General features: G+C 43.1%; 3 protein-coding genes and 1 pseudogene across 8 annotated transcripts; 3 read left to right on the plus strand and 1 right to left on the minus strand.

The window, feature by feature from the left end:
- Nucleotides 1-8,902: 8,902 nt before the first annotated feature.
- Nucleotides 8,903-74,462, plus strand: PPP2R5A (protein phosphatase 2 regulatory subunit B'alpha). Of its 2 annotated transcripts, XM_057725749.1 has the most exons (14): nt 9,698-9,835; nt 34,160-34,294; nt 38,504-38,700; nt 41,635-41,736; nt 56,758-56,850; nt 61,052-61,182; nt 62,316-62,375; nt 63,309-63,417; nt 64,215-64,268; nt 69,219-69,269; nt 69,529-69,648; nt 69,735-69,862; nt 71,111-71,212; nt 73,259-74,462. In XM_057725749.1, the coding sequence occupies exons 3-14, from the start codon at nt 38,575-38,577 to the stop codon at nt 73,389-73,391; spliced, it is 1,209 nt and encodes a 402-aa protein (XP_057581732.1). In that variant the 5' UTR covers nt 9,698-9,835; nt 34,160-34,294; nt 38,504-38,574; the 3' UTR covers nt 73,392-74,462. The 2 variants fall into 2 exon arrangements, with proteins under 2 accessions (XP_057581730.1, XP_057581732.1); XM_057725747.1 differs by lacking the exon at nt 34,160-34,294 and having other exon boundaries at nt 8,903-9,835.
- LOC130850575 (U6 spliceosomal RNA) lies at nt 15,493-15,591 on the plus strand (annotated as a pseudogene).
- A 2,135-nt stretch (nt 74,463-76,597) lies between the features above and the next one.
- On the minus strand, nt 76,598-107,372 carry PACC1 (proton activated chloride channel 1). Of its 5 annotated transcripts, none has more exons than XM_057725752.1 (9): nt 107,216-107,342; nt 105,547-105,782; nt 103,452-103,548; nt 89,274-89,483; nt 87,696-87,847; nt 82,978-83,120; nt 81,613-81,757; nt 79,353-79,460; nt 76,598-77,344 (listed from the first exon to the last, which is right to left on the minus strand). In XM_057725752.1, exons 2-9 carry the CDS (start codon nt 105,550-105,552, stop codon nt 77,183-77,185), a joined length of 1,023 nt encoding a protein of 340 aa, XP_057581735.1. In that variant the 5' UTR covers nt 105,553-105,782; nt 107,216-107,342; the 3' UTR covers nt 76,598-77,182. The 5 variants fall into 5 exon arrangements, with proteins under 5 accessions (XP_057581735.1, XP_057581736.1, XP_057581734.1 ...); XM_057725753.1 differs by having other exon boundaries at nt 105,547-105,699; nt 107,216-107,297; XM_057725751.1 differs by lacking the exon at nt 107,216-107,342 and adding an exon at nt 106,967-106,979.
- A 7,410-nt stretch (nt 107,373-114,782) lies between these two features.
- On the plus strand, nt 114,783-125,241 carry NENF (neudesin neurotrophic factor). The gene is made up of 4 exons (XM_057728911.1): nt 114,783-115,001; nt 122,687-122,747; nt 123,615-123,718; nt 124,677-125,241. The coding sequence occupies exons 1-4, from the start codon at nt 114,825-114,827 to the stop codon at nt 124,851-124,853; spliced, it is 519 nt and encodes a 172-aa protein (XP_057584894.1). The 5' UTR covers nt 114,783-114,824; the 3' UTR covers nt 124,854-125,241.
- The last annotated feature ends 18,493 nt before the right edge of the window (nt 125,242-143,734 follow it).

The raw sequence follows: 143,734 nt of genomic DNA on the forward strand, positions 1-143,734 counted from the left end.
GGGTGTCCGGAGCCGAGGTGAGAGGAAGGGAGGGTTGGGCAGGGAGAGGAAAGGCAGTGTCAGTGCAGCTGGTGGGCAGAACCCAAATCCTGCAGGCCTGGGACAGTGGGCTCCCCCTTCCATAGTTGAATTTTAATTGATGTGAGCTTTCCCCGTTGATGGTGAGCTCCATGCAGGCAGCCTTGTGTCACTCATGGCAATTCTCCAAGCACCTGGAATGAATCAGGCACATTACAAGAGATTAACGAGTATTTTTTGAGTGAATGAATAGGAAACATTGAGTGTCATTATATCTCTTGATAATCTCATTTTCCTTCTAGGTAACAGGATTTCAGAGCTCCATATATACAAAAATTTTAAAGTACTAGACATCTTATGGCACTGACAGTCCAATCCATTCAGTTTCACTTTTTTGTGAATGTCTTTGTACTGAGTGAATAAAGAGAGCTTGAATTTCCACTGATTTTTATAAGAGAAGAATAGAGGACCCCAGAGATGTAGAATAAAAAGAATTTGCTCCTGGACATGATAAAAGTCACTAGAACCAAACTCCCAGGGAAATAGAGAAGAGTGTCACACAGATGAGACAGACTTTAATAGAGAATCTTATTTGATCTCTTTCTGCCAGATTCTTTGTGTGAATAATGCCTAGTACACAGTAGGTATTAAATTTATGGTGGTGATTATACACACACACTCAGAGATGCACACAGATTTAAAAAAACAAAACAAAACAAAACTGTATTCTTTGGTTTAGAAGTCAAAGCTTATGATCTGAAAACATTGGAGAATTTCCAGTTCAATAATTCCTGAAAATCCCATAGTACTACTAGCACTGCTTCTTCAAAGCATAGACACCACTTGATATTGAAGATATAAGATCAATTTCTTAGATTTTCATATTGATTATTCTCTGCAAGTTTGAGCCAAAATAGCTAGCCAATAAGAGAGAATGCATTGCTGGCATGCAGCTGCTAGGTATTTTAGGACAGAGACTGCTTCAAAACTTACTATATGCTTCCCCCAGGCAGATGAAAGAAGAAGGCGACTTATAGGTTTATATAAAATCTGCATACGAGTGGAAGATTAAGGAGCCATATAGTATTTTTGTAATCACTTCTCCTCAAAGTATACCCAGAGAGCAGTCCTGTGTTTAATTTAATCTTTGCTTTTTCTTTGCCCATTCACCTCCAGGTCAAATTCTGACACAGGTGTGGCATAATATATTCCTCTTTTGCAATGGAAAGTTTGGGGGGGCGGGTAACGTATTGTGTGAAATAAGTGAATTCATTGACTGAGATATGGAAATCTTTTCTTTTTTTTTTTTTTTTTTGGCCATATGGCTTGCGGGATCTCAGTTCCCCAACCAGGGATTGAACCCGGGCCACAGCAGTGAAAGTCGACAACCATAACCTCTAGGCCACCAGGGAACTCCCTGAAAATCTTTTTAGTGATGAAGACATGTGGGAAATTAGTCTCTTGAATGGCAAGTACTCTTTTCTGTTGTTGCTGTTTTTATCCATATGAAAACTTTAGTTTGTTTCAAGACACTTCAAGTATTACTTTTTTTGTTAAATTTTCTCTGACTCTCTCTTCGCAAACCAAATTTGCTCTTCTTTCCATTGCGTTTACACAACACCATAAGGAATACTTAGGATGTAGTCTTTGATCATTTGTTCATGCCGTCCTTCCTCATAGACGGCACTTGAAAAATACTTGCAGGGTTGAATTAGAGTGGAGAGTTTGCCAATATTAGTCTTTTTTTTTTTAAATAAATTTATTTATTTATTTTATTGGCTGTGTTGGGTCTTTTCTGCTGTGTGCGGGCTTTCTTTTTAGTTGCAGTGAGTGGGGGCTACTCATTGTGGTGCGGGGGCTCCTCATTGCCATGGCTTCTCTTGTTATGGAGCACAGGCTTTAGGCGCATGGGCTTCAGTAGTTGCAGCACATGGGCTCAATAGTTGTGGCTCACGGGCTCTAAAGCACAGGCTCAGTAGTTGTGGCGCACGGGCTTAGTTGCTCTGCGGCATGTGGGATCTTCCTGGAGCAGAGATAGAACCTGTGTCCCCTGCATTGGCAGGCGGATTTTCAACCACTGCGCCACCTAGGAAACCCACCAATATTAGTCTTTTAAATCCCACTCTGCAAGGACAAGAGGATATGGCATGAGCTGAGCCCCTTCAAACTATATCCTGGTTCCTTATCTAGTATACAGGTAGGATTGGGCACACCAGGGCTTATTGGACATTTATGATTGCAGCCCACTTAAATGGGGCAAAAGACCTCACAACTATGGAAAAAGGATTCAGAGATAATCATAAAGTATAAGTGTACCAGCATGTTTTGAGGGAATTAATAATACCTGTTATGCCAACAGCTCACACTCAATCCTTCTGTAAGTCCAACGTAATCCTCTTCTAAAATAAATCTCCAATCTAACCATCTCTACTGCCACTGATCTAGTCTAAGGTCTTGGTTGACCTGTACAATAGCCCACAACAAGCTGATTTAATAATGACAAGCTTAACTGAAAGTAATTTATAATTGAAAGCAAAAATGGCAGCAATTGAAAACCATGACTACTGATCTTGCTCTGTTAACAAAGGACCCTTCCTGAAAATTGCAGGAATTCCAATCATTTCAGTGTGACCTTGTGCTTGAACAGTGGCCAGAAAGACAACACAGAATTAGAGTCCTTGAAAAAACATCTAGAAAAGTGCTGAGTTTGGTTTATGAAAACCTGATGTCAATAAGCTTTGACAACTTGCATAGTAAGTTATTAGTTAGATCTCTTTGTACATAAACAAAAGTCTCCTGTAAGATAAAAAAAAAAGAGAAAAAAAAGGACTTTCAAATTTGGATCAGTTTGAGGTCTGTAAGGAGGACCTTCTTGGTCTACCTGGACTCAGATACCAACTTGACCTGATTAGCCTTTAAGGTCCCTTCAACTTTCATATTTTGTTGATGCGTAACTTGCATATATAAATATCTGTTACATGAGTGAATTAACACATAAAATGATGAGTGAATGAATAGATATGAATAAACCTGTAAGAACTCTGGAAGGTTCATTGACATATAGAGCAGTGGTTTTCAAACTTCTTCAGGTGACGAAATAGCTATAAATCACATCATGTAGCTTTTGGTGGGGCATCTAAAAATGTGAATTTATTAAATCTTAAGGGGGACTTCCCTGGTGGTCCAGTGGTTAAGAATCTGCCTTCCAATGGAGGGGACGTGGGTTCGATCCCTGGTCAGGGAACTAAGATCCCACATGCAGCGAAGCAACTAAGCCCACACGCTCTAGAGCCTGCCCCCGTGCCACAACAAGAGATCCTGCGTGCTGCAACTAAGACCCAACACAGCCAAATAAATACATAAATAATAAAAAAATAAATAAAACAAAAACTTAAGGGAGTAAACCTATTCTATCTCTGGAAGCACATATAAGAATCTGAAAGCACTGATTCCCTCCCAGGAAGGGACCTGGATCTTGGGAGACAGATATGGGAGACTTTTCCTGTTACCCTTTCATTCTTTTTGACTTTTACATAATTTGAATGTATTCAAATCAGATACAATCTTGATTTAGATTCCAGTATAGTAAAGCAATAGTAAGAATCAAATTTTCAAGAAAGATATAAGGGAGAAATTTTATTTTATTTTCGTAAATTTGGAAAAGACCACTACTATTTGATTATGCAGATAAAGCTTATTTGTTTGTTATTCTATTGGATCACAGTTTGGGTATCATGGTTTTTAAGGAAAGAGAATGTTGACAGCCAAAACTTTGCTTGGACATGCTTTAGAGAATTTCACAGTGATCTGAAAAGAATACTCTCTCTGATGCACTCTTTTAAAAAATATTTCTTCTATTATTCTTTTTTTTCCTTTAAGAACTTTTGTTGAGATACAATTGACATACAATAAACTGCATATATTTAAAGTGTACAATTTGGTACTTTTTTCCTTATTAGTAATGTATATATGGCAATCCCAATCTCCCAATTCACCCCCCGCCCCACTTTCCCCATTTGGTGTCCATATGTTTGTTCTCTACATCTGTGTCTCTGTTTCTGCCTTGCAAACCATTTGATTTGTACCATTTTTCTATATTCCACATATATGTGTTAACACACGATATTCATTTTTCTCTTTCTGACTCACTTCACTCTGTATAATAGTCTCTAGGTCCATTCATGTTTCTACCAATGCCCCAATTTCTTTCCTTTTTATGTCTGAGTAATATTCCATTGTATATATGTACCACATCTTCTTTATCCATTCATCTGTTGATGGACACTTAGGTTGCTTCCATGTGCTGGTATTGTAAATAGTGCTGCAATGAACATGGGAGTGCATGTGTCTTTTTGAATTATGGTGTCCTCTGGGTATATGCCCAGTAGTGGGATTGCTGGGTCATATGGTAACTCTATTTTTAGTTTTTCAAGGAACATCCATACTCTTCTCCATAGTGGCTGTATCAATTTACATTCCCACCAACAGTGCAAGAGGGTTCCCTTTTCTCCACACCCTCTCCAGCACTTACTGTTTGCAGATTTTCTGATGATGCCCATTCTAACCAGTGTGAGATGATACCTCACTGTAGTTTTGATTTGCATTTCTCTAATAATTAGTGACATTGAATAGCTTTTCACATGCCTCTTGGCCATCCGTATGTCTTCTTTGGAGAAATGCCTCTTTAGGTCTTCTGCCCATTTTTTTATTGGGTTGTTTGTTTTTTTGACATTGAGCTGCATGAACTTTATATATTTTGGAGATTAATCCTTTGTCTATTGATGCATTTACAAATTAAAAATATTTCTTCTATTATTCTTGAAATTTAAAGCAGAAATAATATGCTCAGCCATCAGAGGCGCTGGAATTTTTTTTTTCCCTCTGATGCACTCTTTAAACCATTAAAATACTGTAATTTTGCTGTCATGGATATTGTTGTCTCACGAATTACTTGTTTTCCCCAACCAGCTAGGTATTGTGACTAAAAGAATGAGATCACTAAGCATACTTATGTTTATGGACTAAGAAATTCAAGTTATGTGAGGATAAAGTAAACCAAAGAATTTGCAGTGATGAAGACCTGACCTCCGAATCACATATGGGTCTTCACATATGGGAAAAGGCAGGAGTTCTACAGCATGGAATCATCCTCGATACTCTTCCTGTGTCAGAGGTACATACAGATCAGCACTGAGATTGCAGTTTTCTGTTAGATGAGTATTAGTGACCAAATCTCTGCTTAGGACCCAGATACCTTATTTACTTAAGACTGTACATGGAAAATAAATGTTTGATGAATACATATGTCTATAAAATTATCATGTGCATAATATTCACTTTCCCAAGTGTTTTGTTTTATGTATCACACTTAAAACTCATGCCAACATTGTAAAGAAGGCTTTTTTTTTTTATGATACGCAGAAAAACCTAAAGCTCTATGAGTGTGAGTGACTTGATAGGACCATACCAGTAATAATTAATAAAGTCAGGCCTTTTGCTTCTTTGGCCATTGTACTTTCTATCTCCCTCAAAATGTTTGCTGACTTGAATCTAGAATACCATCCTTCTCTCTTCTTAGGTTTTGACTCACTCTTTTAAAAAAAATGTTCTCAAAATTCTTCTCCAAGAGGCTGTTTCAGAAAGCCAGGACAGTTTTACTGGTTTCAAGCCTCCCAACAATTTGTTTCCAGTATGTATTTTCTATCTATTCTATTCAGTGTCTATTTTCCATTATTTATTAACTATCATATTCCAGTATCAATTTTAGCTTTATTGGTGTGCTTTCTGCTATTTATTTCCCCTTCTTATCCTATGTAAATTCTCTTTATTATAAATAGTAGTATCCTTGACTTCTAGACATTTATAATCTATTCTAAATAATATCCAGGTGACTAGATAATAGTAGTTTCAAACTTCTGTGTGCATAAGAATGACCTAGGGAGCTTGTTAAAAACAGATTTCTCAGTGTTTTTCCCATAGGTTCTGATTCTATGTGTCTGGGGTCAGGTCCAGGAATCTGCACTTTATTATTATTTTTAAAATTTATTTATTTATTTATTTAGGCTTTGTCGGGTCTTAGTTACAGCACATGGGCTCTTCATTGAGGCACATGGGCTTCTCTCTGGTTATGCTGTGTGGGTTTTCTCTTCTCTAGTTGTGGCGCACGGGTTCCAGAGCACGTGCACTCTGTTGTTTGTGGCACACAGGCTCTCTAGTTGAGGAGTGCGAACTCAGTAGTTGTGGCACACGGGCTTAGTTGCACCTTGGCATGTGGGATCTTAGTTCCCCAATCACAGATCGAACCCATGTCCCCTGCATTGGGGGGATGGATGCTTTACTTCTGGACCACCAGGGAAGTCCCCAGGAATCTGCATTTTAAATAAGCACCTCAGAGCATTTTGATGTAGGCGATCCAATGATTACACTTTCAGAAAGCTTGTTCTTGAGAACTAAAAATTAGACTGTGACATACTGCATATCTATCCTTTGTTCAACAAGAGATATAGAGGTATAAAATAACTAAGTTCCTGCTCTCTTGGTGTTTACAAACTTCCAGGGGAGAAAGAGCATAGCGCCTGCCATCTCTGACATTATATGATGACAGACCTTGTGAGTGTTGTAGACAATAAATGTTGTAGGAATGTAAAGAAGGAAGGCATCACTTTTGGCCAGATTATCATTAACGGTTTCATAAAAGATAGGGGTTGAGCTAGGGTTTGAAGAAAAGACAGGCTGCAACAAGATAGGGGAAAAAGTGGATTATTTCAAGATGGAGCTGACGGTCAAGGAAGCACTATAACTTTAGGGTATCAGTATGTGGAATGATGTGTCTAAATTGAAGAAAGAGTTTGTGTAGGGACAGGGCACGATTTATGCCTGGAAAGACGGCCACGTGTTAGATTGAGGAGAGCCTGGAATTGGGACTTTCTTCTGTAGGTACTGGATGGTTCTTCACATGTACCAATAAGATACTTGTGGCATTAAAAAAAGATTGATCTGGCAGTGAGTTTGGAAGCCCTGAACTATATTTGGTGGTCGGTTGTGCAAATTGTAAGCAAGGCTTGGTTTGAACGTTTGTGAAGGTAGATTCAACACGATCTGGAACTTCACTGAGTGAGAAAAGAGAAAGGTGTCAAAGATGCTGCTGAGGTTTGAATCTCTTTAACTAGGAGGCTTGTGTACAATTTCACCACTCAGTGAATCTAAGGAAGGAAATATTTTAAGGTAGTGTTTTGTTTTAGATCTAGATCCAACTTCCTACCCAAAGCTGGAATCTTCTGTACATATGTATCAGGTAGCTTTGCTTAAATATATGGCAACTATTTTAATTATGTCGAAGGGAAAAGGCCTGGGGCTCGTGGGAGAGAAATGGAGTTTGGGGTCCACCACACCAAAGTGAAGACACACTGTTCAGCTCATTTATTTTTTTTTCCTAAGATTTTTTAAAAGTTCTTTATTTTTTATTTATTGGCTGCATTGGGTCTTCCCTGTGGTGCACAGGCTTCTCACTGTGGTGGCTTCTCTTGTTGGGGAACATGGGCTCTAGATGCCCAGGCTTCAGCAGTTGCAGCACTTGGGCTCAGTAGCTGTTGCTTGCGGGCTCTAGAGCACAGGCTCAGTAGCTGTGGCACAAGGGCTTAGCTGCTCCGAAGCATGTGGGATCTTCCTGGACCAGGGATCGACCAGTGTTCCCTACATTGGCAGGCGGATTCTTAACCACTGTGCTACCAGGGAAACCCAGCTCACTTTTTTTTCAATAAGCATCATTATACAGAAAGCACCGCAAAAAAAAAAAAAAAAAAAAAAATCTAAGATGACCTCCAGTCCCTGTCCTTAAGAAGTTTAAATTCTGGATGGAAACTACAAGAGATCCCAGCAAGAGTAAATGCCAAGCCCTCCAATTCACAAACCACAAGTCAGCGACTTTGTACTCATCCTGTTGCAGCAGCTGAAGGCCTCCGGCTGAAGAAGACTGAAATTTAGTATGATACTAAACTAGCAATGACAAATCTCTTCTTGGGGGGGGGTTGGATTTGGGAAACTCTTTGAAGTAGTAGACGCTAGACTGCCCAAACTCGCACTAGCACAGCTACCAGGAACGGCTGTGCCAGAACCATCAGAGAGCTATAAATTTAACCGGTAACTTGCAAGTGCGCGGCTTACGGCAGCGGAGGCTCCAAGGTCCGCCCATGAGACCAACACCCCGCTCTCATTGGACGAGCTCATTTCCTTGCCTTCCTCCGCAGGGTTATTTCAGCCATCAATCACACAGCTTGTTCCCCTACCAGGCGTTTGCTCCACCCCTTTTCAGTGACGTAACACCTGGCGCTCTTCGGCGCCGCAGCCCTCAAGCTCTCCACCAGTCGCTTCAGTTCCTCATTGGCCAGTAGAAAGGGAAGAGAAGGATGGGGCATTCTATTTTGCTCTCTAAACTCCCTCCTCTAGTTTTCCTGTCTTCTCATAGGCTGTCAAGAGCGCAGTTAGAGCCCGGAGCTGTCGCGCAGGCGTGCAAAGGTGCTCGCTGGTGGAGGGGCACATCCCTTCAATCCTTAGAGTTAGTTACACTGTTGTGACGTAAGAGGGGCACTCCGGTCGCCAGCTTCACTTACGATTGGCTGTGGCCGAGGTCCGTCATACAACCACGCCCCAGTCCTCTGCCTAACCTCCCCGTTTGATCGCTCTTGCGGGAGGCCACGCCTCAGCCCGTTGCTGCCGCTTAGCCCTGCGATTGGCTGAGGGAGCTGGCAGGCTTTCCCACCCCCTTACTCCTTCCCGAGCCTCCGAGAGGCTGGCGGGACCCTGCGGAAGTTGTCAGTCAACCTCCTCCCTCCCTATCCCCCGCGAGGTCCCTCCCCCGGGCCGCGCGCCCTAGCGCGAGCGCGCACACGCACTCACACTCCCCCCTTGCCTCTACCCAGCACCTTCTCAAGTTGTAGCGGTCGCTCGCCAGGGGTTCTCTGTGGGCGGCGGAAGGGCGCGTGGGGGAGGGGGTTCTGACCGCTTGGCGCTTCGAGGAGCGAGTGTGTGTTCGCGCCCAGGGCCGGGGCGGCGGGTTACCGCCCCGGGAGATGAGGGGTCGGCGCTGACAGGGAAGAGCGGACACCGCGGCGTGGCGACAGCGGCTCGGAGGGGACCCGCGATGGCAGCGCCTCGGGAAGAGGCTCCAGGCAGGGCGGGCTGCGCTGGCTGCGGCCACTGAGGTGCTGGCGCGCCGGCCGGCTGGCGACCCGGGCTGCACCGACGAGAGGCGCGTTCGACGTCCGCACCCCCGCGCCCTCGCCTCAGTTGTCTAAACTTCGGGTTCCCGTCCACCCGCCCCGCGAACTCGGAGTCAACAACTTCTTCACCCCGCTCCGCCCCCGCCCTCGCCTCCGTCAGCCCCGGGAGCTCGCCGCGCGGCGGGGACCAGGAACCTCCGGCGCTGAGATGTGGCCGTGAGGCGTCGGCGGGCGGCGAGGAGAAGCTCGGCGGCGCCCGGGAGCGGGAGGGCGGTGCGGCCGGGGGAACGGGGCGGAGGGGCGCGAGCCCTCGGCGCCTCTCCCCCGCCTCCTCCTCCTCCTCCTCCTGCCGCTGCCCGTTCCGTGCAAGCAGCAGCCGGAGCTGCCAGGCGCCAGGGCCGCGGCGATGTCGTCGTCGTCGTCGTCGTCGCCGCCGGCGGCGGGGGCTGCCAGCGCCGCCATCTCGGCCTCGGAGAAAGTGGACGGCTTCACCCGGAAATCGGTGCGCAAGGCGCAGAGGCAGAAGCGCTCGCAGGGCTCGTCGCAGTTCCGCAGCCAGGGCAGCCAGCCGGAGCTGCACCCCTTGCCCCAGCTCAAAGGTAACCCCGGGGAGGAGCGCGGGGGCTCGCTTCCGCGCCGCCAGAGCCGTTTCTTTCTGGGGTTCCTTCTGCCCAGCTGGGGCACGGGGTGTGTGAGTCGAGTTCCCCGTGCTGCCTTGGCGTCCTTCCTTCCACCCGCTCTGATTCAGACAGCTTTGCCGTTGAGAGTCTTGGTGCTCTTCTCACTTCTCCTGGGTTCACCTTAACTCTTCCCGGTTTGGAGGAGCTCAGCACCCCTCCCCACCTGCGCGCTCGCTTACCTGCCCTGGCGATTGGAACTCTCCTCTTGCGTCCCGAGGGGTACAGTTCTTCACTCTTCTTCCCTGAGTCTTGCCCTTCCCCATCTTGCTTTAACAACCTGTCTTACGTTCCGATATTCACTTTTCTGAGACCTTCCTCCTCTTTTCGGCCACTGTTACTTTTCCAATTACGAAGTTCCTGTACGCACTCTCCCTAACTTTCCATTCGCATTGACCGTTCCTAAGAGTCTTACAGACCAGGAATGCTAATGCAAACACCAGTTAGGAGTTACCTGGCCTTTAGACTTACTGATAAAGAAAAAGCCTAAAAATTTGACCAGTGTAGTGTCTTAATTACTGGGTCATTGGATTTAAATGTTACCCTTTAGCCCAAAGAATAGAAAGACTTGAAATACTTTATTGTCCGAGAAGATACACACGGTAAACTGGGAGAAGTGTTAAGGAGTAGACAGTGTGGCTTTGCAATAGAATGGGAAGTTAGTTTGCCAAAGCAGTGATTCCAGAGACTTTGTAGGTTTGTACAGTAATTCCAATTGGTATCCGTGCCTAATGCCTTGCAGGAGAACTTGGCACTCCTTTTGGCTCACTTACTTTTCCCACTAGGTTTAGAGGATTAAAAAAAAAAAGAAATAGGTTCCTGGTGTTCTAGTTTATTCTTTCTGGATTACTACCTTTTGGTTTTATAATTTCAATGTCTTTACTTTTTATGAGATAGGCATCATCATGGAACAAGATGATAATGGTCCTAAACATTTGAATTTTTTTTTCGGCAGAAGAAACCTGATAGAAGTCTAGACGATCGGTTTTGCAAGGCCAGGAAATGCAAGGTTCATACTGAAACAGATAAATATTCAGCAGGTTTTTTGATCAATTTGAAAAAGCTCCAGCATCCCCTTCAAGGCCAATCTGGTTCTGATTTGTCTTTGGGCCTGTGAATCCAGCCTGAGTTTGGCTAGGAGTCTAAAGGAAACCCCAGATCAAATCACAGTTGACCTGCAATAGCTCTGGAACCCCATTAAGATCCTACACTGCCTGCCCTCTTGGGGTGCTTCTAAATTAAGGACATCCCACAGCCAGAATCAAACTGGCTTTTGAAAGAGGGTCTTATTTAGGATGTGTAGCCTGTGGTATTGCATTTATCATTTGCTCTTTAGCATACAAAAATTGTTAAACTTTACATGTCATAGTCAACGGTAGACCGCAGTGGTAGGCATTGCCAAGACTTTCATTCTTGAGTGTTGTCATAGCTATAAAAGAGTATCTTCTTACCTATTAAGACACTGAGCTGCAATTCATGAATTTTAAATTTTGAACTTAACTAAAACATCATAGTTATTTTTACATTGTTGTTGTTTGTTTTTCATTAAATTGGCAAATTATTTTTGCAGTTTGAAGGTTTGGTGCCAGTGTTTCTCTTTCAGGTTTCTTTAATTTGCTTTTTTTAGTAAGGTATTGTGGTTCCTTATATTGTCCTTTTTAATATATTTACTTATATTTAATAAAAATAGTTGAATATTAAACATATGGTTGCTTTAAGCCAGGGAAGGCCACTTTAATATATTTTGTTTTTAAAAGTCTAGCAAAAATATGCAGTCAGTAACCATCTACGTTATATGGTATATAGTTCAACAAGTTGAAGGTGCCTTTGACTTTTATAGTATTTTGCTCACTAGTAGAGAAAAAAATAAAATTGGAACTTTAGATTTATTCTGTATGTTTTACATGAAAATATAGTGTTCTTTATAAGGAAAGTTACATATTCAGGATAAATTTATGTAAACTTAATTGAGGAATAAGATTCTTACTTAGATTTCCCACTAATAGGAAAAACTACTTTTACTCCAGATGCCAGAATGCTTGAAAAGTGGTTTTTTAAAATTCAGTTGCTTCACTTGGTACTTTGGCAGTCCTTGCTGCCACAGCGTTGTGTGCTTTTTCTGTCAGTAGTAGTTTTTTCCATTTGTGGCCTTGACAAAAACCAGTGGAAAGCCCTGCAGTATGTGTATGAAAGAGAATTTTTCTTCCTGCTCTGAAATATAATCTTACTGTGGAGTGATTCAGATATCTGTGGGCATCCAAAATCTTTTAAGTGTTTACACCAACCTGCTTATGTTACACTTTGTCCACATGGATCTAAACTGGAGAGTTGCCAGCTATTTTCCGCAAAACATAGTATGGGTAAAGATTAACAAAGTAATCCCACTTTTTCATCTATAAGAAGTTTATTCATGCAAAATAATTTAGTAAGTGGGTTGAAGGATTTTAATGGTGAAAACATTCAGAGAAAATTCTGTTTTATTATAGAATGTGTTTAAAAAACAAGCCTTGTTAAAAGAACTTTTTAAAAATGAGAAACTTATGTGGGTCTTTAAACTGCCTTCTATTTTATAGCTTAAAAAAATTTCTTTTTCCAAAATACTTGAAATTTCTTATGTTAATTCTGTAAGTTCCTCTGAGAACTAGGTAATTAGAAAATAAAGGTAGGAACATTCTATCAATCTTTTTTTTTCTGTATTTAAATTTACATTAGTATAGTAAGTACTTAATTTTTCTACCTTAAGCCTTTCCTCTGGTAACCAACAGTTAGGAAACTTTTAACTTTAAGAAAAAAATCTGTTAAGTGGAAGTTTTTCAGTCCGTTTAAGAGTCTCTGGAAGGATTGGCTTGGTAAAATAGTAGGTGCCATACAGTTGTATAGCATTTAGCATTTACAAATTATTTTACACTTTGCTTTATATTTTTAAATTATAAAAACAGTATTGCTCATAAGTGAAACAGTCCAAAGTTGTGCAACACCTAATCCCTGATATCCCTTGCTTTTTCACACCTACTAAGGTAATAGTGTGTGACAATCCACAGTTTAGAGTATTTTTACAAAAATTATATTTCATTGTGTCATCCCAGCAACTTGGTGCAAGTCCAGTAGTATTGACAGATGAGAAAGTTGAGGCTTGAACAGCCTAGTTTCAGGCCTGTGATTACTTATCTGGGTGGTGTTACAACTGACACTGGTACCCAGATTAAATGATTTCAGTATTTTTGCTATTAACCTGCTTTATGAACATTTGAGCAGTATGATAGAGTTGTGTCATTGGGGTCAGCCCTGGGTCAAAAGTAAAATTTTAATCTTTCTGAGTTGCTTTCCTTATCTGTAAAATGGGGATAATACCTTCTATCTCCCTAGGATTGTGAGGATTAAGTGAAATAATGTAATTAGTGCCTAAAAATAAGCAAAGAATGTTAGTTCTCATTCTCTTTGATATTCGAAAATCCAGATTAAAAGTATTTTTTAAATGAAGTCACATAAATAGTAAACTTTGCTAGTGTGCTTAAAGTATAATTTGTTTATAATCAGTTTTCAGCTATGATTTATATGAAGTGAGGTGAAGCTGTAACATCAACATGAGTGGACATGGAAATAGGATAGAGTGACTATTTAAAATATTGAAAGCTGCAGTTAGAAGTTTTTTATCAAGCAAAGAAATTGAATTAACCAGTAGAGTTGTATAGATGTGGATTTCTCATAGGAGACAGCAAAGAACAGAATGAAACTGGCTTAGCGATTGAAGTCCCCTTCAGGTGAAGTAAAGAACTTCCCAAGTTTCCTCAGTTTCTTGGTTGGTATATTCTTAGATTCTGGGTTCCACTGGAGATGTTGAGGCCAGTAACAGTGGTGCTCATTTGAAGTGCTTTGCTTACCTTTAGAGAAAAATGTTTTTTCTGTTTTTCTTGATATATGTGGTCTTTTAGGTTATCTGGAACAAGAACACTGACATGATTTGAAATTTCATAACTAACCTTTTTTGTGCTGGTGAGGGATACTACTCACTCAACTTTTAAGGTTTATAGATTTTTTTCAAAGTTAATTTCATTCCATCTAAACCCCAAACCCATTTTAGTAATTGGGATGGCATTAAAGAAGAGTTGAAATTCATCTGAATATGTTAAAAATGTTTGTTTACAAAGGGATATAACATTTTAATCATTTTAGGACTATCTTCTGAAAGTAATATCCTATTTCTTCTGATAGACTTATTTTTAAATTTTTAAAAACTTTTTTAGGATATACTTCTAGAGAAATTAATATAGTGACCATTGCTGGTCTTCACATGAAGGAAAAACTTTTCCATTTAAGTCAAATCTAACATCTTCAGAATTCCTGTTTAGGATCAGATTTCTTTTTCCCCCAATTTTATTACCTCCTCTGATTCTTAATTGAATTTTGGATCCTTTTATGAAGTGCCTGTAAAGTGAGAATCCAGTAAAATGTATTTAAGTAAAATAGTGTGATCACTGGGATAAAGTACCCCGTCCTCTAAATAGTGGACTTAAATTGCCTTTATCATTGATGAGTTACAGTTGCCTTGGGTTAGTTGTTTAACCCCTTTGAATGTCAGTTTAATCATTTTTACTTGCAAGAATAATATTTTCCCTTGATAAAATCACAAAAAACGAATTAGTCTTTAATGAGTTATTGTCTCTCTTTGGATGACAAAAACAGATTTATCAACAAAAATAATACATTTGGGAAATAATAGGTTTCTGTGTATTTTTTAAAGTTTAACTTATTAAATTTGTAAAAAGCCAGGGATAGAGACTAGCTTATTTTTATTTTTATGTGTTTAGCAGGGTTCTCAACCCTGGACATGCACTTAGAGATTTTTTAAGAACGTCAGTGCCTGCGTCCTACCCTCAAGTGATTCTAAATAAATTGGTCTAAGATAGGATGAAGGTATTTGTATTTTTGAAAGCTCCCAGGATGATTCTGATGGGCAGCCAGGGTTGAGAATCACTGGTTTGGCATTATCTGTCTATTGATTTAATTCATTAATTGAGACTTTGTTCTTTTCTCTAGATACTCATGGCTCATTACCCAGCCTGTTAGTTTCGTGCCCTCACTTCACCTCTTCTATTTACTTTTCACTCTCTTAACTTTGCTGCCCCCTATGGCTAATCATTAGCTGCTTTCCTAAAGGGGGATAGTGCTGTTGGATTCTGGAGTTTTAGGTGTGATGAGTTGATTCTGTTGGATTTTGCGGTAGTTATCATAATTAAAACTCGACTATTATGTTTTGATTCAAGGTGGTCAGGTTTTTTTTTTTTTCTCTGTGATTTTTGGAGCTGTGGCTGAGCTGTCAAGTAAAAGTGAAAACATATGATAGTAGTTTGCCTAGTTTTAATCCCATCATTCAGGGTAACATAATCCCAACCAATTTGGAATGTAAAACTGATATTTGCTATATGTTCGCAGCATTGTTCTGCCTCTTGATTTAGAACTGATATTACTACTATATATGTTGACTATTAGGTGTTGAACTAATGAGATATTGTTGATCATAACTGTGTTTTTGGTCATGCCTTGTATTTATTTAGCATCAAGTAATGTTTTTCTTGTGGTTGCTTTGGCAGCACGTAAACTAAAACTGAAACTATAGAAAATTAGCATGGCTCCTGTACAAGGATGACACACAGAGTTGTGAAGCATTCCAGATTTTTGCAGGATAAACAGGGCATTTTAGGGAGAAAAAAAAAAAGAAAGAAATGTTTTTCTTCAGAGGGTTTCCACATCTGTCACCTTAATCTTGACCACAGTTTTTTTTACTGAAGGTAGGGCAGCAAGGACCTGGGGCCACTTAAATTCCATAACCCTCTTTTGTCTTTGGCCTTTCTGCTAACCAGGTGTTGATTTGTTGTTTTGAGTCAGTGTCAGTTGTTATGTAGTAATGTTCTCCCTCCAGAACGATAGTAAAATTTTTTTGAAAGCAGAAGTCATCTGTTTTCATATCCTATTATAGTACCAGATATAGTGTTCTGTACATAACAAGTGTGGTCATGTAGACAGAGTCACTGTTTTGATTTAGAAATTACCTGTTGACCCTCCCTTTACACACATCCCCTGTTATTGATGGTGTCCTTCAGTGGTGTTCTATGCTGTCTGCCAGCAGATTGGTTCTCTTCTGTTTTGTTTTTTGTTTTAATATATTTGTGCCTAAATCTAATTCAAAGTTATTTAAAATAAATTAATTTTGGGTTTTTAATACCAATTTAATAAATAGTGAATGTAGGTTTGAAATAAAGGATTGTTTGCTCCTATATTTTGTGCTTTTCCAGTGACTGGTTTAAGTGACACATAACATTATGATAGATTTGTTGCTAGGAAAGGTGTTGTGTAAGGTCTGTGTGGAAAAGTAATACTGAGTTGACTTCCAGATGTGGGCAGCTGTATATGAATATCTGGTAAACTGACATAACTAGTTTCCAGTAATTTCTAAATTTGAAGTTCAGTCTTTATTTATAAGCATGTCCTTGAAGGAGATGAAAGGAACAGATTTCAAATATATAATTACTTTTAGTGCATTATTATGTAACAAGGAACCTAAATGCTTTCCTGAGTTTTACATGACAGGCTAGGTTTATGTGAAATAAGGTCTACTTGTCTGAGCAGGATATTCACTAATAAGCAGTTTCAAACCACTTTTTATGTATATCTTTTTGAACTCTTCCTTGAAGGAATTTGTTTATGTGGGGTTTTTTTTTGTGTGAGTAATGGTGAATTTTAGAAATCTTGCAATTTTGATCAGATTTCCTAAAGAAACCTATTAGGATTTTTTTGGTAGTTTGCAGAATATGATAGGTTCACATTAAAATTCAGAGACCCTATTTCTGACTTGGATACTGAAGACAAGGGATTTCTTGGGAACTCACTCCTCCTACTGGAATGGTGATGCTAATGGCATTTACTGTAACCTAACTGTGGTGTTATATGTAGTTGAGCCTTCCAGTGCTGAATGGGACCTCAGGTCATTCTGGTTTAGCTTTCATTGGGAATGAGTTTCACTCTTGTTCTAAATAAATATCTTGTCATTTCATCAGAAAAGCTTTCTTTAAGGTAGGGAGAAAAAGTAAGGGTTTTGAAGCTCTTAGATACTCTGTCAGATTTTGCTTAGTAGACTGCATAGACAATAGCTAAAAAGATGTTAACTGTATGAAACTAGAATTTTTTAGTGACTAGGCTTGACTTGTAGTACAGGAGTATAAAATATTAAATATAGCTTCAAAAATGATATATTTTCTGTTTAATTGGTTTTACCTTTGATTCACATTCATTGATAAAGAATATTCTAGAATTATAGCTGTTATCAGATGATTATTTGAATTTATGGTTAATCATATGCCTCTAAATTGATAAAGTAAAAATGATGAGACAGTTCTTGTCGTAAGCTCTGAATTTTGATTTAGCAAAACTGGGTGTTTCTTTGAAACGTAATTTTCCAACCAGACTTTTCTAAAGATAAACATCTGTTGAAGTTACAAGTAAAATAAAATGTAACCTCTATAAGAATATATATTTGCCGTTTTTTTTTAACTTGCACTACCATTCTTCCTTTAATTAGCCAGAGGACAAAGATTTTGTTTGCCTACTGTGAAACTAGATATATACTTTGCTTTCAAAATCTAGTACAGAAATTTTTTCCTACTCGATGTTCGTAGTGCTTAAATTTTAGGTGAGCCATTGTAGAAATTAACTTTATTCAGTAAAATGAATAACATGATGAATGCTTTTTCTTTTGAAATTAAGTGTCTTTGGAGCTTATAGTCTGGTGGGGTAAATATAGACATGTGAGCCGGTGGTTTCAATTAGTGACAAGTGTTGTGAGAAGAGTAAGCAGTAAAAGCCTAGGGGAGTGTATGAGGGACCCAACTCAGTTTTGGTATGCCAGGAGAGATATCAGGGAAAGCTTCCTGGAGAAGGTGACAGGTAAGCTGAGACCTGAAAGACCAGAGGTGTTAGACCAAGACAGATGGGTTCTAAGAGGCCCACCTAAAGGACAGTGTGGGCAACCCCAGAGGTAAGTGAGCATAGCATATGTTGGGAACTGCCACCAGTATATGTGGCTGTGAGAAGAATATTATAATAGGGAACTGACTGGAGAAGAGACTGGAGCAACAGTTAGGGTCTCAGTAACAGCCTTGATGCCACGTCCTGCATTTATTCCTGACAGTCATGTGAAGAGTATATTGGGAGTTGAGAGTGAAGAATACTGGTTAATGCTGGCACAGTAATCCAGACGAGACATGATGGTGGCCTTACCTAAGTGGGGATGGGTGGTATCACAGGGGGGATTTGGTGAGAGGGAAAAATCAATGATAATACATTTCTCCCTTGGGCAACTAGGTGTGTGGTAGCAATTTACTGAAAGGGAAAAAGAGTGGAAGATCAGATGTGGGAGAAGATAATGGCTCTACATGTGGGACAAGTTGAAGTGCCTGTGTAAATAGAAGTGAAAGAGTCTAGTAGGAAATTAGATATTTGGATCTGGAGCTAAGTTAGAAAGATCTGTGCTAGAAATAAGAGCTTTAGATTTAAGGTGGCATTTGAAGAGATGCAACTCCCCACTGAAAATGTAGTATGAGAAGAGGGCAGGGAATACCATCATTTAGATGATGATCAAAGGAAAAGGAGCAACAGCTTGAGTGGAAGACCGAGAGAGTAGAGACAAGGCAGTCAAGGGAAGAAATTATGTTTTTAAATGGGAGTGAGGTGGGGCTAGTAACAGTGAGAAGAGCTGCTGACAAGTCAAATAAATAAGATTTGAAAAGTTTCCATGGGTTTGGTAGTCTTCAGGCAACATGGTGACTCGAGAGGCATTTCAGAGGATTGACAGACTTGAAACCAGGCATCTCTAAGGCGAGGAGTGAATGGAAATTGGGAAAGCCAAGTCAGTAAGTATGGACATCTCTTTCAGGAAGCTTGACAATTAAAAAAAGAAGTATCACTAGCTGCTGGGTGGGGAATGGATTGTAGCAGAACAAGATTTTTAGAAGGAGGGCCAGTTAAGAGGTTGTTTTAAAAGGCTATATGAGGCATGCTATGGCTGGGCCTAGGGTGGTAGCAGTAAGGATGGAGAGAAAGAGATGTATTCAAGATATAGCAAAGCTAGGACTTGTTAATGAATTGTTTGGGGGAGATTGACAGGCAAAAGTGGAAGTCAGAGAGGTTTCCCAGGTGTTTTAGCTTGGACAGCTGAGTGGATAGGTCTGCCACCACTGAGAAGGAATACATTAGAAGGAGAGTCAGATAAAGAGGGAAAATCCAGAGTTATATTTTAGAGATTTTAAGTTTGAGATGTCTTTTGGAAACCAAGGTGTAACTATCAAATAGACTTTTCTTTTTTTTTTTTTTCTTTTTTTGGATGTGTGAATCACAGAGTGCCCATTAGTAATTTCTATGACTTCTCAATATTTATTAGAAGATTTTCAAGGTTGTTTATTAGAAAATGTTCATAGTTTGGGATGCTGGCCACTTGGTCTTTTGGCCAAAATGCGATTATCTATTTCGATTATCTATTTCAATTATCTATTCAATGGAAATGTCTGTGTACAAGACATTGTACAATGGCAAGATGTCCTTGGTATATGTGTGAGGTAGATCACAAAATGTGTTGGGACAGGTGCATGAGTAGGGTTAGTTACTTAACTGGCTGTTTTCTGCCTTTAGATCATAATAAGTTAAGTGCTCCAGGACCTGAAATCCATTATCTTCCTTCCCAGTGTTTAAGCAGTCAGTGCTGGGTTTTAATATTTATTGAATGAAATAATGAAGCAAATGCTACTAAATTGATTTAAAGAACAATACCATTTTGTGTCATGCAATAATTCACAATTTTATAATGATTTATAATTGAGTAATAGTTTACTTACATACAGCCCCAAATTTAGCATTTTGTTGATGAAGAAACAAGAACAGGTAGGATATATTCTTGTGCAAGTCATTTATAGCTTCATCTTCTGAATTAATTCTTCCTCTGTGGTATAAAACTGAAGATATGTATTGTCTGCACTAAAGCAGAATTAGAACTTTATTTTCTAACAGTGAAAAGGAGAAATATTTGTAGTTGAGAGCCTTACAAGAGAGATACTGATTTCTTTTAGGTCCTGGGCGGGTAGGCCAGTACTGAACATAGGTTTTTCTAAGACCCTTTAAAGCAGAGGATCTTTATTTCTTAAATTCTTCTGGTATAAAAATGCTTCCTTGATCTTTGCCGGTTTCCCTTTTAGCACAGTTCTTCCCTTTTTTAAGTAATGTAAATTTTTCTGAAGAAGAAATTGGAGAATATTTGTTTTATGAATGAGTACTGAGAAATAAGATGAAGTGAACTTTTAATCACTTAGCACATTTGTGTCAGAGCTAGATTTATAATTTGGAGTCTCTACTCAGTTAAAGTTATAATGATCTGTAATTAGCAGCTTTGACGAATTACAGAATTATTATAGAATATCAAGAACTGATTAGATTCTGTCTACTTATTTTTGCCTCTCTATTCCCCTCTACACAAGCTATATACGCAGAGTTTTTGAAAAAAAATTTTTTTTAACTGTGATCACATTAACATAGCACTGTCTTTTTGATCATAAATCAAGGGAGGAAAATAAATTGGGACAAGATGACTGAGACTTGGATATAAAAGTCAGTTGGGCCATTTAATCTATCACTTTACTGATTTTATTCTCCTGCTAAAACCCCAGAAAAACTGAAATTAGACAATATGTCATCTCTTAAATAGTTTCCTACATACATTTTGCTTCCAGACTAAATTTGAATCCAAAGTAGGAATAAAGTAGCAAATGTAACAATGAATTGTTTTTAAGGTGCATTTAATTTTCACATTTGTGTTCACTTTATAGGAAATTTCTGTCATTCATGTAGGAGAGGTAAAAATAACCCAGCTTTTACCTAGATGCCCAGGCACTTATTTTGGTATTTCATATATTTTGGTAATTCTGTTTTTTATTTGGACCACCTGGATAAGCTTACATATAACATATTTTGATATTTTGAGAACTTTTTCTTTTCTTTTCTTTTTCCCAAGATCTAGAAAAGTAGTTTCTCCTGTGGAATAGGAATGACTATTTTAGGATACAGTACTTGCTGTGAGTCATGAGTGATTCTCAGTTTTCATGGTTTTCTAAAATAAACTCATTTAAAGACTTTGCAGTGAGAAATGTCATATTCTTACTCTATTTCTTTATTGCTTTATTATTTTTGTAAAAATTTGTAGGCTCACTGTTAAAAACAAGTCAATAGAAAGTAAAAATCCCCAGCCAGAGGAAACTTCTAAAATTTCGAACATCTTCCTATATTTTCCCATGAGTGAGAGCATATATTGTATGCTGTTCTATAACCTATTACTTTTACTTTAGTAGAATATTATAAATAGCATATTTCTGAAAGAAACAAATTAAAATCGATTTAAAATTGTTTCTAAATCAACTTTTTATTTTTGGACATACTGAATCAAATCATTTTAAACCTTGATTATGAAAATTCCTTATGTTAAAAGGAGAGGAAATAATTTCTGAGAGTACTGGTATTTAATTTTAGGGCGATTATACATGCATCTCTTAGAAAACCTGATTAAAGGAATCTGTTGTCTTCTCAGAAAATATCATATACAACATTTTGTATATAATTTCAGGGTCCTTAGATTTGCAACACCACCACCACCCTGAAGCCAATCTCTGGTCAGATAGAGGAGGGAAGTGGGTAGGGTGTTTTATGGACCTTAGGCCCTGCTCTAGAGACTTGAACAACCTTGTTAAAGTAGGTAATCCTTTTCCTTAACACAGTAGCAGGTGTTTCTTAGGAGGTGCAGGTAGAGTTAGCTGCAAGATGGAACCTCATCACAGCAATGGAAACCATCTATAAAGATCGGTTTAATACTTCGTGTTCCCCAAAGGCCCCAGATGAAACAAAGGTGCTTCTAAAAACCTTTATTTAATGAATAGTAGGTTTTATATTCAAATTGAATTAAGCAGATGACACAAATATTCCATTTATTCTCCTAGGAGACTGTTTTTCAGTATTCTGCTTCTCAAGGTTCTACATTCCAAGAAATCCATATAACATGCCCCACTAGTTCTTCATTTCTTGTTCTTTTCTGCTTTAAAGTGGTTTTTGATTATAAAAGATAATGTAGTTAATTTTTTTGAATAAAAATTGAACAGTTTAACCCTTTTGTCGTGTAGTAGTTGTGGATATATTTACATTTGAATGGTAATTGAGTAGAGCATATAAATTTTATGCTCTTTAAAGTTTTAGATAGTATTCTAGGGGTTTTCTTAAAATGGTATACATTAGTATATTAGAATGCATTATCAAACTGGTGAGGCGCATGTATTCAAATTCCTAAAATGTGATATCTACAGTTTTTCCCACCATTTTCAATTATAATGAAATCATAGGCCCTTAACTAACTCATATTTAGTTACAATGCTGTGAATCATTTGTTAATAAATGTTTCCATTGTTAACTTTATAATAATTTGATCCTCTAAAGTTTCAAATAAAAGCTGATTTTAGACTCTTAGTTATTAATGTTCTAGGGGTATTGCCAAAAAAAGCTACATGTCCTATATTCTGTGCCAGTTTCTTAAATTAGAATCTTGGATTGCATCCTCAGCGTGTCACTGTAGTGGTATTGCTGGGTTGCTATGATACAGTGCTTGTTCTATAATTTGTAGTGTGAATCTTATATGAGAGCCTACTTTAGATTTCAAATATGTGAGCAACAGTAACTGGGAATATGTTACCTTTTTTCTTTAAGGAAAATTATACCTACAAAACTGTTATTTCTGTTACAAATTATGATACCTAGTATTTCAAACTATTCTTAGATGTAAAATAGAGAATTAACAATGAACAATTTGAAATAATTTGGTTATCCCTAAGAAGTTTAGTTTATCACAATGACTTTTATGAAAATGGACAAGAAACGGAAGGCTTTATGATAATGAATATTTTAAAATTTTAGTGTTCTTGGTATTTGAGGTCTTGAGAGAAACAAATATAGACTAGATTTTCTGGTAAGATTCATTTGAGACAGTACGAGTAAAACTACATTATGAGGGAAAACTCCAAATTATCTTACTGAACTGAATTTAATATTTTTTTATTCAGTGAACTGTGCTTAAAACCAACCCTACATAGCCATGTTAATAAACTATTATTATCTTTGTAAAAAAAATTTATTGAAGTATAGTTGATTTACACTGTGTTAATTTCTGCTGTACAGCAAAGTGATTTATTTACACGTATGTATATTCTTTCTCATATTCTTTTCCATTACAGTTTGTCATAGGGTATTGAATATGGTTCCCTATGCTATACAATGGGGCCTTGTTGTTTATCCATCGTATTCATAAGTTTGCACCTGCTAACTGCAAACTCCCAATCCTTCCCTCCCCCACTCCCCCTGCCCCTTGGCAACTACAAGTCTGTTCGGTATGTCTGTGGATCTGTTTCTGTTTTGTAGATATGTGGTTCATTTGTGTCGTATTTTAGATTCCATCATATAAGTGATATAGGGTATTTGTCTTTCTCTTTCTGCTGTACTTCACTTAGTATGATCATCTCTAAGTCTGTCCATGTTGCTGCAAATGGCAGTATTTCATTCTTTTTTTCCTTTTTTTCTTTCTTTCTTTTTTTTTTTTTTTGCCTGCGTTGGGTCTTTGCTGCTGTGCGTGGATTTTCTCTAGTTGTGGTGAGTGGGGTGTGGGGCTACTCTTCATTGCAGTACACGAGCTTCTCAGTGTGGTGGCTTCTCTTGTGGAGCACAAGCTCTAGCTGTGCAGGCTTCAGTAGTTATGGCACATTGACTTAGTTGCCCCGCAGTATGTGGGATCTTCCCCGACCAGGGATCGAACCCGTGTCCCCTGCATTGGCAGGGAGGTCCCTATTTTGTTCTGTTTTATGGCTGAGTAATATTCCTCTGTGTGTGTGTGTGTGTGTGTGTGTGTGTGTGTGTGTGTATAGCACATCTTTATCCATTCATTTGTTGATGGAGATTTAGGTTGTTTCCATGTCTTAGCTATTGTAAATAGTGCTGCTGTGAACAAAGGGGTGCATGTATCTTTTTGAATTATAGTTTTGTCTGGGTATATGCCCAGGAGTGGGATTGCTGGATCATATGGCAACTCTAGTTTTTTGAGGAACCTCCAAACTGTTTCCCATACTGGCTGCACCAATTGACTTTCTCACCAGTAGTGTAAGAGGGTCCCCTTTTCTCCACACCTTCTCCAACACATTATTATTATTATTATTATTATTATTATTATTATTATTATTAAAAATATTTATTTCTTTAATTTTTGGCTGCATTGGGTCTTTGTTGCTGTGTGCCGGCTTTCTCTAGTTGCAGCGAGTGGGGGCTCCTTTTCATTGTGGTGCACAGGCCTCTCATTGCAGTGGCTTCTTTTGTTGCGGAGCACAGGCTCTAGGTGCGGGGGCTTCAGTAGTTGTGGTGCGCAGGCTTAGTTGCTCCATGGCATATGGGATCTTCCTGGACCAGGACTCAAACCCGTGTCCCCTGCATTGGCAGGCGGATTCTCAACCACTGCGCCAAGAGGGAAGCCCTGCCATACTCTTTTAACTATTACCCCTGCTGTCTTTTCATCCCTCCCACCACCGCCCTAAGCAATCACTAATCTACGTTCTGTTTCTATAGATTTCCGTATTCTAGACATTTTACATTAATGGAAGCATATAATATGTGGTCTTTTGTGACTGGCCTCTTCCACTTAGCATAATGTTTTCAGTTTGTCCATGTTGTAGCACATATCATTACTGCATTCCTTTTATGACCAATTAATACTACATAGAATGGCTTTACCCCACATTTTATTTGTCCATTCATCAGTGGATGAACATTTGTGGTTTTTCCTCCTTTTGGTTATTATGAATAATACTGTTGTAAACATTGGTGTACAAGTTTTTGGGTAGACATGTTTTCATTTCTCTAGGGTATACCTACACCTAGGAGTGGAATTGATGATATGGTATAATTCTGTGTTTAATCACTTCATAAATTGCCACACTGTTTTCTGCTGTGGCCCCACCATTTTACATTCCCACCGGCAGTGTATGAGGGTTCCTATCTTTCACATCATTACCAGCACTGTTATTCTGACTTTTCAATTATAATCATCCTATTAGATATGAAGTGATATCTCTGTGGTTATGATTTGCATTTCTCTCATGATTATTGATGTCAGGCATCTTTTAATGTGCTTATTGGCCATTTGGTATATCTTCCTTGGAAAAATGGCTCTTCAGATCCTTTGCCCAATTTTTAATTGAGTTGTATGTCTTTTTAATCATTGAGTTGTAAGAATTCTTTATATATTCCTGATATAAGTCCCATTGTCTTTTCACTTTCTTGCTGGTGTCTTTAGAAGCACAAATGTTTTTAATTTTGATTAAAAGTCCAAGTTATCTTTTTTTTTCTTACTGCTCATGCTTTTGGTATCATATCTAAGAATCCTTTCTAAATCCAAAGTTATGAAGATTTATCCTATGTTTTCTTTTAAGAATTTAGTGGTTATAGTTTTTCTCACATTTAGGTCTTTGACCCATTTTGAGTTAATTTGTATATGGAATGTGATGTAAAGATTCAAATTCACTCTTTTGTGTGTGTCCTAGCACTAGTTGTTGAAAAGACTATGCTTTTCCCATTGAATGGTCTTGGTTCCTTTGTTTAAAATCAGTTGGCATATGATTTTATTTCTCAACTCTTAATTCTGTTTCCTTTATCTATCTGTCTGTCTATCTATCTATCTATCTATCTATCTATCTGTCTATCTTAATCAGTACCACACTGTATTGATTACTGTTGCTTTGTAGTGTGTTTTGAAATTGGGACATGAGCCTTTCTACTTTATTCTTTTTGTGTTTTGTATCTTGCCTTCCCAACCTGCCTCTAATCTCTTGAAGGCAGGAAATCATCTCTAACTTTAAGAATTAACCTCAAAGGATTGGTTTTCAAGATTGTTTTGGATATTCTTGTTCAGTTGCAATTGCAAGGGTTAGGTTATTGATTTGAGTTCTTTATTCTTTCTTATATAGGCATTTTCAGCCATAATTGTCCCTCTAAATATTGCCTAAGCTACATCCCATATGTTTTGTGTCTTCATTTTCACTTGTCTCAAAGTATTTTATGATTTCCTTTTGATTTCTTCTTTGATCCACTAGTTATTTAGTAGCATGTTGTTTAATTTCCTCTTATTTGTGAATTTCCCAAATGTTTTCTGTTTTATTGAGTTATAATTTTATTCCATTGTGGCCAGAGAACATACTTTATATTATTTCTATGTTTCTAGATGTTTTGAGGTTTGTTTTATGACCTAGCATATGGTTGGTCCTGGAGAATGTTTCATGTGCATTTGAGAATATATATTCTGTTATTGGTTGCAGTGCGTTTGTGGTGCACAGGCTTCTCTAGTTGTGGCATGTGGGCTAGAGTGCTCAGTAGTTGCAGTGTGCAGGCTCTCTAGTTGTGGCTTGCAGGCTTAGTTGCCCTGTTGCATGTGTGATCTTAGTTCTCAGGCCAGGAATCAAACCCGCATCCCCTGCATTGGAAGGTGGATTCTTAACCACTGGACCACAGGGAAGTCCCTCCATTTTGTTGTTATACTTTTCAATACAGAATTTCCATTTGTTTCTCTTTCTCTCTCTGTAAATTCTGTGTCTTAATTGGTATCCTCTATTTGTTTTGACATTGTCACATCTTCTCTACTTCTACTTCTTTAATCATGGTTTTCTTTATTCCTTTGAACATATTTATAATAACTGCTTTGAAGTCATTTTCTGTTAAATCCAACATCTAGTTGCTCTCACAGGCAGTTTCTGTTGCCTCCTTTGTGTTTGTGTGTGTGTGATACTTTCCTGTTTCTTTGCATATCTTGTAATTTTTTTGTTGTAAATTGGACATTTTAGACAGTATAGCCTAGCAACCCAGGGTACTGGTCCCACCCCTTGGGGCTTGTTATTATTTGTTTATTTGTTTAGTGACTGGGTGAAGTTTTCCTCCACCACAGTGTAAGCCTCTGATGTTCCGCAGTGAGGCAGCTTTGGATATGCCCATAGTCACCCTGAGATGACAGTATAGTTGTGACAGGGCTCTCTTTGTCTTTTCCTGACCACAGTCCCAACTTTAAATTCCACTGACTTTCAGCTAATTGCTTACTTGTTTTCAACAATGCCCATGGTTGTTCTACAGAGCAATCCAATCAAATTCAGGCTTCTTTAAAGGAATAGTTTGATATCTGAGGGGCTCCTCCAAGCTGTTCCTTTCCCTGGTGTTGTCCTGCAAACTAGCCAGTCTAGAGTTTAGTCTTATATCCTCATTGCTCATTGAATCGACAAATCTCTCCATTACCTTTTACCACGACCTCCACTGTTTTGAGGGGTTAAGCTTGAATTTAAGCTTGAACTTTTCCATGTTCTGTTGAAAATGAAGTCAGTTACTTTGGGAAGAGACATGGCTTCCCCGCCCCTGGCCCCTGCACTCCCCCTCCCCTAGGCAAAATCTCTGAGCCAGGGCTCTGGAGCTGAGGGTGGGGAAAATGGCATGCTTCTCTATGAGGAACAACCCACTTTAGGAGCTGGACGTGAGGTACAGAGGGGGCAGTAGCCTGAGATCTTCTTGGCTTTCCTCTTTTAGGTATGGAACCACAGCATTGCAGGCCAGGACTAAGGTAATCGGGGCTCCAGTATTCTCAGTGGTTCTGTATCAAAAATAGAGTCTCTGTCCCACAAATAGAGGTTAGGCAGAAGAAGGGAGCCCTGGGCTTCCTAGGTGGCGCAGTGGTTAAGAATCCACTTGCCAATGCAGGGGACACCGGTTTGATCCCTGCTCCAGGAAGATCCCACATGCCTCGGAGCAACTAAGCCCATGAGCCACAACTATTGAGCCTGTGCTTTAGAGCCCGTGAGCTGCAACTATTGAGCCCATGTGCTGCAACTACTGAAGTCCACTCGCTGAGAGCCCGTGCTCTGCAACAAGAGAAGCCACGGCAATGAGGAGCCCTTGCACCACAGTGAAGAAGAGCCCTCTCTCACCGCAACTAAAGAAAGCCCACGCACAGCAAAAAAGACCCAACACAGCCAAAAGTAAATAAATAAATAAATTTATTAAAAAAAAAAAAGAAGGGAGCCCCTCTTCTCAACTACACTGGCCTGGAAATTGACCTCAGCAACAGGTAGCTGTGGGCGGAATGAGAAATACCAGCCTTCTGCTCCACATCTGAAGAAAGCTGTCTGACTGGGAGCTGGAGGTAGAGGGATCTTTCTCTTCTTGGCTGCACCTCTCTGGAGAGGAGTTTCTGCCTACGGAGCTGAGAAGAGGGAGGGCAGAGGCTATCTTGGTTCATATACCAACACTGGCTTTCTTACCAAAGTTTCATAGATATTCTTGGATAGATGTTTCTTCATTTACTTTTTGCCTTAGGACCATTTCCAGAGGCTTTTAAAAGGTTGTTTTAAGAATAATTTTCATCAGCTTCAGTGGAGAGCAGGTCTGTGGAGGTCTTAACTTTGTCTTGTTAAAAATTCATCTTGCTGTGGACTAAAATTTTAGCTTCTTTTATAGTGATAATCAGTACCTTACTATTATCTAGGAATTCTTAGTTTGCAGGTATATAATAATGCCAATAAATTTGAAAACTTACAGGAATTGGGAAAATCTCTTAACAGTTTTTTCAAACTGACATAAGAAGAAACAAAAGTCTGAATAAGTCTTATATCTCTTTAAGTGAAACCTAATAAAAACCCTGTCAAGGACATTATAAGGAAAGATAATTACAGGCCAATATCCCTTATGAACATAGATGGAGAAATCTTATACAGAAGTATAGCAAATTGAATTTAGCAACATATAAATAGGATGATACATCATGATCATGTGGGATTTATGCCAGGAATCCAAGGCTGGTTTACATTCAAAAATGATTTGCTGAATAAATAGAATAAAAGAGAATAGTCATATCATTACTATAGTACAAACAGAAAAGTTGAAAATTCCTTTTCTGTATAGTTACCTTCTCTCTAGTCCTTTTCCATGCAAATTCTAGCCACCTCAGTAGCCCTGATCTACAGTATCTGTCTACGTAGCTCAGTGAGGCTGCTGGCTGTTTTGAAGCTATATTGCTTCTCCCTATGCTGCCATCTGGAAAGTGTTAACAGAGCTGGTGACATTATGGGACTCACTCTGTTTTCCTTCTCTCAGGGATCAAAGTCCCATACTGCCTGTTTTCCAACATCTGAAAACAATTATTTCATATATATTGTCCTGTTTTTAGTAGTTTACTATAGGAAGATTAGTCTGCCAGAAGCAGAAGTCTTACCCACACTTTTTGTCACCCTTACGCAATGAGTATGAAGTGATGTATGGCATGTCATACATAAATTCATATATATAGTTTATATAATACATATTTACATTTTTCTCCTTACCAGTGTGGTTAAGGGTCTTTTCGTATGTTTATTGGTCATTTGTGTTTCATGTGTCCTTCTATAGATTTATTTGCCTTTTTCTTACTGATTGATAGCTATTTTTTGTGCATTCTGGATACCATCCTGAGTGGGTTATAAAACTCTAAATGTTTTATAATTTTCCTATTCACATTTAGTTTTTTAGCTCTCTTGGAATTAATTTTTATAAATGATGTGAAGGAGGGAATCTAATTTTTTTTATGAATAACCAGTGGTCCTAGCATAATTTGTTTTAAAAGTCCCTACTGACTTTTTTATTTTTATTTATTTATTTATTTTTGATATAAATTTATTTATTTATTGGCTGCATTGGATCTTCATTGCTGTGTGTGGGCTTTCTTTAGTTGTGGTGAGCAGGGGCTACTCTTTGTTGTGGTGTGCGGGCTTCTTATTGTGGTGGCTTCTCTTGTTGTGGAGCACAGGCTCTAGCTGCGTGGGCTTCACTAGTTGTGGCACATTGACTTAGTTGCCCCGCAGTATGTGGGATCTTCCCAGACCAGGGCTCACATGCTTCAGAGCAGGCAGATTCTTAACCACTGTGCCACCAGGGAAGCCCCCGATTTACTTTTTTTAAAAAATAATTTTATGTATTTAAATTTTTTTTATTTACTGGCTGCATTGGGTCTTTGCTGCTGTGCACAGGCCCTCTCTAGCTGCGGCCAGCGAGAGCTACTCCTCGTTGCAGTGTGAGGGCTTCTCAGTGTGGTGGTTTCTTTTGTTGCAGAGCATGGGCTCCAGGCTCTCAGGCTTCATTAGTTGTGGCACGTGGATTCAGTAGTTGTGGCTCATGGGCTTTAGAGCGCAGGCTCAGTAGTTGCAGCGCACAAGCTTAGTTGCTCCACAGCATGTGGGATCTTCCTGGACCAGGGCTTGAACCTATGTCCCCCACACTGGCAGGTGGACTCTCAACCACTGTGCCATCAGGAAAGCCTGACTTTTAATTACTATATGTGGTAAGGTGACCATTCCCTTTTTCATCTTAAAAATCACCTTGGCTATTATTTGCTCTTTATTTTTCCAGATGAATTTTAAGAACAACTCTTCAAGTTCCAACAAAGCACGCTGTTGAAATCCAAACTGTATTCCCTGTATGGAATCATTGGGGAAGATATTGAATCTTCTCATCTGTGAATACAATGCATATCTGTTATTTATGTCTTTGATATATTTCTTAAAAGTTTTATAATTTTCTTCATAAATGTCATGTTTCTCCTTTGTTAGACCTCTTAAATTACTTAGCCTGGAACCCAGTCACCATATTATGAGGAAGCTCAGGCCACATGGAGAGGTCACATGTGGGGGTTCTGGCAGTAGCCTCAACTAGTCCTTCAGCCAAAGGCCAGAATCAACTGCAAGACCCATGTGTGATTGAGCCTTTACATGATTCCAGTCCCCAGCTTTCTGTTGGGGGCTGGGTTGGCGAAAAAGTTCCTTCAGTTTTTTAAGTAAAAATAAAAGAGACATTTTTCATTTTCACCAAGAACTTTATTGAACAATGTATTCACTGTTTTGTCCCACTACATTCTGCCATTTTTCAGGCAACTTCATAATTCCATTTTCCCAAAACTTTTTATCTTTTTGAGCAAAGGACTGTTCCAGGTGCCTTTTATAGTCTTCCAGGGGATTGAAATTTTTTCCATTAAGAGAATTTTGTAAAGATTGAAATAAATGAAAATCCAAAGGTGCTATGTCTGATGAATACAGTGCATAAATCAGAACGTCACAGCCAAGCTGTAATAGTTTTTGCCTGGTCATCAAAGAAACATGCTGTCTTGCATGTTTCTTTGGAAGATTATGTGTTTTCTGTTAACTAATTCTGAGTGCTCTTCATCGGGTGCTACTTCAGTTGGTCTAATTGGGAGCGCTGCTTGTTGGAATTAATTATTTCATTTTCCAGAAGGAGCTCATAATAGAGGACTCCCTTCCAATCCCACCATATACACAACATCACCTTCTTTGGATGAAGACCAGCCTTTGGTGTGGTTCGTGGTGGTTCATTTTGCTTGTCCCACAGTCTCTTTTGTTCCACATTATTGTATAGTATCCACTTTTCATCATTTGTCAAAATTTGTTTTAAAAACAAAACATTTTCATTATTTTTCAGTAGAGAATCGCAGGCAGAAATATGGTCAAGAAGGTTTTTTTTTTTTTTGCTTAGCTTATGTGGAACCCAAACATCAAAGCAATTAGCATAACCAAGCTGGTGCAACTGATTTTCAGCACTTGAATTGGACATTTTGAGTATGTCAGCTATCTCCCACATGCTATAATGTCTTATTTGCTCTGTGGCACGTGGGATCTTCCCGGCCGGCCCAGGGATTGAACCCATGTCCCCTGCATTGGCAGGTGGATTCTTAACCACTGCGCCACCAGAGCAGTTCTTACCTGGCTTTTTAAATCTAAAGTTCTGTAGGAACCTCATCTGTAATCCCTTTTCAGTTTATTCTAGGATTTGACTTCCTCTCTTCTGGTTTTGTCACTTACCATTTCATGTACTTTGAATTTTCTATAAATTTGATTGTCTCTTGCCTAAGGGACCATTCTTCTATTCTCTTTGACATTGTGGATTTCTCTCTCTCTCTCCCTCTCTCTTTTTCTTTCCTGTTCTACTCTTTTAGAATAAAGGGAAGGAGATAAATAAATCTGCCATTTTTAAGTAGTATGCATTGTGATGTCTAAGTGGGTAAAGATTTATGATAGCTATTAAAGGAACAGTTGATATTTCAAAGACAGTAATCTTATACTTGTTCTCCTTGCATTCTAGGTGATTTGAATCCCAGGTTCATTACAGGTATTCTTTGTGATCTTGGGCATGCTATGTAGTGTAGGATTTTATAGTACTTTACATACTGTAGACAGTAGATTTCAATTTTTTCTTGGCTGAAAACTATAATAAGAAACATTTGACTTTACAACTTGGTTTTCATATAAAGTTTCATAAAATAATACATGCAATATGCTGATTTTTATATTTATTTTTAAATTCTGGTTGTGACCCACTAAAATTATCTTATTCTACCCACTAATCGGTTGCAACCCACATTTTGAAAAGCAGTTCTCTAGAGCAGTATTTTTTGAAGTGTGAGCCAGATACATCTTCAAATTGGGTATTGAAAAAACTTAAGAATTTAGAGATAAGTAGGAAAAATCTAGTAGGGGTTTTGTGAGTTTTAGCAGTTGTGTTGATCAAAGATGAAATGCCTCACTTGCCTAAAATTACCTTATTCTCTCTCTACATAAGGCCATGCAGGGATCTCAACAGTGGTATGAATTTTTTAGTGGGATCAAATTTCAGTCATAATAATAAAAGAGAAGACCGTTAAGATGAATTTTTAAAACATTCATCTTCCAGTCAAATTTAAACTAATTATATGTTTTGCAGGACATATCTGTTTTTTAGATAATTCCTTGATTGTGTAGCTTTTCTTATATCTTTAATAATCTACATGAAGAGCTTTTTATATTGGGAATAGAATAATATTTTCCAGAAGAGCACTTTTAGTAAATCATTAGCTCTGATATTATTTTTGAAGAGATGAATATAAATATGAATATAAATACAAATATATTAGTAATTCAGGTCTATTACATTATGTTCTTAAGTTGTGATTAAGTTTCTTTGAAGCAAAATAAAGACTTAAGACATTTAAGATTGTGGAATATGCTATACTATGATCATAAATAGTGGTCTGAATTGCTCCCAGATCAGTACTTAGGGAGGTCAAGATATACTAATAGTAATAGAAATAGAAATAATTTGCTTTATTTATTTAAATGGCAGGCACTAGGATCTTAAATACTGATCCCTTATTTGCTCATGGTTCATATACACATTTTGAAAGAAATTAATATTTGTTTGAAATTGGTACAATGTCATCTTTCCAAGAAGACCTGGTTTAAATTGCTCTAACAAAAATTTGGGGTCTCTTGTAATTAATTTCAAATTGACTGAGCAAATGGCTATGTTGTACTTGTGGCACGTTGCAAAACAATTACATTGTCAGCATTTACCATTCCAGTTGCTATATGATGTAGTACTATAGGGTTTTAGTATGTTTGTGAATTAGTGTGTTTCCAGAGGAATTTTTATTTTTGAACCTCTAAGTGGAATTCTGATGGATAACATAAGTGAATATTGCTCGGAGAATCACAGGAATGGAAGTGATCACTATAGGTATTAGAATGGACATTATTATCCACATTGAGAATAGCAAATGGATAATCAACATTAGCCTAGTAAAAATAGCCAAGTAAAAACAATATATGACCTTACCGCCTAAAAGTAAGGCATTGCCATACTAAAACACCAGTGAGTATGACAGACTTCATTTGCAAGCATGCTTGTAATGGGGAAGCTGAAGTATAAAGTGGTCAGTGTAGATACTGTCGGTGCTTTCTACATTTAGTGAACAGAATTGTTATACATTCTTTTCCTCACAAATTATTTGTTATTCATATTTATGAGATATAGCCAGAGTATACTCTGATCTTTTTTCAACTTATTGAAATATATTTTTTGCTTTTTATCTCTTTTTCTTATGAGAAAATCCTGAAAATTTACATTTCACAAAGTTGCCTAAGAGTTGGGATATATTAAACATCTACAAGTGCAAGATATTTTATAATTTTGTGAATGATGAAAACGATCTCATCTTTTCTTACTAGGATAACCATTATAAAAATGTTTTGGGGACTTCCCTGGTGGTTCAGTTGTTAAGACTTTATGCTCCCAATGCAGGGGCCCCAGGTTGGACTCCTGGTCAGGGAACTAGATCCTGCATGCTGCAACTAAAAGATTCTGCATGACGCAACGAAGATCCCACACACGGCGGTGAAGATCCTGTGTGCCACAACTAAAACCCGACACAGCCAAGTAAATAAATAAATATTAAAAAAAATTTTTTTCACCTGTATAAAAAGGTTGCATGTCTTGAACCTAGACGTAAGCCAACTAACGGTAGATGACAGGAGCAACCTATCTTCTCTCACTTAACCTTTTACAATCTGATCAACTTCCACCACTGTTTTAATTTAGCTGCCAAGAAACTCAACACAAAGTGCTTAAATATAGCAGTCAAATACCTTGTAATATATATAGCTTTCCTGCTTTTAATTAATCTTTATTTTATTTTATTTATTTATTTGCTGTGTTGGGTCTTTGTTGCTACACACGGGCTTTCTCTAGTTGTGGCGAGCGGGGGCTACTCTTCGTTGTGGCAGGCAGGCTCCTTGTTGCCGTGGCTTCTCTTGTTGCAGAGCATGGGCTCTAGGCACATGTGCTTCAGTAGTTGTGGCACATGGGCTCAATAGTTGTGGCTTACGGGCTCTAAAGTGCAGGCTCAATAGTTGTGACGCACGGGCTTAGTTGCTCTGTGGCATGTAGGATCTTCCTGGAGCAGGGATCGAACCCATGTTCCCTGCATTGGCAGGCGGATTCTCAACCACTGCACTACCTAGGAAGCCCTTGATTTTATTTCTAATTGTTTATATTTAATCTTGTAAGTGCTCCCAAATTCTTTTTGACCCCAAGTTATATAGAAAATAGATTGTGTATATATGTATGGTAAACAGCAATACCCTTTACATTTGTTTGTTGCCTGATAGCATTAATTTTTTTTCGATTTTTATTGGAGTATAATAGGTTTACACTTTGTGCCAGTTTCCCCTGTACAACAAAGCATATCAGCTGTATTTATACATATATCCCCATGTCCCCTCCCTCTTGAGCCTCCCTCTCACCTCCCTGTCCCAGCCCTCTAGGTCATCAGCAGTCATGGAGTTGATCTCCCTGTGTTAGGCAGTTGCTTCCCACTAGCTATATGTTTTACATTTGGTAGTATATAAATGTCAATACTACTCTTTCACTCTGTTCCAGCTTCTCCTTCCCCACCTCCCCATGTCCTCAAGACTGTTCTCTACCTCTGTGTCTTTATTCTTCCTCTACCACTGAGTTCATCAATACCATTTTTTTAGATTCCATATGTATGTGTTAGCATACAGTATTTGTTTGTCTCTTTCTGACTTATTTCACTCTGTATGACAGACTCTAGGTCCATCCACCTCACTACAGATAACTCAATTTCATTCCTTTTTATTGCTGAGTAATATTCCATTGTATATATGTGCCGCATCTTCTTTATCCATTCATCTGTCAGTGGACATTTAGGTTGCTTCCATATCCTGGCTATTGTAAATAATAGCATTATTTTTTAATGTATTGTGTCTTGCCTTCCCAACCTGCTTCTAAGCTCTTGAAGACAGGAAATCATCTCTAACTTTCAAAACTAACCTCAAAGGACTGTTTTGAAAGTTAAATAAATAGACATAGGAAACACTTAGAATTGCATTTGGCATGAAGGAAGCACGAATGTTAGCAGCATTATGTTTTATTATGTAGCACAGCAGACTGCTCAATAGAACATGTACTTACAGGAGGGGTTAGGTAGGGAAAGATTTTTCTGTTACTTAATACCTAAAAATAATGGAGGATTGGATGTTTCTATTTTAACTCAGAGCCAAAGGAGTTGAAATGTTAACTGCTTTCTAAATATTTCTAATGTTGGGAAAATCCAGATGTGACCTGTCCCGTCCAGATATTAGGTAATGCAGTACAATTCTGGAGGAGAAAGAAACTTCAAAGATATCTTTAAGCTAAGTAGCAGATTACTCAGTGGAGAAGCTATGAAAAACATTAATTTCTTCCCAGAGGAGACTTAAGAGTTAGGTGCCCAGAAAAAGAAACTTTCTTTTTGTATGTAACATGTTCCTGAATCTATTACTTGCCAGTCTTGAAAATCATTCTGTGTCTTCTAACATGTTAGCTATAGGCTACTAGCCTGTGGTGTAAGAGAAAAATGCCTTCCATTTGTATTCTGCTTTAAAATAAATGCACTCACCTTCATGATCATTATCTCATTTAATCCGTTTAAATCTACCATCAAGGTGGGGTATTGATAAAAATGGTCATTGTTATAAATTCTTAAGCATAGACATGATGTAATAATCCAGTATTTATGCCACTTTTGATATCCAGCACCTTTTCCTTATTCTATATCCTATTTTAATTCAGTGCTTAGTCTTTATTCTTCAAATTTAGAGATTTTTCAAGCATCAAATACACATTTTTGTTGGCTCCTTGTATACCCTATGCTAGAAGTAAAAGAGATAAAAGGAAAGCCTGCCCAGTGAGTGATCCTTGCCCTTGAGGAACCTAAACTCTTTTAATGAGTGCTAAAAGAAATATTCATTAAATACAGGCCCAAAGTTAATGCATACTCAAGTGATTGAGATTGTGATTGTTATAGGTGTCCAGAGAAGGGAGGGATCACTGTATCTTAATCTACCTAAGGGAAATTTGGTGGAGAATGTGAGATTTAAGTTTATTCTTAAAGGGTGAGTAGGATTTGGAAACAAAGGGGAGGAATCTGGTAAGGTGTTTCAGGTAGGGAAGAGTCTGAATAAAGACATGGCCTTCGGAGAACAGAGAGAGGAGTGATTTCACATCGAGAAGGTGGTTTAGAGGAGGAAGGAGGTGGAGGCTGTATAAGGTGATCACTAATTGAACTGGGATATTGTATGAGTTTGTATTTTTTTAGCATAGGAAAAAAAGCTTGAAAGTGTTTTAAAACTGTCCTAAATTGAGTTACCTTCTAAAGGTATGGCACTTATTTCCCCAAACGGTCATTATAATGGAATTTAACTTATATAAAGATATGTATTATATTAAAGATATAGTATAAAGCTGTATAATAAGGATATAGATACATTTTTATATAAAGATATTACTGAGTAATGGAGAGAACTATGGGGATTTCTCGTACAGTGTGGGTTGAGAAGGAGGGGTTCTTACAGCTCAAATTCTCATCCCCTTCTCTAATGTATAGTACATATCCAGTCTAATAAGATTAGCCTGATTAAGAAGCTTACAAAAAGGAGAGCTGTCCATCTTCTAGTTTTTCAAGCCAACTATTTGTATTAAGCAGACATCTATTTAGTAACTGAAATAAACTAAATACCAGGCTTAAGTAGATACTTTTTTAACTTTATGGGAGAAAACCCCAAGAGAATTTAAGAAAAAAGGCCATTTCAGATACAGCTAACTTCTCAGGACTTCCCTGTCCGTCCAGTGATTAAGACTGCGCTCCCAGTGCAGGGGGCACAGGTTCAGTCCCTGGTTGGAGAACTAAGTATGCCCCCCCCTGCAAAAAAAATAATAATAAAATAAAAATTTTTTAAAAGATACAACTAACTTCTCAGGGAAGGAGCAGCTTCTACTTAGAATGACTGATGGTCGCTGTGGGATGAACAGGGATAGTGAATGTATGACTGGTAAGATTATATGCAGTGTGTGCGCCTGTGGCTTAACCAACCAATTTAGCTTCAGTGACATAGAGAAAGCTTTTGAGAGTGGAATAGCTTGTGCTGAAACTCAATAAATGGGGAGAGTTCCCAAGGTGGAAATGTGGGAAAAGGGCATTCCAGGCAGAGGAAACTGTTAAATCTTCAGGAAATTGCAGGGAGTATGGTTTAACCAAAGTGAAGGTGCATGCTAGATAGTGTTGAGAGATGACTCTTGGCAGTAGGCAGCTGCATTTTGTACAATACTAAGGAGTTTGAATTTCATTCTGTAATTTTTGGAGGATCATTGGAAAGTATTGAGTATGTTCAGAATGATTCTCATTTTAGCAAAATTTTTAACTTTTGAAGTAGTTCAGAGGATAAATCAGGAATCCTCCTCAGGCAGGAGGAGCGGTTAGGATGTCATTGCTGTAGTCTAAATGATGAATGTGAGGGTCGTTAAAGTGGCGGAGGGAATGACAAGAAAAGGATAGATTCCAGATAAAGTTAAAGAAACAGAATCAGTAACATTTAATGACTGATTATGGGTAGTGAGAGAGGAGGGAGGTAGAAATTCATTTCTGGGGTAAATAATGGAATAATGGAATTAGATGGGTAAATTTCTCACTAGATTTTTGAGAGAAATTTACTTTATGTATGTGAATAGCTTCTACAAAATTACTAAACGTATGAAGGTAACTTCTGGGTAGATCATTTCTAAGTGTCTTTTTATTTTTATTCATAGATGCCACATCAAATGAACAACAAGAGCTTTTCTGTCAGAAGTTGCAGCAGTGTTGCATACTGTTTGATTTCATGGACTCTGTTTCAGACTTGAAGAGCAAAGAAATTAAAAGAGCAACATTGAATGAACTGGTTGAGTATGTTTCAACTAATCGTGGTGTAATTGTTGAATCAGCGTATTCTGATATAGTAAAAATGGTAAGCCTCTAGACTTAAGTTCCTCAGATTTATATAAATTGAAGTAAGATCTGAGGTGTAATTATGATTTAATGATTTTTAATAAATGTACAATAATTAATGTACTCAAAAGAATGTTTTTAAAATAGTCCATTTGAAAGATTACCCATCCATTCCAGTGATGCTGTCATTGCTTTATAATAGTTTGGGAATTCAATAGCCACAATGACTGGTAGCCACTACATTGAATAGTGCAGATCTGGAGCTTAGGAGAAAGATGAAAGCTCAAAATTATATAGATTGATAGATAATTAATATCATGTGGCTGAATAGTTACAGAGAAAGAACATCTAAAGGGGGAAGAAAAGACCAATGATGAAAAACTATGGGGCTCTCCACATCTCAGCAGTGAATAAGAGAGTGAAGTCTAAAACAAATTCTTGTTTAGGACATTTTTCTGTCATATATGTGCATTCTATAACACTGCATTTTAATCAGAACTCAGGAGCTTTAAGAAGTTAAATGATATAAAACAAACGTTTGAAATACCTGATGTGAAAAAAAAGCATAGAAGTAAGGTAGTTTAGGATACTGTTTATTAATTACTTAACCATATTCTCCATCAAACTGTAGAAATTTGTTTAGGACTTGTGATTTTTGTATTTTGATGCATAACAAAATACAAAAAATTAATTTGAAATAGAGTCACTGAGTACATAATTTAAGCTTAAATGTTGGTTTTAGAAGATTTTAGCAAGTATAATCTAAACTATAAACTGTACAAGTTAGTTGCCTTAATTTTCTTCCCCTTGCCTAATATATGTTCTGGGGGAAGAGCGAGATGTATAGGAAAGTTCAATTTGACCCTGATATACCAGTTGAGTTTTCTTTCATCACACATTGTACTAGAAGATCGGTTTAAAGGACTTAGGACACTTTGGTTGTTTTTTGTTTTTTTTTTTTTCTTTTTAAAAAGGAAAATAAAAGCCTTAAATTTTTTTAAAAAAGTAGCTGCAGAGAGAACATTAATCAAAATCAAATTAGCTTCCTCAATTCCACGGATAATTAAAAGTGACAGTTTGAGAATTTAAATATACAGTATTGATAGATTTTGTATTTAGTTCTTTGTTTTGTATTTATCATTAAAAACTGTTCAGTGGGGAAATGTAATATTTCTACTTTACTGATTTCAAATGGTTTGTATTCAGGAATTTTGGAAATCCTAGGGAAGATATTTTTATCTCTATAAAGTTGTTGCTTCAGATATTGAAAGTACTCAAATGTTTGAGTCAAATTATTCTGTAATTTGCTATATACTCATAAATTCTGGGATTTAATTTCTTTTCCCAAGTAAAAAGGTATATGTGTTCTGTCTTTTTTTTTTTTTTCTAACTTCTGGGTACTTAATTTAATTTCTAGATAAGAAGCCAACTTACCCACTTAATTCTTTAAACCTCTTCTGTGTATTTGCTATATACAGTTAATTTTATTGGTGGCTACCAGGTGAACTTTTTCTTTTACTACCAACAATAAGTATGATTTCAAAAGGCAAATTAAGCCCTCCTATGGGATATATTTCCTTTTCAAGTTCTATGACTTTCTACCACTCTTTATGAAATTGATATCTATCAAACTGTTTATTTGGCTTTGCTCTCATATACTGGCTATGAGTTCTAGCAAATCAAATTCTAGATTATTACTTTCTAAGTCTTATGGTTATAGTAATTTACTGTTAGCAGTTATTTGGCATACCATAGATGCCACTTCATAAGAATGGTTGGAAATTTGCTTGTACCACCAAACAACACTTGTCTCATCCTCTATTCCCCAAATAATTTATCTTAAATGACCAACCCCTCAGTATTAGGGCCTTACATGTTTACTAAACCATTTAGTCTGTCATTCTGTTCATCTTTCTTCAAAGAATTTTGAGTTGGACTCACAGTCTATCCTTTGCTAGAGAGAAAGGATATGTAGTTGACAGACAATGTGAAAGATGAAATTATAATCTAAAATGAAGACACTAAATTGAAGTCTCAAAGCATATCCTTATTTCAGAGAGATTAATATTTTTTTTAAAGGAGGCTCAGAGTAAATGAAATACAGTAAATTAAATAATCATGGGGTATTATAAACTATGTCTGTAATGGCAGTGAAAGTATTCTACCCCCATCCGCCTCTTCTTTAATGTGATGTGTATCTATAAGAATAGAGATATTTTACCAAACTCTTTTGGGTTAATAAGGTAAGAGAATGGCTGAGTTAGAATATGGGGGGAGTTGTGGAAAGATTAAGAGAATCAAGTTAGGGATAGGGAGAGTTAGTATCCTCCCTCCCCTCATTTTTTTTTTTTTTCTTTAGCAAAACTTGGAAAGAGGGCTTCCTAGGTGGTGCAGTGGTTGAGAATTCGCCTGCCAATGCAGGAAACACGGGTTCGATCCCTGCTCCAGGAAGATCCCACATGCCGCGGAGCAACTAAGCCCGTGCGCCACAACAATTGAGCCTGCACTTTAGAGCCTGTGAGCCACAACTATTGAGCCCACGTGCTGCAACTACTGAAGCCCATATGCCTAGAGCCCGTGCTCCGCAACAAGAGAAGCCACGGCAATGAGGAGCCCGCGCACCGCAACGAAGAGTAGCCCCCACTCACCGCAACTAAAAGGAAAGCCTGCTCACAGCAAAAAAAGACCCAACACAGCCAATAAAATAATAAATTAATTAATTAATTTATTAAAAAAAACTTGGAAAGAAAAACTGTAAAAGTCAGAGTTATGGAATAGAGGAAAGAGAAGCAAATGGCTGCCTTCATATCTTGAAGAGGTTTATAGGTTTTGAACTAAGCTTATAGCCACAACTTAACTTTTTTATTAAATAAAGTTATCTTAAAAATACTTCATTTTGCATTTTAAAATTCAATTAAACAGTAAAGAACATTAAATTTATTTTTCTTTACAGATCAGTGCTAACATCTTCCGAACTCTTCCTCCAAGTGATAATCCAGATTTTGATCCAGAGGAGGACGAACCCACACTTGAGGCCTCTTGGCCTCACATACAAGTATGGAACATAACTTAGTATTGACAGTTGTTACATTTATGATATTCTGCTGAAATCATGGAACTCTGTTTTAGGTCTGAGTGTCTATTTAAAGTACTTGACTTTTTATATATTTTCTTAACATTTTCTTTTCCCAAAATATTGCTTTTCACTTTTTTTTATTGTGATAAAATACACTTAACATTTACCATTTAACTCTTTTAAAGTGTATTCCGTAGCATTAAGTACATTCATAATGCTATGCAACCATCACTACTATCTAGTTCCACAACCTTTTCATCACCCCAAATGGAAACCCCCTTGTCCTTAACAGTCATTTTCCATTTTCCCACCCCCATAGCTGATGGCAGCTATTAATCTACTTTCTGTCATTATGGATTTGCCTGTCCTGTATATTTAATATAAATGGAGTCATATAATATGTGGCCTTTTGTGTTTGGGTTCTTTCACTTAACATAATATTTTCAGGGTTCATCAGTATTCTAACATATATCAATATGTCATTCCTTTTAATGGTTGAGTATATTCCATTGTGTGGACATACCACATTTTGTTGATCCATTAATCAGTAGATGGGCATTAGGGTAGTTTCTACCTTTTGGCTATTGTGACTAGAGCTATTATGAATGTTACATATTCATGTACAAGTTTTTGTTTAACATCTGTTTCCTGCAGTTTTGATATGTTTTGTTTTTGTTTTCCTTCATTTCAGAATATTTTCTAATTTCCTCTTTGATTTATTTGGCCCATTAGTTATTTAGGAATGTGTTTAATTTCTACATATTTGTGACTCCCAGATTTCTTTCTGTTACTAATTTATAATTTTATTCCATTGTGGTTGGAGAATATACTTTGAAGCTTTCAATCCTTTTAAATTTATTGAGGCTTTTTTTTTAATGGTCTAGCGTATGGTTTATTGTGGAGAATGTTTCATGTGTGCTTGAGAATAATGTATATACTGTTGTTGGGTGTTGAAATCTGTTAGGTCTAGTTGGTTGTTTAAGTCTTCTATTTCCTTGTTGATCTTCTATCTAGTTCTATCCATTATTGAAAGTGAGATATCGAAGTCTCCAAATATTGTTGTTGAATTATCTATTTCCCTCTTCAGTTCTGTCAGTTTTTGCTTCATTTTTTTGGGGGCCCTGTTGTTACCTGCATATGTTTTTAAGTGTTTTATATTCTTCTTGGATATGTCCCTTATTATTATAACTCTAATAACATTTTTTGTGTTAAAGTTCATTTTGTCTGATAGTTTATAGCCACTCTCTAACTCTATTTTGGTTACTGTTTGCGTAGTATATCTTTTCCATACATTTATTTTTTTATCTGTTTTTTTCATTGAATCTAAATTGTGTATCTTGGAAATTCCCTGGTGATCCAGTGGTTAGGACTTTGCAGTTTCACTGCTGAGGGCCTGGGTTCAATCCCTGGTCAGGGATCCCTCAAACCACATGGTGTGGCAAAATAAAGAAACAAACAGTATCTCTTGTAAACAGCATGTAGTTGGAACCTTGCTTTGTTTAATCAGTTTTGACAATCTCTGCCTTTTGACTGGTGTTCAGTCCATTTACATTTAATGTAATTACTTATAAGGTAGGATTGAGATCTGCCATTTTGCTCTTTTATGTCTTATGTCATTTCTGTTCCTCTACTCCTCCATTTTTCTGTTTTGTATTAAGTAGGTGTTTTCTAGGGTACCATTTTAATTCCCTTGTTTCTTTAATTATATTTTTTTTGAGTTGCTTTCTTAGTAGTTACCCTAGGGATTATAATTAGCATCTTAAAATGGTCTAGTTTGGTTGAATACTAACTTAATTTTAGTAGTATACAAAACTTTGGTCCAGTATACCTCCATTCTCTCCCCCTTCCTTTGTGGTATTATTTGTGGTATTATTGTCATACAAATTAAATCTTTATGCAGGCATAAAATAGCATTTTATTGCACTTTGCTTTATTGCACTTTGCAGATATTTCATTTTTACAAATTGAAGGTTTGTGGCAACCCTGTGTCGAGCAAGTCTGTCAGCACCATTTTTCCAACAACATTTTTACTTCATGTCTCAGTGTCACATTTTGATAATTGTAATATTTCAAACTTTTGTATTGTTATATATTTTTTTATGGTGATCAGTGATCTTTGATGTTATTATTGCAAAAAGATTATAACTTACTGAAGACTCAGATGATGGTTAGCATTTTTTAGAAATAAAGTATTTTTTAATTAAGGTATGTACATTGTTTTTGTAAACATAATGCTGTTGCACACTTGATAGACTACAGTGTAAACATAACTTTTATATGCATTGGGAAACCAAAAGAAAATTCATGTGACTTGCTTTAGTGCAATATTCACTTTATTATGGTGGTCTGGAAGCAAACCTGCAATATCTCCAAGGTATGCCTGTGCATTGTACACCCATCAACACAGTTTTGTAATTATTGCTTTCTGTGGTTATCTTGTAAAGCAGGAGAATAAAAGAGTTATAAGTAAAAATACATTTATACTGTTTTTTACATTTACTTGTGTAGTTACCTTTACCCATGCTCTTTATTTCTTCCTGTGGACTCAAGTTATATGTGGTGTTCTTTTGTTTCAGCCTGAAGGATTCCCTTTAATATTTCTTGTAAGGTGGGTCTGTTGATCTGGGAATGTCTTAATTTTCCCTTCATTTTTGAAGGAGAGTTTTGCTGGATATAGAATTCTTGGCTAACTGCCTTTTTCGTTCAACACTTTGAAGGTGTCATCCCATCGGTCCTCTGGTGTCCATGGATTTCTGGTGACAAGTCAGTTATTAATCTTATTTAGGATCTGAAAAATGGGCTAAGTTATTTATCTCTTTCTGCTTTGAAATTTTTCTTTTTGTCTTTAACTTTTATCAGTTCGATTGTGATGTTTCTAGATATGGATCTCTTTACTTTATTCTAGTTGGAGTTCACTGAGCTCCAGTTAAGAGTTCATGATATACATTAATACTTTTCATCAGATTTGAGTTGTTTTTAGCTATTTCTTCAACTATTTTTTCTTCCTCCTTCTCCTCTCTTTCTGAGACTCCCATTATGTGTATGTTGGTATGATTGATGGTATCCCACAGGTCTCTGAAGCTCTGTTAATTTTGCGTTCAATCTTTCTTTCTGCACTTTAAACTAGGTAATCTCTATTGACCTATCTTTCAGCTCAAGCAGTTTTTCATTGTTTTTTTGTGGGACAGCAAGTTTACTGAAGTCCTCTCTCTGCCATTGCAGAAGTCCATCTCTGGAGCACATCTTTTTAGTTGAGACTGAGGGAAGGATGGTCTTCCTGCCCTAATGCCACTATGTGACAATTCACTCTCTTAATTACTGGAAAAATGGTAATAAAAAATTATTATATGAGTAGGACCAATTTTTCCATTAAACCTTCCCAAACTAATTCTATCTAGCCCTAACTGCTCATTCAAACATCCCCTCAAATATGTTACTTTAGTATAATATCATCTAAGGTTCCCTCTACAGCAATAAAATATACTTACCTGCGTTTAGTTTCTTTTGTACATGTTCTTATATAGATAGTCTTTATGATTATTGGGTTTTTTTTTTTTACTATATACATTGTTTTATTTTTGTTTCCCAAAATGTCTAATTAAAATGCTCTGAGAAGACTCATATGACACCTTCAGTTTACAGATATTTTCTTATTTTTAAAATAATCAAAGCTCCGAGGGACAAAGTAAAAGTTACTCTTCCCTAATGCTTCAACTGTAATTTTTTTTATTGCGGTATGGTTGATTTACAATATTATGTTAGTTTCAGGTGTACAACATAGCGATTCAAAATTTTTATAAATTATACCCCATTTATAGTTATTGTAAAATATTGGCTGTATTTCCTGTGCTGTACAGTGTATCCTTGTAACTTATTTATATTACACATGCTAGTTTGTACCTCTTAATTCCCTACCCCTATCTTGCCTCTCTCCTCTTTCCTCTCCCCCAGTGGTAACCACCAGTTTGTTCTCTATATCTATGAGTCTGCTTCTTTTTTGTTACATTCACTAGTCTGTTTTATTTTTTAATTCAGCACATGAGGTCATATGATATTTGTCTTTCTCTGTCTGACTTATTTCACTTAGCATAATACTCCCCAAGTCCATCTTTGTTGTTGCAAATGGCAAAATTTTATTCTTTTTTTTAATGGCTGAGTAGTATTCCATTGTGTATATATAGTACATCTTTCTTATCTATTCATCTGTTGATGGACACTTAGGTTGCTTTCATATCTTGCCTGTTGTAGATGCTGCTGTGAACATTGGGGTGCGTGTATCTTTTCAAATTAGTGTTTTTTGTTTTCTTTGGATATATATCCAGGAGTGGAGCTCTATTTTTAGTTTTTTGAGGAACCTCTATACTATTCTCCACAGTAGCTGCACCAATTTATCTTTCTACCAATAGTGCACGAGTCTTCCCTTTTCTCTCTATATCCTCACTGACATTTGTTGTTTGTGGTCTTTTTTGATGATAGCCATTCTGACAGGGTGATTTTCATATTTTTAAGAAAGTATTAGTGACCTAAAATCTGCAGGCAGGCACAATGAAGTGCTGTTGTAAAGAACTGATGTATCTGCCTATGTATGACTAACAGCATTCACTTATAAGACTGCTGATCATGTTTAGCTAATTATGTTATGTATACATCATCTTATTTCATCTCTGTAGTAAAACTATCAAGTAGTTCATATTTTACAGATAAGCTTAGATGAAGCTAAAATAGATTAAGAATCCTGCCCAAGATTATACAAAAAGTAAGTGGTAGAATAAGGTTTACAATAAAGTGTTACTCCAAAGTCCTTGCTCTCCAAAAACAGATACATACAAATTCTTATGAAGTTTAATTCATACCTTTTTAGCTTCATTAAACACCAATAAATAAGATCTCCCACTAGGTATCACTTTTTCTTTTTTAGTCCTCATAAATGACTTTTTAAAGGTGTAATTATACAGGTACAGATGTGCCTTAGTTAAGTGGAACAAAAGTTTATATATACACATTCTAACAAGATTTGAGAATTATCATTGCAAAGTATGGTGAAATGGAAATGATTCTGGTGGTAGACCTCTACTCAAATTACAGTTTTGATACTTTTCTATGGAAATGACCTTAATCGAACTGCTAAATTTCTCTGCATCCTCCTTTATGAAACTGGTGTAAAACGGGGTTGTATAAGAATTGAATGGGATAGCATATGCGTGAAACCTAGCACAATTTTTTTAAACTATACTATCTGTTTTTGTTGCCTTCCTCTTTTTTTAAAAGATATACTTTTGATATTTAGGAAGAGGTATATATTTTTCTTATGGTTACCTTTATGTTGATACCTTTAAATGATATCCTTGGTTCCCTCTTTTATAGCAAGTTTATTGATTCTCTAGAATGAACAGTATTAAAATTAGTAAGTAGTCTTTTCTTCCCCCATTTCCTGCCTTTCTAGCGTCTAATGTAAAGTAATATCCTTTTCCTCTCACAGTAAATACCTATATAGCAATTCAGAGCTTCTTCTACTTCCCATACTCTTCTCCTTCACTTCCTCCAACCCCCTATTTTTTTTTTTTTTTTTTTTTTTGGCACACGGGCTTAGTTGCTCCGCGGCATGTGGGATCTTCCTGGAGCTGGGATCGAACCCGTGACCTCTGCATTGGCAGGCGGATTCTTAACCACTGCGCCACCTAGGTAGCCCCAACCCCCTATTTTTGATAGTTTTACATAGTGGAATATGTAAGTAATTTTATACTATTCTGTCACCTTTATGCCCATTACTTGTCATTAGTTCTGCAGGTAATATATTTAATATTTACTATCAATTCTTATGAAAAGTTTCTCTGATCATTTCTTGGTAATTTGAAGCTTATTCTGTAGGTCTCATGGGAACATTATGTCCTGAGTTCTTGCATGTTTCATGCTGTTTGTCTCTAGCCTTCATGTTTAAAGATCAACTTGAATTGATATAAAATCCTTGATTCAGATTCTTTCCTTAATTTCCTTAAGTACCTTGATTATGTTATTCCAATGTCTTCTGATTTCAGCCTGATTTTTCTTTCCTCTTACATTCTTGGTCTTTTTGCCTGGATACCCAAAGGATATTTTTCCTTTAATGGCCGATTGCTTTTATTGGTCTCTACGTAAATGTTGATTTTTCCACATTAGTTTTCCCAGTTGAATAGTGTTCTTTCACTATAAGAAGCCCACTTTTATTTCTGAAACGTTTTCTGCAATAATATTTTTTAGTGTTTCTTTCATTCCACCACGTTGTTTTTCTTCTTTGGCAATACCTGCTGTGTATATGTTGGCTCTTTGCTTCTGTCTGTATCTCACTTTTTGAAATTTTTTTTGTTTTTGTCTCTTCATTTTGTTGGATTGTTTTTAATTTTCCTTTTTTCCATACTCTTTTTTTCATTTTTGCATTACTCTAGTTGAAAGGCAGACTAACAGAATGAATAGTTTTTCCAGCTTCAGTAGTAGAGACATGCAGGGGAAAGGGAATGGGTGTTAGATTAGCTAGGCAACGTTGCCTGCCACAGGCTTGAAGCATTGGAGGCAAGAATGTGTGCTGAATAAAATGAAAAATGATTTGTTAATGACAATAGGATGGATAACATCAGCTATTTTCTACATAGTTCCTGGAAGATAGAGAGGAACCTTGCTTTATATATGGGTGCTTGGTGTTGCTTCAGATTATATTGTTTGTTTTGGGGGGGGGGGGGTTAGCCACACCACGTGGCTTACAGGATCTTAGTTCTGCAACGAGGCATTGAACCCGGGCCCTCAGCAGTGAAAGCATGGATTCCTAACCACTGTACCACCAGGGAATTCCCCCACATTATGTTGTTGATTTTTTTATTTTGCAAGGACTTGTATTTTTGAGTGCCATTTCATTTTATTTTTATTATAAAAGACAAGAGAAAGAAATTTATATTCTAAACTATTTGGGGCACTTTAAAGCAATAGTCTGGGACTTCCTAGGTGGTGCAGTGGTTAAGAATCCACCTGCCAGTGCAGGGGACACGGGTTTGATCCCTGCTCCAGGAAGATCCCACATGCTGTGGAGCAACTAAGCCCGTGCACCACAACTATTTTAAGCCTGCACTTTCGAGCGTCTGAGCCACAACTATTGAGCCCATGTGTCACAACTGCTGAAGCCCATGCGCCTAGAGCCCATGCTATGCAACAAGATAAGCCACGGCAATGAGAAGCCTGCACACCACAATGAAGAGTAGCTCCCGCTCACCACAACTAGATAAAGCCCTTGTGCAGCAACGAAGACCTAACACAGCCAATTAATTAATTAATTAAAAAGAAGTAAGTTCTTTAAGTAGGAATAGGAGCTAAACATTTTAAAAAATAAATAAAGCAATAGTCTGCCGCATTATTTATTCACCATGTATAGCCACCTGTACATCTAGGTAAAACGAAAGAGGAATCCTAGGATTAGTGTAAACTGATAAAAATTTTAAGATTTATCAGCACATTAGAGCTTATAGAATAGAAAATCTGAAGTAGTAAACTTTTTTTTTAATTGGGGTATAGTTTCTTTACAATGTTGCATTAGTTTCTGCTGTGCAACGAAATGAATCAGCTCTATGATACATATATTCCTCTTCCTCTTGGACCTCCCTCCACCCCCCACCCCTGTCCCACCCATCTAGGTCACCACAGAGCACTGAGCTGAGTTCCCTGTGCTATTTTTTAATAGCACTGCACACAGCTCATTTGAAATTTCATGCCATAGTTGGTGTAAAATCAGTGATACTAAGTTTAATAATGCAAAAGTTTTAAAAGCATGAAATTCTCATAAGCTGGTAAGTTATGTATATTTTTAATCACATGTAGTTGGATAACCTGGAAAAAAATTTCAGTCTTTGAATTTTTAAAAACAGTTTTTCCATTAAGATATTTTTTATACACCCTTGGGAATTAACACTAACAATTCAGTCATGTATACAGTGTGCTATTTTTCACTGGTATGATTTGAAGTTTCACTTAAATTCACTGAAACTAGTGATTCTTAACGTTTTAGGAGATGGTGAGTTTCTTTCAAAATTTGATTTTTTAAAAATGGGTTTTCCCTGAAGACAAGTTCACAGAAACACACAGGAAATATTACACATCCATGGTCCCCTGATTAAAAGGCTCTGCTCTGGATACATGTGTTTATAGTTAAAAATCTTTCTAGTAACTAAAATTTGGTGTACAGTTTTTATTTTTATTTATTTCTATTTTTAAAAAATATTTAATTTTTATTTGGCTGCATCGGGTCTTTGTTGGTGCACACAGGCTTTCTCTAGTTGTGGTGCGAGGGGGCTATCTTTGTTGCAGTGTGCGAGTTTCTCATCGTGCTGGCTTCTCTTGTTGCGGAACATGGGCTCTAGGTGCGCGGGCTTCAGTAGTTGTGGTGCATGGGCTCAGTAGTTGTGGCACACGGGCTTAGTTGCTTCACAGCATGTAGGATCTTCCCGGTCCAGGGATTGAACCCATGTGCCCTGTATTGGCAGGCAGATTCTTAACCACTACGCCACCAGGAAAGCCCTGGTGTACAGTTTTTAAATTCGGCATTCAAATTGTCTACTAAATACAAAGTGAGCTGATTGATAGGATTTGTCGGTATATTATAGCTACATCATTATTTAGTCATCATACTTTTTTTAGAGTGGAATGTTAATAAAGCTGTTCTGACGAAATTATAGAGAGCATAGCAGTGAGGAAATTTGCTCAATGAAATTTTCTTTCCTTGATGTTAATATATTTTGAATCAATTCACCTGGAGTTTTTTGTTTAGTACTAAAGGTTTACATTTTACATTTAGCTTATCAGGTCTTTGATGCTAGAAATTAATTTGCTAGGGTGAAATATAAACATTAAATTTAGTTAATGAGGGGAATAATCACAAGTAGTTTCAAAACCTTTCAAATTTTTGTTTCTTCAACCTTCTCGTGAATTTTCTAAAAATGTGCTAATTTACAATTTCTTTTTACTTTTTTTCACACTGTATTGGAAATACTAATGAGCAACAGTAAAAATGGAATAAAGAAACACAGAAGAAAATAGCGAAAGAAAGGCCACTTCAGTACTAGGGGATTGGTGGATTGGTCATATCTTTTAATGTACTAAGTATTATATGATCATGATTAATGTAAAACAGTTATAAGTTATTGTTAAATTTTCTTTCCTAATAAGTATTATTGCTTTATATTTATTGAAGACCAACAAGATAGTAATTTTCTATATACCTACTTTTAGATAACTAGAGAAGCATGGCTGCTATACTAGCCTGGATTACAGGCAGATTATGTAGTATTTTTACTTTCTTTTATCAATTATTTTCTTTTTTGGCACAGATAATTAAGGTGTAATTATGTAGGATACTGAATAGAACATGGACCTTCTTAGGGTAACTTTAGGGACTAGAGGCTCTTCTTTATGACCTGTATAAGTAGAAATTTAAACTGGGGACATATATATATTTCATGATGTACACCTTCACATTCAAATAGCCCTTGACCAGATATTATATTTTAAATATTTGTATGTTCTAAGGATCAAAAATTATAGGGACCATAGCATATTGTACTAACATTTATGCACAGAAATAAAAAAGGAACATTGTGTATCCTTATTTAAGGTTGAGAAACATTTTTATTTTTTTATTTTCATTTATTTATTTATAAAGATTTATTTTATTTTTTTATTTTTATTTTTGGCTGCTTTGGATCTTCATTGCTGTGCACAGGCTTTCTCTAGTTGCAGAGAGTGGGAACTACTTTTCGTTGTGGTGCGCAGGCTCTCATTGTGGTGGCTTCTCTTGTGGAGCACAGGCTCTAGGCGTGTGGGCTTCAGTAGTTGCAGCACACGGGCTCAGTAGTTGTGGCTTGCAGGCTCTAGAGTGAAGGCTTAGTAGTTGTGGCGCACAGGCTTAGTTGCTCCATGGCATGTTCAGTCTTCCCAGCTCAGGGCTTGAACGCATGTCCCCTGCATTGGCAGGCGGATTCTTAACCACTGCGCCACCTAGGAAGCCCCTGACCTTTTTAATTGTAAATAGTTATTTGTTATTATCTTTTAAATTATTATGGTTAAAAGAGCAAGGGAAAAAATAGGCTAATCATATTTAAGTTATTCAAGGTTCATGCAGAATATATCCTATTTTTAAGAGGATTACAGAGAGAAAAAGCAGATTCATATAGAACTAAGATTTCGTTAATGCTTGCCATGTCCCAGGCAATGTTCTGGGCGCTTAGTTTAGTGTGTGTAATTTCTTATGTAAATTCTTTCAAATATTGAATCAGTTTTTAAAACCCCACTTAAATTAGCTTCCTCTTAATAGAGGTTGGAAAACATTCAGTCAACATACTCCTTGAAAAAGAGCCTTTTATATATTTGTAAATCATTAAAGTTGCTTTTAAGTCTTTGCCTTTCTAGGCCAAACATTTCTAGTTCCCTTTAGCTTTTTGTATAGGTCTTATTTTCAAATACATTAATGATCTATGCTATTTTGTGTTGTACCTTCTAAAATCTTTTATTGGTGAAGACCAAAATTTTATATATTTTATTTTAACTACCTTAGGAAAGATACAGTCAGTACTGAGAAGAATGGTAAGATTTTCCTTCGTTCCTTACACTTTTTAGTTACCTTTCATCTTTTAGGGTATTTTTTTGGTTTACAGGAAATAGGACCAGCCATACATTGAACATACATGAAGTTTGCCATTTTATTAGAGAAATAAACCCATTGCTGAAAGTATCTATTGCCCCTTGCAGCACTGCTTCTTAGGTTCTTGGAGCAAATTATTTTTTCATGTGGAAGAACATAGAGAAACTGTATTACAGAAATACAGTTTCTCAACAGCTGTGATTTTCATTCATTCAGCAAATATTTATTGGGCATCTGTTCTGTTTCAGGTATTATTCTAAATGTTGGGGGTAAAGTATTCAACTAGTAAGCAAACTGTCTTACATTCTAGGGGAAAAGAATAAATAATATTGTGTCAGGGTGTGATAAATACAAGAAAAAAAAGTAATGTAGGATAAAGGGTATAGAGAAAGTGACAGTTGGGGGCAGGGTGCAGTTTTATGGACACACAGTCTTAGTTGTGCCATATTGAAAATCTTTAGCTCTGTAGATCACTAGTGTTTTTTCTGCCTCTGTTTGGGATTACTCAACATGTGTTTAATCATTTGTCATCGTCTCTTCAGTGGTGCTAAATTGGTTGCATGAAAGCAGTTTGCTGCGAATCTTGACTGGTCACTTAATTACAATGTTCACTGTGTCAGGTAAATGATGCAGATGAAAACTCTGTTAAGAAATAATATGTCTGGGCTTCCTAGGTGGTGCAGTGGTTAAGAAGCCGCCTGCCAATGCAGAGGTCACGGGTTCGATCCCAGCTCCAGGAAGATCCCACATGCCGCGGAGCAACTAAGCCCGTGTGCCAAAAAAAAAAAAAAAAGTCATATCTATGATAGGTGCAGGTTTCAACTGCATATGAGTTTTAAAAGATTCATTTTGATCTGGAGCTTGATGTCATGTAAGTCTCCCAAAAGACATGCCATTACTGTTAAAACTAAGAAGCCTTAAGCCCTGTATTTCTGATGCATATCTTAAGAGGTAGAGTATATAGGCTAACGTGCCGTACTTGACTCAGGGTTAACTTGGTCCCACCTTACCACAGCTTTTAACTTGGGATCTACATAAAGATTCTGAGTCTCTGATTTCATACCCACCAGCCTCTACCCTACAGCATCTTCTTCTTGAGACGAGTTCTACCTTTGTTCTAAAAGCCCTCCTCTTTCTTCTTGACTTGTCCAAAATCAAATCTAATGCAGGCCTCAAGTTGTATGTCCCCCTTAAAACTTTCCTGTTGACCTTATTCCACAGTGATATAACCTTTTCCTAAATGTCTCCTGCACTTACAGTTTGTGCCATATAGTTTTTGTGTATATTCCGTTTTATATGTTTTTATTTTTGTCTTACCTCCCTAATAAGTGAATGAGCTTTTTGGAGCTTTACAATGCCTACTATCTGTTCACACTAAATGTAGCTAAAGGAAAGCTTGTTTCTTCTACCCCCAACACTTCTGACATCAAATATATAGATTTTCCACACCAAGAAATTCTCCAGTTCTCTGTGAACACCAGCTGGATGTCCTACAGTTTATTCATTCTGACACTAACTACCCAGAGTTAGCAAGAACCCTACAGGTTAAGGGCTCAGTCCAGCAAGACTGCTCCTCACTTCAGATGGCAGTCATGAGTCTGGGCCTCCAGTACTTCTGACTAACTGGGGCTATATATCTGGGGTTACCATGACCCACCCTTTGGGTTCAATAATTTGTTATAACAGCTCACAGAACTCAGGGAAACACTTTACTTAGTGTTACCAGTTCATTATAAAGGATACAGCTCAGGAACAGCCAAATAGAAAACATGCATAGGGTAAGGTGTGGAGAAAGGGGCTCAGATTTTCCACGTACCACCCTCTCAACACCTTGATGTGTTCATCAACCCAGAAATTCTTCAAACCCCTTTGTTTAGGATGTTTCTAATGGTTCCATCAGGTAGGCATGAGAAATTAAATCATTGGCCATTGGTGATTAAACTTGATCTTCAACCCCTCTCTTCTTCCTGGAGGGTGGGGGGATGGGCTGAAAGTTCCAACCCTCTAATCCTATGGTTGGTTCCTATGGTTGGTTCCTCTGATAACCAGCCTTAATCCTCCAGAGTCACCTCATTAGCATAAACTCAGGAGTGGTTGAAAGGGGCTTATTATGAATAACAAAAGATCCTCCTTTCACTCTTAATCACTCAGGAAATTCCAAGGGTTTAGGAGCCCTGTGCCAGTCACCAGGGATGAAAACCAAATAACATATTTCTAATTTTATCACAATATCACAGTAGCCCAGTATTAGAAATGAAGATAGGCACTGAGCAAGTTGTGCCATTGAGACTGCATAGCAGTCCTTGAGAATGTACGACTCTTCACAAAATTGTGTGATAATTTTTGTATATCTTTTTGCATGTGTTACTCCAGAGCAAAATTATCTATGTAGTTAGTGATTTGAAAATTATTTACAAATCAAAAATGGATATCCACGTCTATTTTTTCTTGTTATATTCTTAATTCATACTTAACATTAAAATGTTAAGTTAGATAATAACTTAGACCAGATAAGCATCACTCCTTTTGCATAATTGGGCAAAGATGAATCAAAACAATATTTACTGAGATCCCAAAACTGTTGTTAGCCTTAACCTATTATTGAACTCATAGCAGTAAAAATTTGCTATTTTGTGCTGAATGATAGAGCCCAGATCTGATAGCACTTTTTGTATGTTGTGAGGTCTATAAATTTAGTGTAGCAATTTTCCCCACCTCTCTTCTATATGTGGCCTCACTGGCTACCTAATATTTATTGAATGTCTGTTTTTACTTTGGGATATAATCCTCCTTTTTTATTTTTAGGGTGCCAGCTTCATATGTTGTTTAATAGCTAATAAATTAAGGCATATTTTGGGCTATACACCTGCCTTTTATAGCTGTTAGGTTACCATAGAAAAAACTTTAATGTTTTTGCCTTTCTCCTGGAAAGGTAGTTGTAGGTGTGATGTAGGTAAGTTGAACTAAACATTAGTTTTAATTCTGATTTGTGGTAGGAAGTGAATATTTTGCTGTTACAGTAGTACCCCCTTATCCATGGTTTTGCTTTCTGCAGTTTGTTACCCAGGGTCAACTGCAGTTTGAAAATATTAAGTAGAAAATTACAGAAATAAACAATTCATAAGCTTTAAATTGTGCGCCCTTCTGAGTAGCATGTTGAAGTCTCCTGCCATCGTGCCAGAGATGTGAGTCATATCTTTGTCCAGCTTATCCTGCCCATTAGTCACTTAGGAGCTATCTCTGTTATCAAATCGACTGTCATGGTAACGCAGTGCTTGTTTTCAAATAACCATTATTTTACTGAGTAACAGCCCCAAAGCCTGAGAGGAGTAATGCTGGCAATTTAGATCTGCCACAGAGAAGCTGTAAAGTGCTTCCTTTAAGGAAAGGGTGAAAGTTCTCAATAAGGAAAGAAAAAAAGCATATGCTGAGGTTGCTAAGATCTGCAATAAGAATGAATCTTCTATTCATGGAATTCTGAGGAAGGAAAAAAAAATCGTGCTAGTTTTGCTGTCACACCTCAGACTGCAAAAGTTACAGCCACAGTGCATGATAAGTGCTTAGTTAAGATGTAAAAGGCATTACATTTGTGGACAGAAGACATGAACAGAAAACAGAGTTCGGTGCCATCTGAGGGTTCAGGCATCCAGTGGGGGTCTTAGAACTTAACTCTCATGATTAAGTGGGGAATACCGTATTTTTAAGATGCTTGGCACTTTTTAAGTAGAAGGCTTGTTAGGGCTTCTAGTTCATTCATTGTGATGCCCAGACATCCCTTCCTGAGCCCTGTACTTACATGATTTGGTTCATTATTTCCCAAGTGTGAATAAGGTATCCTGGTTTCAATTTAATTTTTTCTCACTGTAGTTTTATAGAAAGACTTGAAATTTTTCTCTTTTTTAATTGGTATTGATACACTGCCCCTTACAATCCAATTTACTCTTATCTGGAGGTTTCCAATCCTGCATTTAAGGAACTCTGGCAGTTAAGCTGAGGTAGGTTAGTAGTCCACTGGAGAAAGGTTCTCAGTGAGTATAGAGGGCAAAATAGTCTTCTAAATTAAATATTTTATAGGCATCGTCTTTGTTTTCTGACTCCTGTGAGTTAATATTTTCAATGAGTGATGCAAAGCAATAAATAAATCCCAAGATGTACCAGTTTAGGAGACAAAATTGTGAATATATATTTAGTTTTTAAAAAGCTGTTACCAACTCATCACATTTTATAGTGACATCTGAAATCTCCTTACTAAGTTGGTAAGGGAGGTGTGTTTTTGTTATCAAGTGATGACTTAGAGTAAAATTTTATAGGTATCATCTTAGCTTTCATTTCGCTTTCTCTTATAGTTGGTGTATGAGTTCTTCTTAAGATTTTTGGAGAGCCCTGATTTCCAGCCTAGCATTGCAAAGCGATATATCGATCAGAAATTTGTACAACAGGTAAGGAATTCTTATATTTTAAATTTTCTTATATTCATCTTAGTAATGATTTATTAACTTGTGATTAAAATCATCTTTGAAAACTTTGATTTCTATTTAACAGTACTTAATATTCTTGCCAGGCAATGAGAATAAAGATAAAGTAGCTTTGAGAATACAAGAGTATTTTTTAATCAAGGGTGGCCTTCTATCAAAGTCAATCAGGTTATTTTATCCAATCCTAAATTCTCATAGTATTTTTATAAAGACCAGAAAAGCAAGCCTTTCTGGAGTATCTAACTTAGAAAATTTGGTATAACCATAATTATATATACCTTGTGTAACTAAGGGGAAACCTTTTTAGAAATTTTTTAAGTCTTTGAGTTTGACCTTGACCTACGGTTCTAAGCACTGTGACTTTGAAATGACAGAGAGGAGAAAAAATAGAAGTGGAATTATTGTTAGAAGTTTGGGCTTTATGCTCCTTTTGTATCATCAAGTATCACCTACCTTTCCCTTTTTTGCCCCCTTCCCACTTTAGGCCTTCTAGCCACCCAATTCCTAAACCACAGATAAAATGGGATCTTTAAGAAGAAAAGGAGATAGAATTAAACATGTGATTCCTTCTTTCTTTTTATAAATTGGTTGTTATTAGCTGATTTTTTAAGAACTTAAATACTCAAAGTTAGTTTCTGAGAATATGCTCATTTTAATTTTTATTTTCAAAATCTTTTCAACAACATAAAGGCCTCTTTTTAACTGCATAGACTTTGCTGGCCCTAAACAAAATTGTGAAGGAGACCAAACCTCTCTGGGTCCATTTTCTCTTTTGAAATACCTATCTCTAAGTAAGGTCTTATTAGGAATTTGATACTCTCCTCTTCTAAAGTAATTAGCATTTTAAAGAAGGGTAGAAGATGGGTGGAAGGGTGGTAATGAAGTGCTGAGGCCAGGATTAAAGATCATGACAAAGACCTCTGCTACACTCTTCCCACCATTGTGTGTCCCCTAGGGCAAAGATTATACAGACATGAAGTCCACATATTTGGAGTTCATTTTTGGTCATTTGCTATAACTGCCATATAAAATATTTTGACTAGTTGCTGATAAATGAAGAGCATTGTCAAGAATATGTCCTTCAACCATTTTAGTAGTTCTTCATAAACTGTGAAGAAATATTAGGTGTGTATTAACAGTAAAATGTTAATTTCACTTCAGTAACAAGTTAAAATCAGTCAGATTAAATGGAGCTGTTATTTTGGTAATTGCAAATGAATGCATATTTATTTCCTTCTGTGGCTCTTATATATGCTACACAAGGAATACAGTGTATTAAGGGACTTTAGTAGTGCCATATTAAATTATGTTTAAGATAATAGCAGGTTGAGTGGAACAGTTGCGTTAGGGCTTCCTCACTCTGGATCTTGAGGTATTTGGGCTGCTGGATTATTCAGTGGGTTTGAGGGGAAGCAAGAGGAAAACTGGTAGGGTAGGACCCATGTTCTACCTTCTACTCTAAATGCCTGAATTATCTGAGAAGCCAAGGCCCAGTAATTTGTTTCTAGCAGGTTATATAGCTGTGCTTTCACATATCACTGCTCTGAGCTATTCTTAGTGTGTTGGTTCAATAAATATTACTATGATAATTCTCAGCTTTTGTGTTTTGAAATTATTTGATTAGACAGTATGTTTAAGACAGAAGTACAGGAGAAAAATCTAGAGTGTAAATTTGGATATTTATTATTTCAAGAGAAGAAAATGTGTATAATTCCAGGTTATGTTCAAATCATAGGATTTCAAAAGAAAAAAGCTAAGAATTATTGAGTGCTTTTTATGTGCCAGGCACTGTGCTAATATACTTTTATATAAAGAGTTAGAGCTGGGACTTCCCTAGTGGTCCAGTGGTTAAGAATCCACTTTGCAGTGCAGGCGATGAGGTTTCAATCCCTGGTTGGGAACTAAGATCCCACATGCCACAGGGCAGCTAAGCCTAAACACTGCAATTAATGAGCTCATGCGCCACAACTAGAGAGCCCTCGCGCTGCAACTGCTGAGCCCACACGCTCTGGAGCCCAAATGCCACAACTAGAGAGAAGCCCACACACCGCAACTAGAGAAGCCTGGGCACTGCAACAAAAGACCCCGCGTGCCACAGTGAAGATCCTGCATGCTGCAACCAAGAGCCAATGCAGCCAAATAAATAAATATTAAAAAAAAGAGAAAAGAAATTTTTTTATAAAAAGGGACTTCCCTCGTGGTGCAGTGGTTTAGAATCCACCTGCCAATGCAGGGGACACGGGTTTGATCCCTGCTCTGGGAAGATCCCACATGTCACGTAGCAACCAAGCTCATGCGCCACAACTACTGAGCCTGTGCTCTGGAGCCCTTGAGCCACAACTGTTGAGCCCATGTGCCACAACTGCTGAAGCCCACGCATTCTAGGGCCCATGTGCTGCAACTACTGAGGCCTGTGCACCTAGAGCCTTTGTTCCGCAAGAAGAGAAGCCACCGCAGTGAGAAGCCCGTGCACTGCAATGAAGAGTACCCTGCTCACCACAACTAGAGAGAGCCTGTGTATAGCAACAAAGACCCAACACAGCCAAAAAAAAATTAAAACAAACAAACAAACAAAAAAAAAACTAGAGCTAGACCATGTCCAGATTCACAGAGCTAGAAGATGCACAATCAGGATTTGATTATATATAGATTATAAATTTGATTATATAAAATAGATTGTTTTATTCAGATTTTAATATTTCAAAATAGTTATTTCAATAGATCTGACACTTAGCTAAAAACTATTCTCTAATATTTTATGTTTATCCTGAGGATCAACTTGTATTACATTATATTTGTTCTTGAATTAGATATAGTGACCTTAACAATTAAGGCTTCCTTTTGTTAATTTCAAAGCATATTTTCTAAGTAAACCCAACATCAGAAGCTTGGATTTGAGTGTCTTAAGTGAATAGTTTAGCTGTTTTAATTAGAATAATTTGAAGTGACTTAATTAGGTGTACTAACAAATTCTCATACTCTGGATATTTTTGCTGGAGCCTTGCGCTGTACGTAACAATCTAACAAACAACAAATACAAACTATAAGCCAGACACTTTAGGGTTATATAAATGTGACTAAAGTCATCACTACTCTCAAAGAATACCCACTTTTGTAGAAGAGATACACATGTAAACAATTACATGTATAATTCAGGACATAATGGAAAATAACTTAAGGTTCAGAGGTTGCCATCATAACTGTAATTATCAATCCTAAAGTATAGAACATAAAATTCCTTTATGACTTCATAGGTAATTGTATGCTCTAAAGAGAGATTGTTTTATATTTTTTTTCTTAAGAAAATCCAATGTTTGATTTAAAATACAGTGATACTTCTCTTGACTGAAGAAATTGTTTACCACTGTAAAATGGAAATTTGAGCTTTTGACTTTAAATTTTTCAAAGATTTCTTTATCCTGCCTTTGCTGAAGAGTTGTGTAGAGGTAGGAAAATGCTGATTTGGCCAATCTGAACTGGTTTAAAATTTTTCAGCCATTTGCTAAGCTGACTTTAAATAAAAATCTGTAGTCACATCTTTTATTTCAGTGTTATTTCATGAATGATTTTCACTCTGTTAGCATGTATCTACCAATAGTTTGCCTACTAACTAAATATTAATTTTTGAGCTGTTGGCCTGGTGACTGTTGAATTTTTTTTAGTGTAAAAATCACACAAAAAAAGAAGCCTTAGTTTGTATAAACTTTCCTAGAAGTACGCCTTTGTGCATGTATGTTTTTTAAACTTCATTTAATTAACAATTTGCAATCTACAAGCTTAAGATTCTGAATGTAGTTTTGATATACTATCAGAAAGCTTTAAAAAAATCTCTCAAATTTCAACACTTTAAAATTATAAGCCACGTTTAGTAGTCCAGAAAGAGTAGGACAGAATTTTAAAATGAGTGACAAGGCAAAAAAAAAGTTCCACTTCTTGAAGTGTTTGTATTATTTATTGTGTGTCATTTTTCAAAATGAAATAAAAGAAACGCTCCCTAAGCTTTTCTTTAGCTTCATTATTTAGCAAGAATAAAGTCAATCTGATTAGGCAGGATCTTTTTTAAAATTTTAAAGATTTTGTGGGTTACCTTAAAATCAAAATCAGAATAGAATGAAGTTTTAGCTCGATTATTTTTAAAAAGTAATTTCTCAGATTTTTTTTAAAGCTCCTGGAGCTTTTTGATAGTGAAGACCCCAGAGAGCGTGACTTCCTGAAGACTGTTCTGCATCGAATTTATGGGAAGTTCCTTGGATTAAGAGCATTCATCAGAAAACAAATTAACAACATTTTCCTCAGGTAAATTAGTTGTATATTCATATATAGCACTTTTTTTCCCGTTCCGTATTTTCTTTTTAGTCGAGTTCCTTTGGGTTAATTTTTAATGTCTGAAACTTAGAAACTTAACTGATAGATATTTGAGCCATTTATCGCCTGTTTTGTAGACATCGTTTGATTGCATCTGACTGTTTCTTATAACGTCTCACCGAAGTGGATAGTAGTAATGAAGACAGTTGTTAATAGATGATACCAGTGTTATTCATGTTTAAAATTTATTGAGAGGAGAACTTGTCTAGTTATCTATTTGAGCACGTGTTTAAAATTTTTTGTATAAATACTATTTAAATCAGTAGCTCTTGGAATTATTTTCATTTGATTTTTCTGACAAAGCTAATTAAATTTATATGGGGCCTATCTTTTGACTGCTTTATAAATGAAATCTATTAAGTAGTTGCTTCAGATTAGGGGATTTTTTGCTTTAATACCCACATTTCAGGTTTGGTTTGTTTATTTTAATTGAAGATATGGCAAAATTAGGCTAGCATTTTCACATTGTAACATTCAGAGTTGGGTAATAATTGCCTCCCCAAGAGAGAACATCTTTCTCCAGTTCTCCGTCATTCTCTCTGGGGTCCACTTCCATCACTTACGGTATCTTCCCTGCCTATCCTGTAGTCATTTGAATTTATGATTTCCTACTTGAAAGGCGACCCTAATCTTGGAAATCTAGGCAGCCTGTGTAGTTTAGGCTTAGAGAAATTCTAAATAAAAGTGGCTTTATTACATATGAGTCCTATTCTCTTAAGAGTTACCTGTGAGTAGAAGTTTCCTATTTTAAAAAGTATTTCTGTGAGAAAACTCATCCTTCTTACAAATTTTAAAGTAAAATAAAATACTCCAGATGAAATTATATTGTTAATATGTAGCAAATTGTAACAAAAGTGTATGTGGTTTAATAGGAAATAGACCTTCTTTTATAAGATGGCTAAGAAGTAACTGATTTGGGGCAAAATAACTTACAAAGAATTCATAAAGTGTGCTTAAACATTTCTTGTATTTGTCCCTTAGGTTTCTTTTTACCTTCTAACATCTTTTTCTCAGTTTAGTTTTCTGATGTTTGATTTTTCTATCTGTCTTTATTTTTAATTCAGGTTTATATATGAAACAGAACATTTCAATGGTGTTGCTGAACTGCTTGAAATATTAGGAAGGTAGGTCAGTTTTTTGTTCTTTTTAAGAATTAAGTAACTTTGAATGCTTTATGTATTAAAATATTAGCTGGGATTGGAGAAATTATTTCATATTTTAGAGTTTGAATATATAGAATAAGGCATAATTTCTCAACTGAATTCTTATTATAGGTTTTTAGGGGGTCAGCATATTGAAATAGTGCCACATGAGACATTTGTTTCAGAGTTAGACTTCCTGCTTTTGAAGCTGTGGCATATTTTATGCCTGTTCTTACCAGACTGCCTCAGAAGCCTATAGGATCTGATTGGGAAGAGATGAAATAATCTATAGTGAATCTTTGATGAAGTTACAGGAATTCTTGTTCAGATGTTGATAGGCCATTCCTGTACATCTGTTCTTTTTAGAAGAATCTACAGCCTTTGATTTTAGTTTATATGTACATTTTTGCCTTCCTTATTCACCATATAGCAGTATTAACTTGAGAGAAGTTTAGACCCTCTATTTACATTTAGAGAATGGTTTTAGTCTCCTCTGTTAATATTTAGAGAATGGTTATGGAGAGAACTACTTCTTAATTTCAGATCTTTCAATAAAGTAAGAAAAACTACCCATTTACTTTAGAATATGTTGAAAATTCTAACAGTATTGTGATATTGACTCTCCTGTGCTTTAGAGACGAAAAATAAAAGCAAAAATAAGTGAAAGGCTTTATAGAAAACATTAAATTGCTTATGGGGACATTAAATCGGTAGTCCTTGTTTTCTTTTGGGATCATTGAATGACTTAGAGGAGCAGACTTCATAGTGATAGTCTGTTTAACATAGTTTGCAGATGAGTAAGTCATTCAGCATCACAACTGAAGCAGAGCAGTTCCTATGTACTTGGGGATGTAATAACTTTTAGAAATAAAGTAGTAACTACGTAACCCTTCCCCTGCCTTTTTTTCCCTCCAGTATTATCAATGGCTTTGCATTGCCACTGAAAGCAGAACATAAACAATTTCTAATGAAGGTTCTTATTCCTATGCATACTGCAAAAGGATTAGCTTTGTTTCATGCTCAGGTAAGTTGCAGGAGATTTCAGGTGAAATGAATATTGTTTCAAAGACTGATATAAAGGCAGAGAATTTGGGAAATACTGAGGTGGCAATTTTAAGTATATTTAAGCGATTTGCTTTGTAAGTTGCCCAAAGCAAAATTTTTACTATATCATAATTTGTAAAGCATTATGATATTTAGTGTTCTTAAATAAGCTCAATGCACTATATGTATAGATAAAGGAAAGATCAGGTTCTTTTCTAGTCCAGGCCCTGACCTAATTAAGTGTGTGACTTTGAATAAATCCCACATATGTGCAGAATGTTCCATCTAGCCTCAGTGACCTAGTTAGAGAATGGTTTTAGTTTCCTCTGTTAATACTCAAGAGAATAATATCATATCAGCATAGGCGTACATGTTAGAAACATGCTGAATGACTAAAATGTTAGCTCTAGTCTTATTTCAGTCAACTTTATCTATCTCTTTATTTAGTGGGCTATAGTTACATTTCTGATTTGTAAGACAAAGACAGTTGCTTTAATTCCCCGAAGAACTGGTCTGCTGCCTAAATGATATCTAAAGGTTGATATGCCCAACTACATTTTCTTTAATATTTCAGTTAACTTACTATTAAGAAGTTACCACTGAATAAAAGAACTTCCTTTTTGAAGTAGAAGTTACACAATTATGATTATATTCATTTTTATATATTATGATAAAGTTTGTCAAAATGAGGTATTTTTGTTAGCTAAATATAAAAATCCTGCATTACTAAATGTTATTTCATTCAGTAATATTTATAAACTGTCCCTTGCATTTTAGCTAGCCTACTGTGTTGTACAGTTCCTGGAGAAAGATACAACACTAACAGAACCCGTAAGTGTTTTACTTATTTTTATGTTTTTGGTCTACATTGTAGCATTTTATTTTAGCTTTCTTTATACCCTTACAGAGTTATCAAACAGTAGTAGCAATACATTTTAAACTAATATCATTTAGAAGAAGGAAAATGAGGTTACTCTATTCAAAGAACAAGATTGGGATGCGGAGTTCTCATGAGTTATATGTCTTGAATAACTTAAATATAGGTTAAAATTAATATATAGTAGTTAAGATGTGTGATGACAGGATCAAATGACTACAGTGAAATTTTATATACAGAGTATCTTCAGTGGTAGTCTTTTTGATCTTCATTTACCTTTTAAAATTAAAACATACTATAAGGGTCCCAGAACTATTCCCTTGAGTTTTGTTTTGTCTTTAGAAATAGAATTTTTCCTCTTATTAACAGTGAACCACATGATAAGGGCTGAAAACATTTTCTTGCCTTTGGTGATTAAGATATAATCTTGGAATAAAGATTGTGTATGAATCAGCTTAGCAATTCAGTCTTTGAATTCTGCTGCTTATTTGTCTGTAGTACAAAGATTCAGGAGAGAATAAAAACATTATTGTGAAAATTGAAGATTCAAGAAAAACAAAAGATAAGTTTAGGGAAAAACAGAAAAAGATAAAAACATAGGAAACATTTTAACCTTGGTGAAAGAAGTATTTTGAGAAAGTGTTTTCTAGGTATCCTAAATCTAAATATTTAAACTAAGAGTTCTTGAAAAATAGCAAAGGGTTCGAAGGATTTAAATTTTATGATTTTCTTTAATATTAGAACTTTCTGAGGCTAGGGGCACTTGAAAAAAATTATCTACTTAGTATTCTCCCTTTGACTTGTGCTTTTTGTCTGTGTAAAGGAAAGAAAGATATTTTTTCACTCCTTGATATTTAGAGTTTTGGACTTTTTAGACTTGCAGTTCTTTCTGGAAACAGCTAAAAAAAAAAGACAAATAGAATTAGAAGCCTAGTATTTACACCAAACTACAGAAACCTCTAAAGTGGAGTAAAACTTAATACAAATCCATGATAATTCTCATTGGAATTGAGACAAAGACAACCCATAACATGGTTCATGCTTGGTGAATAATAAATAGATATAAGTTAAATATAATTAAGTTAATATGGAGTGGATTGGGGAGATAGCTGATTTATTTTTCTAGAGTAAAAGGTTAGGGAGAGAGATGAGGGTCAGACATTTGGCTTAGGTGAGTTGAGTTCATAGAAATAGGAGCAGCATGAGGAGGTAAAATGTCCAAGATGTAGGAAAATATTTTTCAATTCATGAAGATCTGTAGATATAGAGATCTTGCAATTTCTACTATAGGCCACTCTAGCACCAAAATTATGGCCATAATACTTGGGTTTGAGCCCTAATACGCATTTTCTAGGAGCCTTGCATTTATATCAGAGCTTCCTACAAATTGTAAATAAATCAGAGCTTTGGCTAGTTTATTACATTATGTTCCTGAATCTTGTATTGAAATTATTTTATCTTCCAAATGGAAATGACTTTATTGTTATTTCCGTTTATGAAAGTAATATGTTAATTTGGTTTACACAAGACAGAATCATAAAGCATGTGGAGGATGTTCCTTGAAATCTGATCCCCTAAAGATAACCACATAAACTGGTGCATATATTTCTATAAATTTTTTCTGTAACTATATTTATGTATAGGTTAAACAGTGGGACAGTGCTGACTAGGTTTTTTCACCTCTTAGTATAATGTGGATATCTTTCCATATTAATCTGCTTCGTTTTTTCACTGGTAGCATCAAATTCCATCATATGGAGTACCGTAACATATTTAATCAATCCTCAATTCATGGACACAAGTTATTGGAGTTTTCATTGTTATAAGCATGTTACTGGGTGTGGGGATGCTTTAGGGTGTTGGGATTATTCTGTGTCCTATCTGTAGTGTTGGTTACAAAAAAAAATCTGTGTGTTTTTAAAAATCCTCAGAACTGTACACCAAATAAAAGAAAATTTTGCTGTATGTAAAATTTTTAACAAAGCAAATTACTGAAATTAAAATCCACGTTGCTAGGTCGAAGAGTACAGCGTGTGCCTATTTTCCCTTATCAGCCAGTGCTGAATATTGTTTTAAATTTTTGCTAGTCTAATAGGTATGAAGTATTTTAATTGGCTTCTTAAAGTTATTACAGCCATCCTTTTATATGGTTATTAGTCACTTATATTTCTGTGTCCTTTGCCTACTTTTAAGCTTTTGCCTATTATATATTGCAAAATTTTTTTATCCATTTGGAGTTTTCCCTTTAACTTTGAATAAATATACTGTTTTAATAGTTGCCTTTTTAAAGAACTAAAAAAATTTTTATGTGGTAGAATCTATTCACCATTATGGCTTCTGGCCTTGATTGTCATGCTAAGTAAAACCCTTCTACCTTTTGAGATTATAAAAATACTCTTTAGTATCATGTTCTAGTTATTTTATGAATATAGTTTTTACGTGTAAAAACTTTATTCCATCTATAATAGTTTCCTAGGGCTGCCATGACGAATTACCACAACCTTGGTGGCTTAAAATAACAGAAATTTATTCTCTCACAGTTCTGAAGGCCAGAAGTCCAAAATCAAGGTGTCGGCAGGGCTGCACTCCCTCCAGATGCTCTAGGGGAGATTCCGTTCCTTGCCTCTTCCAGTTTCTGGTGCCTCCAGGTGTTTTTGGCTTGTGGCTGCATCGCTCCAATATCAATTGCTGCCTCTTCTGTCTCTCCTCTGCGTTATCTCTTACAAGGATACTTGTCATTGGATTTAGGGCCCACCCAGCTAACCCAGGATGATTTCATCTTGAGATTCTTGACTTAATTGTACCTGTAAAGACCCATTTTTCAAATAAGTCACATGTATAGATTTCAGAGATTAGGACATGAACATACCTGTTGGGGGGCCACTATTCAACCCACTACACTATTTGAAATTGAAATTTTTATGTGACAAGAGTAAGGAATTGTATTAGTTTTCTATTGCTGCATAACAAATTATCACAGAATGTAATGGCTTAAAACAACAAACATTTATTATTGCATATTTTCTGTGAATCAGGAATCCAGGCATGACTTAGCTGGGTTCCCTGAAGCTGGGTCCTCTGCCTCAGGGTCTGTCACAAGGTTGCAATCCAGACCTTGGCTGGGTGTGGGGTTGCATATAAAGTCTCAGATGAGGAAGGATCTGCTTCTGAGTTCATGTGATTGTTGTTGGTAGCATTTGGTTCTTCAGATGCTGTTGGACTGATGTTCCTAGCTGGCTGTTGGCCAGCGGCCACCCTCAATTCCTTGGTACTTGGGCCTCTCCAGTATAGCAGCTTGCTTTATCAAAGCTTGCAAGACGAGAAGGCCCTCAAAGTCTGCTCGTAAGATGGAAGTCACAGTCTTTTGTAACTTTCTCATGGAAGTGACATTCTGTCCCTTTTGCCACATTCTGTTGGTTAGAAGCAAATCAGTAGGCCAGTCCACACTTCAGGGGAGGGCTCGAGTACACAAGAGTGTGAGTTCAAGAAGTAAGGATCATAGGAGATCATTTTAGGAGTTTGCCTACCAAAGGAGCTACATTTTTTTTCTAACTGGTGAGCCACCAGTTCAAGTATCACCAATTCATTGACTAATTCAGCAGGTTCCCAGGAAGTGAAAAGCCATCTTTGTCATATGTTAAACCTTGTATATACTTGAATCTGTCTAGATATTCCTCTGTGTCATATAGCTTCTCTATCAGTTTCTGTGCTAATCCTTGTTTTAATTATTTTTATCTGATTATTATAACTGATACTTTGTTTTAAAAGGTATTGATTTTTGTATACTTATCTTTTTATCTGACCACATATTGAATTTTCCTACTCATTTTAGTAATATTTCAGTTCTTTTAACATTTAAGGGGTATATAATTATTATATACTTAGACAAATAAGTATAAATCTGGTATTCCTTTTCAACATTATTCATCAAATTCTTCTCTTACTGGATTGGCTCCAGAACAGTGTTCTTCCCCACTTTTAAGTTGGAGGAGTGTTCTTCATTACTGGACAAGACCAGTAACTAAATTTACTTAAAAGGTGTCAAAGATTTATTTCCACAAAAGCGCCAGGCCCAAATGGTTTTACTGCATATTTCCAAGAAACCATTATGTAAGTTAATTGCTGATGGTTTCTGAGAAATTCTTAGTTCTAGCTTACTAAATTGTTACCAGAATATATAATCAAAAAATCAAACAACTGTTCAGTCTTTTGAGATGATCAGTTTTTGTTTTTTTTTTCCTTCCCATTTTAACCTATAACTATAATGAGTTGAACCATCCTGGAATTTCTGGAATAAGTTATTGGGTAGGTAGTATTATTCTGTTAATATACTTTATATTTGGTTTAGAACAGATTTTTGCAACTATGTTTACTTAAATTCATGGTCCCTTGTTTTGTTGTATTTGGGTTATCAAGACTGTGCTAGCCATGAAATAAATTGGGAAGCTTTCTGACTTTTTGCTTCATAATGGTTTAAATAACAGGAATTATCTGTTCCTTAATTTCTCCCTAAAATAACCTCCCTTCCTTACCCCACCAAGTCATTATCTCATACTTTATTTTTAGTAAGAAGTAGCACTTACTACTATTAAAATTATTTTATTTATGTTTAATTGTTAACTTATGTTGGTCTTCCTGCTTCATGAAAATCAGGGGCCTCCTTCTGTCTTGTTCATCTGTGTGTCCCTGGCATCTAGAACAGTATCTGGTACAAAGGCACTCAATAAGTATCTGTCAAATTGGTAAAAGTCTAAAGCTGCACAGAGTAAGGGGATATGCATAGTTATTGAATAATATTGTTCTACTTCAGAATGAATATTGCTATCACAATTATTTAAAATTTCCTGAGATTAATCAGTGTCATTGCTTAATTCATGCTAAATAAACTTTTCCCTTTTTTGCAGGTGATCAGAGGATTGCTGAAATTTTGGCCAAAAACATGCAGTCAGAAAGAGGTGAGTTTCGTTCAACAAAAGCAGGGCATTTTATTAGAACTTTTCAATCTCAAGGCTATAAACCATGCATGCTTCTTTGGGCTCGGTGTATGGTCACCACTGACAAGCAGGAGATGTTCTATGGGAATTAGGGAGACTTGGTGTAGAATAGCTGTGCATCATAGTAAATTGTGTGTTAAGTTAACCTTCTCATTTGTGTTTTCTATATTAACATCATATAATTTGTCATGTTTCTTAAAAGAAAATTTTTTTAACCTAGGTGATGTTTTTAGGAGAAATTGAAGAAATCTTAGATGTTATTGAACCAACACAATTCAAAAAAATTGAAGAGCCCCTTTTTAAGCAGATATCCAAGTGTGTGTCCAGTTCTCATTTCCAGGTATGATGTTTTCAGTGAAGCCATTTTTTTATTTTATACTATTACTTTTCTATTTTAGTTTTGACATTTCTAAATGTCTTTTTTAGGTTGCAGAAAGGGCACTGTACTTCTGGAACAATGAATATATTCTTAGTTTGATTGAGGAGAATATTGATAAAATTCTGCCAATAATGTTTGGCAGTTTGTACAAAATCTCCAAAGAACACTGGAATCCGTAAGTGTCTTTTGTTGATTGTGTTTTTTGTTTTTTTAACCTCTTTGTCATTTGATCTCATAACTCATACATATGAAACCTAAATAGATTTGGAATTGATCCCAAGGTTAGCATCACATAGTTTTATCCTATTCTGCACTGAGTTTTATGAAATTGTAAATGTATGTCTGTGTGTTCTGGTTTGTTGTTGTTGTTTTGAGCAGAGAAAGGTTTATTGCAGAGTCAAGCAAGAAGAGTGGGTGGCTTGTGCTCAAAAATGCTGAACTCCTGTAGGAGTTCTTAATTTCAATTTAGAATTGCAAATCTAAGGACTGTCTGGTGTGACATTCTGAACCAGTGTGGAGTTAAACCCTGTTGGGAAGACCAACCCAACATCTGCAGAGGATGCACAGAGGACCGTGCGCTGCCAGCATCCAGTCTCTCCTCCGTAGCTGGCCTAGCCCAGGGAGAAGCTTCAGTGCTCAGGGTCACATTAGTGATGTTTAGATTGCATACATTCTAAATTCTGTAACATCCTTATCCTGTTTTCTACTTCTCTTCTTACAAGTTACAGTAATTGGATCTTTTTCAACATCTTTTAATGCTGTTACCCAAGGTTTGTGATAGTAGACTCTAGAGCAGACAGGAAGCTGACCATAACTTTTTTTTTTTTTCTACATTTTACTTATTTATTGGTTGCATTGGGCCTTTGTTGCTGCACACGGGCTTTCTCTAGTTGCAGCAAGCAGGGGCTACTCTTCGTTGTGGTGCGTGGGCTCCTCATTGTGGTGGCCTTTCTTGTTGCGAAGCATGGGCTCTAGGCACGCAGGCTTCAGCAGTTGCAGCATACGGGCTCAACGGTTGTGGCTCACGGGCTCTAGGGCACAAGCTCAATAGTTGTGGCACATGGGCTTAGTTGCTCCACAGCATGTGGTAACTTGCTGGGGCAGGGATTGAACCTGTGTCTTCTGCATTAGCAGGTGGATTCTTAACCACTGTGCCACCTAGGAAGTCCTGACTGTAACATTTTTAGGTTTTAGTCTAAGCATGATACAGTGGGAAGGACATGGCTTTTGGAATCAGACCATCTCTACTACCACTGGCTGTGTGACCTTGAGCAAATTACTAAACTTCTTGAACTTCAGTTTACCATCTCCGAAATGGATTGACTGAATCAGCCAGCATCTAACCCATTTCAGAGATGATAGTGTTGCATTTCCCATCTGTTAGTAGCATCAGTAACTCAGCACTGGCTTATTTTCATTTTAGGACCATTGTAGCACTGGTGTACAATGTGCTGAAAACCCTCATGGAGATGAACGGCAAGCTTTTCGATGACCTTACTAGCTCATACAAAGCTGAAAGACAAAGGTATTTGACATTTTTAATTACAAACTTATCTGTACATTTTGGATTAGTTGAATGTGATTCAGTCCAATAAGTTATTCTAAGTTAAAATTATGTTTAAGAAATCAATTACATTAAGCATTACAATTTGAATGTCTCTAGTAAGTACTTTGAAGCCATTTCCAGGTAAAATCCTATGGCTAGATTATTATTTTAATGTGGGTCATAAATTGTTTATCTCATTCTGAGCCTTAGACTTCATCAGTCTGGTAACATCTGCATTGTGAAATACAATTTATGCTGAATTTTAAAATTTTTAAATTTACACAATTTTATTTTTACATTTATGAGAATTGCTTTTGTCCACACGGGCTTCCATAGTGAGCTTATCTTCAGCTGTTCCTTGAACAATAGTTTGATAGTTTTTAAGCTTCACATCTTAACAAGGCAGTATTTTAAAGTCCGTATAGATCCCTTCTGGGAAGAGGAAACTCACATACGGATATGCCTGTGGCTCGGTACTGTTAATTGCTGTTTTGTTCCTTGCGATGATACATGTTTTAGGGGATAAATGATAGCACACATTAGCATTTAGGAACTTGGCTTAGTGATTGCCTCTTTTTGAGAATTTCATAAATTACAACAAAATATTTTAAAAATTACTTCCTTCTCATATATTTATTTCAAACTTAAGGTGGGCAGTAAGTGCTGTACCTGAGCCCATTTCTTTATTTCTTTATGCTGCGTTGGGTCTTCATTGCTCTGCGTGGGCTTTCTCTTGTTGCGGCGAGTGGGGGGCCACTCCTCCTTATGGTGCGCAGGCTTCTGATTGCCGTGGCTTCTCTTGTTGCAGGGCACCGGCTCTAGGTGTGCAGGCTTCAGTAGTTGCAGCACGTGGGCTCAGTAGTTGTGGCTCACGGGCTCTAGACCACAGGCTTGGTAGTTGTGGCGCACGGGCTTAGTTGCTCCGCAGCATGTGGGATCTTCCCAGACCAGGGCTCGAACCCATGTCCCCTGCATTGGCAGGTGGATTCTTAACCACTGCGCCACCAGGGAATTGCAGAGCCCATTTATTTCTAATAAGTGTATTACCTCTTCTGTTTGGAAAAGCTGATCTGACTATAAATTCCTAGTCCTGGTTTTCTGGTGGCAAGTAGAGAAGAATTTCTCCTCTTCAGGGCCATTCTGATCCATTAATAACTGACTCAATGCATTGTTTCTTTTAAACAGCACCTTTCAGGCAGGAATAGAAATTAGGTACAGTTTGTCCCAGGAAGCGATGGGAAGAAGGAAAAGATGACTAGTATCATATGAAACTTATATTTGAAAAATGCATATTTCACACAACTAAGAATGAATATATCTTACTATCTGTGTAAATCAGCACTTTTGATCCGCTTAAAACATGTAACTGCAGAACTGTAAGCCCATGGTTTTTTACGTTCATATAGCCCTTCAGAATAGTTCAGTCCAAGTTATTCAGAAATGTTCTCTTTAGAACTGAAATTAGTAGTTTGAAGCAACATATTTTGAGTTTTGTTTTTTTTAAAGAGAGATTATTCAGACTTTAAAGTTTCTGACATGCAAGAGACAAGAGATAGTAAGACAGACTGGTTGGTAGCTAGAGATGTGGTGCCAAAGGATGTGGATTCCACCTGGAAACGGGTCCAGACTGACTCATGGCCAGCCCTTCAGTCTGTAGGCAAAAGCGTGAGCACGACCACTGCAGCCACGCAGGGGGCTTCCGTGGCTGGGCTGATGTAAAAGCGCTCTGTCAGCCGTAAAGCATAGATGTTACAGTGGTTGTGGAGGTGGTGATAAAGTGCAGGGAGGGAAGGCAAGTGATAACTTTCAGTTGGTACAGGAGACACACAGACGTGGTAATTACACTTTGGAGAGCGAAGACGAGTAACGTGTGCGCGCGGTTATCTAAAGTCTCAAATGCCTTAGTAGAGGGATTTAAGTGAACTGTGAGTGAACAATCTGCTCTGCAGCAAACTGCCAAACTGCATGTTTCTTCAAGCTCTGAAATAAAAGTTTCTAATTACAAAATTCGTGCTTTATTTACAGGGAGAAAAAGAAGGAATTGGAACGTGAAGAATTATGGAAAAAATTGGAGGAGCTAAAGCTAAAGAAAGCTCTAGAAAAGCAGAACAGTGCTTACAACATGCACAGCATTCTCAGCAATACAAGTGATGAATAAAAAAAGCCTGCCGCCACTGTTGGAGAGGCCGTTTTGTACACTTTTTGAAATATGTAAAAATTGTGAAACCTCATCAGTATAATTAAAAGGCCAATTTTTTTTTCTGGCAACTGTAAATGAAAAAAATATATGGACTAAACATAGCCCTGTGCTATATCATGGCCACAGTATATTGGAACCTTTGTCTAATCATTGATTTGTGTCACTTCTGAAGTTTCACAGAAATGAACTTTATCAGTTATGATATGAGTGAAATAATTATGGGAGTGGTAAGAATCATGACTTGAATTCTGTTTTTGGTTGTGTTGCACATAGATATAGTAGTCTGCTCTGTATATTTTTCCCTTTGATAATGTGCTTTTCACATTGCTGCAGACCTTAGTTACATCCTAGGAAAAAGACTATTTCCTAAAATAAAACTAAGGTGTAATTCTTATCCTTCCCTTCATCTCTCCCAGAAACACGATGGAGGGAATTACTTGCCCTAAGCCTTCCTTCATAGAGATACTACTGTACTCTGGAATTTGAGCAAAAACTTAAATTTCCAGGCTTTTTAAAGCACAAATTATAAATAAATGCTGGGAAAGTAAACCAAATTCTTCAGATTGATCCTTATGACTACCCCCTTCATCTGCGACTCCCCAGTGATGAGCACAGGTTAGTGGAGGCAGCACAGTGGATACTCAGCCTGCCTCTCAGTTCATTCCTCCTCTTCCTCCCACAGGCTGAAGGCAGGGCCTTTCCAGTCCTCACAACCTGCCCTTCCCCGGTCCCTCCTGCCATAGGGATGGAGGCTTCGAGTCCCACAGTGTGGTGATGCAGAGCTCTCATTGTCACTGCCTGGCTTTATTTAAAGGAAATGCAGTAGGCTTCCTCTGTAGGGTTCTGAAAAAGCTGACTATAGAGAAGTCATGTATGTTTTTACTTGGTCAAGTATTTCTCACATTTTGTTATCAGAGTACCATTCCAATCTCTTAACTTGCAGTTGTGTGGAAAACTGTTTTGTAATGAAAGATCTTTATTGGGGGATTGAGCAGCATTTAATAAAGTCTATGTTTGTATTTTGCCTTATGTCGACCTTGCTTTTTTCAGCACTAAGGTTAGGCATCCAGAAAAAACCTGCCCCCTTCATTAATACATATGTACATATACATACATACATGTGTACAGAGAAAACTTTACAACAAATTGCAGGTTGTACACCAGTTAGAGAATCGGAAGACTGCGTGCCAGAGTTGAGTATTCCAGCCATTTACCAAAGTATATAAAACTCGAAGTTCTAGGATATCCTTCCACCTTCCTTCATATCTCTTTATGTTCAGAGGATGGTTTAACTTACCTTATGTGTGTGTACCTGTATACATAGTTTTAATTAAAATAGACCCATGGCATTTCCCTAGCAGTTCAATGGTTAGGACTCTGTTTCCATTAGAGGACGTGGGTTCGATCCCTGGTCGGGGAAATAAGATCCCACGTGCCATGCAGTGTGGCAAAAAAAAAATTAAAAATAAAATAAAATAGACCCAGGAGGATAAATCTCAAAATCTATAATAAGTAATAGCACTGTTTTCTGGGGGCAGGGACATTGTGAGTCAGAAACTTATAGTTTTCAACTACTGGTGTCTGCTTCTACTATTTCACATCCATAAAAAACTAGCACACTATTCCTAGGTCACTGTGAAAGCAACTTGTTCCGCTCGCTCTTCCAGGAGAAACTCTTCCTTTCGGGACATAGCTCATATTTTACATTGTTCTCAAGTGGCTGCCTTACCTCAGCCATCCAGACCCAGTGTTCTCGCCAGATGCTCCACACTGACCAAGGCCGGCCAGCCAGCATGATTGACAGCTGGAGGCAGCACACGCAGAAGAAGAGGGTGATCCTACTATAAAACACAACAAAAGGCAAGCCCCAGCCTCCCCCTCTAAATGTCTATTTTGTGGAAGCTCTAGGCATATATTTCTTTTACTGAAGAGCGGCCAGAGTAGATTTTGACAGGCTGCAGCTAATAGTTGTTAAAGAGCTAGAAATGCTCACTTCCTAATTAGCTACTTACTCTAACGCACATTCAAGAAGTCTCTCAACGTTCCACAATACAGGAAATGCAGTTTTAATACATTCACAGGAGCAAATTTTGTTAGATACCTAATATTAAAGTGCCATGTCATCTTTAGAGATACTTTAAAAATACACGTACCTGTTTTTCAATACTGTTAATGTAAGCTTTAATGCTGGGCTTTGCATGTGCCTTACGGTAAGATTTTATAGAGACAGAGACAGGACCTAGGCTAAAGTGTGCCTGCTTCTGTGCCACAGAAAAATAGCTGGGAATATCTCCTTACACAAGTTCACTTTTAATAATTCAACCAAAAACCACAGTTTCTTGCTGCTAAGTTAGACATGAGATTGAAATTGCCCCACTCATACATTTTAGTTTTTCTCTCTGAATTACCTAAAACCAGATTACAAAATTGAAGAAACGCTCCCAAGTCCTCTTTGGATGCAAGGGCATGTAAATAATTTAAAACTCTGGAAATAATCTTCATAACCTTAAATGAGCCAGTGAATACCATGTGAAAAATACCCAGACGGTATTCCTCTCTGTCACGGGCCAGGCTGAAAGCTCTGAGGGCTGCATACTGAGGGCCCCTTTCTCAGATGGGTAGGTTTGTAAGACAAGAAAAGTGAACACAGCTCATCCACAGGGCTTCCCTGTCCCTTCCTGCCCACCCACCACCTCTTGCCTGCCCACCCTGCCCTTCCCTGGGGGGTGTGCAGGCGCACACTACCTTTAATTTGGAGGTCATGGAGTGAAAGGGTACTGGTGCCTACTGACTTCGCAGATATGCATACTGGCACACTGACTGCTTCTGTATTAACCTAGCTTTTACTCACCTAGTAATGAACTCAAAATACACTGAGGAGGCACCTACTGTGTACACATATCCTAGTGTCATGTTAATCACTCCACACTCATACCTGCAAAAACCAATATTCTAGGCAGACAGGCAGATAGCTAGTCAGTCCACAAAAGAGATCTAATTACTAGTTTCTAGTAGCTTTAAAAAAAAAAAAAAAAAAGTCTCATTGGGACTTCCCCGGTGGTCCAGTGGTTGGGACGTTGAGCTCCCAATGCAGGGGGCACGGGTTCGATCCCTGCCCCCTGCACTGGGAATTAAGATCCTGCGTGCCTCACGGTGCAGCCAAAAAAAAAAGGTCTCACTTTATATTTAACAAACAAGAGAGCGTGTCAGAGGCTGGCAGATGGCACCAGAGACATGAGGGCTTTGCGTTTCTCACATACTGTACACAGGTTCCACTGCATGACCTCCACACCTGGAGAGTCACCTGTGGGGGAGGAGAAAATCACACTCTCTTCCGTCCATTTAAAAGAAATCTCAAGGAAAAAACCTAAGGTCATAGCCTTAATTATCCTGTGAGACCTTAACTATACACCAAACCAAGTTAGAAGGAAGGCAGCTTCCACAAACCTTCAAAAACTGGGTTATATCTAATTCCATCTTCCACAAACCCTACTGATGTCATATGTCAAAAAATGTTCACTAGTAACGTCAATACTTAAATAACGTTTAGGTCATCCATTGGATCTGTTCCATTGGGCCTTAGACAGTCTCTTCAGGGCCCGGTTCAAAGTTGCAGTGTGACAGGCCAGGCCCCCAGCGAGGCCCGTTTCTTCAAGTGAAGACAGGATTGCTGGCAGCTCGGTTTACCAAAGCGGAAGTGATGAGAACTTCCACTAACTCAGGCAGTTCTATGAACAACACAGGCAACTTCAGCTTATGTGGTTCGTTGCCTGACCTCTTTTTTTAAGGTATCTCCTCCTAATTTTGATCATCCATTTCACACTCAGTTTGGCAAATTCTGCGGCTTTAAATAATGCCAAGAAGGCCCCACAGAGAAGAGCGATTGTGTTCCACGGATTGGCGGTGATTATCTGCAAAACAGAAACAAACACAAGTTTCTCTGCTGGCCTCCATTTCTGATTCTCAGTGTTATTGTCAAAGAGACCCGCAAATTACTGGGGCAACAAAAAAAACAACTGGTTTCTAAAGTTGCCATAAGTCCATACTTTGTCCAGAACTCAGTTTGAGGAGAAAAATACTAATCCCTCCCTACAATAAAGTGATCCTGAAAGAAAAAGAATTTTTTTCAAAAAAGCTCTGCAGGACTTCCCTGTTGGCACACCGGTTAAGACTCCACCTGCCAATGCAGGGGACGTAGGTCTGAGCCCTGGTCCGGGAAGATCCCACATGCCATGGAGCAACTAAGCCCGTGCACCACAACTACTGAGCCTATGTTCTAGAGCCCAAGAGCCACAACTACTGAGTCCGTGTACCACAACTACTGAAGGCTGTGCACCTAAAGCCTGTGTTCCGCAACAAGAGAAGCCACCGCAATGAGAAGCCCATGCACTGCAACAAAGAGTAGCCCCAGCTTGCTGCAACCAGAGAAAGCCTGTGCACAGCAACGAAGACCCAACGCAGCAAAAAGAGAAAAACGAAAAAAGAAAAAAAGCTCTGCACAAATAAGATATTCAGTACTGAGCTTTAAATTTTTGGCCTAATCCATAATGTAATCTTGCTTTGAGACAAATTTCCCCCCAACTATACACCCAATCCGTAAGGTCAGTTCCGGTTTGCGTCCCATCTCACAGTAACTCACACCTCCGCCCATCCAGTCCCCTGAATGACTGTCCTGCCCTCACCTCATGGGCTGGGCCCCTCCAACTTCCCTGCCTGGGACAGCTTTCCTCCGGCCTCCAGTTACTAATCCTCCAGGCCCCTCCTCCAGCTTCCTCTGACCACTAGGCCAAAGCCCTCTCAACTTGAGCAGAGAGATTTATCCCACAAACTCCTCTGGCAGTTCCGTACTGTCTGGAATTACTTCCTTTGCAGCTTAGATTTTTCTCTCACTGACGGTGAAACTCCTTCTGGCCGAGGTCATGGCTTGTATGTCTGAGTTCCCCGCTTGCTAAATGCAGAGCACTTCTAAGTCCCAGTGCAGCAGGGTGACCTCAGGCTCACATATGAAAGTCATTACCCCACCCACAACCACCACCACCACCACCATTCAGGACGGCTGTGGAGCTGAGGGACGATGCAGGTCAATCGGCCTTGAGCTCAGGGCTTTACTTGGCCCATAATAGGACTTCATACTGAACACAGTAGGTTAAAAAATGTCAGATCACACATTCTACGTGTGGAGCTGAAGCCTCTCATTCTTCCACGTGGAGTCTTGATTCAGGGAGTCTGCACACCCTACGTGTACACGGCCCGGCCAGGCCACAGTGGTGGTGGAATCATGGGGCATATCCATGTTACAGAGACCCTCCCTGTTTGAGCCTCAGGTTTGAAATGCCTTCCCCAACCCACAACCACATCCAGACATTTTGTGATGATCTAAACAACACCTGCTGTCAGATTTGGGACTGGCTCTGGTGGACGGCATGTCATGAATGTTCTTCGGCAAAGCCGTCCCATTACTCCTCCTCTTCTGGGACGGTGAGGCTGGAATCTGGCACTCATTAATGCTCTCTTAATTTCTGATGAGTACCTTTCTGCTCTGATTTACAAAGAATAAAAAAGATTCTTATCCTACAGAGAACCAATAAAAAAGAATGGCTTCCAACGGCAGTAATCTCCATTATCAGCTTAGTGCTTTCTACCCGGTTCATTCACTTGCTACTCAGCGGCGACTCTGTACTAGGCACCACGCTGGACACCAGATAAATGAGGATTAAGGTGATGCTGCCACGTTCCCAGGGACGACAGTCCAGGGCTGAAGATGAGGTCAGTTAAACACAAATGATACGGAACATGAATGTCATAAATACGAACGACAAACAGATCTGTGCTGTGCAAGAAAACGGGGACGGCCTGCCAGGATGAGCCCAAACGCCTCAGGGTAGGAAGTTCCCTCTCCAGAGCTTAGATGATACTCACGTCCTGGACTTTCTGGATGAAAGGATCTTTCCATTCAAAGACCACAAAAAACAACTGAGCGCTTCTTTCGGCTGCCGGCCTCTGGTCAATGTAGTTAACCACACTGGTCTAGGTACAGGGGAGAGAAAGCAGTGTTACCTTCTCTGCATCCCTTCCTGGCCGGGGCCACAGGGAAACAGGGCAGTTAGAGGATCTGAGACCTCGTCTCCCCTCACACCATACTTTGGAGGAAGAGGGCCAAAAACCTCCTCTACCTGACGTCCTGAGACTGGTCCCAGAGTCAAGGCCTCACCTTGGTTTCCACAGTTCTTTGGGGAAACAGCCAGGATCTGGGGTGTACAATAGGCACTTTGGATGGTCACTGAAATCTGTCACTAGGTATCTGTATTCCTGATTCAGCCATTTTCAAAGTACTGTGTGAGACTCACAACTAAAAGCCATAAACATCCCAAATTTCAAAATACTTGACCTGAAGAGCTGAGTATTTTAACCCCTCCTGTCTGCAAGGACAAAGGACAGCCTCACACGTCCGCCCAGCTGCGCACCCCCTGTAAACAGGTAGCAGGTGTGTGGGTGAGGCCTGGTTACGGCTACTACAGAGGCTGCGAGGGGAAATGGAGAGCAGACAGGTTCCAGAGGCAGACGTCTGGCTGCGCTTCATCTCATCTGAGCCTCTGCTTTGCTCTCATAAAATGGGGGACAAGATGCCTGTCTCGCTGATTCGTAGAGAGGCTCTCAGGAAACAACACACAGCAAAAGCATTTTCAACTTTACAGCACAATATAAAAACATTAACAGTTTTTAAAAAAATATTTGTTCAAAAGAGTTCACATCCTCTGCCAAAGACTCCCAAAGCAGACAATGCTGAAAGGTGCACAAACACTCTACAGGGCACAGGCGCGTGGGGGTCTGGCCCTCTGGTTTCAGATCACAGCTGGACCTACCAGGAGGGCCAGGGCAGCGGGGGGAGGCCCACCTGTAAGGTGAACACACCGAGTCTCCTTTCTCGGCTGATTCGGGGGCCAGAAGAGAAAGAACTTGGAGTGCTTGCGAAAAAGGTGTAAAAATTCAGGAAATGGCAGTTATCTTACAAAATCGGAATATTTGAAGGACCTGTTGCCGGGGGGTCATCCCCTGACCCCGTGAAGAAAGGTAAAAAGCCTGTCCCCTTGAAGAAAACTGGCTTCAAGCCTTTCCCAAAGGCCTCCAATCTGAAGTAGTCCTGGGACCGCAGCCCAGGAAGGGGCAGACCAGGACAAGGGCCCGGCTGCCGTCCGCCCGGTCAGTTGGAGTGGGTCCTTCTGCTCCAACCGAGCCCCTTCCTAAAGCTGCCCCTCGGAGTCCAGCCCAAATGGAGAGCCTGCAAGGAGGAGCAGAGCGTGCGAGAACAGAGCTGTCTCCTTGCTGCCTCTGCAGGCACCCAGCCACCAACACAAGGGATGGCCCGGCTCTGGGCACGGATGCTAGCAGGAGGGCAGAACCCCTGCAGAGGCAGAAGCCCCACAGGCAGGGGAGTGGCCTTGCTTTCGGGGGTGACTGACTATCAGCCCTGCTGAGGCAACCAAAATGCCCCATCCCTCCATTCCCAGTGCCGCGCCTTTTTCCAAGGTCCTCTCCAGCTCCTGCCTGGATCACGGCACATCTCCTGACTCCAGGTCAGTGGGCTGAAAGCCTTTTGATCACGTTTCCCATAAGTAAAGAATTCTGAGCATGTCCCAACATATTGATCTTAGAAGTGACGTAACATTACTATTATCGTTCTAATGTTACATGTGTTTTGAAACATTCAAAAACAGAGAAAGGATTAGATTTTTCAAATTAATACAAAAAGAAAGCTAGTATTTTCCTCCTGCGTCCCAATGGCTCACCACGCACCTGGCACTTTAGAGGCCACCATATGTAGTCTCTGTCCTGCAAATTATCAACTTTTTTACGCAGCCACCAGCCTCTCAGAGCGCTGGGGGATCAGGGAGCAGAGCTAAAACCCAGCATTAGGTCCAGCTGGGCGAGGCACCCACTCTGTAAAACGCTCTACCGGGTGTGCTGTGAGGGCTGCTGTGACAAAGGGAAAGGGTCTGCGGTGTGCACTGCCTGCAGAAGAGCACGCGAACTCCCTGGCACTGGGTCTGCTCTCATTCTGGTGAAGGTCTACTCACCCTTAAGACCCTGTGCAAAGGTCACCGCCTCTGAGAAGCTTCCCTCCACCCGGGACTCCACGGTGGAGTCAGCGGCAGCGTGAAGCGAGCCCAGCACCACCTACCTCCTGCCGGAATTCCACCGCCTCCCGCCCGTCCTCCTCCTTGGTCTTCACCAGGGACATCTTGACCCAGGTGCGGAAGCCCCCGGAGAACTTCCAGCTGGAATAGGCGCTCTCGCAGGCCTGCATGAAGCGAACCCTGTCTGGGCTTGGAAGGCAGAGAAGAAAGGTCCGTGTGAATCAGACAGGATTCGAACACAGCCAGACTCAAACTCCAGCCCCTGCTTTAAGTCAGTTTCTCCGCTGGTACCACCAGGATGCTACCCACTCCCTCCTTCCTCAAAGTTCTGCTTTCTGGCTTCCAAATGGAGGGGGAGGTGTCACCTGCCTCCAGGCAGGAGCATGGTCCCTGAAGCTCCCAACGGGAGAAGCCCTCTCCCCTCCCACCCCATCCTCCCCAACACCTGCTCCCAGAGCAGCTGGCATTGAGTTGTGCAGACGCGCCCACAGCACGGTGCACCCAGCGCCTTAGAGAACTCTGGGTTTCAGCAGCCCTGGGGTGCCCTCACTGGCCGTCAGCCTCCCTGAAGGCTCAGAGAGGGGAAGAGTGTTCCTCAGGGAGCTCTCAGCCTGATGGGACACCCATAACATCCACCCAGGATGGTGCAGAAGTGGCGGGATCAGAAAGCACACACAGCAAGTGGAAACCACATGGCGGTACTGAGGACCCTCACGAGAGGAGCAGAGAGGGGCTGGGCAGGCAGAGGACACGGCCAGCTTCAAGCAGGGAAGGGAGAGGGAATTCTAGGTGGCAGAAGATGCCGAGGCGGAGGCCCTGAGCTCCAGGATGGGCAGGACGGGGCAGTGGGGGTGAACGGCGGAGGCAGCTCACAGCCTCCCCTCCGCTGTGACGGCCGCCCTTCTTCCCTGAAATGGAGCCCCAGGGCCATGCAGGACCTGGAGGGCCGAGTCACCCTCAGCCCAGGCCTGTGCAGAAAACACTCCCACTGCCCACGACATGAGCACTCTGGACCCCAGAGACGGCACCACGGGGTGTCCCCAACGTGGACAGGAACTTTCATCCTTCTGTTAGAAACGGGTGACAGTTCCCGGACACTGTGGGGAACCAGGCCCAGGGGAGGGGCTGCCCTCAAGCGGGCTCACAAAACCCAGGTGGCTTCCACCTGTCCTCAGCAGCCCTGGCAGGGGGCAGTGGGCCTGACCAACCTCCCTCCAGGACGCAGCCAGCTCTGCGTGTCACAGCACCCCACATCAGGCTTGCCTGACTTTGTGAAGAGGCCCTCCTCCAGGCCAGTGGCTCATCCGCTGCCCCGCTCCCCTGCGCCCCCCACCCCAGCCCAAGGATGTGCTAGGCCGGAATAAGATAACAAGTGTCTAGCGAGCCCGCCCTGAGCTCTAAAAGGCCACCTTTGCAGGAACTCCTGGAAAGAAGAGAAGAGGAGGTAATCAATGGCACTGAAGTCCTCGCTGCTCTGGTTCAGGCGGAACTGGAGGAAGACCAGCTCCCGCTTCTTCACCTCCCGGGGCCCCTGCACAATCAGGGCGGATTTCTGCGGAGAGACAAAAGCCAAGAGTCTCAGCCTGGAGAGCTGCATGGATGCTCCTGGCCTCGCAGGAGCCGGAGCCCGAGCCCCCGTCCCCACCCCGGGGAACAGCACCTGGACCAGGGCTAACTGCAGCCCATCCTCTAGCCACTTGCCTCACGGGCTGGCTGTGCCAGGGAAGCTCTTTATTTGGAAAGGAAACTAACTTCCATCTGCTATAAGTACAAATGTTTTTTTTCCAGTCTGTCACTTTTCCATTAACTCTGTTCTAATGCCATTTGTTATAAGCAGCTCTCAATGTGATGTAGTGAAATTTGTAAATCTTCTTCTTTATGGCCTCTAGATTTTGCTTGCAAGGGAAACCAAGATTATGTCAATATTCTCCTGTATTTCTTTCTAACACTTTTTTAAAAACTTTTTTACATTTAGATACACACCACGCCTGCCTTTCAGTTTTGTGTATGGTGTGAAATAGGGCTCTAACTCCCACTGTCCAGTGGGCAGATGCAGGTTTGACCCAAGTGTTTTACTCATGCTGGGATCTGACTGGGCAGGTCTCCTCCACATCACTCCCCACCCCCTTCCCAAACCTGGCAGGGTTATTTATACACATGCTCTTCTACATGTACCTTAAAACTAGCTTGTTAAGTTCCATGAAAAAAATCAACTGGGACTTTTAACTGTGATGATACCGGATTTATAGATTAACTGGGGGAAAACATCTTTACATCTACTTTTGTAAATACTCTACCGATATTTGAAAAGACTGTTCTGTCAAGTACAGTATCACAACATGCACTTACTCTAAATTTATTAATTGTGCTATTCAATTCTCAATTTTTATCCTTACTACTTTCTGCCTATTTAAACTGTGAATTTGAGAGAGGTGTTAGTAATACTCTAAGGTGATGGTATTTTTTATTTCTAACAGGTTTTGCCTGAGGAATACAAAGGGTATGCTGTTTTGCACACAAAGATTTATGACTGTTAAGTCTTAGTGGAGAGAAGTGGAGTTTGAACCTCTTATCCACATAAACATCGCTCTTTTAACAACCCTTTGCACCTGGAATTCCATTTTAACGGATAGTAATACTGTTATTCCACTTCTGGTTATTGTTGCATTTTCCCAAGAGATCTCTGTCCATCTATTTATGTTCCACTTTTCCATGAGAGGTTAAGTGGCAGCAGGGAACGCTAACTGTCCCCAGTTTCCATTATGAACTTCCTCCAGTAGAACCAGCACTGCTTCCCCAGTCGCAGATCTTAGCAGAAGACAGTGGCCCACTGGAGGCTCATTCCTGGACTGAGCACGGAAGTGACTCACCCAACCCTGCGCCTTGCCCTTAGCAGGGAACTGCCGCCCTCCATTGCTCACCTTCCCAGGAGCAGGCAGTGCACACCTGCTCGTGGGCCCGCGCTGACCCCAAGGACAAAGACAGCGCCCAGGGATGGCAGAGGGACAAACAGAAGCCCCTGCTGACATCCTGTGAGGCAGCACTGCACGCGCGCGTACACACACACACACACACACACACACACACACACACACACACACACACACACACACACACACACACACACACACACACACACACACACGGATGTCCCCAGATACGGAAACACACCTCTCTTATCTCAGCCACTGTGTTTGTCTGGAATGTTTATTTTTGTGCAGTAGCTTAGGCAGTACTCTGATCAACGTAAGCTGTTTCCCAGAACTGGAGGCTACGGGAACAACCATCTAAGATGAGGCACCAACCTCCCACACGGATGCCACGAATATGGCAGGTGGTGGGAAACAGACACGGGTCCTGCAGGCTGGCAAGCCGGTGATCCTCACGGCCCCAGAGCACGGCACTTGGTAAAAGTTAACAAGATTTAATTGAGGGCACAAGAGACAAAGACTAGAAGATAAATGAGAATCTGAAGATTGACAAAGTAGGACCACATGAGACCCTTGGCTGGGATGCTCTCACGGGGACTCGACGGGACATAAAAGCCAGAAGCTCACATTTCTGCAGACGTCTCATCGCAAATGAAGGGGCTGCAGGCAGGAGGAGGGTAAGGACTGTTAACACCCTGCTTACACAGCCCAAAGCCGCATGGCCCAGGGAGGGAGTGTTTTCTAGTGTCTACTCCAAACACAGGCCCAGAGGATCACCGCCAAGGCAGGCTCTCCCAGCGGACAAGGCCAGGGCGACAGAGGACACAGGAGTCTCTGCCGAGGAGCAGCCCCACCGCCCACCCCACCATTACCTTCCTCCTGGGGGCCAAGGCGGGACATCTCACAGGTCCCACCCAAGGGGCTTCACTGGGCCTTGGGTAGCAGCTGTGCTTCCCGCTCTTCCCTTGCCCTCGGGAGCTCCACGGAGCCCCTCTGCGCCTCCTCCACTGCTCGGCATTGTGTAGGGAGGGGACCCGGTACCCAGGGAGCAGGTAACTTCTCTCTAGTTTATGGCTGTGGACAGCCAGGAGCCACTGTGGAGAAGACGGACCGTCACCCGGGGCTGGAGGCAGTAACTTCAGTCAACTTCAGTTTTCATGGAAACAACTCTCCTTTTGTGCCCTTACTTCTTGGGTTTCTCTAATATTTAGTTAAACTACATAACTATTATAACAAACACAACTGGCGAGAACAGGTTCGGCACACAAGGACTCCTAGTAAGCGGAGGGCTGAGAGGAAGGACGGCCAGAGAGCCTGTATTTGTGGCGCCATCTAAGTGCGCACAGGTGTCCGCTCGGTACAGAGGGAACAGAGAGAGTGGGGAATCCAGACAGCGTTTGTACTATATTATCTAGCTCTTCACTACCATTTTTAAAAGTTATTTTCCTTTTCATTTAAATTACCTTCCGTTTCCCTGGAGTCCACTGGGTTTGTTCCTCTCCGTCCTTTTACGTTGTTGGTTTCATGTAAATGTCTAGGGGCCCCTTAATTCTCCATTCTTCTTTCTGAGTGAAGGGTTAGGTTGACTAGTACAGATCTGGGGTGCGGGCTGCTTCCTAAGTGGCCCTCTTCCAGGCTTGCCCTTGCCTGGGGCTGACTGTAAGGATGCTCAGAGGCAGTGAGCAGGGAATGCCAGCAGGCTGGGCACTCCGTGTACTTCTCTTCTGGGAAGAGATTCTGCGAACTCTCTCCTCCTTTCATTGTGGACGTCCAGTCTCAAGTTTCGCTGTTTCTCTCTCTCCTGGCCCAATGCCCAAGCAGGGAACCTCCCCTTAGCTTATGCAGAGAATGGCCCCAGGGCCTTTTCCCCAGAGCAAACACTGTCCGCAGCAGCTCTGTGTGCCCTGGGAGGGCTAAAAGCCTGGCATGCAGTCCTGTAATTATTATCCTGCCCTGCCCTAGGGCAGCCCTGCTCTTTGAATGTGCTGACACAGAGCCTGGCAGTTGCAAGGAAAGCTTCCACCTCTATAGCAGTCCTCTCCAGCATCTGTTTAGCGCATGGGCTTTCTCTGATTTTGCTCCATCAATCTGACCCAATGTACTATTTCTATTTTACACCAGTTTCTCAAAACTTCTGGTCCTCAGATGATACCCATTCTTGGTTTGCAGGGCTGTTACCGATATTTTATCGTATTCTATTTTTTGCACAAGTGGGAATCATTTCAGCAGGATTTTATGAGGAGGTCCAAAATAATACAGTATTAATAAATAATCTTAGTGGGATTCTTTCATCTCAAGGTCCACCTGCATCACCCAAAGGGGCAGGTCCTGCTCCACAGCATGACACACGTGCTGTCCTCATTTGGCCGGTACTTCTGACCACAGCTCTACTGCCCACTGCTCTTCTGGGGGCTCTTGGCCCACCAGAAACACCCACCTGTGGAATTTTGCTCAGAGGCACAAACAAACACGCTATTTCCTCCCTTTATGCCTTGGTGCAGAGTTCCTCTGCCTAGAAAAACCTTTCCTTCCTCTCTTTGAGCTGGAAAACTTAGCCCTGTTCAGTCCTTTTGGAAACAAGGATATGTGATGAAAAGGAGAAGATGTAAATATATATAAGATGTAAATAAATATATTCTGCCTCTGGAACCCTGTGCAGACGCTGCTCCCCAAGCCGTCCACTCCCCAGCTGAGAGGAGCCACGGGTGACGGCAGGGCCAGGCTCCTGGTTCTCGACCCGCACTCCTCCTTACACTGGCATAGTTATTCCAAAACAAGGATGCCTAGGCCCCATCCCCAGGAACCATGATTCCGGTGGCCCCACACAGAACGCGGAATCTGTCTTTTCAAAAGGGATCCTGGCAATTCTGTGAGCCGTCAGGTATGGGACCCACTTTGCTGCATCACACCGGCCCTGCCCTGCAGCTCATCAACCTTCCATCCAGGACAGGATTTTATCACACTGTCGGGAATCCCAGAGAGTAACTCAGAGGAGGCTGAAGGCCCCACTGCCCTCCCTGCAGGCAGGTGAGCCAGCCACAGTCAGACTCCACTCAGACAGCCTCGAGTTTGCTGGGGGCTGAGCGGCCCACACCATGGGGGTGGAAGGCCACCTGGCAGAAAGAAGACTGGGGCCCTTGGCGTGCGGGGCCGAGACAGCACGCTGCCCAGATGCAGCTCGGGGAGACGAGAGTTACCAGGGTCTGATTGGAGAAGGGGTCCGAGTAGTTGATCCTTCGGGTGGTGCAGTTCATGTCTCCTGGCTGGCCGGGGCTCCTCAGAGGCGGAATGACCTCGTAATGGTGCTTACAGCTGAGCAGCTGGGCCTGACCGGGGTACAGGGCGATGCCTGGGGAACAAACAGGGGAAAGCGAATGGTCACAGTCCCTGACTGCACCCCTAAAGTCACATGTATTTTTTCACACCCACCAACCACCTAAGTTCAGGACTCCCTGGGTGACTGCAGAGGAGGGAGAAGAAAAGGGTTACAGAGGGAGGGGAGCCACACCCCTGCCCTCAGAAAGCCCTGCTCTAATGGAGGAGGTAACCGCATCCTCAGCAAACCCCGCTCCTGGCTGGGGACGCAGCCTCCTCAGCGCCTGCACCAAAACCTGCCGCACTTCAGAACCCTGCTCCATACCCTCCGAGGGGGCCTCCGAGACCAAGCCTGGCAGTGCCAGGCCCCTGGCACCGCCGCCCACCTGCAGACTCCCCGGGCAGCCCTCAGCTGTGCGACGCACCAGGTCTCCTTCCGCCTCTCATCTCCCACCCCGACTGGGAGCTCCAAGTGTGCAAGTTGCATCCCAAAGTCCCTCCCCCTCCCCCAGCCAAGGCACCTTATTCAAAGCTCTGAGGAAGGCAGCTGCTCTAACCTCAATGGCAGAAACACTGAGAGCAGCATGCAACCCCAGACACAGGCAGAGTCAGCGAGACCAAGAGACCAGGTACAGAGAGTAAAACCCACAGATAAAGAGACAAAAGCAGACACACAGAGAAGAGGGACAATCACGAAACAGGCAAAGGCCCCGGGACCAGCACGCTTGTCAAGAAGCCCCAGGCAGAGGGGACCCGAGACTCCAGCTCTGCTCTGTGAACAGGCCATCTGAGGGTCACTTGGGGGAGTCCTGTGGGCAGAGGAGGGGGCACATGCCGGTGGGCAGAGTCTGAGCCCACAAAGCTCACGCCTCCCCGTTCACTCCACACTGCCAGAGCCCCGTGCCCCGCAGCAGACAGCCCACTCCACGGCAGAGATGGCTCCCGATGGGGACAGGAGGGGTACGGATGATGTGGCCTGGGAGCCCCTCTCCAGGCAGGGCCCCACCCGCCTCTGGATGGCTTCACCTCCCCTGCCACCCGTAACTCCCACGTCTCATCCCTGGCCTCCGGCTCCAGCCCGGGTAGACTCATCCTCTCCAGAGAAGCCCTCTGCCTCCCTATGCTCACCTTTGCTCCTGTGGACCCGCCTCCCAGAGAAACTCTCTTCCATTTACCGAGGCCCAGCTCAAACCCTGCCACGGAGAACAAGCGTTCCTTGCCCACCCCAGTCCTGCAGCAACCACTGCTGGCTCAGTCCACCTCCCTCCTTGGCACATGACACTCAGCTGGGTACCGACAGCAGCTCTTGGGGTGTGTAACCTACACCGAGACTGTGCTCAGACTCCTCCACCCTGTCTGTGGTGCCCAGCACGATGCCAGGAGTGCAATGGCAGCTCAGGGAGTATGTGCAAGTCAATGCCCCAGACCTGGGCCTGATGTCTGTCTGGGGCAGGCTCTACCTGGGGCGTCGTAGCGATCCACCTCCTTGTAAGACACCGACATGACAGGGTGCTTGAGTTTCTCACGGAAGTCCGTGATGGTCTGGTAGACCAGGAAGACGGCCACGGCCATGAGCAGCAGGTAGATGAAGATGAGCAGGACAGAGAAGACGTTCTTCAGACAGGCCTTGCTGAAGCGGATGCTGCTGGAGGCGGACTCGCTGTCCAGGGCTGAAATGACAATCACACAGGTGACCCAGAGGAAGTGGGCAACCTCCAGCCCACAACCTGCTTTACACACCCAACCTCCCCCCGTCAGCCCCACACCCAAAACACAACACACGGCACCTGTCAACATTCCCCACACACCTGCTCTGCCAAGAGGGGGCCGCTGAGCTGAAGGAGACTCCCCTCTGGAGGGACAGACAGTTACAACCCAGCAAGGGAGCCAGCCCCAGCCTACCTCTCTGGCCCCATCCCCTGACCACTCCACTCCCCCAGGACCAGCTGCACTGAACAACTGTTCCCAGTGTACCCTCCTCAGCCCTGGAGACCCTCACACCCCAAGCCTGGCCTGAAACACTTTTCTTCCTCTACTGACTCCGAACTCATCCTTCAGGTCTCAGTTTAGAAAGGCATTTCCTCAAGGAAGCTTTCCCTGACCCCATAACTTGATTTGGGCACCCCTTTCTCAGTGCTCCCAGGACACCCTATGTCCCCTGTCATCACTCTGCAATGTTACTGTCTACATGTCTTTTTATCCCCGTAGGCTGTGAGCTCCACAAGGGCAGAGACAGGGCCAGTCTTGTCCATACTGAACCCCTAGCCCTTCACGCTGTGCTTGGAACAGAGCAGGTATTCTGCAATTAGATGGTAAATGAATGAATGTGTCCTGAATGTGTCCAGCCCTTCCCCAGAAGTCTATGAAGCCCTAACCCCCAATGTGACAGTATTTGGAGACAGGGTGGTTAAGGAGGTAATTAGGTTAAATGAGGCCATAAGGATGGGCCCTAATCCAATAGGATTAGTATCCTTATAAGAAGAGGGAGAGCCCAATGGCATTTTTCAAAGAACTAGAACAAAAATTTTTTTTACTTTGTATGGAAACACAAAACACCATGAATAGCCAAAACAATCTTGAGAAAGAAGAATGGAGCTGGAAGAATCATGTGCTCTGACTTTAGATTACACTATAAAGCTACAGTAATCAAAACAATACGGTATGGGCACAAAAACAGACATATAGATCAATGAAACAAAATAGAAAGCCCAGAAATAAACCCACACATTTATGGTCACCTAATTTATAACAAAGTTGGCAAGAATATACAGTGCAGAAAAGACAGTCTCTTCAATAAGCAGTGCTATGAAAACTGGACAACTACATGTAAAAGAATGAAATTAGATCATTGTCTAACACCATACACAAAAATAAACTCAAAATGGGTTAAAGACCTAAATGTTTATCCTCTATAAACTCCTAGAGGAAAACACAGGTAGAACACTCTGACATAAATCACAGCAAAATTTTTTCTGATCTATATCCTAGTATAACTGAAAAAAAAAAAAAAGGGACCCAACTAAACTTAAAAGCTTTTGCACAGGAAAAGAAACCATAAAACAAAAAGACAACCTATGGTCTGGGAGAAACTATTTGCAAATTATGTGACCGACAAGGGATTAATTTCCAAACTATACAAACAGCTCATACAGATTAATACCCAAAAAACAAACACCCCAATAAAAAAAAATGGGCAGAAGACCTAAATAGACATTTCTCCGAAGAAGACATACAGATGGCCAAAAGGCACATGAAAAGATACTCAATATTGCTAATTATTAGAGAAATGCAAATCAATACTACAATGAGGTTATCACCTCACATCAGCCAGAATAGCCATCATTAAAAAGTCTACAAATAATAAATGCTTGAAGAGGGTGCAAAGAAAAGGCAACCCACCTAGACTGCTGGTGGGAATATAAATTGGTGCAGCCACTATGGAGAGTAGTATGGAGGTTCCTTAAACTAAAAATAGTTACCACATGATCCTGCAATCCCACTCCTGGGCATATATCTGAAGAAAACTCTAATTCAAAAAGATACATGCACCCCAATGTTCAGAGCAGCACTTTTTATTTACAACAGCCAAGACATGGAAGCAACCTAAATGTCCACTGACAGATGAATGGATAAAGAAGATGTGGTATACAATGGAATACTACTTGGTCATAAAATAGAATGTAATAATGCCATCTGCAGCAAAATGAATGAATCTAGAGATTATCATATTAAGTGAAGTAAGTCAGACAAAGACATATATCTTATGATACACTTATATGTGGAATCTAAAAAAATGATACAGGACTTCCTAGGTGGCGCAATGGTTGGGAATCTGCCTGCCAAGGCAGGGGCCATGGGTTCAAGCCCTACTCTGGGAAGATTCCACATGCCACGGAGCAACTAAGCCCATGTGCCACAGCTATTAAAAAAAAAAAAAAATGATACAAATGAACTTATTTACAAAACAGAAATAGACTCACAGACACAGAAAACAAACTTATGGTTACCAAAGGGGATAGTGGGAGGGGGTATGTGGAGAGATAAACTAGGAATCTGGGGTTAACATATACACACTACCATATATAAAATAGGTAAACAAGGACTTACTGTATAGCACGGGGAACTACACTCAATATATTGTAATAACCTATAATGGAAAAGAATCTGAAAAAGAATGTGTGTGTGTGTGTGTATAACTGAATCACTTTGCTGTACACTTGAAACACAACACTGTTTCAACATTACTCCCCCATTCCCCCCCCAAAAAAAAGAAGGAGAGACACCAGCGATGCATACACACAGAAAAAAAGTCACATGACAGGGTGACAGTGGACAGAGTTCAAGGCTGGCAGAGCTGTCAGAAAGTTAGGGGGAAACTTGAAAGGGAGGGAGCCACACAGGGTAGTGAACTCCCAAATCTGCAAATAAAATATGCTTAAATTCTTGGCTGGAGACCCTAGGGGTGCCAGCAAAAAGCAGCAGCTGGAAACCAAAAGATGTGAGTGGACATTTTAGGTGCTGCTAACACAAGGAACACAGGAGCCTAGAACTTGAGTCTTGCCATTTTAACTACCCGCTAAGATGAAAATTCTTCAGAGGATCATAAGAGAATTCAGAACCTCTATAACGTGTCACTGCTAATACCTAGTGTTCAATAAAAAAATCGTTACACATGCAGAGAAACAAGAAAATGTGACCCATGCTCAAGGGAAAAAGCAGTGTATAGAAACCAACTTCAATATGACCCCAAATGTTGCAATTAGCAGACTGGAATTTTACAGCACTTAAAGGATTTAAAAGAAAATGTAAGGATAAGGAATGAACAGAGGGGAAAGACAGAAACTGAAAAAGAAACTGTAAAAAAGAACCAATGGGAATTCTAGAGCTGAAAAGAAAAATAAATAAAATGAAAAACTCACAGCATAGTCTTTAACAGCAAAAGGTGACAGGGAAAAAAGCCAATGTAGTTGAAGTTAAATGAACAGAAATTATCCAATCCAAAAAAAAAAAGAAGAAAAAAAACTAACAGAGCCAAGACAACTGTGGGACAATATCTAGCAGTCTAACAGCATGTAACTGAGGAGAGAAAATTAGATCATAAAAAGTATTTGTAAAAATAATGACCCAAACTTCTCAAAACTGGAGAAAAAACATCAATTTATAAATTCATGAAGCTCGTTACACACCAAGCAGAATAAATAAGAAAATCAATCCTAGGCAAATCATAGTCAAACTGACAATGCAAAGATAAGAGAGGGACTTCCTAGGTGGTGCAATGGTTAAGGATCCACCTGCCGATGCAGGGGACACAGGTTCAATCCCTGCTCCAGGAAGATACCACATGCCGCAGAGCAACTAAGCCCATGCACCACAACTACTGAGCCTGTGCTCTAAAGCCCATGAACCACAACTATTGAGCCCACGTGCCACAACTACTGAAGCCTGTGCACCTAGAGCCTGCGCTCCGCAAACAAAAAAAGCCACCACAGTGAGGAGCCCACACACCACAATGAAGAGTAGCCCCCGCTCGCTGCAACTAGAGAAAGCCCATGTGCAGCATCAAAGACCCAATGCAGCCAATTAATTAATTAATTTAAAAAAAGATAAGAGAAAAATCTTCAAAGCAGCCAAAAAAAAAAAAAAAAAGGAATATTACATACAAGAAATTATATGTAACAAGTAGGTTAGCTTTTGATCACAAATAATGAAGGCCAAAAGACAATGGAACATCTTAAACTACTGAAAGAAAAAAAATTCTGTCAGCTCAGAATTTTAAAATTCCAGCAAAACTAACCTCCAAAAATGAAGGGGAAAAAAGATATTTTCAAACACAAAAGTTAGAGAATTCATCACCAATGGACCTGCACTACAATGCACGTTAAAGAAAATTTTGAACTGACACTAGATGATAACTCTCAGATGTACAGGAAGGAATAAAGATCCCTGGAAATGTTAAATGGCTATTCATATATTTTTTAAAATTTTAGGCTATCTAAAAAAAATTATACAACAATAGCGTAAGGTTTTCTTTCAGGAAAGAAGGAACAGAGAAACAACAAACATATAAGACAAACAGAAAACAGCAAAATGGTATAACCAAGTGCAACCATATCAATAATTACTGTAAATGTAAATGGACTAAACACTCCAATTAAAAGGCAGAGACTGAGCGAGAGAGTAGCACAGACATATATATACTACCAACTGTAAAATAGATAGTCAGTGGGAAGTTGTTGTATAACAAAGGGAGTCCAACTGGAGGATGGAAGATGCCTTAGAGGACTGGGGCGGGGAGGGTGGGGGGGACTCGAGGGGGGGGAGTCAAGGAAGGGAGGGAATACAGGGATATGTGTATAAAAACAGATGATTGAACTTGGTGTACCCCCCAAAAAAATAAAATAAATAAATAAATAAATAAATAAATAAATAAAAAGGGCAGAGACTGTCAGCCTGGATTAAAAACTAGATCCAACCAAATGCTGTGTATAAGAGATGGACTTTAAATACAGATATAAGAGTATTTGCTCATAAATTATTTCATTTGCTCTTATTTAAAAGCACAAAAGCAACAGAAGCACAGAACTTTAAAGTATCCTAGGTTGACAGAGAGAAGGAAACCATTCATTCCTTACTTCTACAAACATATATCAAGCACCAACTCTATGTGCAACATTTTGTGCTAGGTGCTTCAGGGAGATACCAAGAGAGAAGGCTTGATGGTTTGTGCTCCGAGTGCTACAGGATTCAGAAGGATGTGAAGATGTAAAACAGGAGATTTCCTTTCCTCAGAGGGATGAATGGGGAGTGCAGGGCTAAGGGCAGAGATTAACAAAGGCTTTGTGGAGAAGGCTGCATTAGCCCTGTTCCTAAAGCACAAGGAGGATTTTGAGGAAGAAATAATTTGGTATCCATTATTCATTTGTTTTGCAAACTGAAAAACAGACCAGATATCCAGCCTCAGCTCTGCTACTAACTGTAACTACTCTGTGACCCAGGACAAGTTACTTAATGCTCCTAAGGCTCACTTTCTTCATTTGAAAAGGAAATAATTGTTTCAAATTTCTAGGATTTCTGCAAATTAGAGACTGTTGCAGAATGCACTACCGGAGACCCAGAACGTACCCTCTACCCCTCAAAAAATGAAGTCCTCAATGACAAAGATAACAAAGATGAAGAGCATGGAATGACAATCTCGTAATAATTAATTAGAAAAGATATATGCTGAAGATAAAATGGAGGTGGGGCAGAATACAGTGTCTTTCATACAGCAGTCATGTACTGTTTCCATGTCTGTTAAATGAATGAATAACCCAAACAACAGATGAACTAAGTCTTGCAATGCTTTCTAGCTACCCTCAATGGGTCAGAGAATACTACTGTATTTCAGGCACATAAAACTATAAACCAGTGCCTTATTATTTCTGGCAAAATAGCTTAGAAAACTCTTACTTTACAGGAATGCCAATTCCCAGAAATGTCTGTGTGGTTCCTTCAGGACGTGAAGAACAGGTTACTGTAGACAATAGATGTTTACTCTAAGAGGAACCAGGAAGCCCCAAAGAAATCCCTTGGGTAGCTGAGAGTGAAGCCAAGGTACCAAGCAGCTCTAGTTCTCCAAGAGGAATTAAAGCAATTCACTTTTTCAACTTCCTTTGTCTCTGATCCTACTTTGGCTGCTTATTACTACTAGGGACTATGTCAATTCCTCCTCCCTCACAGCTGTACCCCTGCCTTCCTGCTGTGTTCCTCTCATGACCCTGCTCCACTTTGCTCTCAAGTCCATCTCTCTGAGTCTTGCATTCAGACCCCCTCCTGGAGAGTATCCCGTATAGGGTACCCCCTTAGGTACATCACAAGACACTGCCCTTCTTCACACCCAGCCTACAGATGGCTTCTTTTGCTCAGGTGCCCATCCCTGATCAGTCATATGTAGCTTGGCTGCAGGGCCACAGGATCCAAAGTACAGTGGTGGTCTGTGTACAGGGACCTACCCATAGCTGTTTTGCTTGGAAGGCACTCCCAGCCCCCATGGTCCATGTGGGACCACAGGTTCACTTCAAAACATGGCAGATAAAAGCACATTCACTGGCATGAGCTACTCATAACTGCAGTGGCAACAGGTTTCAGGTTACTACATTCTAAGGAGGTTTGAAAAGATCACAGGGTGAAAGTGAAGGAACTCTGAATGACTGAATTGGTGCATAACATCTGAATAGAATTTTTAAGAGTTGGTAGGGACCTAAAAGGCCATCTGGTCCAACCCCATTCCTTGTGCAGTGATCCTGGTCCCACAGTCAACAACTGGCACAGAATGAGGGTCCTGGAGTCTTGACTCCTAGTCCATGCTCTTTCCCTACATGACAGTACACATTAGTCCTTAAGATTCCAGTTACTAACAATGATAAAAAGATCTAATCGAAAAATAAAATAACTTCAAAACAAGCAGAACATTTTTACGTTAAACTGCTTATTATAGTATGATGAAGATGAACAATGATAGCATCCATGGGCAGGTATCTCCTCTATCACAGCCAGAACAACATGATTTGAAATGTGCTGCTTTCATGATGCCTTTGGTTACAGAAAGAGATGAATCTCTCCCTATTTGCAAAACTTCAAAAAACAACAATTTAAGATAGAAAAAAGGTCACATGACAACTGCACCACTTGGACTTGTTTGGCAGAGGTACCTGGACAAATTACTGTGAGAACACTGGCCCAGACAGTCTCTTCTGTTTCATTCACAGAAGCCAAGTTTAGCTTCTTTACAGGCCTTTCATTGATCCACAAATTGGCAGGTAATGTAAATAAAAAACTGTAGAATTGTTTATCATCCACACGTGCTATATGCGTCACTCCAATTCTAAAAGCAGACACCATTTCATTTTATCATTTTTTTTAAAAAGGTGCTGGATATTTGGCAAAATGTCCCATGCACTCTGCAGTCAGAAAAACCAAACTCAGGCTTTTTTTGTGGCAAGCTGGATGAACGTGTCTTAAAAGTATACATCCTTGGGGCTTCCTAGGTGGTGCAGGGGTTAAGAATCTGCCTGCCAATACAGAGGTCATGGGTTCGATCCCAGCTCCAGGAAGATCCCACATGCCGCGGAGCAACTAAGCCCGTGTGCCAAAAAAAAAAAAAAAAAAAGTATACATCCTTTACATATATGCAAACTCACAACAGAAGACAAAAATAATGCACAAGATTTTCTTAGGAAAGGTAATTTATGAGTTTTATAAAACCCATGACAGAATTGCTTCAAAAACCCAAACTTGCCTCAGAAAGTAAGTCAGGCCATTAAGAGGATATATGATAAGCAGCTCAGTTTCTGAAAACATTGTGGGACCTTATTTCACAGGAAAGGATATTGGCTGACTACCGTAACCCTGCAAAACCCTACCTTGCAGAGAGCACTGGGCTAAGATGCATTAGGATTGCAAAGAAGAAATGAATTCCTTGTTTATCTTTTTCTTTTTAGTGACGTGGTGGGTTTGTTGTTTTAATTTTGTTTTGTTTTGTTTTGAGATATAATTTACATGCCATAAAATTTACCTTTTTAAAGTGAATATATTTAGTAGTTTTTAAAATATTCATAAGGTGTATAACCATAACCACTATCTAATTACAGAACACTGTCATTACCCAAAAAGAAACTCCCTACCCATTAGCAGTCACTCCACGTTCCTCCTAGTTCCTGGCAGCCAATAATCTACTTTGTTTCTATGGATTCACCTATTCTAGGCAAGTCACATAAATGGAATCATGCAATATGTGACCTTTTGTGTCTGACTTCTTTCACTTAACATAATGTTTCCAAGATTCATCCATGTTGTAGCATGTATCAGTTCTTCATTCCTTTTTATTGCAGAACATTCCATTGTGTGAACGTTTTATGTATCCATTCATCAGTTGATGGGCATTTGAGTTATTTCTACTTTTTGTCTATTATGAGTAATGCTGCTATGAACATTCCAGTAAAAGTTTCTATGTGGACATAAGTTTTCATTTCTCTGGGGTATATACCTAGGAGTGGAATTGCTGGGTCATATGGTAATTCTACATTTAACCTCTTGAGGAACTGCCAGACTATTTTCCACAGTAGCTGCACTATTTCACATTCCCACAGGAAAAATATGGGGGGGTCCTGATTTCCCTACATCCTCACCAAAACTTGTTTATCATCTTATTGACTATAGCCATCCTTGTAGGTGTGAAGTGGTATCTCACTGTGGTTTAGATTTGCATTTCCCTGATGACTAATGATGCTGAGCCTCTATTCATGTATTTATTGGTCACTTGGATATCTTCTTTAGAGAAACAGCATTCAGATTCTCTGCCCATTTTTTAATTGGGTTACTTGTCTTTTTATTATTGAGTTGTAAGAGTTCTTTATGTATTCTAAATACAAGTCCCTTATCAGATAAATGATTTGAAAATTTCTCCCATCCCGTGGGCTATTTTTTCACTTTCTTCATAATATCCTTTGGTGCACAAAAGATTTTCATTTTGATGAGATCTAATTTACCTATTTTTTCCTTTGGTTGCTAATCTTTGTCTATTCTATTAATATACAGTTGTTTCCATGGAAAACTGATTGTAATGACTAATTAACTGTTTTCCTCAATGTGATTACATCTCTGATGTAATAAACTGCTTATTCAATTAGCACGCCTAATCTCATCTCTCTGTTTATAAAGAATAATAAGTGGTTGTGCTTCCCCTGATAGAGAGGAAATGAAGAGATTGAGGCTTTTACCACATTATGGTATGGAATTATTTATCTCAGAGTAACACTGGGAATATAATCCTGAGCGCTAGGTGCTTAGCTCGAATCTTAGCCGCTAAACACTCAGCAGCCTCACACTGTCTTCCTGTCTTGTGACTCCTAGTTCCAGGCCCTCCATTCAACTACAGCTCCACCTCCTCTTCTGGCCCCCAAACTTGGACACCCTCCGAGGCTCAGCCTTCATGGCCCTCTCCTGCTCATTCCACATTCTGTGTTCCTTGCTTTCTTCCAGGCCCCTAAACCTCCCCCTACAAGTCCTCTCTCCTGTGAATCCCATACCTCTCACTGCCTCTAGGCCATCTCTAACCAGACACACCACATCACCTGAAACTTGGGGTGTCCACCACAGACAAGCATCTTCTCTTCCAGCCACCTGCCCCTCTGGACTCTATCTCTGTATGTTATTATTCTCCTACTCACTTGGCTTCAAATCTCAGAATCTTTGATTCTTGCTGCTCCCCCTCCCACACATCAAAGCAGCCTATCACATCAGCCTTCAGCCTTAGACGTGGCAGAGCTGTCTCAGTTCACCTTAATCCAGGCCCACACACTGCCACACTGATCTTCCTTAAACACCCACTTCACTCCCCTTACTGCTCTGCTCCAGTCCCTTTAAATACTTTCTGCTCCCTAGAGAAAGTCCAAACCCCGACACTCAAAACCACCCCTAGTCTGACCCAGCCGAGCTTTCCTACCTCACCTCCCTCTGCTTCTCAACCCTATGCTCCAACCATTGGGCTACCCACCGATACTGAAATGTCCTATTTTCATTCCCACCTCTACGTGTTTGCGCATGCCACCCCTTTTCCCTGGCTAGCCCTGCTTTTTCACCTATGTATCACCTTCCTTCAGATTAATCCCACTTCCTTCAACAACCAGCCCTCCTCCTTTCGTTCCTGAGGCACCTGTCTCTAGCATTTCTTTGGCCATCATGCATTCACTCAAGTTGGCTTAGATGTTTTCCTGCTCCAAATCCCCACCTCCCTCCCCCAGGGTACCAATACACGCTGAGCACCTTACAGAGGGCCAGGCACTCTACCAGGCACTGGAGTTACAATGGGGGGTGGGGGGGACAAACCTTTGTGCCTCACAGAACGCAAGGGCAGGGCCAAGGGGCTGACACAATTAACTACAGAATGATACTCAATAAACGTGCCCTCTCAGCTGTGCTAAATGCTATAAAAGGGAAAATACTGAATGCTAGGAAAGCAGGTAACAGGGAGAAAAGGACCTCATCAGGTTGCTGAGGGCAGGCTGTGTGGAAGGTAGGTAAGTTCTACTTCAGGTAACCTGCCTTCTCTCTCCACATGGCCTGAGTGCCTGGAAGCAAGCCATGTCTCACTCACCTTCTTTGTGGTTTTAGCATTTGGCATAAAGGAGAAGGAGTCCATGAGTGACTCTGGTGGAGGAAGGGGAGGAGTCTGGAACAAGAAAGCATCTCATCCAGAAACAACTGAGCCAGAGTCAGAATATGTTCAGAGACAGCCCTGGGTTCAATTTGAACCCTGCCACTCATTAAGTCTGAGCACAGCATTTAACCTTTCCGTGCCCCAGATTTCTGTCTATAAACTAGGACTAACATCTCCCTCAGAGAGTGGCTGGGAAGATTATCTGATGAAGTATATTAAAAGCCCTACGCAGGCCTAGTACAGGAAAGCACCTAGTCAATGGTGGCTGCTGTCATCATTACCATTATTTTCATTATTCTTAGGGGATTCAGGGGCAGGAAATGAGCTCTGAAAGTTATATACCAGGTCATCAAATTCAAGCCAAGTCATTATTGAAACCAGCCCAATGGGCTTCTAAGCACTGGACTGTCTACAGTCTAAACAGGAGATGTGCCCAGCAGAGTTTCCCCAAAAGCAGGGAAGGCTCTTGCTGGCCAATGGAACTACCCCAAGTTTGCTCTGCCTGAGGTCTGGCTTCCTGCTCTAACTGATCTCAGGCTTTGAGGCCCCAGGAATCTGAGGCATAAGAGAAACTGCCAAGGTCAAAAGTCATCATGGCCACTTCCTAATTTGCCTGGCATTTCTCTATAAAAGGAAACACATGGAGAACTCGAGGTATGGGAGGGGGCGGGGGGTGAAGGGGAAACTGAGAAGAAGCGGGAGAGTAGTACAGACATATATATACTACCAACTGTAAAATAGTCAGTGGGAAGTTGTTGTATAACAAAGGGAGTCCAACTCGAGGATGGAAGATGCCTTAGAGGACTGGGGCAGGGAGGGTGGGGGGGAATCGAGGGGGGGGCGTCAAGGAAGGGAGGGAATATGGGGATATGTGTATAAAAACAGTTGATTGAACCTGGTGTACCCCCCAAAAAAAAAAAAAAAAAAAAAAAAAATCAAAAAAAAAAAAAAAAAAAGAAAAAAAAAAAATAAGAAAGTGAGATTAAAAAATACATTAATGACTAAAAAAAAAAAAAAAGGAAACACAACAGGAAACTTCATCTTTCCAAGTCTGGCCTCCCTCCTCTTCCTGCTGTCACCATCTAGCCTCTTCTGACTGGGGGCAAGAGGGCCGTGCAGGGTGATGCAGGCAGAAGAATGGCCCACCAAAGATGTCCACATCCTCAACCTTGGAGCCTATAAATATGTCAAGTTGCATGGCAAAGATGCGATTAAAGTTGCTGATCATCTGACCTTAAAACAGGGAAATTATCCTGGATTATCTGGATGGGCCCGATGTAATCACAAGGGCTCCTTAAACACGGAAGAGGAGGCAGAAGTCAGTGTCAGAACAAGGAGATAGGAGAAAGACCTGAAGATGGAAGAAGAGACGTGAACCAAGGAATGCAGGCCGCCTCGGGAAACTGGAAAAAGCATTAAGATGGGATTTTCCCTGGAGCCTCCAGAACAGAATTCACCTGCCGACACGTTAATTTTAGCCCAGTGAGACTCATTCTGGACTTCTGACATCCAGGAATCTCAGATAATAAATCTGAGCTGTTTAAGTCACTAAGTTTCTGGTAACTTGTTACAAAAACAATAGAAACTAATACACATGGCTTTCAAACAGCTCTCCCTGAGGCCTTAGGGCTTCAGAGGCAATGCCTAGAGTCAGAGTGGGGGCAGTCATGCTATGACATTTACACAGTGGGCTTTAATAGAAGGATGCTTAAGATATTTTCTACAAATCATAGGTGTAGTAGAAAGTCTGGAGTCAGACAGAGCTTAATCCAATCTGTCTGTTGACCAGCTACGTGATCTTCCCACACTTCATTTAACCTCCCTGGGCCCTCAGAGCCTCATCTGGAATCATAAGGATACCAAAGGGTTATTATTACAAGAATTAAATGAGCAATGGGAATGACAGAGCCTGGCCCAGAGGAGGCAGTCAGTAAACATTAGCTGCCCTTCCTGGCTCCTTCCTTCTACAAAGTCCTCTCTAAGGACCAGGCACAATCACAGAATTTCCTATCCCATTCCCCTCCCCTACAAATGCGGGAATCCAGAGGAACAGAAATCCCACCTCTCTCAATCCACCCAAGAAGGTGAAGTCAAGCTGGGACTCCATTCACTCACTCACTCATTCATTCAACGAATCCTTACTGCATGGCCAGGGATGAACAGGGAGCAAAAGGGACTGGTCTCTACCCTGGTGGAGTTTACAGTCTAGTAGAATAGAGACTTTAATCAAACAGTCAGGCAAACACATACACCATTCCATCAGCAACAGCTGCAAGGGAGAGGTGCATAGGCCACAAGTGACCGTGGAGGTGATCTAGCCAGCAGTTCAGAGAAGGCTCTGCAGGGAAAAAATGAGTGAGCTGAGAACTGAAGGATGATTACGTATTAACGAGGTGACAGACGGAAGAGAATTCCAGGCAGAGGAATAAAACAACAAAAAGGCCTGTTGGTGGGACTGAGGCCCAAAGTAAAAGGTCAGCACGGCGGAGGGGCAGTGGAAAAGGGGAAGTAGGGAAGGAAGGAAAAAAGAATGACTTTCGGGTTCAGTTGGGTGGTGATGGTACCATTCTTGGAAACAGGAAACACTGGAAGAGGGCCAAGCTTGCAGTGGGGAGACTATGAGGTCAATTTCAGACATGCAGAGTCTGGGAGACCTTTGGGACATCCAGGCAGAGCCATCACCTGAGAATCTGGATACAGAGGATATGTAAACAGGTAACCTCTGGGCCAGAGGTATAAGCATGGCAGTCACGAGTGAGCAGTGACTGAAGCAGGGGAGGGGGCCTGGGTGAGGGCACCCACCAGAGACTGAGAGAAGGGGGCCTCTGACAAACATTTAATACCCAAGAGCTGGAGGGTGACTGCAAAGCAGGATGGAAGGAGTGGTCGGAGAAGTAAAGTGTCACATTACGGAAGCTAAGGGAGCAGAGTGTATCCAAGAGGAAGAAGCGACTGAAGGTATCAACCACTACTGCCAGGTTCTACAAGATGCCACCTTACAGATGGGACCACCCAGCTGGGCGACAAAACTGGAGAGGCCTGTTGTCTGAGAGGTAAGGCCTATCAGATAATCTCGCAGAGGGCCCTGGGAAGCAACCCAGGTATTAGAGGCTCAACTATGACAGTGTCCCAGGGAAAAAGGAACAGAAAAGCAGTGACCCAAAGTCCTTGCCATTGTGTCCAATGGCCTGGCCTCAAGATCTGGCTCAAACTAGAGGACAGAAAAGAGCAGATGCCGGCTTGGACACACCCCCTGTTCCAAGGTTGGTTAAATATGTATAGCTTTAAAACGAGGACAATACTTGAGATCTGACACCAGGCAGGGGCTGCTCCTCTGATACAGGTCACCGGCTGGCGAGGCCCCTGGACTGCGGCCTGCAGCTGCAGCAGTGGCTCAGCACCATTTTCTGGCACCTCCACCCCCAGCGCTGAACCCACTTACCTGGTAAGGTCCCTGGACCTTGGACTTTGACTGTTTCCTTTTCCTGCTCGTCTGCCTGCTCTGAGTTCTCAACCACCTGATCCAACTCTTCACTCAGCTAAAGGGAGAAAAAAAAGAGGGCAAAGAAGTCAGCTACATCAGCTTTGCTTTTCTGGACTAGAATAAGAAAGCAGAAGCTGCTTCTCAATTGTCATCAAAAAAAAAAATCATCACGTGATATAGAATGTGTTATACCAATTCTACAGATGAGCACACTGAAGCTCAGAAAATTCAAACAACTTCCTGGGTGTCAGTTTCCAAGGGCTGCCATAACAAAGCACCACAAACTGGGTGGCTTAACACAACAGGAATTTATTCCCTCACAGTTAGGGAGGCTAGAAAGCTGAAATCAAGGTGATGGCAGGGTTGGTTCCTTCCAATGCCTGTGGGGGAGAATCCTTTCCATGCCTCTCTTCTAGCTCCAGGTAATGGCCAGCAATCCTTGGTGTTCCTTGGCTTGCAGATGCATCCAATCTCCAATCTCTGCCTCCATCTTCACATGGAGCCCCTGTGTCTCCACATGGTCAGTCGTCTTATAAGGACACCATTCACATTGGATTAGGGCCCATCCTACTTCCGTGTGTGACTTCACCTTAACTACATACATCTGCAATGACCCTATTTCCAAATAAGGTCACTTTCTGAGGTGCTGAGGCTTAGAACTTCAACATATCTTTTTGGGGAACACAATTCAACCCACAATACCTTCCATGGCCATAGAGCCAGGAGCAAAATCCAAGCTGGTCTAGTTCCAAAACCGATGTTCTTAATCACTTCCCAAAGAAGGAGAAAAGGCAAGCTTAGAGTCTGCCGAGGGAGAAAAGAGAACAGAGAAGTTGGTGTCGGAGCTAAAGTCCACCAACTCAGGCTGCAAATGGCAGAACAAAGCGGGGAGGGCAGGCCATCCCAGAGACGGGTGCCACTCAGCAGCCTAACAGCAGGCAACCTCCCCCTCACTTCATCCGTGTTCCCACCTGTCAAATGGGGACCATGATAACCAACAACGCTCCACAGTGCTAAGGAGAAAAGCAAGAAACACCAAGACCAGAGCTTAGAGGAGGACCTGTCACTGGACTAGGAGGGTGAGGGAGGGGACAGGTTTCCCAAGTATTTTCTGAGGCTCACAATGTCAACGCTTAAGGTCTCAAAACATTTTCATTACAAAAAATTCATCCCTAACAGACTTAAGTGAAAATAAAGCTCTTACATATCTAATATTCTTCCATCTCTCCCTCTATGCCTCTGCTCCTGCCCTTTAGAATCAGGTAAAACCTCTAATTTAAAGCTCTCCGAGCCCAAAAGAAAAGAAAACCAACACGTGAAAGAGGGCTGGGAGGTTAGAGAAGGCACCATGAGACACAGGCCCCCAGTGGGAACACAGATCAAGAGGTTCCCAGGGCCCTCGCTGGCCAAAGGGGAAGGAGGACGTTAGTCTTGGATCAGCGTTCTCTGATCCAAGCCTCGCACAGGTTCAGCCTAACCCTGAAATGCTCCTAACCCAGTTCCCCTCCTGACCACCTACAGACATAATGAGCCCACCTCCCTGCCCAGCACTGGCTAAACTCTCAAATGCCCCATCCTGTAAAACCAAAATCTGCCCCCAGCAAAGAAACTCGGAGCTAGGTCCAGTCTCACAATGACCCATGCAAGAAAGATGCAGAAGGCCTCCTTCTTCTGAAGAAGGTAAGAGACAGGGACTTCACTGAAGAAGGCAAGGGGAGGGGTCCTTCCAGTATCTTCCACCATGGGGGTGCCCCCAAATAGAAACCGAATCCACCCTTGGCCTTCCCCCTGCAAGCAGGATAACTGTCTATATGTTAATAAACATTTTAGGAGCCCTGGGTAAGGAGATAATGCAGGTTACACGTGGATGGCGAGGGACACGGTCCTGTAAACCAGGACCCCAAAGCTCCCCAGAAGCAGGAGCTGCCCACACACCCTGTTAATGAGAGCCAGCATTCACTGAGAGGTCATGACTACCAGGCACTGAGCTAAGCACGTTCATGTACCAACTCATCTCATCCTCACAGCCCTAGGAGACAGGGACTATCATTACCTTCATTCTGCAGTTGAAGAAACTTGAGGCTTAGAGAAATTAGGTGTCTTGACGAAAGTCACACAGATGGCAAGAGGCGAGGCAGGATAGGAACGCAGGCTTTTTGACTTAAAAGTCCCAGGATTTATGCACTGTGCTCTATTCCCTACAAACCTGAAAACTTTCAGAGTCAGGGCCTCAGGTACAGAATCTAAGGGCCACAAAATCCACAGCACTGGTTAAAATCCATCAGGCTCCTTTTGGATAAAGAAAATGGTAGGATAAATACAGAAATGTGTCCCAAAGTCAGATTCTACCCCAGATCCTACATTAAAAAATTGGCCAGCCTCAGGCAAATCTCATCTGTCTTCAACTTGGCTTCCCCTTCTGCTATGGGGCTAAGCCATCTGCTTTATATATGCCACACAGTATCATTTTCAAAGGGAGAAATGTACATCAATATTTATCAGTATTGATCAAGACAGTAGCAGTTCACATGAGAAGGACTGGCAGAACGTTAGCCTCTTCAGGGAAGTCAGACCCCATGGAGCATGCGGGATTTGAGATCCCTCCGTGCATAATGAGAAGAAATTTAACCGCAGGAGTTTGAGAAGGGGTTAAAGAAGAAGAAATAGTGTGAGCATAGGCACAGCAGGAGCACGTTTTTAACCCGGTGAGTTTCCTGTGTGGCCAGAACCCAGGCGGGTGAGGAGATGAAGGTAATACAAGATAGGGCTGCAGGGCTGTGAAAGCTTGCTAAGAAGTCTGCCCTGTTTTGGGGAGGCCCACGGCAGCATCAGGTGTATGTAAAAGGAATGCTTTGGGATCGAGGCAGGGCCCCTGAATGAATCTGCACTGCATGGGAGACACCAAAGGGAGAGTTGGTTAGAGGCGACTCAGGGACACAAACCTGAGGACTGAGGATGTGGAACTGCCTGAACTTGCCAAGGGAGGCGAGCACAGTGAGGGGCACAGGGGAAGGAAGAGAACCAGAGATGATCAAGGACTGGGACCCTGGAGGAGGAGGAGAACAGTTCACTAGCTTCAGTAAGAGTCAGGAGGAGAAGCTGGTTTAAGAGAAGAGCTGGAATCGCAGCCCGTAGCTCCGCACAAACAAGAAAGAGACAAAGAACTGGCAAGTGAGAGTTACAGTCGTGGGAGGTGAGACTGCGGAGAGAAACTGAGCCGAGCGAGAAGCAGCTCTGCCGGGGAAAGCACATTTTCAAAGTTACTTGGCCAACAAAACGAGCTCTAATTATCGCTATCGTTAGCAGCTGCAGGAGCCACGAGGCCTTGGGCGTGGAAGGGGCTGATGCCCACCGCGCCTCTGTCCAGCTGGGAGGAGGACGCGGGTGCTTCCACGTGTAGCAAAGAACCTCGGGGGGGTTCCGCTCGGCGGGCTGCGCTGCAGCCTGGGTCGGACGAGGCTTTAATCATTCACCTGCTGGTTACGGGTCGACGCTCCGGGGCCCCGGCTCCATCCTTCGGCCAAGCGAAGCCAGCATCCGGAGGAGGCTCGGCGCCCCGCTTCCTTCCTGCCCCGCGGCTTCTGAGCGCGCGGGGACCCCTCCCCCGGCGCATTCACCGCTACTTGGAGGCGGGCTTTGCCGCCCGGACACCCGGACGCCCGGACCCCCGGACCCACTCCGCCTCACAGGAAAATGTGCTTGCGCCCCCCACTGCCTTGTACCTCTTGGTAGGATGTGGAGAGCTCATGGCGGATCATGGCACTGACCGCAGCTAAGGCAAACCTGAGCCCACTACGGTCCGCGGGAAGCAGAGAGGCAAGCACCTCGGCTGCAGCGCGGAGACCTGCCGACTCCCCCAGGAGAAACCGGTTCGCAGGAGCTGCTTCGAGACCAGGCGGGGCGCACTCAGCGCATGCGCCTCGCCCCCGCTACCGCTGCGGCGCGAAAGGGTTGCTGGGAAATGTAGTCCTGGGCGTGCGGGCACCTTTCCGCACGCTTGGGGCAGCGAAGTCTGCGAGTTGCCCAGAGCCAGGCTTAAGCCGCACGTTAGACGCGCGTGCTTTCCTCATCTCTTACTTCCTCTCTTTATTGGAGGGGGAAGGACGGAGAAAATGAGTGGAAAGTGGAACAAGGGGGTCAAGTCAGACGGGTAGGAGATCCTAATCTGTAAGCTCAAGAGGAAGCTCGGCCTGGCGGGTTGTAAGCTTAGTAAGTACCTGGAGAGCACTTTATGTGTTACAAAGCACGTTCGTGCCCATTATGCCTTTTTATCCTGCGAGAAACCCAGTAGGGAGGGCACTTTCCTCTGTGTTTTACAGATAAGGAAACTGAGGTACCTCGTTTCAGAAGGGATGGGGAGAAAGCCATGAACAAGTGAAGATTAACCCAAGAACAGATGACAGAATCCAAGTTCTTTCCATTATTCCTGGGACAGACACTTGGAGTCAGGAACTCTAGATTCTTGTGCTGGCTCTGCCCCTCTCCCACAGTTCTTATAATACTCTGGGCTGTCCTCTGTTCACCTGAGAATGCAACTGCTAAGCCCACTCCTGCTTCATAGGTCCTTATTTGAGCCAAAATAGGTCAGGCTAAAAAACCCCAAAGGTGCTGTTCATGGCAGCAAAAGCTTCCGGCCCTGAATGTGGTGGAAAATTGGGTGTTTTCCCTGTGGCAGCGTGGACCCACATCTTCCCCTCCTCCCACTGCCTGAACAGCTGTTCTGTGTGGCCGCCTGTGCCGCTTCGTAGTGGAGCAGATAGAGGTTGACTATGCCTGGGTGAACGCTGCTCTGTGTTCCTGGCAGCTGCAACTCTGCAAAACCCAGCACTCGGGCCACTCAGGGCCTCTTTCCTCCTCAGTGGCAACCACAGTAGCACCAACCACATCAGAGCACCCTGGACCTCCAGAGTGTTAGTAGTGGGAGGCCGCCACTGTGGGAAGTCTTTCTGAAACCTTGAAAATGTTAAAGTATGTGGGCCGAGCGACTGGATGCAGAATGACCTGCTTGAGCAGTGGAGGAGCTAAGGGTGCGGGGCGTGGAGACTATGGGGGCATAGGCAGAACATTGACCCTCTCTGGGGGCGCAGCCCCTTTCTCACTGCATTCCTCATATCACCCTGCTTGGCCCTGGAGGATGGCTGGTTAGCCAGAGACGGGTAAGATTCCTCAGGGGAGGAACAACCTAAGACAGGCACAGTCGCAGAGGGGCCAACAGGGGTGGGGCACAGACCCTTAATCCTTCTGAGAGAGGTCTCCTGCCCCCAGGGCTGCTTTGCTCTCCACGCCCAGCTCAAATCCGCACCCTGCTCGGATCCACATTGCTCAAATCGGACCCAGGAGGCAAACAAAGATCATTGCCCCAGTCATGTGAGGCCTATGATTGTTTATGGGATTAACCTGGGAGTGTTAGACCCTTAGGCTATGCCGAGAACTCTATAAAAGCAGAGAACTCTATAAAAGCAACGTGGAATCCATCAGCAAGGCTCTTGATCCTAGAGGTCTTGAGTCCCCCGGTCCCATCTTTCTCTTCAGTCTGTGTCTGTGTTTTCTTCAGTCTGTGTCTGTGTTTTCTTCAAGCTTGCGGCATCCGTCACTCACCTCGAGTCTCCGAGCTGGTCTCGGCCCGCCACTACATCTTCTGACCACCCTACCCCAACCCAGGCCTTCTACTCTCACATCTATTAAATGGGACAAAGTATATAGCACCGAACACATAGTAGGCATTCAGTAAATTTATGAATGGAACACTTATTCCAGCCATTTCATTTAACAGTTGCTTACCAGAACAAATAACACCTAACAACTCAGTAAATTCCTTACTGCTTTACTATACGCGGGGTTGATAGAACAAGTCACACACTCAGAAATTTAGAACTAGAAGGAACCAGAAAACTCCAGTCCAGCCCAACCCAATCAGTCCTCTGGAAAATTATGGGGCCCCACATTTGAAGGAGATACTTATGAATACAATACTTGACATGGTTTAACAAATACAATGTGGTGGGCACTGGGATACAGACACGAATAGGGTGCTCCGAGGTCCTTGCTCTTGTGACTCTTCCATGCTAAAGTCAACAAACAGACCATGAACATGTAAATAGAATTTTCTGTACTTGCTGTCCCCTAGTCCTCTCTTCCCATTTCCACAGGAGCACACACTAATCAGGCTTTTATGTGCTCTACTCTGCTGAAAGGGTGCTTATTAGGGTTACAAATGACCTCTGAGTTGTCAGATCAGTTGGCCATTTCCCCATCCTCCTCTTTCTTGATCTATCAGCTGCACTGGACTCAGCTCATCCTCCCTTCTCCTTGTACATTCTCCTCCCCTGGCTTCAGGACACCACACGCTCCCACTTTGCCTCCCATCTCCTTGCGGCTCCTTCTCCAGTCTCCTTTGCTGGTTTCTCCTCATCCCCTCAACTCTACAGGGTGACCTCCCTCAAGCTAGGTCTATGATGGTTCCACTCACTCCCTAGGGACTAATAAAGTGGTCTCTAGTCTCATGGCTTGAATTACCATCTATACCCTAAGGATTCCTGTTATGGGTTGAATTGTATCCCCCCAAAGATATGTTAAAGTCCTACCCCTGGTACCTCAGAATGTGACCTTCCTTAGAAATAGGATTGTGGCAGATGTCACTGATTAAGATGAGGTCACACTAAGCAAGGTGATCCCTTCATCTGTTATAATCTGTGAACTTACAGAAAGATGGAAGATGGTATGAAGATAGACACACAGGGAGAACGCCCTGTGATGACAGGAGCAGAGATTGCAGTGATGCAGCTGTTGGCCAAGGTGGCTTTAATCATTCACCTGCTGGTTACAGGTCATGGCTCAGGAGGTCAGGCTCCATCCTTGGCCAAGCAATGGGCAGTATCCCACAGATTGCCAGCTACCACCAGAAGCTCAGAAGAGGCAAGGAAGGATTCCATGCAGAGCCTTGGAGGGAGCATGGCCCAGCTGACACCTTGATTTCCGACTTCTGGCCTCCAGAACTGTGAGAGGACACATTTCTGTTATTTTAAGCAACCAAGTTGGTTGCATTTTTTGGTATGGCAGCCCTAGGCATCAAACACAATTCCCAAGTGAATACAAATGCGTATCTCCAGCCTCCGGCCCTCCCCTGAGCCCAGGCTCGCCTGCCCAGGTGCCTAAGCAACTTCTCTACTGGATGCCCACCTGGCAGCAGCAGTGGGTAGCTGTGACCAAACTGCCTGGTTCTAAGTCTTGGCTCTGCAACTTACCAACTCTGTGATCTTAGGAACTTCATTTAATCTCTCTGTGCATCCGTTACCTGACTTGTAAAATAGGAATATTACTACCTATTCATAGAGTTCTGAGAGGATTAACTGAGTCATCAAATGTAAAGTACTTGGAACACCATCTGGCACATTGTAAGGATGCAGTATATTAGTGTTAATGGTTATTGCAAGGTTCAAAATGAAACTATTGATCATCCTATCCCAAGTCCACTCCCCTCCCAGTCTTTCTCACTGTCATAAACGCCATTCTCCCATTTGCTCTGGTCAAAACTCTGGAGTCATCTTCAGTTCCTCCCTTCCTCTTTTGCTCCACATCTAAATCAGCAAGTCCTGCTGGCTCTACTTTATTCAGAATCTGACCACTTTTCACCACTTCCATCATCACCGCCCTGGTACAAACCACCAGCATTTCTCATGGATTATTTTCAGTTGCCTCCTAGCTGGTCACCACTATGGTCAATTTCCAACACAGCAGCCAGGGAGAGTCTGCAAAACAGAATCAGTTCACGTCACTCCTCTTCTCTGATCCCTCCAAATCCAAAGTCCTCACTGTGACCTACAAGGCCCTATAAGGATCTGTCTTGCAGCGCCTAACTTTCCTGTTCCTCCTCCCCTTACTCTCTCAGCTTTAACATGCTGAGCCTAAGAGCCTTTGCACTGGCTGTTTCCTGTTCCAGGACTCCTCTTATCCTGGATAGCTCTATGACTCACTTCCTCACTGCCTTCAGGTTTTTCTCCCAGGATCACCTTATCAGCAATGCCTCCTCTGAGCTCCCTGTTAAAACAGTAAACCCCACTGCCAGCTCATCCCCCTAGGCTGCTTTAGTTTTCTCTCTAGAGTGTGCCACCTTCTGACTTCCATTTATTTTCAGTCTCCCTGCACTAGAATAAAGGCTCCATGAAGGCAGGGTGCTTCTGTGTGTTGTTCATTGCCCTATCCCAGTGCCTCCAACAGTGCCTGGCAGTTACTGGTACTCAAAGGGTAGTTGAATAAATAGACGAACAAAATAATTTCACGTAGTGACAAGCGCTCTAAAGAAAGGAAAAGAGAATATGTGATCACAAGTAACAGGGCAGCAGTGGGGGGAAGTGCTGATTGTGGGGAGTCAAGAGAGGCCTCCAGGTGGTAGTTCCTTGTGAGTTGAGACCTCAGTGACAAGAGGGTCAAGACAACCTGCACCCCAGGAAGAGAGCACCGGTACGGAACCAAGGCCCAGGCTGGGACCCAAGCAGAAGGCAAAGTGGCTGGAGGGACCTGTGGAGGGGCACTTAGGAGACAGAGGCAGAGAGGCAGGTAGAGACCAGATCGTGGAGCCTGGGTTGTGCTGATCCCGGGCTTGTTTGTTCTCAGATCCCCTTCTCTACCTCCTGCTCAGCTCTGGGTTACACGGACTGGCCCTGAAGGCTGGGTTTCCACTGGGTTCAGTTAAGAGGAAGCCCTGCTGGGAGACTGAGGGGATCTGGGCAAGGAGGAGGCCAGGGTTTTTCTTTCCCTTGCTCTCTGCCCCCGGCAGCTTCCCTTCCATAGCTGTAGCCCCTGATGCAAAGGTTTTTTTGCGGTTGTAGCTTCAGTTAGGTGACCCAGGCTCCTAAACTTTAAAACCACCAAGATGTTGCTAATCTTCCTGCTTTGCTAATCTCTGGGCTCCCTCAGGGTTTCTTCTCAGCCTCTTCCATCACCTATATAACCAACTCCCTGCATTACAGCCATTCTGTTTTACTTAGTAGTTTCTGTTTTCCTTACAGGTAAATGACTGATTCATTTGTAAAAATAAATCTGGGTTCAAGTAAGGAAGGGCAATCGGGGGGAATGCCTGGAGAAATCCAAGGGCATAAGAACATGCTATTAAATTATAGACTCACACTCAGCATCTCAGGGACGGGGAAGCTATATATGACCAGTAGAAATTATAGGGAGTTTCTTTTGGTTCAGAACAGTTTTAACAAATACAACTGTAGAGGGAGAGAAAGGGCTACAAGCAGAGAAGCAGCACCCCATATGCCAAGGAACAGGATGCGTCAGGAAGGGGGTGATATTCTAAGGATTTAGAGGGGCCTCTTTTAACCCAGAGACCCTGTGACATGGTAACATGGATACTGCACAGCTTACACGGCTTTTCACATCTATATCATTTTTAGTTTCAACACAGTCCTATCCAGGAAGCAGGCTGGTATGTTACTGATGTAGAAATTAAGGTTCAGATGATTTGTGGACAGATCCTGTTTAGGCTGCTCTGTACTAGAAGCCCATTCTGTTGAAGAAATACATGGATGAGAACTTGGTGCAGTCACTGAGGGTAGGTGTAGCCTGGCGGTCAGAGACAGACTCTGGGACACAGGGCCTGTGCTTGAGTCTTGGCTCTGCCACCTACTGTGTGACCTTGAGCAAGTCTGTGCACTTCAGCTTCATCATCTGTAAAATGGGTGATAATAATAGTTCTTACTTCATAGAGTTACAGTGAGGATTAAATGAGTTAATACACATAAAAGTGCTTGGCACACAGCAAGCCAATCTTTGGTGGCCAATTCTCCCAACCACAAAATGTTGGCAAGCCCCTAGAACGCAGTCCTTGGTCCTCCCTCCTTCCGATCCACATGTCCTTCCTTGACAATCTCATCCATTCTGTGGCTTTAAATACAACCTATAGGCAAGGATTCCAAAATGTATATCTCTAGCCTGGAACTCTTCCTCCAATTCCAGATTCACATCGCCAACAGTCTACTTGATACTTCCACTTGGCTATCTAAGTGTTCTCAAACTGAATAAGCCTGATCTTGATCTTCCCCAAAACCTGCTCCTCCTACTGTCTCTCTTTATCTCAGTAAGTGGCAATGCCATCCTTCCAGCTGCCCAGGCCAAAACCTTTGGGGTTATCCTTGGCTCCTGTCTGTCTCTCAGACCCCCTGTCTCATATGTCAGCAAATCCTGCCAGCTGCACCTTCAAAACAAATCTGTGATCCAGCCACTTCTTACTACCTCCTTTGCTACCACCTGGGGCCAAACCACCATCATCTCTTTCCTGGATTATAACAGTAGTTCCCTGCTTCAATCTCTTCTCAATACATTTTAGTTCACTCCTCTGTTAATTCATTCACTCAGCCTAAAAGCCAAAGTCATTCAAAAATAAGCTGTGAGGCCCCACAAGATCTGCTCCCCACTTCCATCCCCCTTTACCCCCTTACCTCCCTGACCTCACCTCCTACCCCTTTTCCTTCCTTGCTGTTCCTCCAACAAGCATGGCACTCTCCTTCCTCAGTATTTAAGCAGGAGTTTTCCCTTCGCAGGGATTGCCCTTCCCCGGGTTACCTCCCTCACCTCCTGTACATGTTTATACAAATATTGCCTTCTCAGTGCGGTCAGCCTATTTAAAATCGCAACTCCCAATGCTCTCTATTCCTTTGCCCACTTCTTCGCTCCCTAGCATTCATCACCATCTAACATACTACTTACGTATCTTACTTCTTGTCTCTTTCGCCCATATAATGTAAGTTCCATTGGGCCTGGATCTCTCTTGTTTAGCGCTGTGTCTCCAGTGACCTGATGCATGCAGACGCTCAAAAAGTATTTGCTGAATAAATCAATGAAGAAATCCTTGCACAAATGTTAGCTATTATTTCAGTGCATGTCTTGTGCCCTACCCTTTGCAAGAATCCTTTGGGGGCCCGAAATTTAAACACAACTGGGAAGAAAAATCAGCCAAAAGTAAAAGTGAATTAATAAAGTTGGGGTCCTAGGTTATAAATATACCTTCCTAGGTGCTGGAATGTTCGCTGTGTCAATTCTGTATCTAATCAAGCAACTGCTGTGACATACGCTACTCTTTGGCGAAACTTTCAGGCCGTAGTTTGGAGTCGGGAGCACACAAAAAAAATCCTAACTCCAGGTTTCCGGCTTCGGGGTTCGGGCGACCGAGCGCGCCCCGCCGCGCGAGGAAGGCGTGGGGTCCCGCTCGGGCCCCTGGCCGCGGGGCGGGCGCGCGCGGGGCGGGGTTCCGGGGCCGCGGGGCGGGCGGGCGCGCGCGGGGCTCCGCCGCCCAGGCCGCCCCAGGCCCGGCTCCGCGCGCTCACCATGGCGGGCCCCGCGCCCGGGCGGCGGCTGCCTTGGCTGGCCGCGCTGGCCCTGGGCCTGGCGCTGGCCGCGGGGCTCCCCGCAGCCGGGGCCGGGCAGGCGCCGCGCCCCGCCGAGCACGGCCCCCCGGTGCGGCTCTTCACGGAGGAGGAGCTGGCCCGCTACGGCGGGGAGGAGGTGAGCGGGGGACGCACGGGCCCAGGGACGGGCGGACTCCGGCGTCCCGGGAGGTCGCGGCGCCGAGGGGAGGCCTCGGGGCGTGGGGGGCGGGGGCGGGGGGCGAGGCGCGGGCCGCGGAGAGCGCCCCCTCCCGGCGCCCCGGCTCTGAGCTGGGCGCGAGGCCCGCCTGGCTCCTCTTTCCGGGCCTGGGTCGCCGCCTGGGCGCCAGGGGGGTGTCCCCAGCAGTCGGGGCACCCTGCTTCCCCCTTCCCCCTTCCCAAGCCAGAGCACCCCACCCCGCGCTTCTCCCTCTCTTCCGGTGAGCTGTTTTCTTGAGACGCATCTGGCGGTCTGTGCACGAACCTCAGAACCTTTTTGTTTTCAGTGTGAGCATCAGCTGGGGACGGACACTTCTGCCTGCTCCCTGGGGCAGTGGCAGGCGAGGGAGAGAGCGAAGCGAGGCCTGCTCCCTGGGTTAGGCGGGACTGGGGGCAAGCCCAGGAGTGATCCGGACTGTCCCTGCACTTCGTCTTCCTGCCTCCATTTCCCAGGCCTCCGCTGCAGTCGACTCCTCGCACTGCCTTTTAGGGCCTGTGCTCTTGAGGCTGAGCCAGAGCTGGGGGAGAGGGCAGAGGGGTAGATCGGAGGTTGGAGACACAGATGACCCCCACCCCGAGACGCGCCCACATCAGTCAGCAGTCTGGACGTGTCTAGGATACTCCTCACAGTCACCTGACCAATGGGGTTGGTGGGGCCCAGTGTGATGGCTGTGGAGTGTGGGGACAGGATGCTGTACATGAGAAGATATTAGATCAGGAGGTGGGGGGACCAGTTTCGTGGGGGAATCAGGGAACTACAGCATTTCAGAGTTGATAGCAATCAACCTTCTGCTTTTACAGGTGAGGACACTGAGGCATGCCACCAGTTAGTGGTAGAACAAGGAAGGAACCTAATATTCTCTTGTTAAACCCCTTTGGTGTGGGTTCCCTAACTCCCAAGTTAAGTAGCCTTAGTTGGACAAGGTTCACAAGAGGGACTTAAAAACCTGGGCCTTCGACAGTGGTGCTAGCTTGGGCATCACTGTAAAGAGAGGTTGGTTAGAAGCCTGAGCCATTGAGAACACAGAAGGAAGAAGACAGGGATGTGACTGGATGTTAAGGGACACCATTTTTTTGGAGCAGCAGGAAGCCAGATGGTACCCGGTCAGGGCATCTGTGCAGAAAAGAGTAACATAACAGGCCCACTGTCCTTAGAAAAGCCTTGACTGGTGTCTGGATTTCCAGGATGTTCCACACTTCCCTGACAGATAAAGGTGGCTCAGTCTGGGCTTTTTTTCAACTGCGTTGCATCTTCGTTTCTGCGCAAGGGCTTTCTCTAGTTGTGGCGAGCAGGGGCTACTCTTCATTGCAGTGTGTGGCCTTTTCAGTGTAGTGGCTTCTGTTGTTGCAGAACATGGGCTCTAGGCACACCTGCTTCAGTAGCTTCAGCATGCGGGCTCAGTAGCTGCAGCCCATGTGCAGGGTTCAGTAGTTGTGGTGCACAGGCTTAGTTGCTCTGTGGCATGTGAGATCTTCCCGGACCAGGGATCGAATCCATGTCCCCTGCATTGGCAGGTGGATACTTAACCACTGCACCACCAGGGAATCCCCAGTCTGGCCTCTGTACAAACTGTGTGTTCATGTTGAACACTGATAGGCAGAGAGGGCCTGCATGGCCAGGCCACATTAAAAACCTTGGGCTCTGAATCTCATGGGCTTCCCTGGGCAGAAACGTCACACATGTGTTGCTGCATTTTATTGCCAGGGAAAGAATGTGCTCTGTGTGGCCCCCTCGTGGGAGGGAGACAACATAAGGAAGTCCATAGGTAGATTCCTCTAGAATCCACCTGCGTCCTTTCCCCTATGACCCAGCTGTGGACCCTTGCAACATCACTGTAATAAATCCTGGCTCTGAATACAACTGCATGCTAAGTTCTATGAGACCTTGTGACTCTCCAAATGTGGGGGTGCTCTTGGGGACCCCAGCACAGAACCCAGGGGAAAAGAGAGTTCTAAGTGGAGATTACATGTAGCAACCACATCCAGAGTTCAGGATAAGGACTGGGAAGGGACCCTTAGTTTTTTCATGCTGATGTTATTGATTGATACTCAGCTGCGGGAAGAAGAGAGGGAAGCTTGAGATGGAAAAGGGTTAAGGAGAGAATTGTTTGGGGTGTGGAGCCCAGAGGATGTCTGTAGGCAGAGAGAGTAAGAGAGGAGAGAGACAGCTGAGTGCAGCTGGTTAGAGCTGCCCTGTGCTGAGGTTTGCCCTAGATGATTCTGGTTTATGCCTGTTGTCCTGGGATGATTATTTAATAGCACAGCCTTTCACTCTTAGAAGTATTACCATTTGTAGAATATATTATACAAATAGTACAGTTAGAGCATTATACCTTTGAATCATATCTGGGTTTGAGTCCCTTTGGGCAAGTAGCTAAAACCTCTTGGAGACTCAGTTTTCTTTTTTCATATGTGGTGCTTGTTACCAGTCAGGGTTCCACCAGAAACAGAACCAGTAAAAAAAAAAAAAATTAAATATATATATATATTTTTTTAATTGCAGCAATTGACTTACGTGATCATGCAGGCTGGCTAGGTAAGTCTGAAAGGCATAGGGCAGGCTCTCAGGAAGGGCAGGCCAGAAACCCTTGGCAGGAGCAGATGCTACAGCCCACTGGCGGAGTTTCTTCTTCCCCAGGGAAACCTCCCTTCCGTTTTTAAGGCCTTTCAACTGACGGCGATCGATCGGACTCACCTAGATTATCCAGGATAATCTCCTTTACACAAAGTCAACTGATTATAGATGTTAATCACATCTACCAAATACCTTCACAGCAATACCTAGATAAGTGCTAAATAACTGGATGCCGTCGCCTATCCAAGTTGACAGATAAAACTGACCATCATAATGGCTATAATAAGAGTTCCTCCTCTGTGTGGGGGTTTTGTGAGGACTAAATGAGATGGTGACATGCAACGTGCTTAGCATGGGCCTGGCGTAGTCTTAGCGTGGTAAGCCTTAATCAATCTTAGCTACTGTTATTTTTATTAGCTTATCATTAAAGATACAAACAAGAGGCACTATAACAGGTCCATAATCCTCTTATGCAATCCAGAAATTGAATAAGCTCTGAAAAGCTGGTTTTTTGTTTTTTCCGTTGGCCGCACCGTGCTTCATACGGGAATCTTAGTTCCCCGATCAGGTATCGAACCTGTGCCCCCTGCATTGGAGCTCAGATTCTTAACCACTGGACTGCCAGGGAAGTCCCAGAAAGTTTTTGTTTTTTTTTTAAATAAGTCATTTGACAGCAAAACTCTGCCTGATCTGAACGCCTTTGGTGATGGAACTGTGTTGCAGCTACACAAGTCTACCTGTAGTCTTTATCCTACTTAGTGTGAATATCCATGGTTCTGCTTTACTGTGGAAATATCGATATAGATGATGATGGGGTGCTGTCTCAGACCCCCTGTAGGTGTTCTGGCACGTGCCCCATAACACCTTTCTAAAATCCCACAAATTCTGAATTCCAAAACAAGTTCGACCCCCACGAGATTCTGCTATGGGACTGTGGACCTTGTGTAACAAGTCATTCTGAAACATCTAGCTGTGAATTCTCATTTCTGTTATAATCCTTTTGGATGAGAGCCAAGGCAGACCCACCTCTCCCACATTCTGCTCTCTGGCTTGTGGTGAGAGCTCGCACACCCGGGCAGGGAACTTCATGGTCTCTTCAGTGGACGCTTCGGGTTGGAAATCATGAAAGACAGGTGTCCTGGCAGCTGGTGTCTTTCACAGAACCCACTGTGTTCTGGATCTACTGCACGAGGCCCCGTGCTGCTTTATCCCTTTGGGGAAGTTTAGGTTATCAGAGTGACCCACAGCGTGGCTCCCTGAATCATTCCCATGTGGGCGTGTGAAGATAGCTACCCGTGTGCTTCCAGCATGAGTTAGTCCTCTTGGAATACCTGCTGAAATCCAGCCTCCTCAGTGCGTCTTGAAAGCCCATTCTCCCAGGAATTCTAGTAAAGCTTGCACAGAGGAGGTCATTTTAGGCACCTCTCCTGTAGGTAACCCATAGCTCACAGAGTAAACATGTTGAACAAAAATGAAAGTAGGTTGAGAAAGGTCACATGTGCTCCAGAGGGCCTCCCTGTTGTCCTTGATTTCTTCAGCTGCCCTTATAACTAGAGATATTGATCACATACTTTCATCGGCAGCTTTTGCCATGTCATATCAGCTGTTCTTATAGCGGGGCTTCCCTGTTTACAAATTATAGGTCAAAGATTGGCGTTCAGGTTTTCCACAAGAATGAATGTCGTGGGAAGGGCTTTAGAATCAAACAGGTGTGAGTCTGAATTCCAGCAATTTATTTACCAGCCGAGAAACTGTTGGCAAGTTATTTAAACTCTAAGCCTCAGTTTCTTCATTTACAAAACATGTAATAGTAATCCCTTCTTCACAAGGTCATTGTAAAAACGGACCTAAGTGACAAATGTTAGTATAAGTAAACATGTATAACATATGGAGAGAACCTAGCACCCTAGATTCTCAGAAAATGTACATTTCTTCGCCCTCCCTTTGATCACACCTGAAACATATTAATTGTCCTGAATTACAGGCCTCTAGTAGCCAGCCCATGTGGCTGAGGGCCCAGCCCAGGCAATATGATCAAAATAATATTCTTGCATGCCTTACCCTCATGTTGAGCTTTTAGAACAGAAAAGCAGCATAAATCACAAGCCATTCATGAGTTTGGGCATTGTTCTTCCTCGGGAAATCAACGTGTGCCGGGACCGGGGGGGAGAGGTGTGTACCCTCTTCACTGCTGCTGTTGCAGCCTGTATGTCAGAGTCTGGAACCTGCAGAATTTTCCCCAGTGGAGATGAGCCAGTGGCATGTGAACGATATTTTCCCCTGCCTTAGCGGTAGAGGAAAGGGGTGGGGGGCGGATGGGTTTATTAAGGAAAGCAGATGTCATGAAGCAGTTAGCTTTGGGGGAGGGAGGCCAGAGTGACTTCATGGTCCTGAGGGAATGTCATCCTACACCCTCCAAGTGCAAAACTGATTTTGGCTACCCTCAGAAAATATGTTTTCTGCCTTAATTGCACCGTAGGTTACCAAATGCAGTGAGAGTCACACCACCGTCCCCCCCCCCGCGTGCCCCCACACCCTCAGCACGACGTCTGGGCCTGGGACCAGATGCCTGTATTTAGCAAACAGTATAGAGCCAACCCTGCCACGCACTGTCCTAACCACTTTAAAGCATTAACTCCTTTAATGATGACCCATGAGGAAGGAGCTATTATTATCATCTCATTTTTCATGTGAGGAAGGAGACATAAGGAGGTTGAGTACCTTGTCCAAGGTTACACAGCTAGTGAGCAAAAGAGGTGGACGAGGCTGTACTTCCTCTGGTTTATACAAAGAAAGTGAGCCACCAAGAGTCTCCCTTTCCATCACTCCAGGCAGTGACCTGTTCGGAGGTACATCGGTTCAGCTAAGAGGAAGATTTTAGAGGGCAAGGATGACCAGATATGTTGTTGAGCGTCTGAGTTTATTTAGGGCGACCCTGGACCTTGAGCTTGCCCAAGGGCCCTCTAGGCTTCGGGGTTATTCTTTGTAAATGGAATTTGTCTGTGCTCAGTCACCAGCTCTCCCTGGAACCTGTGCTGAGGGGGGATGGGGTAACACTTGTTTTCTGCTTTTCTAAAACAACAATAGTGAAGGGTAGGACTGTAATTCCTCGGAAAGAATCATTCTGGACAGACGATAAAGAGTAAACAGACAGTGAAGGCCACTGGATGGAAGCAGGTGAGCAAAGAGGTGAAACCTCCCTCTCTAATTATACGACAAAATGACGGCTTGCAGACGTTTTGGCTGTGTTGAGGAATGTATTTTGCATCCTACCCTGGTGTACACACACACACACACACACACACACACACACACACAACTGAAGCAAAAGTGCCATGAAACTGTGCTCACTCTTACTATGTATGATGCCCTCTGATGTTTTCTAGCCTCTGTTCTATTTTGAACCTTTTTTTTTCCTATTTCATTTTTTTAAAAAAATCTGTTGATAAATCACTGAATTGATTCCATGACCCACTAATATGTTACCAATGCCAATTGCAGTTAGGAAAACATGGCCTTAGACTATTGGAGTGCCCAGGTATTTCTGCAGGAAAAAACATCTATAGTAGTTTCCCTCTTTTTTGAGAAGGGTCACCAGTGAGGAACTTCTGCTCTGTCCCCAGCCTCTGGTGCAGGGTCTGAGGGTGTTGGAGGCCCGGGAGTTCCCATCTTCCTGCCTGCACCCAGGCGCCAGGGCTCTCCCAGGTGTGGAAGAGGCCCTCCTTCCTCTGCCCCACTGCTCTTGTACCCCTTTGTCATGGAAGCTTGCGTGGCACTGTCTCCTGGCCCTGCTTGGCCACAGGCAGGGAGGAAGGTAAAGCAAGCCCAAGACCCGGAGGAGAGATAAAGGCCCCGCCTCGTTGATGCAGGCGGCTCCCCTGGTTCCCTAACGCCTGGGTACCTCCGACCCACTCCCTGTGTCTTTCCTCGTGCCCCTGGGTCTTTTGAATGCATTTCCCAGGACACTGCACTGTCCTCGTGCTGTGTGCCTGTTGGTGGGGCAGGACAGGGAAGGCACTGAGCCTTGGCTTCCCGGGCTCCAGGTTCCAGAAACTACTGTCCCTCTGATTTGCTCTGTGTCTCTGGGCAGGTCTCATAATCTCCCCAGGCCTGGATGATGAAGGTGCATCTGTAAAATGAAAGTGTTAGATAGATTATCTTCAAGGCCCCTTCTGATTTTAACTTAAAATTCCTCCAGACTCCTTATCTGTCGCTTGAGAATAACATTTTTTTCTATCTTTCCCTTCGTATACCCACGAATATAGCCAAAAATAAAGTGTAAAGCCCAAGGAACTGCAAGAAAACAGTATTGCTTGTGTATTGCTAGCACCACAAATGACTTTTTGAAGGACACACCGGTGAAATATAAAACGATTACATTGTTCATCTACTTATATTCAATATATTGAAATAGGCTTCAAGGAAATAACTCAACAAATTAGAAAGTCACTTGTAGAAAGATATTCGTAATGCTGCCGTTTATAGTTCTAAGAAATTGGAAATGACCCAAATCCCCAAAATAGAAGAATAGCTAAGGAACAGGTACACAGTGTCACTGAAATAAGATAGAGCTGTCTAAGTGACAGCTGTTTTGGTTATTTCAATACATGAAAATGTTTATATGAACTAATATTACCCATAAGAAACAAAATATAAAATAGATCATTCATACTGATTGCACCCATGTATGTACATTGATGAAGATGAAAGGCAATGTGGACTGTTTAGGTAATTCATTTAATATTCTTTTGAATTTTTATCTGTATAGAGTTGCTTCAGTTCGCAATTTAAAGAAAGGTATTGCCATAGGCTTGTCATGATGCTTTAACTTCTTCAGGTTTTAGTGAGTGGGCATGCCATTGTGCAGGTAGGGCGAGCTCCCCAAGGACTGGCTTCTAGAGGGCTGCTTTGTAACCACAACTTCCGCCCTCCGCAAAGCCCATGATGGGAAGAGATTTTAATTTTACTAACTTGAGCTGGAGGAGCTGGGCTCTTTGCCTCCTCCTCACAGCTTCTCTCCTGCTTTCTAGGAAGATCAGCCCATCTACATGGCAGTCAAGGGGGTGGTGTTTGATGTCACTTCTGGAAAGGGTAAGTGGCTTGGCCTTATGAATCCTTACCTCGGGGGAGCGTGGCCGTCAGAGTGGGCGCTGGAGGTGTGAGAGAAGGGAGGGAACGCTGGGCAAGTCCTTTCCCCACAGATTGAGTTTACAACTTTTTTTTTCTTTTTGGCCGCACTACACGCAGGATCTCACTTTGCCTGGCTGGGATCGAACCCCACGCCCCCCTGCAGTGGAAGTGCAGTCTTAACCACTCTGCAGGGAAGTCCCTGAGTTCACAATCTTTGTCAGTGCTGTACTTCAACAGAGTTTTTCTAATAGTATCATGCTCCAGCTCAAGTCTTCCATGGCTTCCTGTTGCCTGTAGAATCAAAGTCAAACTGGATGATGTGCCCTGGTTAAAGTGGTGAAAGGAAAAGTATTACTGAGCAAAGGGCTGAGATCATAGAATATTACAGAACATTTTAATGCCATCTCATGCTTCCCCTAAGGGAAACTACAGCTGATATCGTGGAAGCAGTCTTGTAATGGTTCATTTTTTATTTGATACCAAACAAAAGATGTATGGAAATAGACTTGGCTTCCATGAACATTTAGGAAGACATTTTTCTTGTTTACATTTTAAATATTTTTAAGAGATTATTTTCATTCTGTATTTTTTTTTAAAAAATCACCCCTCAGCCCAGCATGTGTGACTTATTCCACATTCTGAATTAGCGGAATCCAGTCAGATGGCTGCGGGCAGCTTATTGGACTTTCCATGCTCACTGCTGTCGCCCCGGCTGGAGCCTTTCCAGGATTGGAAGGGGTCTCAGAAGCCCTCGCCCCCCGCGGTGCACAGGCTCTTGGCTGCGCTGTGCACATCCTCTCACCTGCTCTTCCTTCCTCCCCACTGCAGAGTTTTATGGTCGAGGAGCCCCCTATAACGCCTTGACCGGGAAGGACTCCACCAGAGGGGTGGCCAGGATGTCCCTGGATCCTGCAGACCTCACCCACGACACTGTGAGCCCAATTATGAGCCTCTGTCAAAGGGCCCCACCTCCTTGGCTGTGGCCTTCCCCACCCCCCCACCTCGGAGCAATAGCAGAACTTCCCAAGTAACCTGGTAACATTCCAGACTGTTCAGTGTGGTCGCCAGTTGTTTTCTTAAAGTAGATCTCTTACTGTGCCCCTCCTGCTCAAAAACCTTCCGTGGCTCCCCACTGCCTGCGGAGTCAAGTCTTGTGACCGTGTGATCAAGCTCAGTGATCTTCACAGTTTGGCTCCCGCCTGCTCTGGCAGCCCATCCCCCTTCCAGTCTGCACCCGCCACCTCCAGCCTCTGATAAAGTTGCTGTTAGTCTCTGAGACCCACTTTCCAGGCCACTCTTGGTAGTTCCGGGGATGAACAGGCTGGAGAAGCCGAGTCTCCCCCTGCTCAGACTTCTGTGAAGGAGAAAATAGCATTAACAGAAACGATTTCAGGGTCTAAATAATCCCCGCAGAAAGGCTGGCATTCACCGCAGTTGTGCTCAGATGAGTCAAACTCTTAAACTGCAACATTATAGAAACATGAAGAAACTACTGAGTGGGGGGGGTGTATAAATCTATAATGAGAGGCTGTAGAGAGCTGTGAGATTAATTGGGCAGAGGAAGTGGTTGCAGACCACGCAGAGCACCCCCCACGACGAGCGGTCCCCACACCCACCCGGCTGGGAGTTCTCTGGTGTCTTTAATTCCTACATCAGTCAAACCGCGAAACCTGATGCAGCCGTTGCCCGCCCCACATCACCCCCCAACACACGTGCAGACACAGCGTTGTCTCTAAAAAATGGTACCTGATCTGGCTTTTGAGCTATTTTTTCTCTTGCCTTAGGGACGTGGGGAGAGGAAAGTGGGGGCAGGGCAGGGATGGCGCGAGGCCTTGCCAAGCACTGTTCACTCATTCCCACCCCTGTACTTCTTGGGCTTTGCTCCCCCAGACGGGCCTCACGGCCGAGGAGCTGGAATCCCTGGATGACGTCTTCACCAAAGTGTACAAAGCCAAGTATCCCATCGTCGGCTACACGGCCCGAAGAATCCTCAATGAGGACGGCAGCCCCAACCTGAACTTCAAGCCTGAAGACCAGCCCCATTTTGACATAAAGGACGAGTTCTGATCTGCAGGAGCACGTTCTTGGGAGGGTGAGGCAGGGAGACACTCAGATGCAAAATCTCCTGCAAGACAGTCTGCCGGGGCCTCTGGTCACCGGGTCTGAATAAAGCAGACGTTTAACCTGGAACACTGAATGCCCTTTATTGCCCTCGGTCAAGTGTCCCATCCACCCAGGTATCCTGCCCGCACACCCGCCAGGGAGGTAGGAGTAGCTGAGGGGGGATGCCTCCTAGGTGTCAACACAGCCTGTGTGGGCGTAGGAATTACGAGTGACCTTTATGTCTTCTTTATATTGTTCTGCACTTGCCAGGTTTTCTACCATGACCATGTGTACTTTAGAGTAAGCACCAAGATAAACTTCCTGTTTTCACAAAAGGAGAATTCTTCCACGCCTGCCCTCTGCTTAGAGCCTCATCAGCACCACTTGTCACTGCTGGCCTGCTTTCTGTCTCCCCGGCCTGTGAGGGGGCTGGGCAGCAGGAGCATCCGTGAGATGTGGCGGAAATGGGGAGCGTTAGGTGGAGGGTGGAGAACAGGCAGGGGAGCTATTAAAGGGCCTGGCTTTACGCCACAACCAGGAGAGTGACGGTGTGAACTGGCTTCAGCCCGTCTGCAGCTGGAGGGTGGTGAGGAGGGCCGGGGTCTGGTGTGGGCATTGGCCTGGAGGTGCCCAGGCCTGGAGGTCGTTCCAAGGATGGTGAAGCACACACAACACACTGGGCTCAGGTCTGATTTCATTAGCAAATCCCTTTTGAGGGCAGGGTTTTTCCCTTAAAGGACATTTGGCAGTGTCTGGAGCGTGTTTAAATTTTTGGTTGTTACAACTGTTGGATGCTACTGGTATCTAGTGTCCGGGGATGTTGTTAAACATCCTATAATGTGCAGGACAGTCCCTCACAACAAAGAATTATGTGATTCAAAATGTCAATTGTGCCAAGGTTGAGAAATCCTGGAAGTTTTACAGTAGAGATACATTTTATATAAAACTTTGTCTTTTATTTAAACAAATAGCAGCTACCCCCAAGAGAGAATTTTTACATTAAGCAGAAGAATCTCCTAGGGTGGCTGTTCAAAATGCTAGTTCCTATGTCCCACCCCCAGGACTTATGATTTAGTATTTCTAGAACATGGCCTGGGAACTGCATTTGTAATGAGCTCCGCAGGAGATTGTGATACACTTGGGCCCAGATATACTTTGAGGAACACCACCCATGCCTTACCAGTCAGGGAGGACTCATCCAGATCCTTTCTGAGGACCAGGTTTGACCTTCGCTTTACTCTTTGGTGTGTCCAGACTAACACTGAACTCCTGGGTCCCACTCAAGAAGCAGGGAGCTTGCTGGCCACCCAAGAGGAATGGGTCTAGAACTTATCAGACAGGACTCTTTAGCCTAGAACTCAGGAAGTTGTTCATGTGGCCAAGGTAGTCTGTACTGGGACGTTTTGTCCCCAAACTGATGATGTGTGAATGAACACAAATGGTTACAAGTCCTCGGGAACCCCCGAGAGATAACTTCCTTTACTTACGTGCCACCCACTTCCCGCATCACCAAGCAGTGGGTGGCCTACGCGTCCATTCCTTAGAGCCCCGTCTCTGCAGGGTGGGCAAGGTCTCCAAACTCAGGTCCCTGGGGACTTCCCAGGACCACTGTTTCCCCCACTCCTCTCTCCTCCCCTCGCCGCCATCACAGCACAGTTTTCCCTCAGGGTCTTAGGATCCCCACTCCTGGGGCAATTCTGCCCCATTCCCTGCCCTGCGCTTCAAAGACCACCCCCTACACCCCAGCAAGAGTCTTCTGTTAGTCAGAATGTCTGTCATTTCAAGATTCCAGGTCAGCCCTTGTCAGAGCACACAAAAACCTGGGCACCCCAAACAGGCTCCACTCAGGGTGGGTGCAGCTCAGGGATGGGGATGCAGGCTCGCCTGAGTGTTTGCATCCTTCGTATCTACAGGACTCAGAGAGACATAGATCCTTGGAGTCCAAAGACTGCTGCCCCATTTACCCCTTCTCCCACCTTTGCTTGTCATGCCTTCTTTGCTTTAAAGGTTTACATCCTCCTTACAAGACTCAGCTTGGATGCACCTCTGCCAGGAACCCTTCCCTTCTGGGGTCTCCTATAGCTTAGTATCCACCTGCTTTGCTGCAATTGCCTGTTGATGAGATTGTCTCCCCCCAAACACGAAAGCACAGACACTCATCTAGGGTGGCCAACCTTTCTGGACTTCCTGGATTTTATACTGAAAGTCCTGCATCCCAGGAAACTCTTCAGCAGACCTGAGGGACAGAGCTGCACCAGCTACGCCAGCCGCTGAGGACATGCCTCCTCCCAGCGGAGGACCCCAGGTGCAGTGGAGAGGTCATGCACCACTTTAGAATGAGGAAGGAAGTAAGGAGCTATGGCCTTTACCCAGGAGAAGCGAAGGTGAAGGAAAGACAGTGGGAGAGTGGAGGGGGGCTGGGTTCTTAATCACACAGGTTCAAGTTCAACCTCTCAGAGGCGATGCTCATCTTCTGGCCTACAGTAGGTACCCTGTGCATTGGAGTGTTGTTGATATTGGTGTAATTCATGAAGTCCTTCCCCAAATCTGAGTTCCTCCTGCAAGGCGCAGCCCCTCCACCATCTCCCAGGGGATGTACAGCCAGCTCCTCCTGCCTGGTGTTTCCCACACCCACAGTGCTCACCTCTCCCTCTCTGTGCTCCTGGCTGGCAGCTGCCCAGCCCTCCCGCACAGGTGACATGGAGCTGCCTCTCTGCCCATAACAGGGATGAAAAGGCTTAAAGTTTTAAAGGCAGGGAACAGGCCCTGGAACAGGGAACCTGCTTCTCCATTGGGAAGATAGAACCACTAAGTATTGAATGTCCCAGAGGGGAGAGTGAGGGAGCTGACTGGCCCACAGAAGAGCAGGCAGAGGAGCCAGCAAGCCAGCTCCTAGAGGTGGGGTGGTCAGAGGGCGTCCTCCTCAGGTCCCAGCCTGGGCGGGTGACCTCCAGACTCAGACACCTCACATCCTTCAGGTGTCTGCTCCAGAAGGGCTGCTTCCCACCTCATTAGATTCCAGGGGAAAAACTAAGAGTAAATCAGCGTCTCCCTTTACACTGGCTTTCTTCAAAAGGCTGCTTTTCAAAGCCCCAGGCTCCAAAAAGCATGGCCTGCCGGGGCTCTGTTAGCTCCTAAGGGGCTTCTGGAGGATGGTGGCTTCCAGGCCACGAAGACCTCGCTCAAGCAGGCCTGGAGCTGCACAGACTTCTCTGGAGAGGCAGGCAGGCTGCCCCAGGCCAGTGGGCAAATTGTCCAGGCAGAGGCTGACCCTGCAGGCCTCCGTCCAGAACATCAAATGTGATCAGTGCCTTGATCCCGCGATGTGTCGCATCATTTTTTATGCTCCATTTCACAGTCTGTGGGCCCAGCACATGCGGTGTCATCTCTCAGTGCCAGACTCATCTCTCTTCCCTCGGCTCCTCTGCCACGCGAGCTGCTCTGAGCCGTTCTGAGGCATTCCCAAAGGCGAGTGCAAGGACTTAACCTCCCCAGAGCAAGCTGCCACCAACAGGGCTGGAGCCAGTAGACCAATCCCACAGCCTGAGGCCCACTCTGCAGGGCTCCTAGGAGATGCTGAGCCCCAGCTGTGCACAGCAGGAACCAGCTCCCTTGAACTGGCTGATCCCATGGGTCACTTCCAGAATGTGGGTCCCTGCACACAAGCCCCTGCTGAGTCTCTGCTTTGGGGGAGAACCCTGGTTAAGACAAAGTTTACTTCCTAAGACACTGACACAATCCCCTTATGCCAAACTCAGGTTTACTAATAATATCTGACACTTGTATAGCACTTTACAAAGTTCTCGTTCCAATGACCGTGGCTTAGAAATCACCCCCAGAACCCAGTAGCATAAAACAGCTGTTCTTCATGCTCAGAGACTGTGTGTGTCAGGAACTCTGAGAGGGCGCAGTGGGGACCACAGGTCCCGTGGTGACTCTGGCTGCCGCCAGAGCTCCAGTCCTCTCCACGTGTAGCTTCTCACAGCGCGGTACCCGGGCTGTGCCTCCTTTTGTGACCGAGGCTCAGCACCAGGCAGCTATCACTTCTACTCGCCAAGGCAGCCAGAGTTCCGCCCAGGGTCAAGGGGCAATGGGCCATTTTGAGAAAATACAATCTGCCATCATTCCTCCCACATGATCTCATTAGATTCTCAGAGAAGAGATGGCATCTTGTCTTTGGGTTTGCAGGACTTAGCTCGGTGGCTGGCACGTAGCAGTAAATCACATTTGTCTTGTGAAGAGAGACAGAGTTTAGCGTCAGATTCACCTGGTTTGAATCCTGGTTTCAGGACTCTACCTGTATGATCCTGGAGAAGGTATTTAGCTTCTCTGAGCTTTGGTTTCCTAACCTTTAAAATGGGGGCCAAGATACCCATTTCAGAAGGCTGGCAGTAGGCTGTGTATGTAATGTACATGTCATGTGCATTCAGAGCACATGTGATGTGCACGTGATGTGTATGTGATGTGTGAGTGGACTCCGGATGCCGAGCGGTGTCATCTTCTCAGGGTCCCCCCCCTTCCACGCCACTCCAGAGGCCCCTCAAGGACTGGTAGCTTCTCGGACTTCCCGGTAGGGTCATGGACCCAGGGGAGAAGAAAGCTTTAGTTGTGTGTCCAGGGTCTTGGCAACAGGCTGGGGTTGAAGAAGTTAGGGTGACCAGCTGCAGTGCTCTCTCTCTCTTCCCCCTCTCTGGACGCTAGCTGCTCAGCCCAGAACTATGAGCGGTAACCCAGCGGCCCTGATGGAATCTTCCTCCAACAGTTCAGACTCTCCGGTTCCGCAGACGCCGTGGGGATTCTCCCAGAATCCCAAGGGTAATGGGGACTCGTGCCCCTCTCCCCACAGGGCGTTGCCTGGACTGCAGTCTTGCTACCAGGAGTCTGATACCAGGCATGCCTGGGGGCACCTGCTGTGGTGCAGTGTGTCCCCCCCCCACCTGATGGTTTGGGTCCCTGCCCAGCTTTCACCCTACCCCAAACTCCAGAATTTAAGTGACCCGTTCTGGAAGGTGCCTCACTCGCAATCTCCCCTGGCTCCTCACCCATGCTGTTCCCTCTGCCTGGAACGTGTCTGGAACGCTCTTACCCCTTGCAACACATCACCTATAAAACCTTATCCTGGCTTAGATACCCCCCCACCAAGGAAGTTTTACTGGATTTCTCTCTGCCAAGCTGGTACCCACCATACCCCCTGTGGAAGCAATTGGGTTTGAATGTGTCCATCTCTCCACCAGGCTGTGATGCATGTGCCCTGCTCTCAGCTCTCCCCACCACCTAGCACACGGCCCGGCCCCTTCTGTGTTTGATGCAGTGAATGAATGAGTGAATGGGTTGGTGCTCCCACACCCAGGGCATCCCTCTCCTTGGCAGTCCCCCCCACCATACACGCAGGGATGTAGGTCTGGATCCCAGGCCCCATGATAGGGCCTCACCATAGCTCCTGCCCTCTGGCCAAGGTCTCCAGCAGAGCCCACTGGGGATCGCTGTCTCCAGGATCCCTCCTGGACCGACCATGCCTGAGCCTTTCCGCAGCCTCCTTATGTGGGAACACATAAAAATAGTAAGCGGTTCCCCTGGCAACCACCACAGCAGATGGTAACCGGCCCGGACAGTCTTGGGAAGCGTTGAGTCTGGAGGAAAGAAGCCCTGCCCCAGCCTCTGCTGTCCTGTCTGGGCTGGGCAGAGCCCATCTGAGCGGCCTCTTCTCTCAGGGCTTCCTGGGGACCACCTGCTCTGGAGCCCAAAGGGAAAAAACGGCCAAAGGCAGCTGCCCACCTGCCCGGCCTATCCACCCCTGTCCGTCCCTGCGCTGCTGCCCCGCCCCCGCCCTGTGGGTCACTGGGGTCCTCCACTGGCTGCCCCGCTCTGTCCAGTGCCTCACTTCAGAGGCTGCCAGCGGGAGACTCAGCCCTGCTGCCAAAGGCCTAACGTCACATGTGTCCATCGTGCTGAGCTTGTCCCAGGCCTCACCTGCACGGTTTCTGCCCAGGCCTTCAGTGCCCACCCTCCAGCCAGGCCCTGGCCTTGTTCTTGCCAAGCCTCTTCCCTGCTCAGTCTAGGCCCTGCTGTGACCCCACTCTTGGCACCACCCCAGCTCCCCTCCAGGGTGACTAGAGGACTTGGGGCTCCCGTGGGCCGAGGTTCTGGGGTGTGGGAGTCAGAGGCGTGATCTGCAGAGGGTGTTGGAAGAGATCTACACATCACGGCAAAGGGTGAAGCTGGGTGAGCTGCAGACCACCTGAGGGAAGTCAGGCTCTGGGAGGACCAAAACGGAAGAAGTGGCAGCTGAGAGGGGAGGGTTAGAGGCAGAGCCTGGAGTGTGGCCTTGAGGTGTCTGGAAAGTGGACACCTGTGGCCGGCAGGGGGTGGCTGGTAGGGGTGGCCTGTCAGTCATGCTGCTGCCGGCTTCTCCCCATTCCTGGGCCAGACTCCTGCACTCCTCTCGTTCCCCTGCCTCCTGGGGTATTGAGTTTACTGCATCTTCTGGGAGGCAGTCACCACCACCTACTCAAGCCCACCCTGTGCGCGCCCCTCCCCGCTGGAGCCGGCTTCCTGCCTCCTCTACACACTCACTCTGTTAGTCAGTGTTCCTGCAGGCCCCATTGGCCTCTTGTCTAAGTTCACGGCTGTGTCAGGGACGATTACAATGGTGGCACTTTGTTGAGTCAGCCATGAGCCATGCGGCTTAGGTATTTGCTCCTTCATCGGATCCTCTGCCAGGAGGTAGTAACATTTTACAGGTGACAGACTGGGTCTCAGGGAAAACACATCTCTGACAACTAATAGGTCTAGAGCTGCGATTCCAACACAAGACTTATTTCCACTCTCTTCTTTCCACTCTGCCTCATTATACTGTACCTGAAAATCAAGTCTTCTAGGCGAGGCCCACCTCCCGGCAGGTGGAAGTAGAATGCGATATACTAGGCTGGTGGCAGAGACTCTAAAATCCTTGAAGGTCTCTCTCTCTCTCTCTTTTTTTTTTTTTGGCTGCGTTGGGTTTTCATTGCTGTGTGCGGGCTCTCTCTAGTTGTGGCGAGTGGGGGCTACTCTTTGCTGTGGTGCGCAGGCTTCTCCTTACAGTGGCTTCTCTTGTTGTGGAGCTCTAGGCATGTGGACTACAGCAGTTGCAACATGCAGGCTCAGTAGTTGTGGCGCATGGGCTTAGTTGCTCCGCAGCATGAGGGATCTTCCCAGACCAGGGATCAAACTCGTGTCCCCCGCATTGGCAGGCAGATTCTTAACCACCACACCACCAGGGAAAGTCCCCTTGAGGGTCTCTGAAGAGAGACTTTTGGACTAAGGTTATGTCATACAGGTTCAGGGTGCTGAGCCCCGAGGCCTCACCCGGAGGGAGGCAGTGGGATCCAGGCCCACCTGTGGGAACCCCCAGCCTGATGGTGGCAGCTGGAAACCACTCCCAAGACAGGAGAGACTAACAATGGCCTTGGGGCCAGCAGTGTCCACCTGGAGGTCAGCTGATCAGGGCTGGGCTGCTCGGGCGCGTCACCCTCACATCCTGGTGCTGCTGCCCAGGGCCCTGGGGTAAGGATTCGACCGCACATGGAGCCGTCTCTCATCACCCGCATCTCTGAAGTACATCTGCTGCCTCCCTGCCGGAGCCTCCCACCCCGCTTTCCCATTTAGCCATGACCCTCCCCTCGACCATCCACCGTAACCCTCTTTCTGATCACACAACTCCACACTCTCGCCATTCCCCCAAAGCACAGGCAGTTTCGTTTCCACAGTTTCTTAGTTACACCGGATGTCACCTATCCATCTACCAGCGAACACAAGCCTGCTATGTGTCCAGTGCTGTCGCCTGTCCTGGGGGTGGGGTGGGGGATGGGGTGAGGCGAAGGGAAGAAGCCAAGAAAATAGACACAAGAACTGTCCTGGCTCTTGAGGGTCCCCGAGGAGGAGAGCGGTGAGCTGAGTTGCATAGGGGTTTCCCTAGGACCAGGAGCGAGGGAACCCCGGCCACAGGGTCCTGAGCAGGAAAGGCTGGGACATGAGGTTGTGGAAGGGTGTTGACATTTTCACGCAAACTGATGACCAGTTCCGGCTCACCAGCCACCACTTGCATGGGACGGGAGTGCCCCCCGGCGGTTGCTTCATGGAATTCTCCAGCAGCTGTTTTGTAAAGCCCAGAGGATTAAAGCTTCCCTCAAGAACATCTATTTTTGGTTCCCAATATTTCCATAATGAAATGCTAACAGCAGCAGCCAAAGGGCTTTCCAAAGGACCCGAAAGCTCCTGATGAACCCCCACGTTCTCCAGCTGTCTGTTCCCCAGGGGTCAGCGCTGCCCTCCGTTCTCAGGTACACGTCTCTCTTCCACTCGGTTTAACTAAAGGGTCCCAGGGCAGCAGCCGTGTGTCCTCTTTGCCGAGTGTGAGCCTGGCCTCAGAGGGAAGGCTGTGTGCACATTCAGAGTGACGTGCTGGAAAGAACACTGGATCCGGGATCAGGAGGCTTGGATGCTCGCCCCACGTCAGCCGCTAACTAGTGGTGAGATAATCATTACAATAATAGCTACGTTTATTCAGTATTTACTGAGTCAGGCATTGCACCAAGAGCTTTGTTGACTTTGATCCTTACAACAAATTTCTGAGGTTGGGATTGTTATTATTTCCATTTTACAGGTGAAGAAATCAAGGCACAGAGAGGTTAAGTCACTTTCCAAAGCTCACACAGTATATGGCAGAGTCAGGACTTAAGCTCCTAGCAGCATCCACAAATTAGTGTTTTTAAATGTTCCCCAGTGATTGTGATGTGGAGATCTTTGAGATCTATGGTGTCCCACCAGCTCTAACATTCGACGAGCCCAATGCCTTCGGAGGGTCAGGAGTGAAGTTGTGATGAGGAAGAAGCCTGGGTTAGGCCCTAATCCCCATGGGTATACAGGACCACAAGCCCAGCAGAAACACCACAGAGGGCAAAATAATCCTCCTGCCCGCCGTCCTCTCAATCTGGAAATGGTTTGTGGGAGAGGAGAGTAATTACCGTCCACAACATTCTTCTCCGAGCTGGTTATGCCACACACACCGCTAACTCAGCTCCATCATCCATCAGTTTACCGCAACTCATCTAGAACCATTTTATACTGTGAAGCTGATTCATTTGACAGACCCTTATTGAGAGACACCTACCATGTGCCAGGCCAGACCCTGAGTCTGCAGTGGTGAAGGAGGCCGGCATGACCCTGGCCTTGTGGGTCTGCTGTCTAGAGGAGGAGACAGGCAATAAACAAACTTCAAAAAAAAAAAAAAAAAAAAAAAAGAATTGCCAACCATCACAGGTGCTCTGAAGGAAACGGCAACACACAGGGATGGAGAACAGTGGGGTGGCAGAGGGACCTAATCAGACAGAGCGGGCTGGGAAGATCTCTCCGAGAAGGTGGTATGTATGTATGTATTTATCAATCTTTATTGGAGTGTAATAGCTTTACACTGTTGTGCCGGTTTCTGCTGTGCAACAAAGCGAATCAGCCATATTTATACGTATATCCCCATATCCCCTCCCTCTTGAGCCTGAAGGTGGCATTTAAATGGAGCCCAGAAGAACGTTTTTAGCTGGTACCGCCTGTTGGTAAAGGAGTTTCATCGTGTTTCCTGCGCAATAGCAATTTAGTGCAGAACTGACTTTATCTCGGGTCCTGGGGTTCTCAGTCAGGACGGGGGTGGGCACTGCTGATGTTGCCCCCACAGGCCCAGATTGTCCCTCCAGAGATGGAGAACTTTTTTTGTTGTTATTTTTGTTGTTGTTGTTTTTATTTTTTGGTTGCACCATGCAGCATGTGGAATATTAGTTCCTTGACCAGGGATCAAACACATTGGAAGCTTGGAGTCTTAACCACAGGACTGCTGGGGAAGTCCCCACAGATGGAGAACTTTGAGCTTTTCTCTTTTTTTTTTAATAAATTTATTTATTTATTTATTTTATTGGCTGTGTTGGGTCTTCATTGCTGCACACGGGCTTTCTCTAGTTGCGGCAAGTGGGAGCTACTCTTCCTTGTGGTGCATGGGCTTCTCATTGCGGTGGCCTCTCTTGTTGCAGAGCACAGGCTCCAGGCACGTGGGCTTCAGTAGTTGCAGCACATGGGCTCAATAGTTGTGGCGCACGAGCTTAGTTGCTCCTCGGCATGTGGTATCATCCTGGGGCAGGGATCGAACCCGTGTCCGCTGCATTGGCAGATGGATTCTTACTCACTGTGCCACCTAGGAAGTCTCTGATCGTCCTTTTGATACAGGATCTCAAACCAGGGGGCTGTTTTGGGGTGGGGAGGTAACGGGCCCAGGCGCTGGTGGTTCAGAATCAGAGAAGTCCGCCCCCAAGTCAAGGCCATGAGGTTTGCTGACTTAGCTCTGACATTCAAGGGGCAGGACCCACTATCCAGCCTTCAGGGAGGGAGTCTGTGGTCTCGGTGTGTGCATATATCTGTGTGTGCAACTATCTGTGTGTTTATTTGTGTATCTGTGTGTACGTGTTTATCTCTGTGTGTAGTGTGTGTTATCTGTGTGTGTCTATCTGTGTGTGTATATATCTCTGTATATGTCTATCTGTGTGTGTGTATATCTCTGTGTGTGTCTATCTGTGTGTATCTGTGTGTGTATATCTCTGTGTGTGTCTATCTGCGTGTCTCTGTGTATCTGTGTATGTCTATCTGTGTGTGTGTGTGTATCTGTGTGTGTGTATCTGTGTGTGTCTATCTCTGTGTGTATCTATGGCTGTCTGTGTGTGTGTCTGTGTGTGTCTGTGTGTGTGTCTGCATCTGTGTGTGTGTATCTGTGTGTCTGTATGTGTGTGTATCTGTGTGTATATGTGTGTATCTGTGTGTGTCTGTGTGTGTATCTATGTGTGTGTGTATCTGTGTGTGTATCTGTGTGTCTGTGTGTGTGTGTCTGTGTCTGTGTGTATCTGTGTGTGTGTGTCTGTGTATGTCTATCTGTGTGTGTGTGTATCTGTGTGTGTCTGTGTGTGTATCTGTGTGTGTGTGTGTGTGTGTATGTGTCTGTATCTGTGTGTGTGTATCTGTGTGTGTGTGTGGGCGCACACATGTGCAGAGAACAGGCTCCGGCTCCGGCCCTGGGTGCGCTGACCTCTGTTCTGTCCACTTCTGAGGCGCTGGGGCTGGAACGGGGCAGACCGCTTTTGGCTTTGGCAGCTGCTGGCGCTTCGGCTCTCCAGTAGGAGGCGCCAGCAGAGACCCGGCGAGCCGGAGGGCGGCCTGCTCTGCCCTGCTCACCGCCGTCCAGGCCCGTGAGCGCGCCGCAGCACCGCCTCCCTCTCCCCAGCGGCAGGCCTCCTCCCCACAGCAGCACCTACATCCAGCTTGTAGTTTTCCAACACTTGCAGAACGATGAGCGGTCACACCAGCTGACCGGCGCCCCCACCTCAGACGTCCGGGTCCCCACCCTGCAGGGCACACCCCTGTTTCTAACAATTCCCCACCCTCCTCTCCCAGGCCTCGCCCTCGGGGTGGTGTCTTCCTGCAGCTGCCCCCTCCCTGGTACGTTTTTAGGTTCTTCGACAGGAGTGTCAGGTGGCCCAAGCCATGTCCTGGCCTCTAGGGCCTTTTGTGCCATGGGGGCGGGTGTGGGGGGTGTGGCCAAGAAAGATCCAAAGCAGGTTTTCTACAAGGGCAGATGGTTAGTAACGGCGCTTCCTTGAGAAAGATGGGCCAGCTTGTCCTGGAGAGGTGACTGGGTCTGTTCTCAGCTCCCTGTGTGGGCCTCTGCGTGTCAGGGAGAAGGGACCGTGAGGAGAAGGGGACACGTGCCCCCTCAGCTCCAGCATCTGGCACACCCACCCCGCCCCACCTCCCTGCCGGGCCACACCCCCCTCTGGCCTGTTGTGCCCGCAGATCGCTCTGCGAGTCCAGGCCCTGGGCTGCTCCAGAAGAGTCCCTCGTCACTCTGTGCATGTGGTTAGGGCCACAGAGGGCTCAGGAGGACCTGCCGCAGGACAGAGGCACAGGGTGGCCACCAGTCCCACACAGTCACCCATCCCTGCGCTGACCCCCAGGGCTGGCCAGCCAGCAACCGTGCCCCGAAAAGGTGGATCCATTCGTTCCTGCCTTGGAAAATTCCAATGGGGATCACAGAAACTGAGCTAGCTGCGGGAACCAAGGGGAACGCTCCTGATATACATGGCCAAGTGTGAGCAGAATGGAGGCAGAAGAAGGGCAGAGGGAGGAGAGGGGACAGGAGACTCGGGTGTCTTTGGGGGAAGGACAGAGACTGGCTGTCGGGATCCTGTGGATTTCTGTTTCCTTTCCCAGCAACATCTTTCTTGCCCATAAAACCTCTTTTCCTGGAGTTTCTTGACTGAATCTTTGCTTCTTGCTGCCAGAAAAGCCCAGGAGGTGGAACCTAAGGGGAAGTTGGCAGCAAGAGAAAGAAAAGAGAAGGAAAGAAAAGGAAAGAGGGACTTCCGTGGTGGTGCAGTGGTTAAGGATCTGCCTGCCAATGCAGGGGACACAGGTTTGGGCCCTGGTCTGGGAAGATCCCACATGCCGCAGAGCAACTAAACCCGTGAGCCACAACTACTGAGCCCATGTGCCACAGCTACTGAAGCCCACGCACCTAGAGCCTGTGCTCTGCAACGAGAGAAGCCACCGCAATGAGAAGCGCACGCACTGCAATGAAGAGTAGCCCCCGCTTGCTGCAACTAGAGAAAGCCCACAACGAAGATCCAACGCAGCCAATAAATAAACAAATAAATTAACTAAAAAAAAAAGAATTTCCACATATTTAAAAAAAGGAAAGAAAAGACAAGACAAGAAAAGAAAAGGAATCTGACAGGTACTGAGGCCCTCTACGTGGCAGGCACCATGCTGGGAGTCTGGACCACGAATGACACCTGAGATCTGATTAGCATCTCCGGTCGATGGGCCATCAGTGGGGAGCACGAGGGGTAGGGGTGGGAGGACAGTCTCAGAAGAAAGGTGTTGAAGAGCTAGATGAGAGAACCTGCACAGAGCAGTTAGGACGAGTGGCAGGACATTGGGCCACAGGCAGGACCAGCTCTCTGCCCTTATATATTTTCTCCTTTTGTCTAGCTCTTCCGGTTTTGAAGTCAGGGGAAACCGTTTCTCAACCAAAAGCAAATGAAGAAACATTGCACAAAATATAGCTCTGTTGACAGAAAGACCAGGCTGTGGGCATCAGGCTTCTGAGAGAATGGGGATATTTGGGTGCACTGCTGCCACCAGGCTCGTCCTCCCTGCAGAGATGCGCCCCAGAGATCCACCCGGGTTCCAGTTCCTGGAGGATGCTGTCGTGCCAGGCGCTGGGGTTCTGAAAGGATGCATATAAAACACCCTTCTGTTCACCAAGCTCTTTTTTCACCTTTTCACAGTCTTTCATGGTCACCAACTCAGTTGATTGTCAAGCCTCTGGGATCCTCATCTCCCCAGACATACAAGTCTGGAATAAAAAATGGTTGCACAAACAGGAACTCACAGTTTTTCTCAGGCTTTCCAGCCCCCGTGTGGGTCCTCCGAGTTTCCCCTTTGGGGCTGTCCCAGGAAGCGTCTTACCTGAGCTCGGGAGCTGGGTCCTTGCCTCTCAGCTCTGCTCTCTGAGGTGACACCTGCTGCAGCTGCCTCAGTGCCTCTAAAGCTGGAGAAGGAGCTTCATCACGGGGTGGGGGGGCTGTTGCTGGTGCAGGTAAGGCTCCTAGGGAGTGACCCAGACAGCCATGGTGCCTGGCGCTCTCCCTCGAGGAGCGATGTCCTGCCTCTGCCCAGGGCCACATGTCAGTTCCAGCACTGGTGGCCTTGGGCTCCCTGGGTCTCACCAACATTCCTGGGCAAGCAGCCGCCCTGTGGGCTCCTCAGGTGCGCGTTCTCAGGGGCCAGGCCAGAGACGGACCTGAATGGCCAACACCCGGTGGTCCCCCCAAGCTGTCCCTCCCCAGACACACACGCATCACTTTTGGCCGAGGCCATCTTTCCTCTGGGAACGAGTTCTTTCTCAAAAGATACCCGTGGACTCCTGACATCCCAGCCCACAAAAGATGCTTGAATCTCAGGGCAAAACCCCACCATGCGCAGGTGTTATTATCTTCACGGGGAAGCTGAGGCCCTGAGCGTTAGGTGACTTGCCTAAGGTCACACAGACTCTTCAGATCCTTATGACCGAGGCAGTCTTGTGTTCTTTTCACCACATCATGCTACACATCACCTCCCAGTGGTGCAGAAGGTTGTTTCAGGACTGCCACCTTGGCCGTGCAGGCCCAGCAAGTCTAACATGGGCGCTTTGAGGAATCACTGCAGTGGCTCCCACCCAGGCCCTTCAGCGGAAACACCTGTGGAGCTTTGAAAACCACAGATGGCGGCATCCAAGCCCGGGAGACCCTGATAAGCTAAATCCGGGTGGGCCCAGGTATAGCACCTGGACAGTGGGGTCTCATTCATAGTAGTTGTGTTCTATAAAGTCTGGGGAACACTGACCTAGCAAACACTGAAACCTTTCCCCTAGAGGAGATACAGGGCTAGGCTCCTGTGAGCCTCTGGACACAAACTTCATCTGCTGATCAACACATAACCTTGTTTTATGTATGTTTCTGCTTAAAGACGCTTTAATATGTATTGTTGATTCATTAATGTCGCACTCATGGCCAGCAGCACAGGAACTCACACCCGAACCAAGCTTGTCCAACGTTCATCTTTTCTCCGCAAAGCACATCACAGCCTTCTCTTGTGCTTAGGAACAAGCACTTCAGCACCACCCTTGAGAAATCACCAACAAAAAGCACAAAAACTCGAAAAACATGACACTAACTAGACACTAAAAGGACACGTGTTTCCAGCACGGGAGCTGAAATGAGAAGGCAGCGTTATCCCCTTGTGACCTCAGCTGGGAATGTCCTGCCAGGCAGTTCAGATTTTCACCACTCTGCGTTTGTCCACAAAGAACCACGAAAGAGGGCTTCCTAGGTGGCGCAGTGGTTAAGAATCTGCCTGCCAATGCAGGGGACACAGGTTCGATCCCTGCTCCAGGAAGATCCCACATGCCACGGAGCAACTAAGCCCGTGTGCCAAAAAAAAAAAAAAAAAAAAAACAAAAACAAAAACAAAAAAAAAAAAAGAACCACGAAAGAGTTCTGAGTGTTGATTTTTGGGGGTAACACATTTAATGAGTAGATGAATATGCAAATATTAAATCCATGAGTAGTGAGGAACGATTGTGTTTTCAAAGCTCTGTTGGCCCAGTGAGGTCGGTAACCGGCCGCGGAAGTCGGCAGGGAGTGATGGAGGCGCAGAGGACAGACTGAGGGCCAGGGTGCAGCCGTGGGGGGTCGGAGAGCAGCCGGGGCTGGCCCCCGTGGGGGGCAGCCCCCGTGGGTCTGGGCTGTGAATTCTGCCCTCCCCTTAGCACCCAAATCACCATGAATTCTGGACTTCCATGCCTCTGCAAGGTGGCTCAGGATTCAGAATTTGGTTTCCCTTCAGAAATCACGTTTGGTGGGTTGGTCCTCAGGCTGGGTCACAGAGGCCCACTTCACACCTACTTACACAAAGCGATGGCTTCGTGGGGCCAGGCCCAAGCCCTCATCCCAGCCCCCCATCTGTCCCAGCAAGCCTCCCCACAGGGCTCAGGGCTTCAGGCTGTGAGCACAGGGGTACCTGCTGCTCCATCCGGGCCCTGAAATGGAGAAGGTCCTCAAGGGAAGTCTCAGGTGGAGGCCCAGAACACTGTGCTGGGCAGGCAGTGGAGACGTCTGTCTTTTGTGGGGTGGGGTGACAGCCAGGGACAGTGTTTCCAGTGGGGAAGGGGGGCAGGCATCTGGGGGTGGGGATGGAAGGGGCAAGTGGATGGAGAGCTGTGAGGACAGGCCCGGGAACGGACGTCCTGCAGCCACGAGCCTCCCTGCACTGTCGCCCGCTCCTTGATGGACATCCTCCAAGGTCAGGGGCCCAGCAGCTCTGCAGAAATTGCACAGTTTTCAAAGAGGAGGCCTGTAGAGCTGGGCCCGTCTGGGTCCGTCGGAACCGCCACCTCCCACCTAGAGCTGACACCTGACGGAACACACACCCCTGCCTCAGACAGGGTCGTGTGCCCCGTCCCTCAGGCCCAGCGGGAGCAGGGGTGGGCGCACGGGCGCCGCCCCTGCAAGCCGGGGCCCAGAAGATACCGATAAACGCGTGACCTTGTTTTGTGTGAGGACAAAGCTTCTCTCTCTCACGTATTTTTTTCACAAGACACATCACTGCCCTCCGGTGCTCAGGGTCACCTGTTTGCCCTGCCCCCTCGCTCACCATCTGCCAGAAAAGGGTGGAGGCCTGACCGCCTGTGCAGGAAGGGGTAAACAGAGTTCACGGTTGAACCTTCTCGCTCCGGGAGCCCTGAGTCCAGGCTCCGAGGAGGACGTGGGTCCAGGCCCGGCAGTGCTGGGGAAACGGCCTCAGGTATCTCCAGGGGGGACAATGAGGGGAGGAACCGGGTGCGAGGGTTGGAAGGGCCCAGGGCCGAGCTGGGGAGGGGGATTCTGAGATGAGCTTGGCATCCCAGGCCGGAGAGTCAGGCCTGCCCTGCGGACACCTGGGTCCCTCTGGGCCTCAGCAGGAAGCCAGGATCCTGCCCACCTTTCAGGTTGGCTGGGCTCCCAGCTGTGTGTGCAGCAGGGAGGTGGCCCTTCTGGGAAGCCCTTGTCCCTGGGTTATTGCAGCTCCGGGGAGGGCGAGGGGGTCATGGGGGTGGAGTTCTTACTCAGCACCGGTCAGGAAGCTCTTTGAACGCATCTCTCCAGAATTCATGTCACTGTTTCTTTTCAGAGGGTTTAATGTTTACAAGCTCAAAACTGTTTATTCAGTAAAATTGTTGGGTACAAAATGATCCCTATTGATGACTGTCTTATTTCTTCTTTTCCTCCCTCAGTAACAATTTCGATCCAGCTAAACAGATCCATTCCCTCCCTCTCTTCCTTCCTCCTTCTTTCCTTCTGTCATTCAAACATCCTTATTTAACATTTGCTACATACAGGGGCTGGGTCCAAGGGGGCTGCTTCCTCTCCCATTTGAGGCCCTTGCTGTGGGTCCCCTCACTCACCCCAACCAAAACCACTAGCTCAGGGGACACCTGGGAGAAGGGTCCCCACCCCACCTGCATGCCAAGCACAGGCTGCCTGCCATTCTCCTTGTGGCTGAGGGGTGCGACCTGACTGGCCTCAGAGGTCTTTCCTTCCTGCCCCCAGGCCTCTCCTGGGAGGACTTTCCTTTGCCGCCCCTGGGCTCTGCCCCCACCTTCACTGCAGCGGCCCCCTCACCGAGGTGTGTTACTCCGCGCTGCTGCAAGAGCCTGGGCTTGCTTTTATGGGATTTCTCTTTGGGGCCTGCTTCTGCGTGTGTGTGTGTGTGTGTGTGTGTGTGTGTGTGTGTGTGTGTGCGCGCACTTCCCAGGAGACTGCGGGCTCCCCGAGGGCAAGAATCATTTCTCTTCTTCCTCCCTCTGGACACCAGAGCACCAGGCAGCATTTCTAGGGAAGAAGAATCAGAAAACTGTCCCTTGCCCCTTGCTCCCTGTCATCCTCCCCTCTGCAGGCTGGCACGCCCAGGGAGACTACCCCATTTGGGGTTTCTGAGACTCTGGCAGACAGAGAGCAGGTGCTGAACCAGAACAGGCACGTTTCCCCCAAGGCAGGGAGCACCCAGCCAGGAGGGCTCTGGGATGGTTTTTAAAACAATTGGATGAAATGACCTAGGCATTCCTTGCAGGTGGCCCCAGGGCCTGGGGAGTGAGGCATTGCCTTGGCTGAGTGGAGAAGGCAGGGCCCAGGGCCCACATCAGGTGGTGTATCTCCTCTGGTTTTAATGAGCTTGCATTTGAAGAATATACTTCTGAGGTCTCAAAGGTTGGCAAACCTTTGGCCTATCCTAAGCCCACAGCTCTCCTCTGTTCCAATTACCTTCTAGGTCCTCAACCAGGGCTGTGGGCTGGAGGTAGGCGCCCACAGTGGCCGTGTCATGGCAGGACTGCAGCCTCAAGCCTGTTGTGTGTGTCAGGTGGAGAAGGCAGTGCCACGGGCTAGCTCAGGGCTGCATGCACACTGTCAGGAGTGTCAAATCCAGATGGTGGGGAGAGATGGACCAGGCTTCCCTGGCTCTCAGACACAGGGGTGTCAGTGGTCCCAGAGGCACGGCATACACCAGGAAGTCCTGATTTCTGAGGGAAAGAACCTTTGCCTAGGAGTCCAAAGGTACAGGCTCTGGTTCTGGCTTCCACTCACCAGCATGAGGCCCTAGGGGTCCCAGGTAAGTGACTCAAATTCCTTACCTGCGCAAATGGAGGTAGCACCTCTGCCTGTCCTTCCATGTGGGGTTATATGTAGAGCTCAGGGTGCTTTGAAAACTGTTCAGTGCTGTTCATAGGTGCTGCTGTGGCTCTGGCCACTGTCCCTGGGCAAGAGTGAGGTCAAAGGATAACCCTCCCAGACTTCAGACAATACTACAAAACTATAGTAATCAAAACAGCATGGTGTTGGCACAAAAACAGACATATAGATCAATGGAACAGAATAGAGAGCCCAGAAATAAACCCACACACCTAGTCAATTAATCTTCAACAAAGGAGGCAAGAATATATGATGGAGAAAAGACAGTCTTTTCAGCAAGTGGTGGTGTAAAAGTTGGATGCTGCATGAAAATCAATGAAGTTAGAACACACCCTCACACCCTACACAAAAATAACCTCAAAATAGCTTAAAGACTTAAATATAAACTCCTAGAAGACAGCATAGGCAAAACATTCACTGACATAAATTGTACCAGTGTTTTCTTGGGTCAGTCTATCAAAGCAATAGAAATAAAAGCAAAATTAAACAAATGGGATCTAATCAAACTTA

This window comes from Hippopotamus amphibius, chromosome 3, assembly GCF_030028045.1.
Source record: "Hippopotamus amphibius kiboko isolate mHipAmp2 chromosome 3, mHipAmp2.hap2, whole genome shotgun sequence".
Lineage (NCBI taxonomy): Eukaryota > Metazoa > Chordata > Mammalia > Artiodactyla > Hippopotamidae > Hippopotamus > Hippopotamus amphibius.

Excerpts from the sequence above, each read along its gene's own strand:
- PPP2R5A (XM_057725747.1), top strand. The coding sequence starts at position 9,643 with ATGTCGTCGTCGTCGTCGTCGTCGCCGCCGGCGGCGGGGGCTGCCAGC. Across the intron at positions 38,701-41,634 it reads ATTCTGATATAGTAAAAATG|ATCAGTGCTAACATCTTCCG; the intron begins GTAAGCCTCTAG and ends TTTTCTTTACAG. Across the intron at positions 63,418-64,214 it reads TAGCTTTGTTTCATGCTCAG|CTAGCCTACTGTGTTGTACA; the intron begins GTAAGTTGCAGG and ends CTTGCATTTTAG.
- NENF (XM_057728911.1), top strand. The coding sequence starts at position 114,825 with ATGGCGGGCCCCGCGCCCGGGCGGCGGCTGCCTTGGCTGGCCGCGCTG. Across the intron at positions 122,748-123,614 it reads TGATGTCACTTCTGGAAAGG|AGTTTTATGGTCGAGGAGCC; the intron begins GTAAGTGGCTTG and ends TCCCCACTGCAG. Across the intron at positions 123,719-124,676 it reads CAGACCTCACCCACGACACT|ACGGGCCTCACGGCCGAGGA; the intron begins GTGAGCCCAATT and ends TTGCTCCCCCAG.
- PACC1 (XM_057725750.1), bottom strand. The coding sequence starts at position 107,251 with ATGATCCGCCATGAGCTCTCCACATCCTACCAAGAG. Across the intron at positions 87,848-89,273 it reads GGATCGCTACGACGCCCCAG|GCATCGCCCTGTACCCCGGT; the intron begins GTAGAGCCTGCC and ends TTTGTTCCCCAG. Across the intron at positions 83,121-87,695 it reads CCTTCTCCAATCAGACCCTG|AAATCCGCCCTGATTGTGCA; the intron begins GTAACTCTCGTC and ends GTCTCTCCGCAG.